This window comes from Puma concolor, chromosome B2 (genome assembly GCF_028749965.1).
Source record: "Puma concolor isolate L17-30 chromosome B2, mPumCon1.1.hap2, whole genome shotgun sequence".
NCBI lineage: Eukaryota > Metazoa > Chordata > Mammalia > Carnivora > Felidae > Puma > Puma concolor.
In genome coordinates this window covers 4,180,568-4,293,637 of record NC_141671.1, presented here as the reverse complement: position 1 = coordinate 4,293,637, position 113,070 = coordinate 4,180,568, and the positions used below count along the sequence as shown (strand labels likewise).

The 113,070-nt window shown below is 44.2% G+C and overlaps 3 protein-coding genes and 1 long non-coding RNA gene across 12 annotated transcripts; 1 reads left to right on the top strand and 3 right to left on the bottom strand.

The window, feature by feature from the left end:
• Positions 1–10,113: 10,113 nt before the first annotated feature.
• LOC147580679 (uncharacterized) lies at positions 10,114–63,402 on the top strand. Of its 2 annotated transcripts, none has more exons than XR_015250970.1 (4): positions 10,114–10,563; positions 22,666–22,813; positions 60,838–60,912; positions 61,656–63,402. It is a non-coding gene; the product is annotated as an uncharacterized LOC147580679 (long non-coding RNA). The 2 variants fall into 2 exon arrangements; XR_015250971.1 differs by having other exon boundaries at positions 62,869–63,396.
• On the bottom strand, positions 13,762–50,237 carry SLC17A1 (solute carrier family 17 member 1). Of its 3 annotated transcripts, none has more exons than XM_086706096.1 (13): positions 49,968–50,237; positions 48,511–48,592; positions 44,248–44,420; positions 39,157–39,390; positions 38,985–39,072; positions 38,287–38,373; positions 36,018–36,139; positions 35,737–35,898; positions 34,440–34,572; positions 34,202–34,349; positions 24,113–24,203; positions 14,721–14,859; positions 13,762–14,085 (listed from the first exon to the last, which is right to left on the bottom strand). In XM_086706096.1, exons 2-12 carry the CDS (start codon positions 48,536–48,538, stop codon positions 14,722–14,724), a joined length of 1,404 nt encoding a protein of 467 aa, XP_086562222.1. In that variant the 5' UTR covers positions 48,539–48,592; positions 49,968–50,237; the 3' UTR covers positions 13,762–14,085; position 14,721. The 3 variants fall into 3 exon arrangements, with proteins under 3 accessions (XP_086562222.1, XP_086562221.1, XP_086562223.1); XM_086706095.1 differs by lacking the exon at positions 49,968–50,237 and adding an exon at positions 49,818–49,959; XM_086706097.1 differs by lacking the exons at positions 44,248–44,420; positions 49,968–50,237 and adding exons at positions 40,612–40,682; positions 49,818–49,959.
• On the bottom strand, positions 54,391–79,740 carry SLC17A3 (solute carrier family 17 member 3). 4 transcript variants are annotated; one of them, XM_086706093.1, is made up of 13 exons: positions 79,083–79,740; positions 72,378–72,495; positions 67,513–67,724; positions 66,870–67,103; positions 66,697–66,784; positions 61,732–61,818; positions 58,379–58,497; positions 58,091–58,252; positions 57,233–57,362; positions 56,985–57,132; positions 56,604–56,694; positions 55,548–55,684; positions 54,391–55,464 (listed from the first exon to the last, which is right to left on the bottom strand). In XM_086706093.1, exons 2-12 carry the CDS (start codon positions 72,466–72,468, stop codon positions 55,550–55,552), a joined length of 1,497 nt encoding a protein of 498 aa, XP_086562219.1. In that variant the 5' UTR covers positions 72,469–72,495; positions 79,083–79,740; the 3' UTR covers positions 54,391–55,464; positions 55,548–55,549. The 4 variants fall into 4 exon arrangements, with proteins under 4 accessions (XP_086562219.1, XP_025772980.1, XP_086562220.1 ...); XM_025917195.2 differs by lacking the exon at positions 79,083–79,740 and adding an exon at positions 78,665–78,820; XM_086706094.1 differs by lacking the exons at positions 58,091–58,252; positions 79,083–79,740 and adding an exon at positions 78,665–78,820.
• A 9,261-nt stretch (positions 79,741–89,001) lies between these two features.
• Positions 89,002–104,809, bottom strand: SLC17A2 (solute carrier family 17 member 2). 3 transcript variants are annotated; one of them, XM_025917203.2, is made up of 13 exons: positions 104,654–104,809; positions 101,330–101,480; positions 99,936–100,045; positions 98,057–98,268; positions 96,001–96,234; positions 95,829–95,916; positions 94,881–94,967; positions 93,357–93,475; positions 93,075–93,236; positions 92,474–92,606; positions 92,237–92,384; positions 90,868–90,958; positions 89,002–89,265 (listed from the first exon to the last, which is right to left on the bottom strand). In XM_025917203.2, the coding sequence occupies exons 3-13, from the start codon at positions 99,961–99,963 to the stop codon at positions 89,131–89,133; spliced, it is 1,437 nt and encodes a 478-aa protein (XP_025772988.1). In that variant the 5' UTR covers positions 99,964–100,045; positions 101,330–101,480; positions 104,654–104,809; the 3' UTR covers positions 89,002–89,130. The 3 variants fall into 3 exon arrangements, with proteins under 3 accessions (XP_025772988.1, XP_086562200.1, XP_086562201.1); XM_086706074.1 differs by having other exon boundaries at positions 101,330–101,476; positions 104,654–104,807; XM_086706075.1 differs by lacking the exon at positions 96,001–96,234.
• Positions 104,810–113,070: the final 8,261 nt, after the last annotated feature.

Here is a 113,070-nt window from a genome sequence, read left to right as displayed (position 1 = left end):
AGGGACATTTTCTGGGCTTCTCGGTAAAACAGCTAATGCCACTGACTAATGCCTGGTCGTCAGGCACCCAGGTGTGTTTCTACATGTGAGCTGTGTATAAACACGCCTCTAACCCAGGCGCCCCCCCACCCACCCCGCCCCGTCCGCATTTTATCCAAGCGAGGGGAAATGCCAGGCGAGGACAGGTGTTTCACCAGAGGCTGAGAGCGAATATGACGTCTCTCACCAAAATGTCACTGCTTTCAGTAAACACAATCCATTGGAAGGAAGAAGGGTATCCCTTAGTTCTCTTTTCTGGGATCTATATTTGGCCCAATTTATGGTAACTAACTCTGTAACAGGGTGTGCGACGTCACATCGAAGACTGGGGTAGGCAGCAATGTGTAACAGATGTAAAATTCCGAAGTGAAGAAGTAAGAGGACCTCACAGAGGTCGTTCAGGGTGTGATTAAAACCCAGTCGTGTGGGGAGGCGCCAAGATGGCAGAACAGCACGGAAGTTTTTTGTGTGTCTCGCGTCCATGAAATACAGCCAGACCAACCCTAAACCATCCTGCACACCTAGAAAACCGATCTGAGGATTAACACAACAATCTGTACAACGTGAACCACAGAACTCAGCAGGTACACGGTGCGGAGAGGTGAACTTGGGGGGAGAGAAGCCACGGAGGGCAGGGAGCCGCTTTTGCATGCAGAGAGAGGACAGAGACGGGGCGGGGGGGGGGTAGAATACGGGAAAAGCACCCCTCCCCAAAAGCAGCCAGAGAGAAGTGGAAAATTGGAAACGGCTGCAGGGACTACACCGAAAAGGGAGAAAGGAGAGGGTTTAAATTCCATTAAGACTGTAAACAAGGGGAGTGTGAAGGCTGCAACTCCGCAGCTCCATACCTGGCAGTGCTGTGGTGGGAAAGGTGAATCCCCAGGAACAGAGTGGGGTCCGTGAGGTTCTCGCGCCACGTGGGGAAAAGCGGTTCCACTGCTGGAAGGACATTTGGTAGAGACTGTTGAAGCCACCTGGTCCCAGCAGACCCGGAAGGCGGCCACATTCGCTGGTGCTGGGGCAAGGTCGTTGAGGGTGAAGCCTGGTGCCAGATGTGTGTTGTGGTTTTCCATAATCCCTGAAACGCTGATGCTGCGCTATCTTGCGGACTTTTTCTGGGATGGGCTGGCACCTGGCCACAGTCTCGGGGCACCGGCAACAGCAGGGTCCAGTGGGCATTCCTGGGTGCAGCCAACATTGGACCACTGCTCATTCGGCCATTGCTCGGTGAGACCCTCCCGCAGAGGGGTGGAGCGGGTCAAAGCCGCAGTCCTTTGGAAGTAAGGGGCTGGGAAAAACAGCCACATCTGAGGCAAAACTCGGGAGAGAGGTGCTGCCCGGGGCCTGGTCACGGAGAGTGAAAAAGCGGGGAGTGGACGAGAGCTGAGGACAGAGGACGGGTGCGCGATTGCTGATCTGGGAGAACAGACTGGGTGGCTGGGCGGCGCCATTTTGACCGCTCCCGCGCATGCGCATACACACCTATGAGCTGACAACACTCCACCCTAGTAGGCTAGGAGTGCCATCTAGTGGAGAGTGGAGCCATTACACTGAGCCCCGCCCAACTGGGCCAACCTCGCTCTTCAAGACCACAAGTCTCACCGCCTACTTAGTTTATGGACTATAAAGCACCTCATGGTTTGACTTTTAGAGAAAAACAAAGTAATTTCAGTCGTATTTCAGTCTGTTAGCTGATCCATCTATTCAATTTTCTTTCTTTCTTTCATTCTTTCTTTCTTTTTTCCCCCCTTTTTTCTCTCATCTATCAAGCCACTTTCAATACCCAGACCAAAACACACCTAGGATCTAGCGTCATTTATTAGACTGTGTGTGTGTGTGTGTGTGTGTGTGTGTGTTTAATTTTTTATTTGAATATTTTTTAATTTTAATTTTTTTAATTTTAATTTTTTCTACCTCATGAATTCCTTTTCTCCCCTTCAAAATGACAAAACAAAGGAATTCACCCCAAAAGAAAGAGCAGGAAGAAACGACAGCCAGGGACTTAACCAATACAGATAAAAGCAAGATGTCTGAACCAGAATTTAGAATCACTATAATAAGAATACTAGCTGGAGTCAAAAATAGATTAGAATCCCTTTCTGTGGAGATAAAAGACGTCAAAGCTAGTCAGGATGAAATCAAAAATGCTATAACTGAGCTGTGGCCACAGATGGATGCAGCGGAGGCAAGGACAGACAAGGCAGGACAGAGAATCAGCGATATAGAGGACAAACTTCTAGAGAATAATGAAGCAGAAAAAAAGAGGGAGATTAGGGCAAAAGAGCACGACTTAAGAATTAGAGAAATCAGTGACTCATTAAAAGGGAACAACATCAGCATCACAGGGGTCCCAGAAGAGGAAGAGAGAGAAATAGAAATAGAAGGATTATGTGAGCAAATCATAGTTGAAAACTTTCCTAACGTGGGGAAAGACACAGACATCAAAATCCAGGAAGCACAGAGGACTCCCATTAGATTCAACAAAAACCGACCATCAAGAAGGCATATCATAGTCAAATTCACAAAATACTCAGGCAAGGAGAGAATCATGAAAGCAGCAAGGGAAAAAAAGTCCCTAACCTACAAGGGAGGACAGATCAGGTTTGCACCAGACCTATCCACAGAAACTTGGCAGGCCAGAAAGGAGTGGCAGGATATATTCAATGTACTGAATCAGAAAAATATGCAGCCAAGAATTCTTTATCCAGCAAGGCTGTCATTCAAAATAGAAGGAGAGAGAAAGTTTCCCAGACAAACAAAAATTAAAGGAGTTTGTGGCCACTAAACCAGCCCAGCAAGATTTTTAAGGGGGACTTTCTGAGGGGAGAAATGATGAAAAAAAAAAAAAAAAAAAAAAAAAAAAAAAATATATATATATATATATATATATATATATATATATATATTCATACACACACACACACACACACACACACACCAAAAGCCACAAAAGATTACCAAGGACCAGAGAGCACCACCAGAAACTCCAACTCTACAAGCATCATAATGGCAATAAATTCGTATCTTTCAGTACTCATTCTAAATGTCAATGGACTCAATGCTCCAATCAAAAGACATAGGGTAACAGAATGGATAAGAAAACAAGTTCCAGGGGCGCCTGGGTGGCGCAGTCGGTTGGGCGTCCGACTTCAGCCAGGTCACGATCTCGCGGTCCGTGAGTTCGAGCCCCGCGTCGGGCTCTGGGCTGATGGCTCGGAGCCTGGAGCCTGTTTCCGATTCTGTGTCTCCCTCTCTCTCTGCCCCTCCCCCGTTCATGCTCTGTCTCTCTCTGTCCCAAAAAAATAAAAAATAAAAAAAAAAAAAAAAAAAAAAACGTTAAAAAAAAAAAAAAAAAAAAAAAGAAAACAAGTTCCATCTATATGCTGTTTACAAGAGACCCATATAGACCTAAAGACACCTTCAGATTGAAAATAAGGGGATGGAGAACCATCTATCATGCTAATGGTCAACAAAAGCAAGTCAGAGTAGCCATACTTGTATCAGACAAGCTAGACTTTAAAATAAAGATTGTATCAAGGGACGCAGAAGGGCATTATATCATAATCAAGGGGTCTACAGACCAAGAAGGCCTAACAATTGTAAACATTTATTTGCCAAATGTGGCGGCACCCAAATATATAAATCAATTAATCACAAACATAAAGAAACTCATCAATAGTAATATCATAATAGTAGGAGACTTCAACACCCCTCTCACAGCAATGGACCGATCATCTAATCAAAAATCAATAAAGGAGGGGCGCCTGGGTGGCGCAGTCGGTTAAGCGCCCGACTTCAGCCAGGTCACGATCTCGCGGTCCGTGAGTTCGAGCCCCGCATCGGGCTCTAGGCTGATGGCTCAGAGCCTGGAGCCTGTTTCCGATTCTGTGTCTCCCTCTCTCTCTGCCCCTCCCCCGTTCATGCTCTGTCTCTCTCTGTCCCAAAAATAAATAAATGTTGAAAAAAAAAAATTAAAAAAAAAAAAAATCAATAAAGGAAACAATGGCTTTGAATGACACACTGGACCGGACGGACTTAACAGATATATTCAGAACATTTCATCCCAAAGCAGCAGAATATACATTCTTCTCCAGGGCACATGGAACATTCTCCAGAATAGATCATATACTGGGACACAAATCAGCCCTCAGCAAGTACAAAAAGACTGAGATCATACCGTGCATATTTTCAGACCACAGTGCTATGAAACTCAAAATCAACCACAAGAAAAAATTTCGAAAGGTAACAAATACTTGGTGACTAAAGAACATCCTACTAAAGAATGAATGGGCCAATGAAGAAGTTAAAGAAGAAATTAAAAAGTATATGGAAGCCAATGAAAATGATAACACCACAACCCCAAACCTCTGGGATGCAGCAAGGTGGTCATAAGAGGAAAGTATATAGCAATCCAGGCCTTCCTAAAGAAGAAAGAAAGATCTCAGATACCCAACCTAACCTTACGCCTAAGGAGCTGGAAAAAGAACAGCAAATAAAACCCAAAACCAGCAGAAGACCGGAAACAATAAAGATTAGAGCAGAAATTAATGCTATCTAAAAACAACAACAACAACAACAACAACAACAACAAAAACAGTAGAACAAATCAATGAAACCAGAAGCTGGTTCTTTGAAAGAATTAACAAAATTGATAAACCATTAGCCAGTTTGATCAAAAAGAAAAAGGAAAGGACCCAAATAATTAAAATCAAGAATGAAAGAGGAGAGATCACAACCAACACAGCAGAAATACAAACACTAATAAGAGAATATTATGAGCAATTATATGCCAATAAAATGCGAAATCTGGAAGAAATGGACAAATTCCTAGCAACATATACACTACCAAAACTGAAACAGGAAGAAATAGAAAATTTAAACAGACCCATAACCAGTAAAGAAATCGAATTAATAATAAAAAATCTCCCAAAAAACAAGAGTCCAGGGCCAGCTGGCTTTCCAGGGGAATTCTATCAAACATTTAAGGAAGAGTTAACACCTATTCTCTTGAAGCTGTTCCAAAAAATAGAAATGGAAGGAAAACTTCCAAACTCTTTCTATGAAGCCAGCATTACCCTGATTCCAAATCCAGAGACCCCACTAAAAAGGAGAACTATAGGCCAATTTCCCTGATGAACACGGATGCAAAAATCCTCAACAAGATATTAGCCAACCGGATCCAACGATACATTCAAAAAGTTATTCACTACCACCAAGTGGGATTTATTCCTGCGATGCAGGGCTGGTTCAATATCCAGAAAACACTTAACGTGATTCATCACATCAATAAAAGAAAGGACAAGAACCACATGATCCTATCAATAGATGCAGAGAAAGCATGTGACAAAATACAACATCCTTTCTTGATAAAAACCCTCAAGAAAGTAGGGACAGAAGGATCATACCTCGAGATCATAAAAGCCACATATGAACAACCCAACGCTAGTATCATCCTCAATCGGGGAAAACGGAGAGCTTTCCCCCTAAGGTCAGGAACAAGACAGGGATGTCCACTCTCGCCACTATTATTCAACATAGTATTGGCAGTCTTAGCCTCAGCAATCAGACAACATAAAGAAATAAAAGGCATCCAAATTGGCCATGAGGAGGTCAAACTTTCACTCTTCACAGATGACATGATACTCTATATGGAAAACCCAAAAGATGCCACCAAAAAACTGCTAGAATTGATTCATGAATTCAGCAAGGTTGCAGGATATAAAATCAATGCACAGAAATCGGCTGCATTCCTATACACCAACAATGAAGCCACAGAAAGAGAAATCAAGTAATTGATCCTATTTACAATTGCACCAAAAACCCTAAAATACCTAGGAATAAATCTAATCAAAGAGGTTAAAAACCTATACACTGAAAACTATAGAAAGCTTATGAAAGAAACGGAAGACACAAAACAAAATGGAAATAGATTCCATGCTCTTGGATAGGAAGAACAAATACTGTTAAAATGTCGATACTACCCAAAGCAATCTACATATTCAACGCAATCCCTATCAAAGTAACACCATCATTCTTCACAGAGCTAGAAGAAACAATCCTAAAATTTGTATGGAACCAGAAAAGACCCCGAATAGCCAAAGCGATCTTGAAAAAGAAGACCAAAGCAGGAGGCATCACAATCCCAGACTTCAAGCTATACTGCAAAGCTGTCCTCATCAAGACAGTATGGTGGTGGCACAAGAACAGACACTCAGGTCAATGGAACAGAATCGAGAACCCAGAAATGGACCCACAAACGTATGGCCAACTCATCTTTGACAAAGCAGGAAAGAATATCCAATGGAATAAAGACAGTCTCTTCCACAAGTGGTGCTGGGAAAAGTGGACAGTGACATGCAGAAAAATGAACCTGGACCACTTTCTTGCACCAGACACAAAAATAAACTCAAAATGGAGGAAAGACCTCAATGTAAGACAGGAAGCCATCAAAATCCTCGAGGAGAAAGCAGGCAAAAACCTCTTGGATCTTGGCCACAGCAACTTCTTAGTCAACAACGTCTCCGGAGGCAAGGGAAACAAAAGCAAAAATGAACAAATGGGATGACATCAAACCAAAAAGCTTTTGCACAGTGAGGGAAACCACCAACTTTTGTTGGAAAAGGCAACCTCCTGAATAGAAAATATTCATAAATGATGTACTGATAAGAAATTAACACCGAAAATACATAAAGAATGCCTACAATTCTTTTTTTTTTTTTTTAAACTATTCCAATTAAAAAATAGGCGGGGGGAGTGGGTGCCTGGGTGGCCAAGTCAGTGGAGCGGCCGACTTCGACTCAGGTCATGATCTCACAGGTGCGTGAGTTCGAGCCCCGCATCGGGCTCTGTGCTGACAGCTCAGAGCCTGGAGCTTGCTTCGGATTCTGTGTCTCCTTCTCTCTCTGCGCCCCCCCACCCCGCCCCCGCTCACACTCTGCCTCTCTCTCAAAAATAAACATTAAAAATTTTTTTTAAAACAAGGCAGAGGACCTGAATAGACATTTCCCCAAAGCAGACATCCAGATCGCCAACTGACACGAAAAAACGCTCATCATCACTATCATCAGGGAAATGCAAGTCAAAACTGCAATGAGGTATATCACTCACACTTGTCAGAATGGCTCTTATCAAAAAGCTAAGAAATAACAAGCGCTGGCAAGAATGTGGATGGAAAAAAAGAAAACCTCTCATGCACTGTGCGTGGGAAAATAAATTGGTGCAGTCACTACAGAGACTAGTACAGAGATCCCTCAAAAAATTAAAAATAGAACTATCACAGAATTCCGCAATTCCACATCGAGGTATTTATCTGAAGAAAATGAAGACACTAATTCAAAAGGACACATGCACACCTATGTTCGTCACAGCATTATTTCCAATAAACAACGTACGGAAGCTACCTAAATGTCCGTCGATAGATGAATGAATAAAGAAGACGCACCGTATTTATCCAACAGAATATTCCTCAGCTGTAAAAAAAGAATGAAATCTTGTCATTTGCAGCCACACGGATGGAGCCCGACGCTAAATGGGATAAGTCAGAGCAAGACAAATACCGTATGGTTGCACTTATTTGCGAATAAAACACAAAACAAAACAACCAACAAAACAGAAGCAGGTTCACAGATACAGAGGACGAACGGGATGGTTGCCAGAGGGAAGGGGGGTGAAGAGATGGACCAAACAAGTAAACGAAACTAAGAGATACGCTCTTCCAGTTAAATAAGACACAGGGGGGGCACCTGGGTGGCTCAGTCGGTTGAGCGTCCGACTTCAGCTCAGGTCACTCCATGGGTTCGAGCCCCACGTCGGGCTCTGTGCTGACGGCTCGGAGCCTGGAGCCTGCTTCGGATTCCGTGTCTCCCCCTCTCTCTCTCTGCCCCTCCCCTGCTCACGCTCTGTCTCTCTCTGTCTCAAAAATAAATAACATTAAAAAAAAATGTTTTTTTAAATGAAATAAATAGGGACACTTTTGGGTGGCTCAGCCGGTTAAGCGACTGACTTCAGCTCAGGTCACGACCTCAACATCGTGGGCTCGAGCCCTGCGTCAGGCTCTGTAATAACTGGGAGCCTGGAAACTGTTTCGGATTCTGTGTATCCCTCTCTCTCTGCCTCTCCCCTCCTCATACTCTCTCTCTGTCTCTCAAAAATTAACAGAAATAAAATAAAACATTTAAAAAATTTTTAACAGTTAAATAAAAATAAGCAAACAACTTATTAGAGTAAAACTAGAGTTTATGCGTTTAAAGTCATAAAGAATAATGGAATACTAACGAGGGGAGAAAAAAAGAGATAAAATATCAAAAGGGAGGAAGGAAAAATATTATTTGCAAATGATACGATTATCTACCTAGAAACCAGAGAATCAACTTACAAACCATCCTAGCAAGGTATCTTGGCCCCAGTTACGTTTCTCAGTTTAAAAAAATAAATCTATTCAAACAATATCTTCCCTATATCCCAGCCCAAACTTATAAGAAAATATAAGAAGTAAAAATCCCATTCAGGAAATATAAGTTAAATTTGATAAGAAATGCATAGGAAATACGTAAAGCAAACTGTAGCACTGGGCTGAAGAAAAAGTGAACCTTCCTTTGGCATTGGCGGGGGGGGGGGGGGGGGGCGGGGGTAGTCTTACTACGTTCTCTTAAGGGAGGTCATGCTATTACAGCAATCTTAATTTCTCCCAAATAGATTTAGTGCAATCTCATGCAATTAGATTGCAATTCGGTGCAACTTAAGTACTGCGGTTAAGTCTTTATTAAAATGGCCCAATGATTATAAACTTTCCTGGAATTAAAAGCAGCCGAGGCTACATATTATCATCCTCAAAAATAAAAATGATAACAGTTGTTTGATCAGCCTGATAGTTACATCTATTAAAAATTTAGACCAACCACTATATTAATAACAGGTCCTTGTAACAATAGATATTAAACTATGTATTAAGCCCAGAAACACATATAAACATATCAAAGTTTATTTTACCAAAAGTTGCTATTTTAAATCAGAAGAAACAAATGTGAAGTATTCCCCAAAAAAAATGATGGTAGAACTCAATCACTTGGAAAACAAGTCTGAATCCCGACTTAAGCTGCGCGATAAACATCTGTACATGAAGTAAAGACAGTAAAGAAACAATGAACTTTTAGGAAGGAAACGTCTATGCTGTATGCGGTCCGTTTCTTTCTTTCTCTCCCCTCCGTGTGAGCTCAATGATGGCAAGGTCAAAGACTGCCCTAACTGGTTGAGGCAGCCCATTTGTAAAGCCTGCAAGGACCTCAGATTAACGCACAGTCGTGACAAATCACAGTATTGCATTCCTGAAACTAATATAACCTGTATGTTAACTGCACTGGAATTAAAATTAAAAAATAATAAAAATGAATAAAAACTAAAACTAACACAAAAAGCTCTCAGGAGATTGAAGTCTGCTGATGGTCGGTCTTGGTATCCTGGTGAGAGTGTCAGTGGGGGACAGGCCGGGGCAGTGACCGCCCACAGGTGCACCGGCTAGGGGAACCTTTTCTGTCACCCATGTGGCTTCACTCTGACATTCTTCATTCTGCAGGGCCATACGGGTCCGCTTGTCTTTACACACCCAAACACATTCACCTAAAGCCACCCGGTCAATAAAACCCCTTTATATCAACAAAACAGAACATACAACAAGTTTACAGATTTTCGGACCACATAATTATGGCATCTAATTTACAAAGCCTCTAAGCCAAGTTTTCTATTGTTGCACAAACCACTGGCAGTCCTGATGACATTATATACAGTTCTGTGTGGTCTTTACTGATTTCCCGCCCCACCTCACCCTCAAACAAAGGCAACTACAACCAACGTACAAAAAGACAAAATACTAGGGAACTACCTCATGCCAGAACCATCAAGGGCTGTTTGCTAAATTAGTGACCAGGAGGACCCAAAGAATAGGTGACATTGGAGTCAACTCACAGCTCCCTGCCAGACGCCTGGGCTCTGCTCCTTCCTCAGAAAGGGCAGGAGAGGAAACCGCCTCCGGGTCAGGGAGGCCGGATCCTTCCAGCAGCAGGAAGTGGGAGGAGCAAGTGCACCGGGGAACCAGAGGCGATCTTGCAATTCCGGGGGCCAGGCCCTCGGTGCGCAAAGGCTCTGCGCCCGAGGGGAGACGCGTGATCGTGACTGCCCTCTGACATTTTCCCCCAGCTGCTTCCCTCGAGATGGAAAATTGACAGGGACCAACTTTGCAACAATGTGTCAGTGTGACTGAGCCTAGCAAATACTGCGGATTCTGCAGACCAGCTGAGCGCTGCTGCCTCGTGGCCCCAGTGCCCCGAGGATGCAGGGTGTTGAAGAAGCCTTGCTTCCTCCTCCCAGAGCCGCAAAACTGAGAGCGGGGCCAAAGAGGACGCTTCTGGGACCCCGCCACCGGTGCTGGGGTCCCCGCGCTGGCTGTCACCTGGCCTTGGGTCTGCAAGGTGGATTTAAAGCTCCCAGCCCTCCGGCACCCGCCCAATGGAAGCTGCAGAGGCCGCCGAGGTAAACAGGGGGTTCCACCTCTGCTGTGTTTGGGGAGTGACACCCTCAGGCAGGCGCCGTCCGTCCGGGCAGGAGCAAAGTTACTAGAAAAGTCCAAGGGGTGAGATGTTTTGGAGGGGAAAAGAAGGCAGCAAAAGAGAGTATTACCTTCCAGTGAAAAATGGACACCTTTTCCAAGAAGGTTTAATCAGAGCGTGTAGGCACAGTCAGCATTTGAAATATTCCCTGTACCTTCGGAATTATTAGCGGGGGCAAGGAAGCAAGAGGAGGAGGAGGACAGAGATAAGAGGGACATGGTTTTAGGGGAGTATAAAATACAGTATAAAATACAAACATGAAGTGTATGTGTCATGATAACAAAGGCTTCTGGGTTAAACTCACCCCTGCAAAGGAGACAGTGCTCAGCGTGGGGGAAGTATTTGTAAGAAACACAGATTAAGTGAAATGGCTCAGAAAGGTAGAAACCAAAGGCGACGGCACTGCATTCCAGAGAATCTGAAGCAAGCACACACACAAGAAATGTGAGAGGGCAGTAATTTTAGACAGTTTTAGAAAATCAAAGTTAACCTTTCCAGGGGGGACACACTTACCGAATCTTTTTTGATATTGTAATATAACATCAGGATGTTCAATAAAAACTGCTTGGAGGGGAGCCTGGGTGGCTTAGTCGGTTAAGCGTCTGACTCTTGACCTCAGCTCAGGTCATGATGTGAGGATTTGTGAGTTCGAGCCCCGTGTTGGGCTCTGCACTGACAGCCCGGAGCCTGGTTGGGATCCTCTCTCTCTCTCTCTCTCTCTCTCTCTCTCTCTCTCTCTCTCTTCCTGTCCCTTTCTCTATCTCTCTCAAAATAAGTAAACATTAAAAAAAGTTTTTTAAGCTGCTTGGACATAAATGGAAATTAAAAGAGATAATAATGAAAACTTCAATATACCTTGTAGATTTTAATAGGTCAACTATGTAGAAACAAGTAAGATTTTTGGGTCTGAATATGATTACTGCCATAGCTATGCCCAGCTCCATATCTTGGAAATAGAGGATAAACCTTTGCTAATACCTATGGAGTATTTCCCAGCTTGCTTATGTGCTTATTCATAAGGACAACCTCAGCAGTTTGTCTATTAAAATAATTTGTATGAGCTCCCATGTTTTTAGCTTCTGGTTGTGTTTCATTCGCTTACACAAAATGAATTAACGAAGACATGTTTAATTCCAGATCCAGAGTTTTGCCATTTCTAATCAGCAACCTTGCATATAAATGCATCTTGATGAATTTTTGTGATGCACCGTTATGGGAACTCTTACTACTGGCAATACTGAGTCAATTGAATTTTTTCTAATGTTTGTTTATTTTTGAGAGAGAGAGAGACAGAGCATGAGCAGGGGAGGGGCAGAGAGGGAGGGAGTCACAGAATCCCAAGCGGGCTCCAGGCTCCGAGCTGTCAGCACAGAGCCCGACTTGGAGCTCGAACCCATAGACCGCGAGACCATGACTGGAGGTGAAGTCGGATGCTTAACCCACTGAGCCACCCAGGCGCCCCTAGTGAATTTTTGATTGATACCTACTAAATTTCCCTCCAACCATCATTTGGACCATTTCTTTCAATAAATTCGCTAACCAGTTATTATTATCGCTTAATGGGAAAAAATTTATTTCTGTATTAATTGATCAGCAAAGTTACCGGGTGTGTTGACTGTTTCTGTAGCTTTCCAGTCAACCCACTTTGATTTTCAAGGTAAGCAATCATGTCATTTACTCATAACGTGAATTTCACCCTTTCCCAGGGTTGATTCCTTTATTTCGCTCTCAACTCCTTCCCCTTAAGTGAAAACCTCACTGCTTATTGCACAGACGAAATGCCAACCCATGTACTGACCCGCCACGTGGCTGCCCATAAATCCCACCTTCTCTGGGCTACTTCGGATTAACTCTAGGTTACATCCAAGGCCCATGCCTGCAGTGTGCTTGGGTTTCATCCTCTCTGGATGACTCAAATACTTTTCATTCTGCGTGTGCGCCTCTCTCCCACGGTGAAACCGCATGACTGAATAATGTCATCAGCTTAGGTGTTACTACTGCACCTAAGTCTAAGACAGACAAACAATCCATGTTCCCCCACAGGGACTGTGTCATTTATCTGCTCCCTTTTACAGTGCTGTTTGTTCTTGCTGTCTCCATTTCCTCCGCTCACATTCCCTCCTTCCTCACCCCCACTCTCCCTTCTCTCCCTCCGTCCCCCTCCCTCTCCCCTTCCTTCCTTCCCTCCTTCCTTCCTTCCTTCCAAAACACAGGTAGAGAAAACTGCCTGAAACAAACATGTAATTCCGTGAACACTCTTTTAATCACCACTGTGGACATAAAAGAATATTGCCAGAACCTCATAAGTTTTCCATGTGGTCTGTCCTAATCACATCTTCCTCCCCTTAAAAGTAATAACTATCCTGACATTTAGAACAATGTCTTCTCTGCCTGTCTTTACGGATTGGCCACCCTCCACCCTGATAGTGTTGCCAGTTTTTAAAAATGTAATGCTTTTAAATTTTTTTTTTTCTCAACGTTTTTATTTATTTTGGGGACAGAGAGAGACAGAGCATGAACGGGGGAGGGACAGAGAGAGAGGGAGACACAGAATCGGAAATAGGCTCCAGGCTCCGAGCCATCAGCCCAGAGCCTGACGCGGGGCTCGAACTCACGGACCGTGAGATCGTGACCTGGCTGAAGCCGGACGCTTAACCGACTGCGCCACCCAGGCGCCCCAAGATAACTTTTTTTTTAAAGTGTCTTTATTTTGAGAGAGACAGAGAGAGTGTCCCAAACCCTGAGAATGGGGCTCAATCCCACAAATGGTGAGATCATGACCTGAACCGAAATCAAAAGTCAAACACTTGACTGACTAAACCACCCAAGCACCCCTAAAATAGTTTTTTTTTTAATTTTTTTAACGTTTATTTATTTTTTTTTATTTTTTTATTTTTTTTTTTTAATTTTTTTTTTTCAACGTTTATTTTATTTTTGGGACAGAGAGAGACAGAGCATGAACGGGGGAGGAGCAGAGAGAGAGGGAGACACAGAATCGGAAACAGGCTCCAGGCTCTGAGCCATCAGCCCAGAGCCTGACGCGGGGCTCGAACTCACGGACCGTGAGATCGTGACCTGGCTGAAGCCGGACGCTTAACCGACTGCGCCACCCAGGCGCCCCAAAAATGTAATGCTTTTAAAGTCACTTTTGATCTAGACGCTCCCCCTCCTGTCCCTTTTCTTTTTCTTTGTAATTTGTCTGTTAAAAAATCTATTAAGGCCTTTGATTGTAAAATTCCCACAGTTTAGATTTGCTGACGATGTCCTTAGGATTTTGGTCCACGCATTCTGCACTCTCCAGTCTCTGTCTTTCTTGCAAAACAGCAGCTGCTATCTACAGGCTTGACTGTACTCAGCTGATGTTCTTAGCAAGACCCTGGTGACGTGTGTTCTTGGGTCAGGATGTACACGGTGTGTCTGTATCTCTCCTTGTGATGTTAACCGCCGTCGGGGCAAAAACAAAACAAAACAAAACAAAAAAACAGATCCCTTTATTCACTAGAGTTTGTTCAGTAAAGATATCCTACATATACCAATTCTTATTTATGCATTAGGGGAAATAATTCTATAAAGACACACGTCTACTCTTTATTTACCTCTGACAGAGTTGAAAGAAGAAAGGCACAGTATCAGATTCTCTTTTGAACTTGAATGTGCCCTTAGTCTCCATCATTCGTTCTAGTCAGGGTCACCTTTAAGGTACCTCTTGCCAAACCCATTAGTAAATTCCAGACCTTATGTAATTTGACTTCTGGGTAACATTTCCCTCCCGGGGTGATACCACATTCTCCAGCTGTGCTCCCTGCTCAACCCAGGGCCCTGCCCAAGTCCTCCCTTGGAAGCCTTCCCTTCTCTTCCTCACCCTTAAGGTCAGACAGTCCCACCCTACTGGTTCCCCAGAATCTCAGAGCGACACCTCTTCTGGGCTGCGTGCTGTCCCCACCTGGACATGGCCCCCTTCCCCCAAACCCAAACTTGTACCCCGCCCAGCACCACAGTCTGCTCAGGGGGTACCCTCAACCCTGCCCTCTCCTGCACCCCTACTTTCAAAATCGGACCTCAAGCCGATCACTTCTTACCTTCAGAGGCGTGTTTGTTCTGGTCTGTCTGTATCCCAGTCCTGAATTTCTGCTTTCCCAAATATGAGACAGAAAAGTAGGCCTGTCACATTAACACCTGCCGTCAGGAAGAAGATTTTAAACCAGCCAGATTCTGGATTCTGAGGATTTTAGTGCAAAGTAATTATAAATTAGTGGGCTTGAGGTGCTTTTTAACACTTCCAATATCATATTAAAATCAGTACAGGTTTAGCACAAATCACTTTACAGACATGGAAAAACACACTTATAAGGAGCAAAAAAAATTTGTCAGTTCACTCTACAAAGATAATTACCATTTATCTTCCTCCTTTTTTGATTTGTGTCTATGTACATATAATTTTTCATATATCAAAATGGCATTATGATGTACATAGTGCCCAAGCCAAGAATGCATATATTTTTATTTAGAATTATAAACGTGTTTAAAAAAAAAGAAATATGAACGTTTGCATATCAAGAAATATTCGACCTTTGCTGACTTATTAGTAATCCAGAGTTTAGATTTATAAAATGTGTAAAACATCCCTTATTTCCTTATATTTAAGTGGTTTTTCACTTTTTGCTGCTATAAATTGGAGTACTTTTGAACAAAATTTATCAAATACCTTTTCCTTATTCCTAACCCATTTTCTCTTTGAGCCTCTAATACGATCAGTTTCATTAACAGATCTTGTAATATTCAGCCACTTTAACTTGCATAGAAAATGGCTTACTTAATCATGGTGTCATAGGCATATATTTTAATATGCTGGTGGACTCTATGCACAGGTAATTTATTTCATTTTTGCATCTATATTCAAAGATGGCATTGAATTTTAATTATGTTTGAGATCTGTTTTACCATTTTGCCTTTTAACTTTTGTATCAGCTTAAAATTAAATTTTATGTAGTTGAACGTATAATGCATCGTGATTGGGTTTAAATGTCTGGTGTCATGCTTTCCAAGGATGTCCAACCAGAAATTTATATAATTACTAAGTCCTATTTTACATTAGTATCTTTATTGTTCTTTCCTTCCTTTATAGCTTTCATCATCTAGAATAAATTCTGGGATCAGGTGTGAGAACGGAGTATAATTGTATTTTTCTACAAGGGGGTTTGCCACTATGTATTTGTTTTTTTGTTTTTTTTTTTTAATTTTTTTTTTTCAACGTTTATTTATTTTTTTGGGACAGAGAGAGACAGAGCATGAACGGGGGAGGGGCAGAGAGAGAGGGAGACACAGAATTGGAAACAGGCTCCAGGCTCTGAGCCATCAGTCCAGAGCCCGACGCGGGGCTCGAACTCACGGACCGCGAGATCGTGACCTGGCTGAAGTCGGAACCCTTAGCCGACTGCGCCACCCAGGCGCCCCTGTTTTTTTTTTTGTTTTTGTTTTTTTTAAAATAAATCCATGCCCACGGTTTGAAATGAAACTTCATCATCCAGAATGTATTTTTTTCGCAACTTGACCAAATCATCATCGGTTTTATTTAAAATATAATTTAGGAAAAAAATATATATATATATATATAATTTAGGAGTAGACCTTGAGAAATAAAAACATGTTTCCAGACTAGACATTAAATATATTTAATTATACTGATCTCTCTAATTTAAACATGCCACGCTTGGCAGCTCATTGGCAAAGTCAAGAAAAGGAGCGAGACCTGCCCAGAAATTCAACGACAAATAATACAGTTTGCAATGATTTGAAGTTAATACAATTCATTGTGATTTGGAATTAAAGTCCAGCATGGAAGCTTGACTGTGCCTCTTTCTTTGTGTATTTTCACTGATACTGCTTCTAGGTGTGCAGTTTTCTTCATAGGGGACTTTGCACAAATTTCATTTTTCCCCCATAGGTATTTTGTGTATGGGTTGATAAACTGCTCTTTAGATTTTTCCACAATGTGCGAACTGACTTTGATTCTTTCTCCCCAGGGGGACACTTTGTTCTCTGTACATCATGTTATTTTGTTCTTCTGCATTTACATTGTATATACCTGTAACTTACTTTTCTTGAGCAACTGGGTTTGCTAGCATTTTGCTACAGGATAAGATAGCAAACAGGAGTTTGTTTTTCCTGATTTCAAAGGGTGCGCGAGTAATGAGACTAATAGCTGTTATGGGTTGAGTATATGAGCGTCTGACACTTGCATGCATGATCGGATTCAGTAAACCCATAAATCCCATGATGTTTCTATGTCATTTTGGCCATTTATAGCTGGAGACACTAAGAATTAGAGGGAAAAATGTATCTGGGTCACGTAGCTTAGAAGTAGCTGAATAAGATAGTTTTGCCAGAGAAATACACACTCTAAACAGCTAAGCGGCTGACCCTCAATTGTTTGCACTATTATTGCCTAAAGAAAACTTTTTTCCTGGGGCGCCTGGGTGGCGCAGTCGGTTAAGCGTCCGACTTCAGCCAGGTCACGATCTCGCGGTCCGTGAGTTCGAGCCCCGCGTCGGGCTCTGGGCTGATGGCTCAGAGCCTGGAGCCTGTTTCCGATTCTGTGTCTCCCTCTCTCTCTGCCCCTCCCCCATTCATGCTCTGTCTCTCTCTGTCCCAAAAATGAATAAACGTTGGAAAAACAAAATTTAAAAAAAAGAAAACTTTTTTCCTGATAATATAGCAATGCCATCTTTCTTTGGTTAATGTTTGCTTCATTCTTTTTTTTATGCCGTCCTTACAACTTTCAATATTTCTATCTCTTTATTCTAGGCAGGTATCTTATATATAAATGGCCTAAGAATGGATTGAGTTTTTAATCCAGTCTTAAAAACTTTGTCCTTTAACCACAGAAGTTAGTACGTCTATATTTATTGTGACCACTGGCGTATTTGCTACAATTTCTGTGTTTTCAATCTTTCCTATATATTAACCATATTCTTGCTCACCCCCCCCCCCCACACACACATATCATTTCTTCTTTCAAATCGAGGGGGTTTTGCCTTTTTTTTTTTTTTCCGCATCGCATGTTTCTCCTCTACCCTGGTTTGAAAGTTTCACATTCTGCCTATTTTTAATGGTTACCCATATACCAAAAAAAGAAAATTGTAATATTAATCCCTATATTTTAAAAAATCAGAAGGACCAGGAGGAGGGGAAACCGGGAGTTGTTCAGTGAGGAAAAAGTTTCAGTCATGCAGGATAACAAAGTTCTAAAGATCTGTTGTACGACAATGTACACATAGTTAACAATACTCTTAATACTGTAACGTACACTTAAAAATTAAGAGGACAAATTTATGTGTCTTTTACTACAATAAATTTTTTTTAAAAAAAGTCAGAGAAGAATCCTATAGCCTCTGAATAAAAACTGATTCATGAAAAAAAATTAGCTCTTTAGTTTCTCATCAGGGTCTCCCAGATTATTTTTTCTTATACTCTAGCTCTGTCTTGTTTTTCCTTATAACTATACATGTTGTGTTATTAACAGTATGTTATAAAGTCAGTATTTTTAAAACTTATGTTTATGTTACTTTCCTTTTGAAAGAGAGAGGGAGAAAATGAGTGGGGGAGGGGCAGAGAGAGAGAGGGAGACACAGAATCCGAAGCAGACTCCGGGCTCTGAGCTGTCAGCACGGAGCCTGATGCAGGGCTCGAACCCACAACGGTGAGATCATGACCTGAGCTGAAGTCGGACAGTTAACCAATTGAGCCACCTAGGTGCCCTTATAAAGTCAGTATTCTAAAAAAATTTCTCCATTACCGTCTTGCATAATTTGGGGTGTATTCTAATTCCAAAACAATTCCTTTTGTTACTAGTGTGAATGATGCCATATATATATATAAAATGCCCACTAGGTAACATTTCTGGTATTTATAAACGCTGCTATTTAAGTATGTTGATTTCGTTTTGAGCAAACTTACTGAACTCCATTCTTCCTTTCTTCCATTTTCTATTTTTTATTGCTCGTGTTGGTTTTCTGAAGCCTTATTTTATTCTCTCTGATTCTTAAATCTATATTTTTCTTTCCTTTTAAAACAGCGTCTAGAAATTCCAGTCCAGTGTTAAAAAGTTGATAAGTAATGTAGGTATGAACATCCTTTTCTCATTTCTCACCTTCAGGAGTATGCATCTTATTTTTTATTCAACTTTTTAATTTCCTTATTGTTTCTTTTATAAACTGTCAGCTACCATCATATACAAAGCTTTGTGAGGTTACATTACTGACGAAACATCGTCACTTAACATCATCTGATGCAAATAATTGCTTTTACCACCTTTCCCAAATGCAAACACCTGCTTTGAAACACTTTAAGTTCTTCTTCTTCTTTTCTTTTGGAATGAAATATCTAGCTTTATATTTTTTTTTGGAATTTTTTTTTTGGTTTTATTTAAATTCCAGCAGTTAACATACAGTGCTATATTCCTTTCAGGAGTACGATACAGTGATTCAACACATCCATACGTTACCTGGTGAGAAGCCACCCCCACCCCGTGACCATCCGTGAGTTCTCGATAGTTAAGAATCTGTTTCTTGATTTGCCTCTTTCCCTCTCTTTTTTCCCCTTTGCTCATTTGTTTTATTTCTTAAATTCCACGTGTGAATGAAGTCTTATGGGATTTGTCTTTCTTTGACTGATTTCACATCGTGTAATACTCTCTACCTCTATCCACATCAGAAATGCATCTTAAATTTCTTCATCCGGTAAAAATAATCTATAGTATTTTGGCGTAAAAAATTTCCACATTAGGGTGCCTGGGTGGCTCAGTCAGTTGAGCGTCTGACTTCGGCTTAAGTCAGGATCTCGCAGTTTGCGAGTTCGAGCCCCACGTCGGGCTCTGTGCTGACAGCTCAAAACCTGAAGCCTGCTTCAGATTCTGTGTCTCCCTCTCTCTCTGTCCCTTTCCTGCTCATGCTCTGTCTCTCTCTGTCTCTCAAAAATGAATAAACATTAAAAAAAAAAAAAGTTGAAAAAAATTTCCACATTAAAGAAGTTCCTTTCTTTCCTTATTTTGCTAATCGGATGCAAAAAAAAAAAAAAAAAAAACCTCATATGTAGCTATTGGAATTTTATGTGCCAATTGAGATAATCATAGAAGTTTTTTTTCTACGTTGATCTAATGCGATGAATTATACCAGTAAATACACTTACATTAAACTATCTTTGCTTTACCGAAATAAAATCCACTTGGTCATGAGGTATTGTTTTTTAATATACTCTTAGCTTTGGTTGACTAATAATTTCTTTAGGACTTTTGCATCTCTGTTCATGAGTTAAATAGGCCTAAATATTTCTTCCGTTGCTATCATCTGGTTCTGGAATCAAAATTATACAAGCCTTATAAGTGCTTTCAGAATTCTTTTTCTTAATTTCCGGTATCAGTAGTTGAGAACAGGAATAAACTATCCAATATTAGGTAGCACACAGCTGGTAAGCCACCTCGGCCTGAGTTCAGGTTCAAGATGTTTGAATGCTGCTTCAGGTTTTCCATTTTGATTGGTCCATCCGTGGTCTCTATCTTTCGTGAGCCAATTTGGGTAAATTATATATTTTTAGAAATGATTTTGTTCATCCAGGTTTCCCCACTTTTCAGCCTGGGGTTGTTCTGAATATTCTTGGCTTTTAATCTACATTGTCCCTGAAAACATTTCCCTTTTCTCATTTGGCATTTTATTTGAATCTTGTCTCTTGTATCCTGCTCCAGAAAGTTTATCTGATTAATCTTTTCACGTTACCAACTTTAAGTTTTATATATCTTCTCTATGGTTTTATTAACTGTAGAATTTACTTATTTGCCCCCTTATTACTTTAGTCCTTGTCTTTCAGGTTCACTCTGTTGTTTTTCTCCCCCCCCCCCCCCACCCACGTTCTGGAGTCGAATGCTCAGTTTATTTATTTTTGGTTGTTTTTCTGGTGTTTTCTTTTATAAATTAGGTGAAGTTGTAAATTACCCTTAATGTCCCATATACTTCCAAATGTACCAATTTCACCATCATTGAGTTCAAGTATTACTTGATTCTTTTTTTGATGTTCTCTTAAACCTAATAATTATTTACTGTTATGTTGTTCAGTTTTATAAACATACGTGACCTTCTTAGAAATCCTGTCGGTATTGATTTTGGGTGTTATCGCACTTTGGTTTTCTATAGGATACTGGTCCTCTGGAATCTGATTTACCATCTTTTCTCAGTGGAAGAACCGAGTCAAATCACTGAGCTTGCCAATATAGGCAATTGACGATCTAAGTCATTTCTTATTTTCGAAATATACGTGGCTTTTTCTACGTGTCTTTTCTCTTTCATTTCTGTCATAAATGAACTGTGATTGGAGGACACATTTTGTGTAATCACAGTCCTGTTTACAATTGCTAGGATTTACATAATGGCACAGTATGTGGTCAGATTTTGTTAATGTTCCGGGACACCTTGAAAGGAATGAGGATTCTGCGGTTGTTGAGTGGGGCATTACTCTGTACGTGTCAGTTAGGCCAAGTGTGTTAATTGTGTTGTTCACGTCTTTTATATTCGTATAGATTTGTCCTCCTTTTTGCAACAACTACGATAAGTGATGTATTGATATCTTTCACCATAGATGTCTCTGTACCTTTTAATGGCAGAGATTTGTGGGTGTTTTGGTTACACCGGGGTGCACAGCAGGTTGGCTGGGAGCTGTGCTCCAGTCCCCTCGTTCCCAGACCCTGGACGGTAGGGATGCGGTCACCATTGGGATTGTTACCAGTTGCTGTGTCAGAGCACGAGAATGGCCTCCTGATTCGTAACGCTTCTCTTCGGAATTAACCCGTATAACTTCATCTCCTATGTCGTTGGCCAAAATAACTCGCATGAGTACATTTAACTCCATGGAAGTGGGAAAAGGCCAAGAAGAGAACCAGAAAAATTATTGCAGCTACAGTAATTAACCTCCTGCTCTGCCCTTCTGGTCACCACAGATCTGATTGACTCACCTTACCCCACACAGAACACATTAATCAAGGCCGAGCACTCATTCGATCACCTCAGGACCCGATCAGAGGGCGTTCAAGTGCACAGCGAGAGGTAGCCCTCGGGATGCCTGCCTCACCTCCGTAAACCAGCTGCTGCTGTCTGTCTCCCAATCTGGCTTCCAGAAAGGAAGGATTTATGATGGCTGTTGGATGGCCGTGCTACCACAGGATACGGCACGATGGAGCTTCCAGCCTTTTAAGTTGCCTTTACTAACAGAATTGGCCCAAATTACTCTCTCATTACTGGAATCAGAAGCCTCACCAATTCTCTTGTTAGCTGCATTTAATCCGAAATTTTTTGTTTCATTTTTTATATTCTTGGTTACCAAAGGTTAGATTTGGTTCTTTGTCAGATGCTATGCTTCTTATTTATATTTTTGATCCTCTCTTTTGCTTCTTTAAATACATACATAGGGGCACCTGGGTCAAGCGTCCGACTTCAGCTCAGGTCATGATCTCGTGGTTCGTGAGTTCGAGCCTCGAGTCGGGCTCTGTGCTGACAGCTCGGAGCCTGGAGCCTGCTTCGGGTTCTGTGCCTGCCTCTCTCTCTGCCCCTCCCCTGCTCGTGCTCTGTCTCTCTTTCTCTCTCTCTTTCGAAAATAAACATTTAAAAACATTTTTAAAATATTTACATAGATTTCAAATACCTTTAAAGATATATTTAAAGATATATTCCAAATTTTTTTTATTCTCTCACATGACCCCGTGTTTCTTCATGTGTCTGGTGATTTTTGGTTGATTGTGAAATCACATTCCCTAAACTTCCCTGCACAAGAAAATCCTGGAGTATGAATTTAGGGTGAGTTTCTCTGGAGAAATTTCACTAGTTTCTACCAGGCATCTGTGGCCTCCTCGAAATTTCAATTCTTGGCTTACGGCACTTGAAACCAGTCGAGTTTGAATCTGGGCCCCCAAACCTTGTGAAAATTGGTGTATTGATTCAGGTATTCAGAAGGTCTTTATTCTGTTTTTCCTTTCCCTTCGAAGCAGGGGCTGAGACAGACCAGCTCCCCCACTGGACGGAGACAGCTTTGGCTATCTCTGGAGCCACGTTTCCTCCGAGCCTTCGGAAACCAGCGGAGAAGTCAGCTCATCTGACAAGCTTTTGGAGGTGCACTCAGCACGTCTGAGCGAGGTAAACCCAAAAACAGACCGAGTGGGCTCTGTGCTGGGGGCGGGGGGCAGCCTGGGCTCCTGGAGCTCTGCCTTTCCACGGAGGCCACCTCTCTCATCCGGGAGTTTCCACGCGTATAGTGATTTCTCCTGCCTTCCCGATACCTTACGTATGTGGAGCATGATGGTGGAGGGCTCCCCTCTTTGGGAAATCTGGCCACGGCAGACACAGACCACCTCTCCTTGGCCCGGGTCATCAGGACCACGTAGAGGAATTGCCTGGATCCTGCTACACCATAGCTCATGGGCTTTCCCCCAAAGACACCAAGTTTGTATATGACCTTCACGGGGCTGGCAATGTGAAGGGGCAGTCCTTTGTGATTACAGATTTATGCCGGCATGTCTGTCCCGACTCTTTTTTTTTGAGTGATTTGGGGATGTTATCTCTTATTCCTGGTTTGTCCATCACAGCTGAAGAGGAAGGTCACCCAGGGCGGCCCGTGGCTTCAGCGGGCGTTTATGTCCCGGGGATCAAGCTCTTCCTTCGTGTTCGATCTCTGAAATTTTCTCTTGCGTCTTTTTCAAGATCAGCTCAGCGCGTAGAATGATTGTTTAAGCTTGATAGGGCATTTTAGTGTTCTTAAAAGAAGGGTTTCAGGTAACCCTGCCCACAACACTTGTAGAAACACAAGTCAGCCTTTCTAGAAGTGTTTCTTCTGGTGTTTCATTCTAATTTGCTCCTGATTTTCAATTCCTTTTCTAGCAAAACTGTATCTTGTTACTTATATCACCATTCACCCAGCCAAATTCCTGTTTTGATCAGGCCACACACCCATTATTAAAAATCACAGAGGTCCTGGGCACGTGGCTGGCTCAGTCGTTTAAGAGTCAGACTTTGGCTCAGCTCATGATCTCAAGGTCTTGTGGGTTTGAGCCCCGCATCCAGCTCTGCACTGAGAGCTCAGAGCCTGGAGCTGGCTTTGGATTCTGGGTCTCCCTCTCTCTCTGCCCCTCCCCACTTGTATGTGCTCTCTCTCTCTCTCAAATATTTTTTTTTTTTTTTAAATCACAGAGGTCCAATTCTGTCCCCCTGACCAACGACGAAAATGTTCCCAGCACAACTAATTGACATCCAGTGAGAAAGAAATTGTATTATCTGTAGGTTTGGAGGGATGCCTGATCTGACCAGGTTTGATGTGACAGAATATCTCATTACTCACCTCTGGTAGATGTCACCTCTACAATTGTTTGTATATCCATTACCTTCTTTCTGCACAATTAATATGAGAAAGGTAACCGCCCATGTCTGAACGCTCCTTACCTCATTCAGGATCATTCCACACAGAATGGAAGAAATTAGTCCTCCTATCATTCCAATTACATTTGTAACTCCCTTAAGAAATCCATAATAACTGTGCGAAAAAGAACGACAAAACACAGATGTAAAGTCGTACAAACACTACAGGAAAAGCCAGCCTAATGAAATGAGGTTTAAGAGAGCTAACTGTTTATTTCCTGAATTTTTCATTCCTCTCCTCCTCAAATTCCATTAAAATGTCAAAAAAGTATGCCGATATAATTAACTTTCCGGTTACAGCACAAAGTCAGAAAAGTTGGCTTTTTAAGAGATTGAGAAAATGAGACCATATAGAGTGACAGCCAGCAGGGTTAGGAAATCTGTAAATACAGTTGAGAAATTTGGAAAGTGATGTTTATTGGCAATAGAAACCGGTTTAGGGTTAATACAGAATCGAAGGACTCTATTCACCTGGCCTGTTGCCACAGTCCCAGATCCTGGCCCCAGCGACTGCTCCAGTCCTCAGACAAGGAGGGCAGAAGCTAGTTTCCAAACAACAGTGCTTGGCCAGTCCCGGGTACCCAGACCCAGCTCTGCCACAAGTCAACTACAAAAGCAGGGAAGCCCCAGAGAACGATCAGTAGACTAGGGGTCAAATCTATCTGTCAATCCACAGAGCACAAGGAAGTGCCTTTCAGAGAGCGGAATCAGTGTCTTACCGAGAAATGAGTTCTCTCCAGGATGGGGAGAAGGTCACCAGACCTTTCCTGCCTAACAGATTTCACCATTAGAGGTTCTGTGTGTTCTTCCTTTTTCTGAGAGTGAGGGTTTTCTGTTTGCTTTGTTCTGTCCATTTGATTTTGTGTCCCTGGGTCTATTTTATTCCTCCTCTGCCTTCACATGTGGGAGGCTGTGTGTAGTTGGTCTGTTAGTTTCTGTGTCTTAAGAGAGGCATCACCTAGGGACCCAGAGTCTCTGCAAGCAGCCGTAGGCAGTCACTGGGTGCAAATTTGATTTGCTTTTTCGGGGGAGCTAGAGGGTGTGTCCTAATGTGTAAAGAAGAACATTTATGATCGTGAGCAACCACAGGTGCAGATCAGGGCAGAGACCTCCAACTGTCCCCGGAAGGTAGAGTTCCCTTTTTCATTTTAGCGGTAGGACCCCTAAGGTCTTTGTGGGAATTGGGCCACTGAGGACTTTTGTGGGCCTTTGTCACATTTGCCTTCATGAGCCCCTCTCCCCATAACGATATTAAAAATTATATTTTATGACTGTGTGTGTGTGTTGAAGAACTTTTCAGTGTCATCTAATTGTCAGATTTACTGACATGAAGTTGTCCATAATATGATTTCCTTTTTATATGCTGTGACTTACCATAATGCACACTTTGATGTTACTCGTTTGACCATTTTTCTCTTTATTTTTCTTAATCAGCCTTCATTATTTTATCAATTTTATTAATTCCCAAAGAACCAACCTGTGACATTATCGATTTTATGTTATGACTTTTTTCCCCCTAATCTTCATAATTTGGGGGGAGGGTTAAATTTGCTCCTTTTTTCCTGGCTACTTGAGATCAAAACATGATTACTGATTTGAAGACTTAACTGTCTTTCGATGTATATGTTTAAAGCTATACATGTCTCTCTGGGCATGATTTTAAAACCATCCCACATACTTTGAAATGTCCTATTTCATTATAATTTAGTGAAAGTATTTTCTAATTCCAACTGTGATTTCTTCTTTAACTCAGACATTAATTTGAAAGCAATAGGTGGGGCGCCTGGGTGGCGCAGTCGGTTAAGCGTCCGACTTCAGCCAGGTCACGATCTCGCGGTCCGGGAGTTCGAGCCCCGCGTCAGGCTCTGGGCTGTTGGCTCGGAGCCTGGAGTCTGTTTCCGATTCTGTGTCTCCCTCTCTCTCTGCCCCTCCCCCGTTCATGCTCTGTCTCTCTCTGTCCCAAAAATAAATAAAAAAAAAAAAAAAAGAAAGCAATAGGTTATGTGTCATTTACTTTTGATGGCAACCTTAATTCACTGTGATCTAAGAATATACAGTAAAACCTTGGTATGTGAGCATAATTCGTTCCAGAAACATCCTTGTAATTGAAAGCACGTGTATATCAGAGTTAATTTCAAGAACCGTTGGCTCAGTTGTGATCAGGTGACATTTGGCCTCATGTACAACTCGTATTGCAAGATGTCGCTCGTTTATCAAGTTAAAATTTATTAGAAATGTTTGCTTGTCCTGCAGAACACTCACAGGACAAGTTACTCGCAGTCCAAGGTGTTACTCTTCTGAATGATTTCAATCGTTTTAAATTAATTGCAGCTCGCTTTATGACCCAGCATATTGTCAGTTTCAGTAACTGTCCTGTAGGCAACTGAAAATAATTGGGATCCTCTCCTCGTTGAGCACAGTGTCGTGTTCCATATTCGTCAATTAGGTCAAGCCCGTCACATTTTGTTCTTGTCATTCTAGTCGTCCACGTCCTTACTAACTTCGTGTCTCCCTCATATTTTGTACAAGCTGTTCAAAGAGGTTATGAAAATTTCTCCCTCCGTGGTATGTTTGTCTAGCTCTTTGAGTCCTCTCTGTTTGTACTGAACATAAATTAAGGCTGTATTCTTGGATTCAGAGGTATAATTCTGATATTTTTCTCTTCACCATTGTGAACTAACACTTTATTTCTAGTAGTGTTCCACTTTTTCCGATACTAGCATAGTTGTTTCAAGTTTCTTTTGGTTAATATTTGCGTGGGATACCTCTCTATATCCTTTAATTGCATCCGTGCTATGTCCTCATGTTTATTGCATGTTTTATTTGTAGCAGGCTACAGTGTCCTTTATCATTGAGCTGGACAGTCTTGATACTCACTTGGAATATTTCATCCATATTGGTCTAATACAATAACTGATATACTTAAGACTGTCTTTATCTCTTCACTATTTTCTTTTTGACGTCCGCTTTCACATTCCACTTTTTCTTTCTTCTAGATTCATCGGTTTTATTTTTTCCGTCTATGACAGTATTTCACTGTTGTTTGCAAGCACTGAAGATATTATAGCATGTCCTTTTCACTGTAGTATGAATTATACTTTTACTCTTTTCTCTACAACACCGGAAGCTTAGAACATTTTTAAGATTTTAAGATTTTAACATTTCTGTGCATCTCCCTCTTTGCATTGTTGTATCCTGTATTTTAATTCCTTAATGCAGTTTGGTTTGATGTGCATTTCAACTCACAAGGTATTCTCTACTGTTTTGCAAATCAGTGGTCTCTATAATTACACACATATTTACCCCCTTGTCGCTCCTGAATTGTCCTTGCACAATCAGGTTTCAATAGGGATAATTTCTTTTTACCTGAAAATATTCTTTTGGTATCTCTTTTAGTGAACATCCACTGGTGACAATTTCTCTGTCTGAAAACATTTTTATTTTGCTTTGACTTTCGAAGAGTGTTTTCACTAGGTAGAAAATTCTAGGCTGGGGCGCCTGGGTGGCGCAGTCGGTTAAGCGTCCGACTTCAGCCAGGTCACGATCTCGCGGTCCGTGAGTTCGAGCCCCGCGTCGGGCTCTGGGCTGATGGCTCAGAGCCTGGAGCCTGTTTCCGATTCTGTGTCTCCCTCGCTCTCTGCCCCTCCCCCGTTCATGCTCTGTCTCTCTCTGTCCCAAAAATAAATAAACGTTGGAAAAAAAATTTAAAAAAAAAAAATTCTAGGCTGACATTTATTTCTTTTAGCACTTTATAGAGCTCATCTCATTACCTCTGGATTTCATGGTTTCTGTTGAAACCAGAGGTCAGGCTTAATATTGTGCTACTTGAAAGTAACATGCCTTTTCTCTCTAGTTCCTTTTAAGATTTTTTTCTTTGTCTTTGGTTTTTGGCATTCTTAATGTGTATATTATAATTTACATGTCACATGGTTGAAATTCACAGAGCTTTGTGCACGTGTGGTTTACCATCTTTCATTACTTTAATATTATTTGGGGCTGTTTTCTCATAAAATATGGCTTATGTCCCATTTTATTTCTCCTTTCCTTCTGAGACTCAAGTACAGATTTGTTACCCTTTTTACTTCATTCCACATTTCCGTTTATTCTCTTTTTTTTTTTCCTGTATATTTGAGTTTGGATATTTCCTATGATACACCTTCCTATATACCAATCCTGTCTTCTCTTTGTGGCTAATTTGTCATTAAACCTATCTATTGGGGCGCCTGGGTGGCTCAGTCAGTTGGGCGGCCAACTACAGTTCAGGTCATGATCTTGCAATCTGTGAGTTCAAGCCCCGCATCAGGCTCTGTCCTGAGAGCTCAGAGCCTGGAGCCTGCTTCCGATTCTGGTTCTCCCTCTCTCTGCCCCTTCCCTGCTTGCTCTCTGTCTCTCTCTCCCACTCAAAAAAAAAATAAAAAAAAAAACAATAAAAAAATTTTAAAAAACCCTATCTATTAAGATTTTAATTGCAGACATTTTATTCTTCAGCTCTCAAACTTCCATTTGATTGTTTTTATAGATTCCATTGCTGGTCAAATTCTTTATCTTTTCATCTCTTTTCTTCAGCTTTCCCCCCTGGTTTCTTGGTATATTCATCACAGCTATTGCAAAGTTCTTCTCACCTGATAACTTTAATATCTGTATCAGTGGTAGGACTATTTCTGATGCATTTATGGTTACTGATCACATGGCCCTATCCCTTGTCATGCCTAGTAATTTTTTATTAAATGCTGGGCATTGTGAATAAGAGCTGTAGGGACTCCAAGAATATGTCATACTTTTCAAGAAAAGATTCACTGTTCTCTGTACTAGATTTGGAGAGGAGAGAATACATCACTAATCTAATTAGGGAATGAAGTAAGATGAGGCTAGGTTCCACTGTTGGCAAGAGTCAGTTTACCTCTAGAAACCCCCTAGGTATTGCACTCCATGTTGTTACATGGAGAGTTCAGTATATTTGGCCGGGGCCCTCCAGGCTTTGGTAGATCTTGTCTCCTTTGTACAGATAGTATAGGAAATTCTGCCACTTGCCCTGTCGAACTTCAGAATTCAACAAATATCTCAAGGAGAGAAAGTGACTTTATGTTCAAATTCTCTTAATTTCCAATGTTGTCGCTCCAGCCCATGCACCTGGAAGCTTGGCTAATCTCTCTATCCAGAGAAGCAGCCTCCTCCCAGGGCCAAACCTGGATTATTAGCCATTTGCCAATTGGCACATGACCCCAAGAAAAAAGTGGCAGGAACTGTCCGCTCACCTCAGAGGTGCCGTCCCCTTGTGTTTTTGGTCTTATTGGCCTCTGCTGCAGCCTGATGTCTTTTAATGACTGTTTTTGCTATGTCTTTTAAAGATTTTTTTTTTTCAAGTAATCTCTACACCCTACATGGGGCTCGAACCTACAACCCCAAGATCAAGAGTCGCACACCCTACTGACTGAGCCAGACAGGCGTCCCTACTTTTGGTACTTTATTTGGCCTTTTCAAAGGTTTCCCACCTGGAATGTCAGTCATCCACAGCTGCTCAATCCTGTGTGGAAGTTGAACAGTTTTCTCAAATTTTGCTTTGCAGTTGTACAATGTTGGGTGCATAGAAACTTACTTAGAAACTTATATCTTCTAGTGAATTGAAATAATCATTAAAAATTCTTATTTCTAGTAATGCATCTTGACTTAAAGTCTACTTTGGCTGATCTGTTTTCCTTGATTTTGCTTTTAATCTATTATATTTTGGTTTTGTTTTTATTTTAATCCAGATTAAGTTAATTTGGAACATATAGTCCTTTTATATTTTATGGTTTTTTTTTTCTGATACATTTGACTTAAAATGATCATCATTCTTTTTCCCACCAATTTTATGTTCCTTTTTAAACTTTACTCTTTACTTCTTTTTCATTGTTTTTTATTTTTTTTTTTTTTTTTATTTTTTAAAAAAATTTTTTTTTTTCAATGTTTATTTATTTTTGGGACAGAGAGAGACAGAGCATGAATGGGGGAGGGGCAGAGAGAGAGGGAGACACAGAATTGGAAACAGGCTCCAGGCTCTGAGCCATCAGCCCAGAGCCTGATGCGGGGCTCAAACTCACAGACCGCGAGATTGTGACCTGGCTGAAGTCGGACGCTTAACCGACTGCGCCACCCAGGCGCCCCTTCATTGTTTTTTAAAAACATTTCCTTTACATCATTATTTTCCTTCAGTAGTTACCCTAGAGATTAAAATATATATTCTTGACTTATTTTAGTCTAATATAAATGAATAGTCTTGCAAATTCCCATTAATGAAAACATCTTAGAACACGTATTCACATATTCATTTGTGCCTTTTTATCTTTTGTGCTGTTCATTGTTGTGCATTTTAATTTACATATTTTTATACCCTAATGGTATTGTCTTTTGTGAATTCAATAATTATTGGATTTATTTTATTTTTTCCTCTCTATCTCTCTTTCTTCATTCCATATTTCTATGCTTCATCTGTGATTATTTTTCTTCTGTCCAAAGAATTCCCATTTAATAAGTTTTCATTGGGTGTCTGTCGCTGGTGAATTCTCATAATTTGCCTGAAAATATTTTTATCTTACCTTAATTCTTGAAGGAATTGTTGCTGAAGATAGATTTCTAGTTAACAGTGATTTTAGTTTATTTAATTATTTTTTTTTTTACCTATTTGAGATTCGTTTCTAGCTTTCATCGTTCCTGTTCAGAAGCTGCCAGTCTTATTATTTCTTCTTTGAAAGCAACGTGCCTTTTGCACTTGGCTGTTTTTAAGAGATCTCTGTTTCTCCCTCCCCACCTTTCTGGTTTTGGTACTTTTACTATGACAAGTGTAGGAGAGATTTTCTTTATATTTGTCCTGTTATCTCTTCGGTAACTAGGACATCTTTGACGACTGTGTTCTCCCAGATGCAGAAGTCTTTAGCATGTTGTTACCGGGGAAAGGATGTGACCTATTTGTACTAAGAGAGGTGATTTAATTCCATAGTTGAAGAAATAAACAGAATCTTCAGTGTCAAGATCCTGAATGCCTTGACAATTCCTCTGAAAACCATGAACCCATCCATATGATGGAACGGATGGTTCTTTTGATCTGAGAGTGGCAAGGGGAGAACGTGTGATGCTCTAATCCTCATGCCGTTCAATCCTCAAACAGTAGCTATTTGACATGAGGAATGAAAACAACCTGGAGGTTGCTGTAACGCAGGATAATCTTCTGGACAACAGTCTGCTCTACATTTGCTCATTCCTCAGCTGCAACAGTCTGGGGTAAAAAGCATTTTGGAAATTTAAATAGCCACTGAAGGAGACTTTCAATTTTATCCGTTTTATATTTTGGCGTACTATGATTTAGTAGAGCCCAAATAATATTCCAATACCTGAACTACAGTTGAGACCCACACGGAGGGGGTGCACAATCCATCCAGTCAAAAATAATTAAAAGTGGGGGCTCCTGGGTGGCTCGGTCAGTTAAGCATTGGACTTCGGCCCAGGTCATGATCTCACAGTTTGTGAGTTCGAGCCCCGGGTCGGGCTCTGTGCTGACAGCTCGAAGCTTGGAGCCTGCTTTGCATTCTGTGGCTCCCTCTCTCTCTGTCCTTCCCCTGCTTACACTCTGTCTCTCTGTCTCTCTCTCTCTCTGTCTTTCAAAACTAAACAAACATTTTAAAAAATTATTTGAAAAATAATAATTTAAAGTAATTCAAATCTTTTTTGGAGCCTTCTTTTAAGAATGTCAAGGCAATGACAGTTTCTTCTTAATGCATCACAGAACATCTTTCTAATTCTCTGGGCTTTTCTACTCTTGGTACCCACCATAAGCAATAGTGGCCACTACATTCTTAGGTCTTCTCTGTCTCACTCAATCCTAGTTTCCAAACAGTACTCTCACAAAACCACATGTGTGTGTTTCTGCTTCCTTCCAGAACTTTCTTCCCCACCACCTTTGTTCTGCTCCAACCTGTATAATCCCTGCACTACTCTTCAGTTCTAACAAAGACCAAATTTCCCCGAGAGGACAATTCAGAACTGTATCTGCTAAGAGAACTCTCTCTAATAGGCAAGAGAAGTATATGATTAGGAACATTCTGCTTTAAGTAAGTTTGGTCTCCATCCCATTAGTAAAAGGCGATTAAGCCCTACACATTGATATGGTTGAGCTATAATGCACATATGCCCTAAAGACCGAGGATGACCTAGCTTAAGAGACTGAGAATTGTTTCTAGTTTGTGTATTAGGATATTTATTCTCCCCGACTCTACAAAATTAGCTGGCCGACCTGGAGTTTGGGTCCATTGGAACAGTGAAACTCAGGCCAAGTGCTGTGTTACCCCAGCCCCTGCTGGTTGAGATATTTCAGGTCCTACTGAGCAGATGCTAGCGACTGGCACTGTTGAGGGAGTGACTACAGCTGGTCCACTTTGGAAGCAGATGTATGTAGGTATGCACCCTCCGTCCTTATTGCTGTATGACTTAACATAAATTCCTTACCCTGCTCTTTTGTTTCCTCGCCCACACTCATGTGGATAACATGATCTCATTCACATTGCGGCATGATGGGCACATGGAAAATACTCAAGAAATGCTACTATTTATAATTTCCTTTCTCATTCTTTTTGGTTTTTCTTTTAATGTTTATTTGTTTTTGAGAGAGAGCACAAGTGGGAGAGGGGCAGAGAGAGGGAGACACAGAATCCGAAGCAGGCTCCAGGCTCTGAGCTGTCAGCACAGACCCCGATGTGGGGCTCGATCCCATGAACCGTGAGATCATGACCCGAGCCGAAATCGGACGTTTAACCGACTGAGCCACCCAGGCGCCCCTCCTTTCTCATTCTTGACCTCAAAGTGCATATGGCTCAGTTGACATGGTGCTTTCTATATCAAATAATCCTTACACGTTTTTATACAACTCCAGGTGATCAGAACACCTGTGGGCATTTTTAAGGAGGGTCTTGGAACTGAATAAAACAAATGGATACATGTCCTCATTACTCTGACGCTCACCTTGTGTAGATATGATGGACGAGGTTCTTTGTAGGAGTTGCCAAGTGGATTATTTTTGTTGATTTTGCATCTCTACCCCCACGGCCCCTGCTTTACTAAACTTCAGAGAATCGTGTTCATAGTGGATCTAAGTTCCCCAGGGACTACTAGCCCCGCAAAGTACGATGTAGACAGCGCCCCCTGGAGCTGTGCAAATGGCAGAACTGCTGCCATCAGTCACACTTAGTGTATCTTCAACAAGGGCAGAACTGGGGACCCTGGGTGGCTCAGGCAGTGAAGTATCTGACTTCGGCTCGGGTCATGATCTCACAGTTTGTGAGGTCAGGCCCCGTGTCAGACTCTGTGCTGACAGCTTGGAGCCTGGAGCCTGCTTCACACTCTGTCTCTCTCTCTCTCTCTCTCTCTCTCTCTCAAAAAAAAAAAAAACATAAACATTAAAAAATTTTTAAATAAAAAATTTAAGTTAAACTAAATGCCATTAAAAGGCGGAACAGTAAAGAGAGCAAAAAGATCTTGCTAGACGGATCTGGATTCAAATCCTAAGTAAGATCCCAAACCAGTGATGAGGTCTTAGACGGACAAGTATCTGACCCTCAGTTTCCTTGGTTGTTAAATAAGTATGTTTACTAACTGGGGGGTTGTCACGAAGATTCATAATATATAAACATGCATACACTAACAACGACAGCGGAGCAACTAACCTTTATGCGGTGCTTGCTGTGTGCCCGGCGCTCTTCTGTGTATTTGACCTGTTAACTTATTTAATCCTCTAATAACCCTATGAGGTCCACATTCTCTTATTACCCCCGTTTTGTAGATGTGAAGTAGGCACAGAGAAGGTAAGCAGGTTGCTTGAGCGGCGTGTTCACGCTATTATTGAAACCGAACCTTCCGACTTTAGAACCTGTGCTATGAATCACTGGGCTACACTTCATACACATAAGAGTTGCACACATTAATATATCATTAGGCACATAATTATTACTTAGAGGAGATTTCTGAACTATACTGATGCTTCTTTGGGAAGCATTTTGGCCTGCCGGCCATGAACTCACAACACGGTGGAAATCTTAAAGCGCCCTGGAGAGCTTGGATACAAGAAAGAGATGTTTACCACCATACCTGGGAGCAATATCCAAGACATTTATAAGTAGTCCGGCCATACAAAAGCTTCCTGTGGAACCAGTAAGTATCAGGAAAACGATGGTGCTGTAGAAGGTGAAACTCAGGTGAACCAGGCACAGACCGAAGAAGGGAGGCAGGAAGAGTCCTGGGGAGCCATCCAGACAACACAATTAGGGGCGTCCCGAAGATGGGGTGAAGTGACTCAAAGTGCTTGAATGTCCTGGCTGTTCCTTACCTAGTGTGCTGAAGAGCTTCCGGATGCTATTGAGGCGGAGAATATTCCTGGACAGGAAGAAGTCTGCAGCGTGACCTGCCAGGATACCAAAGCTCCACGCAAACAAATAGGGGAAGGCTGACAGCAGCCCATTCTGAGAAAATGTCATCGGAAGGATGAGTCCGGTAGCCAGAGCCATCCCTACACTGAAGTTCAGTACTGAACATCTGTATTGCCATAGGAGACACCATCAACATACAACCACAGAATTCTGACTTGGGGCCACACCACCCAAAAGAAAGAGGAAAATAGCCTTGAGGTCAGACATAGTTGTCACGGGGTGTCTTGGTCAGATGAGTGTCCGACCCTTAATTTTGGCTCAGGTCACGATCCCAGGGTTGTGCAGTCGAGCCCCACATCAGGTTCTGCACTGAGTGAGGATTGCTTGGGATTCTCACTCTCCCTCTGCCCCTCTCCCCTCTCCCTGCTCGTGCGCTCACACTCTCTCTCACTCCAGTAAATAAATAAATAAAAAACGGTTGTCACAGTATGTCTAGTTTTCTATTGGTAGTGTCATGGGAACTGAAAGTTCTGGATAATAGAGATGAAGACTACACTTGGGAATGGGGACAGCTGGCTCGGGGGAGAAAGAGTGATGATAACAATTACAAACATTTATCTGGTGCTTACTCTGGATCGTTGCTATTAATTCTTTCAACCCCTTCATGGTCTCGTGGAGGGCAAAATTGAATCAGAAAGAGCTTAAATGACCTCACTGTCATGTTGGCCCCTAGGCTGGGTTCCTGGAGATTCACTGCAGAATGCCACTTTGGGCATTCCATTTCTATGGGAGTCTTTTCTGGTTACCATGGCATCAGACATAAGGTTCCAGGCATCAGTGATTCTCCAAGTCAGACAAGCAATGAGAGAGCCCGTCATTTCAAAGCAAGAGCTGAGTCATGGGTTCTCAGCCCGGGACTCATTACCTTGTTCCAAGAAATAGGATGGGTGTGACTGGGCACGGTGGAGAGGAGGATGAGTCCCTGTAGGGAACGATGGTGTTGAGCCTTGACTACTACAGCAGGACAATAATACATACAGTGAATGGTGGGGAAAGGCACTACGGGAACAGGACTGTGTTTTGCGGAGGCCAGACACGGTGCCTACACCTTTTGTTCTGGGAAATGGTGACAGAAAAAGTGGAAACAGTGAGTCTCCAGGTGCAGAGCATCAGCTACACAGTGTAGAGAGGCCAAGAGCTAGGACTAGAGTCATGAGAAGTTTCATAAAGTTAAAAGGAGAGGAAAGGTGTCCTTACCTCTTTTACATTCACATGAAGGTTGGAGTCGACAAACGTCGGGGTGTAGAAAAGCACGATGTTGTTTGTCCAGTGGAAAGCAAAAGAACCGAAAACAATGGCCCAGAGTGGGAGAGACTTAATCATAGCCTTGATCGGCAGAGACCGTGTTCTTGAGCTGCTCTGGGAAAAAACAGCAACAACAACGAAACGTTGACTGTCAGCCCATTAGGAGAAGCTGGAACGCGGTTTCTTTGGGCACAGAATCTGGGAGCTGCCACCGTGGAGCGTCCGTGTCCTACCTGCTGCTGGTTGAGGGATGACAAGATGTAGTTCTTCTCACTGACGCTTATACACGGGTGGGTCTTGGGGTCATCATAGAACAGAAGGAACCAGAGAAGACTCACGCCACAGCCACAGGCGCCTCTCAAAGCAGAACAGGTTAGAATTGAAATTGCTTCTGTTCGTAGTAAGTGCCCTTCCCACCTTGACGTGTCTCGTCATCGGTCTGAGAACCTGAACCTCCTCTTTCTTCTTTGCAACTTTACAGCAAGGCTTGCATTTTGGGCAGTCCTCTCTGTATCCGAGGCTGCCTCTGCCTCCAGAATGAATTTTGCGGAAAGGGCGGCAAGCCCTCTGGCCCTTGAGCCTCAGTATCCCTCCACTCACGAGAGTGGACCTCCCTGCTCCCAGAGAGACCCTCATCTCTAGATCCCCGATGTGCCCCACCGTGAGAAGACGGCACAGCCGAGACCTCAAAGGGCTTGACCGTCACCTAGCTTTGGGAGCTTCGGTCTTGGCCATGCTCCTAAGATACAGCCCTGGCCTGAGGGATTATACAAGTCCTCCATGAGTTTGCCAAAGGATTTGTCGTTTTTGAGTGTTTTGTACTAATGACCCTTTAGCAATCCTGTTAGGACAGGGGGTGCAGTGCTCGTCAGTGCATCTTCCAGAAATGCATTCATTCATTCGAAAAGTAGTGATGAAATGCTCATTCTGTACCATTCACTATTCTAGGCGCTAGGGGTACAGCAGTGGATAGACCAGACAGATATTTCTGTCTTCGTGGAGTTTATTTTCTAGTGGATGAGAAGGAGAGCATGAAAAGTTAGTAGGTAAAAGGTGTTAAATGTCAGTGGTAAGAGCTGTAGAGAGAAGTTGCGGGGGAGGAGGTGAGGAGTGTCAGGCTCCGTGGAGGCTGGGATGTGGATGTGGGGCCAGGCAGAGGGAGCAGAGAGTGCCAGAGCCCTAGGTTATGAGGCCAGTGTGACTGGAGAGGAAGCAAGGGCTGGGGCGAGGCGGTGGGGGGTGGGAGGGTCCCGGTGTCTCTGTTGGTTGAGCGTCCAACTTCGGCTCAGGTCATGATCTCGTGGTTCGGGAGTTCGAGCCCCACGTCAGGCTCTGTGCCGATGGCTCGGAGCCTGAAGCCTGCTTCCGATTCTGTGTCTCCCCCTCCCTCTGCCCCTGCCTTGCTCGCGCTCTGCCTTTCTCTCTCTCAAAAACAAATAAGCATTAACAAAAAAAAAATTTTTTAAAGCATATTGACAACATACAACTCCCACCTCACTCCGTGGCCTGAGGACCTAATCCCAAGGTGACGCGTAAGTGGAGAGAAGCCCCCTAAGACATGGGCAATACGTACATTTCTGTGTGACAGTTTAGCCCTCAGAAAAGTCCTGTGGTGCTGTCAGGGAATATTGATGTGCAGAAAGGTCAGCTTGGTCGCTCCGAGATGCGTGGTTAGTAAGCGGTCACTGACACTTAGCATGAATCACGTTTTTAGGGAGGGAATACGGTCCTAGGGGAGGAGCCTGAGGCAGAGCTTTGAAGAAAGCCAGGAGTTCGTGGCAAGGAGAAGAGGAAAAGTCTGCAGAAGACTGAGCAGGAATGGCCAGAAGAATGAAGTCTGGTCAGGGGGTCAGGCAGACCCCCCCCCCCGCCCCCGGTATTGTTGGATGTGATTGAGAGTTCAGGTTCAGGACCGAAGAACCTCCGCTTGATCTGTGGGCATGGAGGCTTGGCCAGCTCTAACATTTGTGAGGCCCGGGGCAAGACACAGGAACATTTAAAAGTCGCAAATAAAGCTACTGATTTGTACTACACTGGAATATAATATGTCTTCTCGTCCTGTGTTGAGCCCGCTAACTTCAGAATGGCCTGGAGGAGAGACTTCTGCTTTCTGATCCGGCACGTAAGGAACTTGGAAGAGTCATCCTTCCCATCCTCATGACCAGAAAAGTGTTTAGCAGACTAAAAATCAACAAGTCGCCTTCGATCCCTCAGAGAGTTGAGGTCATAGGGCAAGCTGTTGCTCCCCCAAATTGGAGAGACGGACAGGTGGACGCAGAGAATGGCGGCTCCCCGGAAGAGAGGACAGGAAGCGTAAAACTGCACAGAACCAGTACCAGAGCAGGAGGAAATTAATGAAGGCTGACCTCTTACCCTCCATGAGATTCATGATTTTTAAAGCCATTAACTTTATATAAATTATTACGTTACAGTCAGGTTTTTTTTTTTTTTTAATTTTTTCAGTTCTGAATAATGACTGGGATTTTACAGAAAGAGACTCACCAAAAATATAGAAGACCACGGGCCAGCCCAGGGATTGGCAGATGAATCCAGTCACAAGCAGAACAATGAAGGGCCCCAGCAGAACCCCTAATCAGAAAGCACAAAGACCGCCCCTAAGGAGCAGACATGTGAACCTAGAGATAATGTAGCGCCAGGGTAGCAATGAACGATTTCCAGTGAAATACATTTGTAGAGCAAAACACTGGGCAGAAGAAACGAATAAAATATTTGCTTTCCCCCCTCTCTCTCTCCCTTTTTCTGTTGTTTGAGATAAAGAAGCCTCTCCTTCTTTCTAGACAGTTTCCGCATCTTTAAAGGGGGGCTGCCGGGGGGCGCCTGGGTGGCGCAGTCAGTTAAGCGTCCGACTTCAGCCAGGTCACGATCTCGCGGTCTGCGAGTTCGAGCCCCGCGTCAGGCTCTGGGCTGGTGGCTCGGAGCCTGGAGCCTGTTTCCGATTCTGTGTCTCCCTCTCTCTCTGACCCTCCCCCGTTCATGCTCTGTCTCTCTCTGTCCCAAAAATAAATAAACATTGAAAAAAAAAAAATTTAAAAAAAAAAAAAAGAAAAAGGGGGGCTGCCGGAACAGATGGTTTCCAAAGCCCCGGACAGTTCAAAACACACATCTTTTACAGCTCTAGGAAGAACACGGCACAGTGAGGTAGCAGTGACACTCACACCTTCGAGGCCCTAGGTCGTTACCTGATAGACTCAGGGAGGTGAGTCGGCCTCGTTCCAAGGGTGGAGCCCACTTGACCCATATTGCGTGCTGAGCTATTAATGCTGACCCCTGAAATCAGAAGGATTAGGACATCTGATCTCTGATGCTTCCTGTGAATTCCAGCCCTGTTCACTTGTTGCGTTATCTTAGTACCTGGGAAACTCCCTGGGCCGCCCGACATGCGATGATCCAAGCTGCTCCACCTTCAGCGGCCATCGGCAGGATCAGGCTAAACAGGGAACTGAGGAATAGTGCAGAGCCGATCATTTTCTTGATGGAGTATTTTTCAGACAAGTATCCAACAGGAATTTGGATGATGAGTATGCCATAGAAGATGGAACTGAAGATGATGCCCTGGGTTTTAGGACTCCAGTTGTACACGGGGTTCTGGCTGGAAAAAAGAGAGAGAGAGAGAGTCGCATGGAGCCACTCTGCATCCTGGTGAGTTACTGTGATAGTCAGGGATGCGGGGACACTGGTCTGCAGGCTTCCTTGGGGTCAAGGAGCTCCCCTCTGCTTCATTTTCCATCATGGGACCTTTGCTGCTCCTTTATAACATCATTTCCTGTGGGTACTGACATTTCACACTGGTATCTTCAAGGCTAATGGCGAGTCCTTGCACCGTCTCTACCCCCAATACGGTGTAGACGTTTAATACTTATTCCTGGAACATTGCTACTCTGCGTGTCAGGTCTTCTGTGGAATACTACACTTGCCGCCATCATTAATTGTCTGTTGCCTTCTGTCTTCCTCCGACTCCTCCGTTAAGTTACCCTCATTCCCCAGACAGACATTTCCCCACATACGTACTACTTCCAGAGACAGAAACCATGATCGATCAAATCGTGAAGAGAAGGTGTCGGGCTGAACCGTGAAAATCATTGGATGAGACAGTGAAGGAAGAGGGCCAATTCTCTTTTGGTGCTTGGTTCTCTCCTTTTCTAAAATGTTCTGTCTCGTGTTTCCAAAATCCTCCCCTGAGATCTGTCAACTCACTTGTATTCCACGCTCTACTGCCTGAGCACAGCCTCCTGTCACCGGGCCACCTCTGCTCTGAGCTCCTGTGTCTACTGTTGCCCATAAATATAATTGCCTCCCTAGTTTTTAGCTGCATTTTGTAATTTCAGGTTACAACTCAGATCTGCTCTGTGGAAACAATTTTCTGGTGAGTTTTCATCTTTTGGATGTGTTTGGAAAATACATGCTGTATTTTCTCTCTCTCTCTCTCTCTCTCTCTCTCTCTTCCATCTAGTTCCTTTGTATGGCCGTGAAGAGAATTCCTTTTGTGTGACTCCGATGTGAAGGAGATCAGTTTCCCTGGATCTTCTCAAGAGGCTCTTTTTTTACGTGTGTGGCCCCTGCGAATACCCATTTTTCTAGAATATGGGGTTCTCAATATTTAAACCAAAGCAATGGAATACTACAAATGTTTCAGGATATCGTTCAAGGAAAAATTGGATAAAAAGATTTTAACAGATTTCTGAGGGACAAACGATGCAATAAACTGCATACTTAATCTTTGACATAAAATGTACAACTTGACACGTGTAATGACATGCACGCTCACAAAACCGTCACTACAGTCAAGGAAATGTACGTGTTCCTCACCTCCAAAAGTTTCCTTACTTCTTTTTGTAATTCCTCTTTCCTGCTGTTCTCCCACCACTGATCTTCTCTGCCTGTCACTACGTCATCATTTTTATTTTCTGGAGGTTTTCTATAAATTCGCCGTACTTATTTTGAGTTTCATCCATTTATTTTTAGCATTCATTTATGATTAGTGCTAAGCAGCACCCTGTTTTAGGACTGTACTATAGCGTGTGCATTCATTCATCTGTTGACCCTTTTTATTGTTTCCAGTCTGGGGCTATTACAAATAAAGCGACTGTGAGCATTTACGTACAAGTCTCTGTACGGACATGTGTGTTCATTTCTCTTCAGTAAATACCTGGCATGGAACGGGGGGATCATACGGTAGGTCACTGAAGTGATTGTACCATTTTACATCCTCCCCAGCGATGTTAGAAGCTTCGGTGTGTAGTCGTAAACCTTTATGGATTTAATTTGCTTGTCCCTAATGACTGATGATGTGGGACATCTTTTTGTGAGTATTTGCCATCCTTCCCTGTATCTTCCTTGGCGAAAAGACCGTTCACATTTTTCCCATTTTCTTATTGGGCTTTTGTTTCATTTTTATCGAGTTTTGATAGAATTCCTTTATTAGACAGGATTTGCAAACATTTATCCCTGTCTCAGGTCTCTTTATTCTCTCAACAGTTCTTTGGAATGGAATGGAATAGAATGGAGTCCAATTTTATGTATTTTCTTTTGTGGATCAGGAAAAAAATCGGGAGTTTATATCTGTGTGAGTCGGTTTCTGAACTCTCTATTTTATTTCATTGACTCTTTTTTGTGAGCTATACCACACTGTTTTGATTAGTATAACTTTATGACAAGTCTTAAAACCAAGTAAGTGGTATTAGCCCTACAAATACTGACTTTTCAACAAACATCCAAAGACAATTCACGAATGTGGTAGAACAATTGTATATCTGTATGTAAAAAAAGAATCTTCAACCCAACATACATAAAAATTAAGTCTAAATGAATCATATGTTTAAATGTAAAGCCTGCAATTATACAACTTCTAGAAGAAAACATAGCAAGAAGAGTGTTTTTTTGCCTCGGGCTATGCAAAGATTTCTTAGGTATAAAAACAAAAGCATTACCCCCAAAAGAAATTTTAATAGAAGTTCTTTCTGCAGAAGGAAATGAAATCGCTCAGGAACATGCATCTGTATTAAAAAAGGAAGTGCATCAGAAAAGAATAAATGAAGGGATAAAATGTTTTATTTTGGAGGTGCCTGCGTGGCTCAGTCAGTTGAGGGTCCCGACTCCTCATTTTGGCTCAGGTCATGATCCCAGGGTTGTGGGATTGAGTCCCGCCCCGCATCGGGCTCTGTGCTGAGTGTGGAGCCTGCTTAGAATTCTCTCTCTCTCCCTCTGCCTCTCTCTCTCTCTCTCTCTCTCTCTCTCTCAAAGTAAATAAATGAAAAGAATATTTCACTTTGAATTATTCTAAAAGGTAACTATTTGTTTAAAGCGGTAATGTAATCATGTATTTATAACGTGGATACTGAAATGAATAACAGCACTTTCCCAAGAGACGGGAGAGCAAAATTAGGAATAATGTGTTATAAAGTACCTGCAGTGCACATGAAGCAGTTTGGTATTATTTGACGGTGGGTTTAAATTTTTTTTTTAACATTTATTTATTATTGAGAGACAGAGAGAGACAGAGCATGAGCGGGGGGCAGGGGGCAGAGAGAGGGGGGAGACACAGAATCCAAAGCAGGCTCCAGGCTCTGAGCTGTCAGCACAGAGCCCGACGCGGGGCTCGAACTCCCAGACTGTGAGATCATGACCTGAGCTAAAGTCAGACGCTTAACCGATGGAGCCACCCAGACACCCCGATCTGATGGTGGATTTAGATGATTAAAAAATGTATATTGTAAATGCTGGGGCAACTACTAAATCAGGTGTCTTTTGGGGGTTGCCTGGGTGGCTCAGTTGGTTAAGCATCTGACTCTTCATTTTGATTCAGGTCATGACCTCACACACAGTTCAAGAGTTCGAGCCCCACGTCAGGCTCTCCCTGACATTCTAGAGCCTGCTTGGGATTCTCTCTCTCCCTCCCTCTCTGGCCCTCCCCTGCTCGCTCTTGCTCAAAATAAATAAATAAAAAATGAAATAAAACAGGTGTTTTTTTAAAGTCTAAATGATACATGAAAAGAAGAAATAAAATTGAATCACTTAAATAATTAAACCCAGAGAAGGCAAAAAAGAGAATTCAAAAAAAGGAAACAGAGAACAGATGTAACAAATAGAAAACAGTTACCAGTTTTATATTCGTCTCTTTCTCCTTTCAGTTCTAACAGTTTTCACCTTCTGTATTTTGCTGCTCTGTTGTTAGGGACATGCATGTTCAGGAGTATTGTATCTTTTTGGAGACTTGACTCCTTTATCATTAGGTAATACCCCTTTATCTCTGATAATCTTCCTTGCTATAAATTCTGCTTTGTCTGAAATGAATATGGCTACTTAAGTTTTCTTCTGATTAGTGTTTTCGTGGCTGCATCACATCTTTCTTTATCCTTTTACTTTTTATCTGAGTCTTTGTATTTAAGAAGAGTTTCTTGTAGATTCCATGTCTAATGACCTTTATTTCTTATCCGTATCTGATCATTTCTGTCTTTTAGCTGGTATATATGGACCATTCATATTTAAAATGATTATTGATATGGTTGGATTAAAACCTACTTTTTTTTTTTTTAAACATTTCTTGTATGGCCGGCCTGTTGGCAATAAATTACCTCAGTTTTTATTTGCCTGAAATAGTCTTCATTCTTTCACTTTGGGGGTAATTTCATTGGATATAGAATTCCATTTTGGCGGATTCTTTTTCTTTCAACACTGCAAAGATTTTTTTCCCCTCCTCTTCTTGTTTCAATGGTTTCTGATAAGAAGTCTTCTAAATTCGTCTCCTTGTTCTTCTGTCAGTAAGATACTTTTCTCCCTGGCTTCATTCAGCATGTTCTCTGTGTTCTGGTTTTCTGTAATTTAAATATGTCCAGTCGGTTTTTCTTGTTGTTAATTATTTGCCTTTTCCGTATTAATCCTGTTTGGTGTTCTCTGAGCTTCTTGGACTTGTGATTTGGTGCCTGCCAGTAATTTTGGAAAGTTCTCCGCCATGAGTTTGTCAAGTATTACTTCTTGGGATTCTTTCTCTCTAACCCCTCTCCCACCCAGGTGTGCTTTCTCCCTCTCTCTCAAAATTAATAAATAATATCATATATTGAAAAAAATTAATAAATAATAAAAACATTAAAAAAAAAACAAATGTTACTTTTGCCACTCTCTTTTCTTTCTTTCTTTCTTTCTTTTCTTTCTTTCTTTTTTTTTTTTTTTTGCTTGGCCAAACATCTCAATTCTGGACACCCTAATGCTTGGTTTTTATCCTTCTTCACAGGGAAGGATTCACACAACAAAGCCCTTCACAAATATCAAGGAATGCTGTAATCATGGGACATGTTTAGTTAGGTTATTATTAGCAACATGGTTGAAGCCTTAGACTTCTTCTGATTATTAGTGTCCCATCAATTATGATAACATGCAATCTCTACGCCACCTAATTAGAAAGACAGGATTTGCAATTTAGGACTACAGCCAGTATTTTTCATATACCTTCATGACATCCAGGCTCTCCTCTGTGGAGGTGTTGGGCGCACCGTGTGGGTCCGAGCTGTTCACCATGACCACCATTGTGAGGCTCAGACACATGAGCTGTGACATTATGATACTGTTACAGACGTGCAAGAAGAGAGACAATCCGTAGCGGAAGGAGCAAACACTTGGAACTAAGAAGTAAAACAGAAAGTGTCCGTTGTTAACACAGCCGAGGTAAAAACATACAGTAACTTTAGGAAGGGCACTCGGAAACTTGGAGCCATTCTAATATTATTTATTATATATTTTATATTTTATATACAATATATACTTATATATTATATACATACTGTATATAGGTAATCTCGCAATTCGTGGGTTCGAGCCTCACCTTGGGCTCTGTGCTGACAGCTCAGAGCCTGGAGCCTGCTCGCGATGCTGTGTCCCCCTCTCTCTCTGCCCCTCCCCTCCTCATGCTCTGCCTCTCGGCCTCTCAAAAATGAATAAACATTTAAAAAATTTTGTTTAAAAAGAAAGGAATTAGACTTTTAAAGGTCGATACTGTATCCAGCCAGCTAGCCAAAAGTCACTGTCGTTTCTAAAAATACATCTGCGGGGCACCTGGGTGGCGCAGTCGGTTAAGCATCCGACTTCAGCCAGGTCACGATCTCGCGGTCCGTGAGTTCGAGCCCCGCATCGGGCTCTGGGCTGATGGCTCAGAGCCTGGAGCCTGTTTCCGATTCTGTGTCTCCCTCTCTCTCTGCCCCTCCCCCGCTCATGCTCTGTCTCTCTCTGTCCCAAAAATAAAATAAAATGTAAAAATACATCTGCTGTTTGGGGTAGGTTTTCTACGTGGGGAATACGCAAATAGTGATGATTTCGTTGGTTCTTTGGCGATCCTCGTGTCTTTAATTTCCTGTTCTCCTTGGATCAGAACCACCGGTGAATTGTTGGCCGCACTTAGCATCCCTGGTTTTCATACCATGGTTCCTGATTTACACGGAGTAGCTCTGATGTTTGTACATTTCAGACAACGCTTGTCGAAGGCTTTGTTGTGGATGTGCTTTCCTAAGTGTGTTTTCTCTTGCTGTGTAAAAAAAGGTCTGCAAACCGAATGGCCTAAAACGACACCCATTTGTTAAGACAGTTCTGCAGTTGAGAAGTTTTAGCATAGAGTTAGCATAGTGCACTTAAGTTTTCTGCTCATGATCTCAAAGGCTAAAATCAAGGGATCAGCCAGGCTAAGTTCTCAGCTGAAGGTTCTAAGCAAGGATCTATTTCCATTCTCGCTCAGGTTATGGTAAGGATTCAGTTGTCTGTGGATATGGTACTGAGGTGGCCGTCTCCCTGCTGGCTGTCGGCTGGGAGATGCTTACAGTTCCAAGCGGCTGTTCCTGTGACTTGTCACGTGGCTTCCTGCAGCTCTGAAACCAGCCCAAAAGAATCTGGCTTAACGTTGAACCCTCTCACACTTGGACTCTCCCTAGTTGCTTGGTCTCTGACCTCTGGACCCAAGTCGAAGGGCTGGGTAATTTCCTGGATGATTTCCCTATTTTAAGATCAGCTCATTTGGGACCACGTTTAAATCTGCTAAATCCCTCCAGGCGGCACCTAGCTTAGTGTTTGCTTAAATAACTTGCGGGAGGTGCACACACACGGGGGGCCAGAATCTTAGGGGTAGTCTTAGACGGCTAGCCACCACGGTCCACCCTCTGGTCCTTAAAAGTTCATGTTCATCCCCCACGCAAAACACATTCACCCCCTTCCACGGTTCCTTAAAAGTCTCAGCTTATCATACAATATCAGCCCACGTCCATTGCCTCCTCCAGATCTCAAAGTCACAGATCTCATCGAAATGATCTTAAACCCATGTGAAGGAGGTTCCTAGAAATAACCCCCGCTAGGGCACGGTATTTCTGTATCTGCGGACTTACGAAGGGGGAGACAAGGTACGTGTCCCCAGGACTCCGGCCACACATGCTGCGGCACACTGGACACTTGCTACGGCTCTCCCAGTTCTAGAAGGGGGAGAGAGGGTAAAAGGGCATTGCTGATTCTGAAGTGTTTTGAAATTCGGCTAAACAAATGTTGGATTTGCTGCTAAGTAGAAAAAAAAGGCAGTGATGCCTGGAAAATTCGTTTTCTGCACGGCTCTCCCTTTGTAAACAGATAAAAATAGTAGGCGAAATATATTTAAAATAAAGTATGTCCTTAAAAGCATGGATGATCTGCCAGGAAAAATGAAATATTCAGGCCGAGGGTTCTGTGAAGACGGACTCCTCAAGGCATAAACTGATCTTTGAAGGCAGATTTTTTTTCCCTGAAAGCATTTGATCTCAGTGTCTTTTGTTTGTTTTTGTTTCTGTTTTGCTTCCCAGGGCCTGGGGACAACAGGAGTCAAATACCAATCCCCAGGCAATGGGAGGGGTCTGGTAAGAGACCTTCTTCTCAGATACCCAGATGCCAAACATCTCCTGGCTTGGTGAAGGGTGAACACACCGACACACAGCCTTGCCAGGGGCACTGCTGAAACTTTAGCCCTGTGCAGACAGGCCCTGGAGCTCAGCAGAGGGAAGAAAACCATTCAGTCATCAGCCAGTCCTTCCAATGGCTTGTGGCCTAATACTGACTGTCCAGGGGCCATCAGAAAAATGTCTCCAGCCGCACATGGATGCACGCACCCTGAGGATGGCTTGCTCCAAAGCTTTCTAAGCCTCATCTTTAAAATCAAAAGGAAAGGGGCACCTGGGTGGCTCAGTCTCAGGTTAAGCGTCCGACTTCGGCTCAGGTCATGATCTCACGGTTCCTAAGTTCAAGCCCCGCATCAGGCTCAGTGCTGACAGCTCGGAGCCTGGAGCCTACAACGGAGTCTGTGTCTCCCTCTCCCTCTGTCTCTCTCTCTCTCTCTGCTCCTCCCCTAATCGCATTCTGTCTGTCTGTCTGTCTCTCTCTCAAAAATAAACATTAAAAAACATTTTTAAATAAAATCAAAAGGAAAACAAATGGACCTGGAAAACTAATAGGAACACTCGGGGGGGAAAAAAAATCCCTGGAGGAGAGAAAAAAGCTTCCAGAGAGCCAGGGGGAGCAGGCCTCATGTGCAGAGGAGCGTTCGTGTCACGGTCGTTGGGGGGCCTATTTCAGTTTACTCTCTTACTCCAGGAAGAACGTGAGTTACTTCTAAGTAAGTCTTGAGTTACTTAGGGAAATTGTAAAGTGCTCAGGCCTGGCAACAGTAAAATACTGCAGGTGCAACTCCTGGGCAGTTAGAGCAAAAGGTGCACCCCGAGGATATTAACCAGAAAAGAAGAGAAAATTCAAGGACTTGGGACATTAACAAAGGAACACACCGCAAGAGCCTGACAGGAAGGAAACGTTAAGCAGAAGGGCAGAATCAATGACAGATGCATGTGAGCTTATATGGTTTATGTGCTTTTATGTTTATGCGTTTCATACACTCATATGTAAATTTGAGTATCGATTAAATGGACAATAGAAAAATGACCAAAATCACAAAAAAGCAAAAATAATACAAGCAGAAATGTGAGATGTAACAGACCCCTCATCTTTACATAAATTATTCATTGCCCCGCCCCCTTCCGGGATTCTGTTCCCTATGACACGCACGCAATTCTAAGACCATAGTGCTACTTTCTTCTCGTCCTTTCCCTGCCCGACTCAGAATAAACAGTTTTCAGTAAATATCCACGTGTTGATGTCCAAGGATGCGGTGACTCAGGACCATTCATCCTGTCTTCGCTTCCATCCATGTCTTTCTCCTTGAGACAGGGCAAAAGTAGTTGACCCTTTCTGGTACTCTCCACCACGTGATTAAGTGGACGAGTGTGTAAGAATTGAAATAAAGAATACGAATTGTTTTTATTTAGGGTTTTTCTTTTTTTTTTTAAGTTTTTCATTTATTTTGAAAGAGAGAGAGAGAGGCAGAGAGAAAGGGAGAGAGAATCCCCAGGGCCCCCCCCCCCCCCCCCCCCCCCCCCGCACCGTGAGTGCTCAGAGCCTGACACGGGGCTCAAACTCACGAACCCGTGAGATCATGACCCAAGCCGAAATGAAGAGTCAGATGCTTAATCGACTGAGCCACCCAGGTGGCCCTAGGGTCTTCCTAATGGAAAACTATAGCAGGACGAAGGTTTTCACCTCTTTTCCCAGACATTCCTAAGGCCCTTTATGTGTTTTCATGGAAAAACGTGCTCACCCAGAATCTGTGATGTCATGTAAGAAGGAGAAAGTGTAACCAGTGAGACAGAGAATAATTTCTACCTTTCCCAGGAGAGAACTGGTTATCCATCTGCACGAATGGGATTCTGGTTTCTTCTTTTCTTGCTGCCGGGTCTGGTCTCCACTGCAAGAGCAAAACACTTTGGTGTCAGCATAACAGGGAAGAACTGACTAAACACCACCTAGTACTACCTTCCAATTGAAAACACGCATCACAGGGAAACGCTGCATACACCCGCACCCACTTAACTCAATCATGTGTTTCCTCTGACGCTGCACTTGGACGCTCTGTGGGTTGATTAAAAATATATAACCCCCCTGAAAACTATTTTTAAAAAGAATAAAAACCCTGCTAACCCATGATTCTATGTCCCGTGAAAATATCCCTCAAAAGTGAGCCAACCGAGCAAAAACTGAGGGAATTCGCTGATGGTAGACCTGCCCTGCAAGGAATGTTAAAAGACGTTTTATGATTGCATTTGTAGAGCAAAAAAATAAAGAGGGTTTTCAGGCAGGGAGATTGCTAAAGGTCAGAAACTCGAACGTACCAAAAAAGAACGTCAGAAAAGGAGTAAGTAAAGGTAAAATAAATTATTTTTTCTTCTAGCTTAATGGAGCTGGAGGAGAACTCTCTGTGGGTTAACTTCGCCTTCTCATGGGCAGGCGGATCATTCCGCACAGGACTTTCCCCTTGGACAGACCGGCCACTGCTGCTCTGTCTGCCCTTAACCGTCCGCAGACGCTGGTCCTGGGCTCGTGTACAACTTTGACGTTCGGCCCCATCCCCTTAGATGACCGGATGCTTGAAAGACAAATTCCTGAGGTTGGATTTGCCAAGTATTTTTGAATAAACAGCTGGTCCACCAGCATTATCATTTGCCGAACTGTCTACTTGGCTGCTGTTTATTTCAAAATACACACACGCACAGACACACCCACATGCCACACGCATCCTGTACAAACACACACGTGCCCTGCTCCCACTTACGAACGCATCTCAACTCACACGTACAAACTCCAGCACAGACATCGCAAACATACTTCTGCATACTTTCCACCATACGCACCACAGACACCCCCACACCACTCACACAACACCACGCAATGCACAACACGTGGCTTCTCTTTCCTTGTCTGTCCACACAACTGCTCTCCTCCCCTTAATCCCTAGAAATAGGTTCTTTTTACTCCCTTAGGAAAAATCTGTGGAAATAGATCTTGCCCCCAAATTTCCCCAGCTTGCTAAACTGATAGGATCTTTAACGGAGAAGCTCCCCCCACCCCCCAGCCATCACTCTGGGGAACTGTTCATTGCATTTAGTGAGTAGCAATATAAGAGTGAGACTGACCTGATTCAGGACAGAAAAGCAATTCCTTCTTCCCTTGGATGACTTTGAACTTTTGAAAAGTACTGAATTTCTGGATTTACCGATTTTAGCCCCACTAATCCTTCACCAAATCCTCATGACGACCTTGTTATGTCAAAGTTAAAAGCTTACTCTTTAACTTTCACCTTTCCTCGAGTCTTCAGGGGAGGAGTATGACTGTTAGAATCTTCCAGTGGACTAGAAACGTCCTGGAAATCCACCATCAAATTCATGACCGTAGTAGACAGCATCGCTAGTCTCCTGCCAGGAGGGAGAGAACCAGCCTGACAGTCAGTGCTCCTAGGACAGATGTTTTCTATTGAGGATGGATCTGGGTTCACAGTACCATTCCTACAGGAATGCTGTGGCTTTTTATGCCCCATGAATGCCCCGTTAGCTTTTTGCCAGCCTGCCTTCCTTTTTCCCTTTTTTTCCCTTTTCTCTGTCTTGCTTCCCTTCCCTTCCCTCCCCTCCCCTCCCCTCTCCTCTCTTCCCCTCCCCTCCCCTTCCCTCCCTTTTGCAAAGGCCACATCTGTCTGACACTCAAGCTACTCAGAGAGAGATGCATTTTATTAAAGTATATCCTGCAAAGGGAGTGATTTCCCCATGGCTTCTGCAATGAGCAAATTCTCCTGGTTCTACCACCTCTCCGTAGGTATACCCGAGAGTGCTTTTACCTTGGAGTTCTGTGAAGGCAACCTACTGATCAGATAGGAACATCTGAGCCCTTAAATCGGGGATTTTGGACGATAGTTTCTTACATACATAAGATTATTTTTTTTAAAGATGTGTGAGTATGCTTATAAAGTGCCTAATACATGTTTGGCACTTAGCAGACACTACAAATTGAATCAGTTTTTTTCTCTCTAAAGAGATGCTGAAGACTTTTTTTATGATGATTTATCTTTGAGAGAGAGAGACAGAGCTTGAGCAGGGAAGGGGCAGAGAGAGGGAGACACAAAATCCGAAGTAGACTTCAGGCTCTGAGCTGTCAGCACAGAACTTGACACAGGGCTTAAACCATGAACCGCGAGATCACGACCTGAGCCGAAGTTGGACGCTTGACCAACTGAGCCACCCCGGCGCCCCAGGAAGTGACGAAAACTTTAACTTGCTTGCCCAGGAGACTTTGATGTCTTATGCATTCCGCTGGATTTTTTTCCTTGTGAGAATTCCAGATTCTGGTTTGTACAGTTTGAGGGCAAGGCTGGTGGTTTCTGGCATTTTCTGACCATTTAGTGGTTAAAAGCCCCAGATCACCAGTTGTTCAATGTCCATGTTTTAAGTAAACAATGTTCCCACTTAGTATCAACGTCTCTGGTTCCAGTTACTGATTACCCGAAGGGAGCTATCCTTCCTTGTGTTGGCTCCAAAGCTTTCTGTTGCTCTGTGATATGCTTTCAAATCACTTCTGGGTTCTACATTTGGATTCTGTGCTTTTCTTATTAAGTTAATAGATGTACCATTATATTGGAATTTTCAAACGTGCAAGAAAAGTAGAACAGTCTAATATAACCACGTGCCCATTAATCAGTAATTATCAACGTTTGGCCACTGGAGATACATATAGAGATATCTCCAGTGTTTGTTTTCTGTAGTATTTTAATATTTATTTGTTTTTGAGACAGAGACAGACCGGGCACGAACGGGGGAGGGGCAGAGAGAGAGGGAGACACAGAATCCGAAGCGGGCTCCAGGCTCTGAGCCGTCAGCACAGAGCCCGACGCGGGGCTCAGACCCACGGACCGCGAGATCATGACCTGAGCCGAAGTCGGATGCTCAACCGACTGAGCCACCCAGGCGCCCCTGTTTTCTGGAGTATTTTAAAGTAAACCTCAGATATTATGTTATTTCTCCCATAAAAAGTACAGCATGGATATAGAACTCATTAGTGCTTTAAAAAAAAAAAAAACCATAACTAGCATGCTATCAGCACTTCTAAAAAACAGTAATCCCTTAATATCATCCGAAAGCTAGTCATTATGAAAATGTTCCCAGTTGCTTCAGAGTTGTCCTCTTACACTCAATTTATTTAAATGAGGCTCCAAACAAGATCTGCCTGTGGCACTCAAGTGTTATGACTCTCACCTCTCCTTAATTTTGTGACCGTTCCTTCCTTCACTTTATATTTGCTGTTACTTAAAAAATAACAACAACAGTCGTCGTAACAAAACAAGGCCATCTGCAGAGTGACTTCCATAACTGATTTGGCTAATTCCTTCCTTTTAGTGTTGTTTAATAAATTTCTTTATCCCTTATAGCCCCCAAACTGCTCGTATATGGAGAGGCTTGCTTAGATCCAGGACAAGAAGAACTCATGGGGTGCTGGAGACTTCCACGGTGGCAGCCTGTCTCACTTTGAGTGACATAAGATTGCTCAGTGGGTTCAGATCTTCTCAGCTTGATTGGAAGCCTTTGCCGTTTGTTGGTAAATGCTGAATCACTAAACGATCCGTTATTTTATTTCTATCATGCCTTCTTTAGGTAGGAGCTGGAATTTTCTACAAAATAAGAAATTTGCCTAATCTAATATTTGGCTACCCTGAAATACAGATTTCATAGGAAAGTCAGGATACTTTATAAAGTTGTAGGATAATAATTTAGTGCCTTAGCAAAGCTGACCAAGGAAAATTTATGACCTCCTGGGTTTTCTTGGATGTGTTTCAATCTGCTGAGTCCCTATTTTTTGACGCTTAAATTGTCTCTTCTTTGGCCAGTAGGAAGCTATTCAAGCCGGTCTCTATTGTCCTTAAGACCTGACCTCATTGTCTGGGATAGTGTCCTTGTTTTCTAACACACACACGCACACACACACACACACACACACACACACACACACACACGCACATTCCAAGCTCCTCTAGCGTATTTCCTGTTCTCAGACCTGGGCTCTCTCATGGAATGCAGGTTCCTTTCAGTAGGAAAAAGCATCCAGAGACCACACTCTAAGCATTGAGTATTCATTGCTCCTAGGTCCCATGGCTTCTAGGCCTTTTCAGTGGAAGAACTTCAAAAGGTGTTGTTTTTTTCAGTTACAAACTCTGTGTGTTATTTCCAATTCAAATGAAATGTTTGGGGGATTTTTTAGAACCTCTGATTTGACGCTCTTGATTTTTTCTCTTACATTGAACATCTTGATTCCTAATAAAAATAATTACTTTTTTGTTTTATTGTAATGTACCTGTATACTTGTTCAGTGCCTACCCTGAAGGCTCAACAAAGGCATGGCACAGCCTCAGAACCTCTGGGGCTTCAATACAATAGTCCTGTCCCTTTAGTACTCATGGTGACAACATGAAGAGCTTGTCATTAGCATGGGACATCCTTATTAGAAGGACATATTTTGACAGAGACAGACATGTGCAGAGGGAAGAAGATACGAAGATGCAGGGAGAAGCCATCTTCAAGCTGAGGAATTCCGGAGGCTACCAGGAGAGAGAGTCACGGGACCGATTCTCCCTCAACGCGCGGACAGAATGGACTTCGCTGACATATTCAGACTTCTCTATCTGTGAGACAAGAAATTACGGCTTTTCAGCCACCCAGTTGGTGGCACTTCATAATGGCGGCCCCAGGAAACGAATCCACATGCCCACTTGATTATCTCATTATCACCACTAACGTGTCCCGAAGTCAATTCGTTATCTTCCCTCTAAAAAGGATTCCTCCTCTTGCAGTCTCCGGCCAGGTGTTCGGACCCTGTGTGTACAGTCTCTCAGGTTAGAGACCCCGACTCCTTAGTGTCTCTTCTCCACCCCAGCTCTTCCCTCCCTGGTTCAGTCCTCATCACTGCTATGTGGACCACACTGCAGACAGTCATTTAATAGACTTCCTGGTTCTGGAATTGGGCCAGAGTGTTCTATCCAGAGAGAAAATCTGTGCCTGTCACTCTTGCTTTGTGGGATACCCCTCAAGCTCCCTAACATGGCAAACGTGACCTTTATGCACTGGTCATACCCCCCTCCCTAAGCTCATCTTCTGTTCTTTCCCAACTGATCGTGCATGATTCCTTTCAGAATCCATCCTGTTGTTTTTTGTGTTTTTTTTTTTCTAGGTTTATTTACTTTGAGGGAGAGAAAGCAAGCACACAAGAGCATGGGTGGGGCAGGGGCAGAGAGAGAGGGAGTCAGAGAATCCCAAGCAGGCTCCATGCTGTCAGCACAAAGCCCGATGGGGGCTCGATCTGACGAACCGTGAGCTCATGCCCAGAGCCAAAATCAGTCTTCGGGCCCTCCACTGACTGAGTCACCCAGGCACCCCAGAATCCATCCTGTTTCTTGTTCCCATGCTTTTGTACAAGTGGGGCTCCAATGTGGGGAATCTTACCATAAAACTCCCTATTTAGCTCAGGAATTCCTTGCAGAAGGAATTCCCTCCTCCCCCACCATGCTTTTCCACATGGGATCGTAACCATTCGCGTAGTCTCCCCTAACGGACGGTACGTTCCTCTGCCATGTGCCTAAGACCATGCCCTGGCAGCCATTATGGCTGTCCTCCACACTGGACTGGAGAATCGTGACTCTCCGATCTCAAGGACCTAGATTCGAGACTGGAGCAAGATCTCAGTAATTGTTTTTGGATTTATTCGGATTTGACCTCTATCTTCTTGCCGTGGCTTTTCATTCAGAACTGTGACCACCACATCACCTCTGTATGAAATGACTTGCTGGCCGTACTGTCTACACAGTGAAGATCACCACGGGGAGCAACTGAGAAAATGGCCCTGGCCCCTCTGCACATGCTCTAACCCACTGATACCGATAAATTACCACTTTACAAACATGTTGATCCATTTCATGTTGTGAACTTTCTACATGATGGAACCACCGAATTGGTTGGTTCCCGGAAGGAAAACATGGCAGACCCACACCACGTAGGTAATTTAAAGACGGTGTTAAAAGAGACAGTTTACACAGGATTGGGAATGGAGTGAAGGCAAAAAAAAAAAAAAAAAGGCCTGAAGGCACAGGAGAAGAGAGAAGCCACCAGAATGTATGGAAGTCCTGCCAGTCAGGTGATCTGAACAGTAGAGGAAGCATCAGCCACCGGCAGACCCCACAGGAGGAACCGTAGAGACAGAGAGAAATCCCTGTCCTCACTCTTCAGCCTGCATTGAAAATCCAGCAGAGGCCAGTGGACTCGGGAGTGTGGCTACAAAACAGGTCAGCTTGCCGGGGCCTAAGCAGGGCGAAGAGTGGAACACACAAAGGCAGGGGCATGCGGACCATACCCGATCTAACAAATACAAATTAATACTCCCTTTTACAAATAGGAAAAACTATTGTCCTAGTGAGGTTATGTCCTCAGATTCAGAGTCTCAAAACACCGATTCCTGTTTTGAGATCCAGAAACTGTGAGTCTGGCCAGTTAGCTCTGATACAACAGTTCTTCTAAATCCACCGGGAATTCCATGAAGAGGACACCTTTGTTCATGGCTATCACTTTATTTGAACTTTCATTCATTGGATATTTTCCCCCGGAGGAAATCTTAGCAACATAAAGAACCGATCTCAGATGTGAAAAGAATGGCAGCAAACAAGGTTCTCTCCCCTGGTCTTCTCATCACCAAGGGCTTCTCCTTTGTGAAGAGAGGTGCCCAGTGACTTTCCATCCTACCGAGGTGAGATAACTAAGGAAGAAAAAGGACGTCGAATTAAAAATGTCAATAGTGTTCCTCTAGTTAAATGCATAGATGAAACCACTATCCTTTACCTTCATAAACGAGTGAGTTTCCTGTCCTTAGCCCAGTCTTGGACAACTGCATCTCCAAATACAAGGTAGAAGATCAATCCTGATAGGTTAATGGCAAACAACAACAGAAAGACATTTCTCCATCCGAATTCGGGATCCTGAGGACACAAAACCTCCAGTAAAGTTTCCTCCTTCATCCTTTTTTTGCTACGAGCCCATATTTATAGCTTAGAAGACCATATTTGCTAGTGGCTCTCCACGTAGATGTTCATTTCCTGCAAGAGGCTTGATGGTTGGAAAGAAAGAATTTCAGAGTGCATTTAGAATATTCCTAATAAATGGGATTTGGGGACCTTTACAATTAACCTACAGAACTGCGTTTGTCACTATTTACCGAAGTGCCATGCGTTTTCTCTTGTGTGCAAATCATGACACGCCAAGTATGCTAAGAGTGTTTTCTTCTTGCGTTGCTGTGGTGTGGGGGAAACACTGCAGGCTCTGGAGCTAGACGGGTCTAAGAAGGAAGAATTCTGACTCTGCATCCTCTCAGTGGAAAGACTTGTTCTATCAGATTTTCAGCTTTATCATCAGAAAGTGAGGATCACAATATACCATTCTCATAATGGGCATGGGCATCGATAATTAAATGAGATTACTGCGTATGAAATACCTACAATCATGCCTGCGTGTACGAGACACGTCAGCACATCTGCTTCTACTATCTGTCTGCTTTGGGATGGTTATGCAAATGAAAATTTCACCGCGTTGCCAAAGACGTGGCAAGTTGCATCGGGGCATGGAATTTACCATCTCACGACATCGGTACGGCTGTGTGATTTCAGTTTCAAAGACTGAATGTTGCCAGGGGATCATCACTTCTTTGGCTTCAGAACAAGGAAAGACTGAGGTCACGAAAGGAATTGTTCTACATTTTTCTCTGCCAGGTTGACCTCATGACAAAGTTACCCACAGTTTGCTTTTATTTTCTACGACGCAAGCACATGCTTTAGGGACACTACTGACTTTACAAATGGATTTGGCAGAGCATTTTCAGAGTCATTGACCCGAACACTCTACCTGACTGAGGAGAAACCCGCTGACGGTGGGTGCCAGGATGGCTGCTGTGTATCCGAATTCCCTTGAGGCTCCCATGAGAAAACTGGAATGCCTGTGGGTGACAGGAATGTTCCAGGCTAGATCCAGAGATGCTTCACGGTATCCTTCAGCCTTGCTCATGTAATTACATCAGAAAGGACTTGCGCTGTGTACGTTCAGCGAGGGGCACTGAGACAAATCAATAACCCCCCTCTCCCCACATCCCTGAAAAAAATGGCCACAGGTCCATCTGTGGTCCTTGCCTGTGATTTATTATGTCTCAAAGTTTGGGGCTCCCAGAAAGCTTCGGGCTAAGTCTTTTTCAGAATAGGTGAAATATAAGAGTGGAGATGACCATCCTACCTCGGAGCAATGTCTAAGGCGTTGATATAGATCCCTGACTGACAGAAGGGGGTAAACCCACATGAGACTATGAGGAGGGTCATTGTGGTGATGTAGTCAGGGGTGAGGTAGGACAGAGCCACGAGGAGCACTGAAGAGGGGAAATTTCCTAGGGAACGAGGAACAGACAAATTAAACAATGAGATACACCTTTGGCTGTTGTATTTGTATGCTTTGTGAATCATCTGACCCTCAAGCCCTGTTCTTACCAAGAAATGTGGCAATTTTCCTCACGGTAACGAGCCTAAAATTCTTGGTCAGGAGGAAATCTGCCAGTTGGCCTCCCAGGATACCAGTGACCCAGGAAATGATAAAAGGAAAGGCAGACAGGAACCCATTCTGAGGGGGAAAAGACGTGAGTAAATCATCATAATAGGGGTGGTGAGCCCACACCTTTTTTTGAGAAACCACTGATAATCATACTGACAACCCCGAAGACAACCCTGAGAGCGGGGGAGGAGCAGAGAGAGAGAGAGAGACAGACAGAGGATCCAAAGCAGGTTCTGGGCTCCGTGCTGACAGGCTGACAGCAGACAGCCAGATGCGGGGCTCGAACTCACCCAACTGTGAGATCACGACCTGAGCTGAAGTCAGATGCTCAACCGACTAAGACACCCAGGCACCCCTAAGACCATTCTTTCTTTCCCATTTCTTTTTTTTTTTTTTTTAATGCTTATTTTATTTTTAAGAGAGAGAGAGAGCATGGCCAGGGCGAGGGGCAGAGAGAGAGGGAGACACAGAATCCGAAGCAGGCTCCAGGCTCCGAGCCATCAGCACAGAGCCCGAGGGGGGGCTTGAACCCACCAACGGCAAGATCATGACCTGAGCTGAAGTCAGATGCTCAACCGACGAAGCCACTCAGGCGCCCCTGAAATCCTACATTCTTAACAACATCAGGAGCCTTTTCAGTCATGTCCTTAGAGAAGCTACCAGCGTGAGTGTTAAATATTAGATCATTTCGTGGTAGGCAGTAGAGGATAAACTTTCCTGGATGGAACGATTTGTGAAGACGAAGTGATTGGTGAGTCATGTGCGCTGGAGAAAGGCCCAGAGGGAAAGGCACTCACGTCTCTGATATTAACGTTGAACACCGAGCTGATGTAAGTTGGCATGTATACAATCAGTATGGTGACCAGCCACTGATGGCTGAAACTGCACAGACAAATGGCATACAGGGGTAGAGACCCAAGCATGGCCTTGAACGGAAGAGGCTGCTTACAAGGGCTGACCTGGAAACAAGCGTACTGGTTAGGACGGTAAGATCTGGGCCGGGCCCACGCGTGAGCTTCGTTACCCCCTCGAAATGCAGAGGCCGACGCGAGCTCTCTGCAGATGGTCGCAGCCCTTACGTGTACCTGTTGGGCCAAGGAAGATACGATATATTCCTTTTCTGTGACGCTTATCCATGGGTGAGAGACGGGGTCATCATACACCAGAACAAACCAGAGAAGGCAGTAGACGCAGCCAATGCCTCCTGTAAGCAGAGGATAAAATTGGTTACCATGCCGGTTTCTGCTTTCTGTGGAAATTTCTTTTATGTTGGCACATTTTCGAGCGCAAGTCCTGGGACAAGCCCTTGCTCATAATATCCCCTTTGCAAGTCTCACAAAAAAAAAAAAAAAAAGCACACGAATATCACAACTTTCTAGAACCCTCTTTTTTTTTTTTTTATACATCTCTTGATTATTCATATGTATGGAAATCACAGACCCTAGGACTTGGTTTTCTCAACCTTTTTAATATTACCAAAGGAAAGCTGTCCCTTTCCGCGTTTTCGACGGCAGACGTGTAGGTTTTCGCATTAAGCAACCCTCCAAGTTCTCCACGGACGCCAGCTTGGCTCAGCTTTGATGCTAACTACTGGTAGTTGGCACAGACACTGCAGGGGGAGGGCTCAGTCCCACAAGGCTGCCCCCCACTTCGGATGCCAGTCACAAGCAGTGGGTCCCCAGGTTACGCACGCTTCTGACTTGACTGCAAAGTGGGGGTTCCTACAACCCCCTCTCGGTTTTGATAATTGGCTGGAACATCTCACCAAAGTCAAGGAAGCATTTACTTACATTTACTTACGTCTGCCAGTTTGTTACAAAGGATATTGTACAGGCTGCAGATGAACAACAGCCAGACAAACAGGTACACAGGGCAAGGTCTGGAAGGGGTTCTGAGCACAGGAGCCCCTGTGGAGCTGGGATACGCCACCCTCCCAGCACATGGAGGTGTTCACCGATCTGGGAGATCCCACGGTTCAGGGATCTTTAGGGAGGTGACATCACGTAGGCATAACAGATTATTAACTCATCCTGCAGCCTCCTTCCCTCCTGGAGGATGGAGGCTGAAGCTTCCAAGCTTCTAACCGGGGTTTGTTCTTTCTGGTGCCCAGCCCTCATCGTGAAGCTGTCTTGGGTCCACCAAGAGCTGTCTCATTAGGACAAAAGATGTTCATAACACTCAGGCAATTACAGGGGTTTTAGGAGCTCTGGGTCGGAACCTGGGGACAGAGACCACATCCACGTTTCTTAACTGTGTCACAATGAGCCATTGTAACAGGTGTTCAGAGGTTCTCTCATTCTTAATTGCATTCCCCTCGTGACAAAAGATGTTGAGCACCTTTCCATGTGTTTGCTTTCCCTCTCTGAAGCGTCTTTGCCACTGCTAAACCATTTTTTGTTCTGTTTTCTTATAATTGAGTGTTGAGAATTATTTACACATTCTGGATAAAAGTCTTTATTACATACGTGTTTTGCAAGCATTTTTTCCCAGTCTTTGTTATCCTAATAACGGCTCGTAAAGACAAGTTTTTACTCTGATGAAATCCAGCCTATCAGTTTGTAATTTTACGGATCAAGCCTTTGGTGTCACGTCTAAGAAATCTTTGCCTAACTAGAGAGCAAGGATTTTCTCATAGGCTTTCTTCTGGAAGGATAATAACTTCAGATTTTAAAATTAGGTCCAGGATTTATTTTGAGTTTGTTTTTGTGTAAGGTATAAGACTGGACCAAAGTATCCAGTTTTTGAGCGACATCTTGTTGAAAAGCCTATTCCTTTCTCCATTGGATTCCCTTTGCATCTTTGTCAAAAATCAACTTACCTTTTATGTGTGAGTCTGTTTGGGACTGTGCTCCGCTGATTTATTTCCTGCCAATATGCCAACACTGCCGTGTCCCGATGGCGTAATCTTTGTGTCTTAACATCGGGCAGTGTGAGTCCTCCAACTTTGTAACCCATTTGCAAAATTATTTGGCTCTTCTAGAATCCTTTTATTTTCATGAGAACAGTTTTCAGGGCATCGGTCTTTCCCACCTTTTGTCGGATTTATTCCTATGTTACGTACTTGCCCATGCTATTGAAAACGGTACTGCTATTTTTAATTTAAATTTCTTAGTCTCTCAACTTTGGTGTGGCTAAAAATGTCCTTATTTTTTCTGTTTTTGACATTATTCCCCCCAGAATTCTATGTTGACGGTTTGTTTGTTTGTTTTCCTTGCAGGACGTGAAAACTTTTATTTCACTGCCTTCCTCCTTGCGTTGCTTCCGACAGGAAGGCTACCCTCTTCACTGTCTCTGTTGTTCTGTGTGTGATATGTATTTAGCTTTCACTGCTTTTAAAATTTTCATCTTTATCACTGGCTTTCAGCCATCCGGTTACCTATAACTTGGTGTCGTTTTCTTCATGTTGCCTGTGCTTGAGATCCATTGTTCTTGGGTCTGTGAGCGTGTAGTTTTCATTGACTTTGGCAACCCTTCACCCGTTATTCTAACATCGGTGCCAGTTCTGCGTCCGTTTTGATTGATCTTTTTACTCTTCTTCTTACAGGTTGTGTTTTCCTGCTTTTATGTTGCCACACCTAGTAATCTATGATGGGAACCAGACATCGTGGATGACACCGAGGTGGGTGCTGAGTGTCTTTGTCTTCCTCTACCAGATTTTTGAGCTTTTGTCTGTGCTACAGTTAGCTTGCAGAGAAATAGTTTGATCCTTTTAGGTCTTGTGTCGTCATTTGTCAAAGGGCCCCCCAGCGCTTCCTCTGGAGCCGCTGGAGAAAGAAGGCGGTGGGCATTCTGCCCAACTGCCTCTGAATCGTCAGTGTTTTCAGTCTGTCTTGTGGAAACAGACTCTGTCTCCGATTCTTTGCAAGTCCTCGATCCTGTTCTTTAATCTTTTCCAGTGATTTTCCCCACCACGGGCTCAGATGATGTCTTCACGCACGTGCCCCGCAAATAACCGGGTTTCCTCTGTATGTCGTTGCCTTTATTGGGTGCTCTTTCCTGCCTCACACTCTCCCGGCTTTTAGATTTGTCTCCTCAGTTCTGTTTCTGCTGAGTTCCCTCTTCTTGCGCCCTGCCCTAGACCTCCAGGTTGTGGTCCCTCCTCGCCTTCGCCTTGTTGGCGTTTAGTGTTTTCTCTCCTTTTGGAAGCTTGCACCCAACCCAGGCCCCTGTCCTGATGCACTTGATGGGAGAGAAAACCCACAGCGGTGGCTTGCCCTCTGCGCATCTTTCATTCATCTGTCCCAAACCACTGCTCTGCAAGCCTGTCACCTGCAGCCGGAACCGGGGGCAGGGGGAGGTGGGCGGGGGGGGGGGGGGGGAGCGCACGCCCAACCACTGCATGCTAATGATGCTTTATGGCAGATCGATAGCATCGCAGACTGATCCTTGGACACTCGCCCTGAATATGAAACCCTGGAATGGGGAGACAGCTGCTTACCAAAGATATAGAAGACAAAAGGCCACCCGAGGGTTTGGCTGATGATGCCACCCAGGAGGATGATGGCGAAGGTTCCCAGCATCATTCCTGCAACGAGACAGAGTAACCTGTGGGGCTGTGGACCGCCCCTGGGTAGACACCGACACAATGACGGATGATATGTTAACGCGGTGTCACCAGCCATAACCAGACTAGCATATCAGAATACGTGAACTTCCGATTTATCACTTAGTTCTCCTGAGGGCCTGTTTTTCTGACGGTTCCCTAATAGCATTGCAGACAACAGCCATGCTTCTTCCTCCCGTGTTATTTTAATTTTTAATTACACAAGCCATGTGACATCTGCTTATTGAGAAAGTAAATTATCGCGAAGCGGAGTCCGCGACGTGCCGCCCCCGTCCGTTCCCACACTTGTCTCTAATGTTAACCACTACCTGTCATGTGACATATCGTTGCATAGCTTTCCTCCCTGCAAACATATATAATATGTATCTACACACACACCTACCTCTTTGTAAAGGCATTTAAGCCACGTGCAGGCAGAAAGCTAGGTCTGTCTGTTACGGTGCCAATAACACTTTTAATTTCCCTGGCTTCACAGAGCATTCTCATACATAGTAGGGCACCCTTCCTTCCAACGACTTTTCCAAAACTAGGCTATTACGTGTTTTTATTTTCCAGATTAACGTCAACTTGTCAAATTACAGATGCGTGAGTTTTTATTTATTTGTTTGTTCCTTTTGTTTATTATCTATTTATTTCGTCTTTAATGTAATTTTTCTTATTTTTTAAGGTCTATTTGTTTTCGAGAGAGAGACAGGATTCATAAGCCGTGTCCGTTAACGATAAGTAATTCGCTAAGAATGACATGTTTGTCTTGGAATGTAGATAGAAAAAGGTGGAAAGAGCAGCAGACACATAATACTAGGTAGGCAATAATTATAAACACAAGACTCTAGCTATTCACGGGCATATCCGATCGGAGGTGTGCGGGAACCAGAGAAAAGTGTACACATCTCTTCCCAACTCGGCATTCAGTGACTTGAAGTTGCTGTCTTTAAATCAGCCGTGGTGCTAGTATTTAGAGCACAGAAATTGATAAATATTTTGAATCAGCTTTTTTGTTTTCCTCCCTAGAAAAAGCCTGTTTACCAGCCTAGTGGTGGTGACTTGTGACAGCGGGGGCCTCATTCAGCCATCTGCTGGGAATTCCCATTCTGGCCCCCACACCACTCTGCCTGCAGACGGAAGTAACACCCCTGGCAGTAACAGGTTCTTTAGCGACTAAGTGGAGGCCCCCCGGCCCTGTGTCTCTCGCATAGAGCAAGTGTGTGTCACTGGCCCAGGATGCTGCCCCTCCGTGGGCTCCCTCGCCTAACGCCCGGCTCTGGTTCTCCCGTCCACACCATCAACGGGCAGGATAATGCAGCAGACAGACAGAGACAGGGTGTTCGAACATTCAGCACGCGTGACCCGGGTAGGGTGATCCTTCCACCCGCTTTACCTTAAATGTGTTCAGTTACCCGATTTCCCGCCTTACATCTCACTCTGTGCTTCGAAGTAGTTTAACTGTACAATTACGGTGCCTGATTTGGCCTGTGAGCCTGTCTGCCCCATGACCTCTGGGACAGCTTGCCAGGGGGTGTACTTGGGGCTGACATTGCATCAAGGCAATTTCCTCCCTAACAGACACGCTTTATTCGTTCTGCATTTGTGTTTCTTTTTTTTTTTTTTTTTTTTTTTTTTTTTTAATTTTTTTTCAACGTTTTTTATTTATTTTTGGGACAGAGAGAGACAGAGCATGAACGGGGGAGGGGCAGAGAGAGAGGGAGACACAGAATCGGAAACAGGCTCCAGGCTCCGAGCCATCAGCCCAGAGCCTGACGCGGGGCTCGAACTCACGGACCGCGAGATCGTGACCTGGCTGAAGTCGGACGCTTAACCGACTGCGCCACCCAGGCGCCCCACTGCATTTGTGTTTCTAACACTACCCGTGTGGCTGTCTGAAAATCGCAGGGTTTTGGGTTTTTTTTTCTGTTTTCACTGCTGTATGATAAACCATCATCTTCAGATTGTGTGTGTGTGTGTGTGTGTTTCTATTACCTATGAGGCCTGCCTCAAATATGAGATACCAGTTCTGTTTTGTCTGCTCAGCCTTCCTCCCTTAAGTGGCTACAAAGTTTCCTGCCTCTAGACGTGCCTTTGTGGTTCCTTGGAGAGAAAGACCTAGTACGTTTTGCCCCAGAGGCTGTCAGTACTGGGCCCTTCCACCGTTAGGTGTCTTTGTGGGAAGTCTTCCTTCAACCTCACGGGACGAGTCCTACTGCTTACCAGTGCAGCCTGTTGAGAAGTCCTAGAATCACCAGAAATGGCCATTTCTGTGAGACCTACTGAGGCAGGTGGGTAGGCTTAGCCCATCCCACCTACTGATGGGTTCCTCCAATGGCTTCCCGTTGGCCCCTTAGACAGCCATTGGATCTGTGCTCTTCTGAAGCAGAAAAGGTTTCTAGAGGCCAGTAGAGACTACCTTCTTGGGGCCACTGAGATGGTCCCTACCACCCAAAACAAGGAAGCCTCTGGAACTTGCAGTCTTCTAGATTCCCAAGATTCTCCTAGTCAGTTGACCTGTTCCAGGAGCACTATGCCTATAGAGCAGGAAACGAGAGGGAGGGAGCAGCTACGTCTACAAGGTCACTGTCTTCCTTCCAAGATTTTAAACTTTCCTTCCATGCTTTCCATGGAAGGCCATCTCCCTTCGTTTAGGCACCCAGACCACTCATTACAGTTAAAAATATTAGCAATTATACTTTTCATTACCAACTATTTTTATAGCGGTCTGGTTTTTGTGATTACTTTTTTTTTTAATTTTTAATTGAAGCATGGTTGATATTAGTTTCAGGTGTACAACACAGTGATTTGACAATTACATTACAAAATGCCACAGTAAGCATAGTTACCATCTATCCCCACACTAAATCATTACAACATTATCGAGTATGTTCCCTACGCCGTACTTTTCATTCCCTTGACTTATCTATTTTATACCTGGAAGTTTGTATCTCTTAATCTCCCTCCCCTGTTTGGCCTACCTCCCACCCCCACCCGACCTCTGGAAACCACTGGTTGGTTCTCTATATTTATGAGTCTGTTTCTCTTTCCTGTTGTTATTGTTATTTGGTGGTTCTTTTAGATGCCACGTATAAGTGAGACTGCGCGATAATTGTCTTTCTCTGTCTGACTTACATGACTTAGCGAAACAGCCTTTTTGGGTTCATTCATGTTGTTGCAGATGGCAAGATTCCATTCTTTTTGGTGACCAAATAACATTCCATTATGTCTACACACCATATCTTCTTCATCCATCCATCTATTGGTGGACATCTGGGCTGCTTTCATATCTTGGCTATTGTAAACGATGCTGCAGTAAACCCAGGAGTGCATATGTCTTTTGCATTGGTGTTTTCATTTCCCTCAGGTAAATACTCAGATGTGCAGTTATTGGGTGGTATGGTACTTTTATTTTTAGCTTTTTGAAGAACCTCTATCCTGTTTTCCACGGTCGCTGCACCAATTTACATTCCTACAAATAGGACGCAGAGATTCTCTTTTCTCCACATCCTCACCAACCCTTATTATTTCTTGTCTTTTGGATGCTCGCTGTTCTGACGGTTTTTTCTTTTTAAATAAATGTTATGATACATAGTCCCTTAGATCTCTCCCGTGGTATTGGTTAATCATGTAAAAGTTTCTCTTAATTTCTTCTTCGTTTGGATTTGTTCTCACAGTTTTTGAGTTTGGTCTCTCTCTTTTGTGCTCTTGTTTTCTTTAAAATGTTTGAGGTTTTGTGGGGGGAGGGGGTCAATCTCAATGCTTGAGAAGCCCCATTAGTCAGCTGCAATGACGGATGTGAGTTTCCTCATAGTCCAAATTAGTGGACTATTCCCCTATCAGTGGATATGAGCTCTGGTGACAGAAAATACTTCTCCAGGGTTGTAAAGGGCTCTAGAGGGTCCAGAGGGGGGTGAGATCAGTCAGGGTGTGTGTGTGTATGTGTGTCTTGTTTTCTGGGCTTGAAGAGTCCCTGACTCCCTTGTGATCCATAAGTTAGCTGGGGAGTTACCCCAGTTTTCTTATCCAGAAACTGCTTCATCAATCTCCTGGTTGTTAGCCCTATTCTTTCTGTTTTTCATTCTTCCCCAGTATTTTTAGAATATTCATTCCAGATACACTGTCCAGGCAAATTATGATCAGAAAGCAGTTCTCAGAACAACTGAGAACTCTGCCAAAGAAGATTAAGTTGGATCTGTACCTCATACATAGAATACCAATATAGACTCCCAGTGTATTAGAAATTTAGGTATGAAAACGAAATCAGGCAAGTTCAAGGAAAAACGTGGGTGGATGCTTTTGTAACTTGTCCATCTATGACTCAAAATCCAGAAGCCATAAAAGAAAAGGATGATCAATTTAAATATGCAAGAATATATTTTTTACACATAGGAAAAATCATTATAAGCAAAGCCGTGTTATAAATGACAACTTGGGGAAAAATAACAGAGAGCGGGGCACCTGAGTGGTTCAGTCGATTGAGCGTCCGACTTCGGCTCAGGTCACAATCTCACGGTTCATGAGCTCGAGCCTCGCATCGGGCTCTGTGTCGACAGCTCGGAGCCTGGAGCCTGCTTCGGATTCTGTGTCTCCCTCCCTTTCTGCCCCTCCCCCACTCGCACTTTGTCTCTCTCTCTCTCTCTCTCTCTCTCTCTCTCTCTCTCCCCGAAAAATAAACATTTAAAAAATAAAAAAAATAAAAAAAACTGAAAGTCATGGCACAAAGGATCCATCTCCTTAATTTATAAATATTTGGTCGCCATTGAGGAAAAAAAAAACATTCAACAGAGAAATTCTCACGTACCCCAGAGTGAGAATGTTGGATTGAGTGGACTCATTTCGGTTATGTGTTTCTACCTGATAGAGCGAGGGTGCAGAGGCGGCTTCGTTCACGTGGAGGACCCCATCTCTCCCAAAGCGCGTGCTGGCCCCCAAATATCGAGCCCTGAAGTCAAAACAGTTAGAGCTGTTGGTATGTGGTGCCGTGTAGAAATTCATATCCATTTCATATTCGCAAATTGTCTGGATACCTGGGCCAGGCCCTGGACTGTTCGAGTTGCAATGAGGAAGGCTAGCCCCAGGTCAGCCGCCAGCGGGGTAAAGATAATGAGAAGGGAGGATACAACCAAAGAAACGCCAACCACACGCTTTGTTCCTATTCTTCCAGCCAGGTACCCGCTGGGAGCCGTTGTCAGCATCATGCCATAGTTGACAGAACCAAAAATGATGCCTTGGATTTGAGGGCTCCAGTCATACACAGGGGCCTTGAAGAAACAGAGAATGCTGTAGTAAGCCGTTTACAGGAAGGTTCTTACATAACTGAAGACACCTCTTTATATCTCTCACTTGCTTTCAAATCACTATTTTGCCAAGTAAAACTTCTCTTAAGTGTTAATTTATTTTGAGAGAGAGAGAGAGCACGAGCAGGGGTGGGGCAGAGAGAGAGGGAGAGAGAGAGAGAGAATCCCAAACAGCCTCTGTGTTGTCAACGTGGGGCCCAATGCAGAGCTCGAACTCACCAACCGTGAGATCATGACCTGAGCCAAAATCTCAGGAATCGGACGCTTAACTGACTGAGCCACCCGGGTGCCCCCCCCAAATAAAACTTTTTAACATATAAGCTCTAAACAAACAGCAAAAACAAGAACACAGCTTAAATCTCGTATTGCTTACCTCTGCTGGAAGACTGTTTGGCGCATCATTTGAGCCACCAAGTGCGTCAAGAGGCAGACTCTCGGTGGAGCCATTAAACTGGGACTGATGGTTTGTGCCGTTGACCATGGCCACCATGCTGATGTTGATGGCAGCATACTGTGCCATCAGTATAAAATTGCAGAAATGTGCGATAAAGGCTATTCCATAGCGAGTGGAGCGGAAGCTTAGAACTGGAAATATCATAACATGACATTAGTGCTTTCCTTATTAAGCCATCATTTGCTTCTCGCAAGTTATACCACAGGAAGGTACCACAGACCATCACCTAATGAGTTAAATGGCTTTGCTGTTGGCTTTAGGAAAGATGCAAAAGGAGGCGATCACTGAGTTGAACTGAAGGTTGTTTTCATACCATGACTGTGTAGAGACTGACTTGCTCTGAGGCATCTGTCCTTCCTATGGTTTTGTCTCTCCCGTTCTTGGGTTATTGTATTCTATAGTTGATGAAATTACTCGGAAGTAAATACCTATGTGGCAAAATATACATTTTATGTACATATAAGGAAGTATATGTATATGTACCTATTTAAGTCACATAATTTAATCAACTAAATTTAATTAAATTACATAATTTATATTGTATGTCCTATATTACACATTATATATAGAAAATGTAATTTTTTAAACTCTGAGGGAATTGTTCGTTGGGGTAGATGATTGTTCTCCGCATGTGTCCAGTCATTGAGGACAAGCTTTCATTTAAAGTTTAAAGTCAAGCCCCTAGAAAGATTTTCTCATTAGAGAAATTGACAACTACAAACTATGAAAAAATATAGCGAAAAAAATAGCAGAAAGAGAAATGAGCACAGCATTCAAGGCTGTTTTTGTATTTCTGGGGAAAATGGCTGTTGCCGGGAAGAGGCTATTGCAATAATGCAGAAGAGAAGTGAGGAGCATTGGATTGTGGTGGGAGCAGCAGAAGAGGGAAAATGTAATCGGATCCCAAATGGACCCGTGGGGTGGGGGAAAGGTACACTAAATCAAGCTTTAGGTTTTACAGACCAGTGGGGGAGGGGCACCAGAGAGGTTCTTGTCTAGGAACTAGAAGAGTAGAGTTGAGGTTCACTGAGGAAGGGAGTTGTGTGGCCACAGCAGGGGTTTGGGGAGTGTGGGGATCAACAACTTATTGTTGGACCAACAGAGCTCCCTTTTAGGCACTCTGAGTGTTGAGAATGTTGTTGGATACACAACTCTAGAGTTTAGTAGAGAGGTAGGAGTTGAGGTATAAGACTGGGAGTTAATAATCTACACATGATACCTGAAGCCATGATATTTGGGAAGTGAGAACACAGAGAGAAGAGAACCAAGGACTGACCCTGGGGGTTCCAGTGTTTAGAAAGGCCAAATGAATGGGGAGAGACCAACAAAGGAAACTGAAAAGGGATGATCAGTAGGTTTTGGAAGAAAACTAGGAGAGTGTGGTGTCCTGAAAGCCAAGGGGAAAAGGGCTTCGGGAGGAGGGAGTCAGCAGGTGCGTCAGATGGCTCCGATAGGTCATGGAACATAATGACTGAGAATTAATTCACTAAATCCTCTGAAGCTGCTGCCATGGCTATCCTCATTTTATGGATGAGAAGGACATAGATACAGAGAGACCCGCTATGTGTCAGGTGTCTATGCTGTTAACCATTGTTGGGCAAGTATATGATGGCTTTTATTTTGTCCTAGATGACCGCATGAGAATACCTTTGCTGTAAGTCAAGTGCACTCATCTGTGGGGTTTACATGGTGTGGGATAAGAGGTCCCTGTGTGTCTTCAAGAAGTCCTCAAAACTTCAAGGAAGGAGGTACCTTGAGATAACAAAAGAGTCTTCCCCCACAAGGACATACTGTTTTCTCATTTAGTGAATGGGGTGGGGGAGGCAGAATTTGGAAAAAAAAACTGTAAAACATACCCAAATTAGAGTGAGAAGCTCAAATACAATATTCTTGTGAAAGTTTTCCTTCCTGATTCAAAGCTGGGTGGTGACTTCTTATGTCAATCAAGTCAGCTAATAATTTGTGAGTTCTTGTGTTCTCTGATTTCTCCACATGGCCTGGGATCATAGAGACCAAAGGCTACTGAAAAACAGTATCAGCAAACCAAGAGACTGATGGCTCACAAATGAGTGGGTTGAACATCGGTCTCGTTAGGTTGCTGAAAGATTAAGTAGAGGATGTGTTTAAAAGGCTGAGCCTGATGCTTGCTTGCTAATAAGTATTTCCTACAAGCTACTACATGTGTCCTTAAAGATTTTTTCTGTCCTATGTCCATAATGGATGAATCATTCCAGCCATATCCACTCTAATAGATTGGTGCCAGCGTCATGCTGGCTGTGAAATATTTTCAAGGATTACCCTTAGCTACATGAGAGTGTGTGAGTTTGTATGTATGTGTGAGTGTGTGCAAATTAATAAATATCTTATAGGCATAGTGTTTAACCACTGGAAGAGAGCACTGACACTATGAAATCATCGACTTTTGAAACTTGAAGGTTATATATGGAAGAATTCGATACTACTCTAATCAGAGTCCAGGAGACTTGTTTTTTAACATGATGTGACAAACAGAGCCTAGGGTGACTCCAATGATTCCCACCTCATGAGTTCACAAATGTGTCTAATCCCCTCCACTCGAATGGGGGCAAGACCTATGAGCTGCTTCTAGCCAGCAAGTGAAGGGATGCACTCTCATGATTTTCATTATAAGACTCCAAACTGAAGCTGGATACTTTACTCATGGGCTTGATAAAGGATGCAGAGAGTTGGAGAAGCCCACACAGTAAGGAACTATGGGCTGCCTCTAGGACAAGAGAGTGGCCTCTAGCCAAAATCCTGCCCAAACCAGGACCTTCAGCTGTACGGTTGTAAGGGGATGAATTCTCCCAACAACCTGAATGATCTTGGAAGTGGGATCTTCCCCAGTCTAGCCTCCAGATGAGAACACAACCTGGACAACTACTCAATTGCAGCCTTGTGAGATGTAGAGAAGAACCAACTAAACCAAGGCATGTCTTAACCCCTGACCCACAGAAGTTGTGACATCGTAAATGTGTGTCATTTTAGGCCATTAAGTTTGTGGTAATATGTTTGCAGGGATAGAAAATAAATACGGTTGGCATCAAATAATAAAGATGCGTTATATATATTAACAGACTACATGAAAGGTTTTTTTGGAGGAGAGGGCACACATTGAAAGATGTTTGCATTACACAGCGTTGAAATTTGTTACAAGGCTAAAATAAGACACCAATAAAAAGAGAAAATCTAAGGAACAATAGAAAAACATCCAAAAAAATCATACAGTGAGTAAAGGACATTACGGCAATTCATGGAGGAAAGCTAAATTATACATGTGATTCTGAGCTAGCTGGTTAGATATATGGAAAAATAAAGTTGGAACAATACCTCATATTTTAAATCAAAATAAAGTCAAGGTATAATACTGTAGCAGTGCGTTTTGTCAAATTAAAGCTGCCATTGATTTTAAGATGTCATTTTTTCCACTAAAAATCAATTGATAAGCTAATCAAAAAAATCAAACTTAATAGATTCTGAATCTATCAAACTGAATGCCTGAGCTCTCCCTCCCAAGCTTGGTCCACCCACATTCTTTCCCAACTCAGATGATGGAAATTCTATCCTTCCAGACACTTGATTTCTTTCTTTTGCACCTTAGATCCAGTCTGTCTGGAACATACTATTGTCTTTACATGGAAAATGTGTACAGAATCCAACCACTTCTCACCAGAGCCATTGCTGTCTCTTGGTTTAGAGCTGTTTCCAGAGGATTCTGGCTACCAACACCTCTTGCTTGGATATTTGCAATAGCCTTTAACTTGACTTCCTGCTTCCAATCTATTTTATGTTTTTTTTTTTAATGTTAATTTAGTTGAGAGAGAGAGAGAGAGCAACTGGGGGAGGGGCAGAGAGAGAGGGAGACACCGAATCCGAAGCAGGCTCCAGGCTCTGAGCTGTCAGCACAGAGCCTGACATGGGGCTTGAACTCATGAACCACGAGATCACGACCTGAGCCAAAGTTGGATGCTCAGACTGAGCCACCCAGGTGCCCCTCCAATCTATTTACAATATAGCAAATGAACTGTTGTAGTCATGCCACAAATTAGATCACCCCCTCTTCCACTCAAAATCCTCCATGTGGCTTCACTTTAGTTCAGATTGAATACTAAGGTCTCTATGGTGGCCAGTGGAAAGGAAATATTTACGGCCTTTGCATCAAAATTTTCATTTCTTAGGAATACACACTGAAGAAATAATAATTCCCACTTCGGACAAGTGCTATGTTAAAGAATGTTTGCATATGTATAATATATGTAAAGATAGCTTAGTAGCAAACAAAACTCTAACTTAAATTTCCAACCACAAGAGGATTTTTCAGGTAAATAATGCTCTATCTATTGGACATCCTGAAACACTAATACGCATCCTTAAGAATAGTTGTATTATAAAGCAATATGGAGAAGTATGTGTGGTCAAATTAAAAGTTTTCTTACTATACCTAATTAAGCAGTACAATTATGTTTACAATATTCCATGCAGTGACAAGAAGAACACACAATAGTGGGTGTATACAAATTTGGCAGCAACCATCAAAAACTGTAAATGCACATGGACAAAGATTAAAAGATAATCCTCAGAAATGCAAGATTTTTTTCGAACAGTGATATTTATTTCCTTCATATATTTGAAAAGCACGTATTAATATTACCTGATTTTTAAAAAGAATTCAACAACTTATATGAGTTCATTTGTTTGTCTTATGACAGTGCACGTAAAGAATCCACTACCAAATCCTAAACCCAAGGAGTCAAGGTTGAGTTTACCTTTCTTGGGAACGAGACTCTCATCCACTCGCGTATCTTGGGAGTGTTTAGTCTTCCCTGCTGTGGGACTCAATTCCGTCATGGTGGCCATCGTGTTCTTTCCCCAGATGTTTTTCACCTATCGGGGCAATATGCAATCCACAGGTGTCAGCCAAGAGAGACTCCTCTGATACGCATAAACAGTGGTCACCAAACAATTTAAAGCTAGACCATTTCATGTGGGTGGGGTCCTGGGAGGATCATTATTCCCTCCAGGCCTGCTACAACCGGTGCACCATGCCTAACGGGAGGAACTGTTTATTATTAGGATCTAGAGTGGTCCCTGTGTGCCAGGGTAAGAGTGCTGGCTTTGGATCTGGGCATTTCCAAGTTCAAATCCAGGCTCATGATTTACCTAACGTGCCAAGTGTCACCAGGAGCAGATTTGTGTGTTTCCATTTCTTATCTGTTGTAAGAATACCCACCACCACCACAGCGGCAGCACCTTCATCAAGGATCACAAGGGTTCAATAGACTGCGCAGGTCTGGCACTCAACGAGTGGTTGTCACATAGTCTACTGTCATCGTTGTCGGAGCCACCACAGATGTGGGTCACTTCAGAACTGTGCTCCTCTGGAATCTTCTACTGCACCCGAAAACCTGCTTTCTAGTGCTCCCATGATTCCCAAACTGCTTCCCCATTTGACCCCCTGTGAGGGTTCCTGTATGTATGTCACTAATACTTGGGGACCATATTTGCATGTGATGATACAATTTTAATCCCGTATTATTTATGGCCACAGATGATAATGTGTCTGCGAAGTTCTGGAAATAACTAACATGGGGATCTAGGCACTAATAGTTGTTTGGGGTCCCTACAATTTGGACCCACGACCGCCTCAGATGCACAATGTTTCTATTATAAGCAGGATCTGCTTGGCTTCAAGTTATAAATACCCTGTTGTTTAATTAACAGGTAGTTGGGATTGTGAGGTTGGTTTTAACTGACCCATAGCATGAAAAACTAAAACCATGTCTATAATCTGGCAGGGAAAATGGAGGTAAAATTGGATGATCAAAATGTGATTCCTTAGCAGTTGGGTCTGAGATCACAAACAATGCCCACATGTTTGAATTTACTCATTTTAGCAGCCACAGACGAAAGCTTAAGACTCTGAGCCCTCTCAACTTTTGATGTTGGATAATGTTCTTACTTTCCCCTTCCTTAGACTCTTTGATGAGGGCCATGTGACATCTGACAGTTGTCTCACCAAGAAATACAATAATTTCTGGATGGGAGGGTGGTTGGATTTTTGTAGAAGCACTTCACATGGAAGTCCTAAACAAAACAAAACAAACAAACACGCACAAAAAAACAACATGACAACCAAACAGGCATCATCAGAAATGTTAAGCTATATAGGGAAAAATTATGTAAAGAGATGAAGGCAGAACCTGAATTGAGATAGGAAAACCAGAGAACACAAGATGGCTCCGTCAGTGAGGAGGGTACGGGGTAAGACCGTGGGGTATTGGAGTCAGGTCACATGGGCCGGCAAAAGCAGACTGCTACATTTCTAGGAATTTTGCAAGCTGGTTGTTGAAAACAGCCATTATTGGCAACTAAATTATATAAATTTGGAATGAAAGAAAATATAGTTTAAGAAGGTAAATATTTGCAGCCCATGACTTCATAATTATGTCACTGAGTTTTACTCTTGGGTATGTCTCCCGCATCTAGATGGGGGGAATACTATATAAAGACGTGGTGTTGCATATTTCTTCCTAACTCTGAATTCAGTGATGTCATGTTGGTGGCTTGAAACTGGCCACAACTGGAGTAGTCACATGAAAAAACAAAAAAGATGAATGGTACAAATTTGGGCTTGATTTGTTGATTTCCTGGACTTAAGAAATTTATTAAATAATATTATGTTAGACATGCGGGGGTGCCTCAGTCGGGTAAGCATCCAACTCTTGACTTTGGCTCAGGTCATGATCTCCCAGTTCTTGAGTCCGAGCTCCATGTTGAGCCCTGCGCTGACAGCACAGAGCCTGCTTGGGATTCTCTCTCACTCTCTCCCTCTGCCCTTCTCCCTGCCTAGCACTTTCTCTCTCTCTCTCTCAAAAAAATAAAAAATAAAAAATAAATAAAGGGGGAAGAGAAGGAGGTATGGCGATGTATGGAATTCTCCCTTTAAAAAAATGTATAAAGATATTAGTGTCAGAAATTTTATGTTAACTCTCACGTGGTATTGTAAATTTTAGTAACATGAAGTTAATTTGGAAAATGTATGCATTTTGCAGATGGTAAATGGTAATGTAGAATCAAACAGTTCCGATCCCTGCAACTATATAAAAAGCTAAATAATAATAAAAATTTTTGGACTGTTGTGATTCAGAGTGTGCAAGCTGAAAATGGTTTCAGTCTGGTGAATATAATCTGTATGAGAGAGAAGTAATTCAACAGTAGATCAGGTATGACATTTAATGACAACAAATATATTGGGAAGAATTGGCAGATGGAGATTCAATTTCATTTGTCAAACTGTGGTTGAATTTCAGCCATAGGTTGCTACCAACACAGCGTTTAGCAAAAATACATGAAAGTTTTACACCTTAGGTACACAAAATGTCTATTTGTTTTCTACACCTCAATAAACCTGGAGACAAAGGACAGTACTACATGATAATCAACTGACTATACAAAACTTATAATAACAGTATTGTATATTATTATTTGTAAACCGTGTGCCTCAGATTCTATCGGTAAAATTTTAAAAAATTAGTTTATTTATTTATTTTGAGAGAGAGTGAGTGAGTGTGAGTGAGGGAGGGGCAGGAGGAGGGAGAGAGAGAATCCCAAGCAGCCTCCATGCTGTCAGCGCAGAGCCCAACATGGGGCTCGATCCCACAAACCATGAGATCATAACCTGAGCCAAAATCAAAAGTTGGATGCTTAACCAACTGAGCCACCTAGGCGCCCTGATAAAATTTATAATATACCCATGTGTGTTTGCATATGTGTTTTTCCCACCCTGGAAAGCCAGTTGGGAAATACCAGCGCACCACCAGGGTAAGGAAACCCGTCACCCATCTTCCCCTTGGGCCTCTGCACTTGGTGCAACCATTTACTATGAACCCACATTTTTTATTTTGCCCTTGGCATTTAAAATTTTTCCTAGAGGGATTTATATCATTTGACACCCTGTTTCAGGAATTCCAGAGAGCCGGTTATAGGGAAGTCTCCCCTGCACCACCCCCTCCCGCCCCCCAGGAACAAAGGCCCCGTTTCCCTGCTGAACGAACAGATGTGGAATCTGGTGCATGGGATCCATGTTCATTCTTACTTTACGTCCCAGCACAAGGCACTCGGACCAAACTCCTCTACAAACATGAGTATGTCGGGAGGTTCATTAGGCCCTCCCACTTCCCACAGACATGGTGGTTCTCACGGAAAAGAATAAAGAGGGATTCCATCCTACACAAGTCCCAGGATTAAATTCCAAGTGTTATTTGTTTCCACTGACCGGTGGCTGCTGGCCCAATTCTACGAACCAAGTATCCTTGTGTGTGGCTTGTTGGCTTCTTCAGGACTGATGCTGTCTGATCCGTGTGATATACTGAGCATCCTTTTGCTTTATGAACAATCAGTTTGTTGCCTACCTGGACCGTGTTCTTCAAACCACCTGGACTTCATGTCTTGCCGTCTCCTTTTCGTGGCTTCTTTCAACTGTATGCTACGCCATTTTCAGGGACACCAGGAGAACCGTGAGCTGGAGTCTCAGGCACTGAAATTTGTCCGTGACATCCTAGCTGGCCAAACTTTGCACATGGTGCCATAATCATTCCACAGACAAGCAACAGCATATAGTGATTACAGAGTGATCTCGAACTTAAGGCTATTTTACTCTTTGCTTTTATGCCTGGACTGCCTCACAGCTGGCCCTGAGGACGGAGAGCAACATCCTGTCCCCTGGGTTTGAGGCCACATTCCACTGGATGAAAGCACTATGGCATGCCACATTCCTGGTTTCCCACAACTTGACCTATTCTTAAAGGTGTGTGTCTGGGACCTTTCTATCATGGCAGGACGGAGTTCTTGAACTCTCCAGCGCTGAGTCGATGTCTCCAGGATGGCATCCCCAGTGAAACTTCTCTATTCCACAGAAGATCTTTTTGTCCATTTTCAAGTCACTTTCAAGACTCATAAACGGGAATACTATCTCAGTATTTATTAACAGTGTTCTCAGGGTATCAGCTTTCTTGGAAGCAGACGCTTAAATAATAACCTGGGTAAAGTCATCTCAGGTACTTTTAGTTCTCTATTATCTCTATTCTAGACAGCCAGACATGCCTTGCTCTGGAAACCTCGGTGCCCAATCCCATGTCTATGATATGACCATATCTATGATCATATATATATATATATATATATATATATATATATATATATGTAATTTTTTACAAACAGCTACCTTGATTTTCCAGTATTGGTCCAGAACACTGTGCTGGTCGCCTGGGTCAGAGACTGTATATGGCATCCTGAGATGTTTCTGCTTCCAGGCGGTGCTCCCAAGGAATCACACTGAAGGTCAACTTCCTGCAGACCTTTAGGTTTCAAGCCATGGGTGTCCCGCTAACGTCTGTGAGGTCACAAGTGCCATCAAAAAGTTGCAGCTCCTATGGGGCGCCTGGGTGGCGCAGTCGGTTAAGCGTCCGACTTCAGCCAGGTCACGATCTCGCGGTCCGTGAGTTCGAGCCCTGCGTCGGGCTCTGGGCTGATGGCTCTGGGCTGATGGCTCGGACCCTGGAGCCTGTTTCCGATTCTGTGTTTCCCTCTCTCTCTGCCCCTCCCCCGTTCATGCTCTGTTTCTCTCTGTCCCACAAATAAATAAACGTTGAAAAAAAAATTTTTTTTTAAAAAAGTTGCAGCTCCTATGTTCCTGCCTTGAGGACTCTCTCTGATTATCTTTCACCTGCCCTCAGCCCCACCTACCAACTGCTGTTGACCCTAGTGCCCTTCCATCGCCCCCATCTCCGCAATTCCTCTTCTCTCCTCAGCCATCTTGGTTTGGTTACATTTTCATCATCTCGTGAGTCATGACTCAGCTTGGCATTCTTCTAGATGCTGCCTTGGACGAGAGCCGCCCCCAGCCTTATCTTGTGTCAAAGCCCTGGACCCTCTTTGGTCCAGGAGGGAAACCAAGGGGATGAACCTGATTACAAGAGGCTGGGGTCCTTCAGCACGCCAGGAATAGCCTGTTGCCACCATGAATCCGTCCAAGAGAAAAGCCCAGTACAGACGTCTTGGTTGCAGCGAATCTTCGTGTAAGGGATGGAGAGGTGGTGGCCCGTCGCTTCTTATCTGAAATATTTCTTGGACGCTACCCTCCATCTGTTCCTTGTGTCCTGCCAGCTGTTGGTATAATGGAAATCATGCCAGCCTCTGCTCCTAACTACTGTACCGACCAGCTTACATCAACCCTAGGTGGAGATTTTGACACTCTTCGTCCAGGACACCCAGTTGGTAAATAAAAGAGCTGATACTTGTTTCACAGGCCCCTGAATTTAACCCCCCAAATTCAGCTTCTACACGCCTCACTAGAGTCCCTGTTTCTTGAAAATGCCATCCACAGTTGACATTTTATGCACGTTTTTGGACGATCAGGCACAAGACTTCAGCTCCCTGCTTGTACCTCGCTTCCCTCTGCCTTGTTAAGACAGGGTTTTTTTTTTTTAATTTTTTTTTTTCAACGTTTATTTATTTTTGGGACAGAGAGAGACAGAGCATGAACGGGGGAGGGGCAGAGAGAGAGGGAGACACAGAATCGGAAACAGGCTCCAGGCTCTGAGCCATCAGCCCAGAGCCATCAGCCCAGAGCCCGACGCGGGGCTCGAACTCACGGACCGCGAGATCGTGACCTGGCTGAAGTCGGACGCTTAACCGACTGCGCCACCCAGGCGCCCCAAGACAGGGTTTTGCATCTGACTTCGACTCAGGTCATGATCTCACAGTCCATGGGTTCGAGCCCCGCGTCGGGCTCTGTGCTGACAGCTCAGAGCCTGGAGCCTGCTACAGATTCTGTGTCTCCCTCTCTCTCTGTTCCTCCCCCACCCATGCTCTCTTAAAAATAAATAAACGTTAAAAAAAAAAGAAAGAAAGTAGGGGTTTCTACATCTTCCCTCACCTTATTTTTAAATCAATATGAGAAAACCTGGGACTCTGGGAGCATATAAAAATGGTCAGTCTTTACACAGAAAGGACCCTTAGAGTTTCATATGAATCGGTAGGACAAGTGACTTACCAACTTAGTGTCCGAGGGATGACTTAGACAGAACTGGCTACTCCTTAGTGCTCTCTCCCTTCACTCCCAGCAGAAGGCTGAGGTTTCTTTCCTACCCTGGGACTCGAATTGCTAATCATTAACGAGATTCATCCAACGAGATTTATACAAAAAGTGGAATCTTTTTTTTTTTCTCCCTTGTGTTTTTTTTCCCTGTGAATTTTTGTTAATTTTTTTCTTTGAAATATGTGAATTATAATGTTAAGATCAGCTTGACCTTCCCTGTTGGTTTTCCTTGTCCTTTCTCTTTTGACACCCCATAATAACAAAACCATTTCACATAAATTCAATGAAGTTTCTCCATACTGTTTTAACTACCCGTAGGTGGGTTCCTAAACTATATAAAGCAATGCTTTGTCTGCGACTTAAGTTTGTATACCTGCTGCCATGCAGTGTGGACTATTCCATAACTCACTTTGGACAATAAGCAGCGTGGATTGGGAAGAGCCACAAGGGCACAGTCGAGGTCATCGCCTTTCAGTTTCTTTTGCTTGGCTCGTTTTCGACAATACCCCTACGTGGCTGAAAACCTCCTCACTTGTCTGTAGTTCCTCGTCCTCAGCTCAAAGAGGAGGCGAAGGGGTCACCCCCAACTTCCTGCAGATGGTTCGTTTCCAGCTCCCCGCATGCTCGGTGCCTACACAGCAGACCCCTTTTCCCATGACAGCGTTCCAGCCCGTCTCCAGCCGTGGAAAATTAAACCTGTGCTTGGGAGCCTCCTTGCTTCAGATCCTACTCATCGCCTTGACTTTGAGTTCCTTCTTGGTTTATGGCCCCAGAGATCTCCTTCTGATTTGGAGCGTGGCTCTTTGTATCTATTTGAACTGTCCTGGGTGGGGGAGTAAACCACCCGCTCGCACCTTGGAAGAGTGGGAGCCGGCAGAGCGCATCCTTGAGCTCAAGAATTCAGAAGGAGCCCAGCCTCAGAGATTCAGAGCTCCTGTTTACCTAGCATTCATTATGTGTCTTCTCACCCTTCTTTTAGGCAACTTGTATGGTATTCTTAAAAGATAAGAAGAGAAAAGAAAAGCGTATTTGTCCCTTTGCACTTGGGGGATTTAAGCATGGACGCTCAAAGTTCATGATGCAGGAAGGGGGGATGTAAATTTCAACTTTCTGTGCAACAGACTTTTCCCTGAGTCAGTTTCGAAAGACTCTGGACTCTGGACCCCGCGATAAATGAGTAGCAACTTCCGAATTCAACTATCATGTGAAATGTCACTAACCCTGAATCATTATCCAAGCCAGAGAATCCAGCCTTTGGTTTTGCGATTAACTTTTAACTTCATTTTAAGGTTCCCGAGCGCTGGTCGCCCTTCCGTTCCACAAATTTGACTGCGAAGAAAGAGCCTCATGTTGTTGTGTGGGAAAAAAAATTCAACATTGCAAACGTCTATAATGAATTTTTGGAAACTTGACTACAGGTTGAAATATTTCCTTGACTCAGATTGTAATGTCCACCTGTATGAAATTTACGTTTTCCTTTTGAAAAATGTCGATGTTTAAATCACTTTGTTTTAGTCCTGAGAATTAGTGCACATTTCTCCTTGGATGTGCGTCCACGTTATCCTCAGAGTGGTTTCCCTAAGACGGTATACAACTGTCATTAAATATGAGCCACACGACGAGGCAGCAGGATGCCGGCTCTGATTCTGGGTGCTGTTTCAGAGGACTTCGGTGCACTGTCCTATCGTGATCACAGAGGGCCTGTTGTTTCCAGTCTAGAAGGCCAAGGTGGCCTCGGCAGAGGAAATCCCTCTCATGTGCACTCTGCCCCCTAGTATCTGGCAGTGACTCAGGATCCAGGGACAACTGTCAAACAAACACATCAGATGAGTCTAACTCCCAAGACGAAAGACTTGACTAAATGGTAACCGTCATTCTCTGGAGCTTGGCAGCTTTTTCAAACACCCTTTAAACCGTGAACCCCCATGTTGGCCTGTTACACCCGCTTAGAACGCTTAGTTGTGGTTCTGGCGAAGCCTTTTTTTTCTCCAAGTCACATTCCTCTTTTGCCTCACTGTCTCTGTAGCATATGGGGCCAATCCAGTCATCAAGCTCATAGTGGAACCTCACCCGTATTATTCTGCCTTCTGTCAGAATTCCAATCAATATTCCAACATGACTCTCCGTAGAACTTGCTAGCTAAATGTGTTTGCGAGTAAAGATGGTGGTTATCTCTTTGTTTCCAATCCTTTTTTTTTTTTTTAATTTTTTTTTTAATTTTTTTTTTTAATGTTTATTTATTTTGGGGACAGAGAGAGACAGAGCATGAATGGGGGAGGGGCAGAGAGAGAGGGAGACACAGAATCAGAAACAGGCTCCAGGCTCTGAGCCATCAGCCCAGAGCCCGACGCGGGGCTCGAACTCACGGACCGTGAGATCGTGACCTGGCTGAAGTCGGACGCTTAACCGACTGCGCCACCCAGGCGCCCCGTCCAATCCTTTGTTTTTAATTATTTACTAAAAAAAATTTTTTAGTGTTTATTTGGGGTGGGGGGAGGGGCAGAGAGAGAGGGAGACGGAGAATCCGAAGCAGGCTCCAGGCTGTGAGCTGTCAGCACAGAGCCTGATGTGAGGTTCAAACCCGCGAACCAGGAGATTGTGACCTGAGCTGACGTCGGACACCCAACTGACTGAGCCACCCAGGCTCCCATCCAACTCTGTTTTTTTGTTTTTTTTTTTTTAATGTTTATTTATTTATTTTTGAGAGAGAGAGAGAGAAAGCACACACGCATGCACACAAGTGGGGGGGCAGAAAGACAGGGAGACACAGAATCCAAGGCAGGCTCCAAGCTGTCAGCACAGAGCCTGACACGGGGCTCCAACTCACAAACTGTGAGATCGTGACCTGAGCTGAAGTCGGACACTCAACTGGGTCACCCAGGCGCCCCCCCCCCCCCGCCGCCGTCTTCCTTTCCAATTCTTCTTCTACTCCATCTCTCACCCCCTTTTCAGTGACTCCCTTGGATGGGGTCACTGATTGAACACCAAGGGTGTGCTGGGCACTGTTCTGAACGCTTTCCATACAACATTTTTACTGCCTGCTCACAGCAAAACTTTATGGAGACAACTGTTACTACTATGCCCATTTTACAGAGAAGTTAAGCAATTTGTTAGTAAGATGTGGAGTTGGGCATCCAGTCACCCAGGGAATCTGGGAAAATTGGTCATTTCTAAGAAAACTTTGCTTTTCATACATCTGATTCGTGTTGTAAGAGTGTTACAACATTCTGGGATGGCGGGTGAGATAGTGAAAAGGGTATAGTTGTCATGACGTATAGAATTGTTGAGTCACTGTATTGTACACCTGAAATCAACATGTAACTCTGCATGTTAACTATAGTGGACTTTTTAAAAAATTAATAACAAAAGAATATTATTCCCCAAATACTTCTGTTGTTATTCAGTTATCTAATTTAAAGATTCCTACTAATACTCTCTCTTTTGGGGAGGGGCAGTAGGTTTTCCATTAACTTTGGTGGTCTGTCTTTAAGGATGTTGAAATGTACTTGTTTAGGGATTTTTGTCAGTGGGATTGAGCTACCAAATGCAAGAGTGTATTTCCACGACCTAAGTGTGAATTACTACTTAGGTGTGGGTTAACAGTTTCCTGATTCTTGGGGACTGTCTTGAGAGAGGAGAGGAGAGATTAGATGTGCCGCTGGGCCTGGGTGTGAGACACTGACATTTTAAATCTGATCTGAAACATTTTTTTTTTTTTATTTTAGAGAAAAAGAGAGAGCGTGAGTGGGGGAGAGGGACAGAGGGAGGGAGAGAAAGGATCCTAAGTAAGCTCCGGGCTCAACACGGGGCTCGATCCCACAACCCTGAGATCACGACCTGAGCTGAAATCAAGAGTCAGATGCTCCACCGACTGAGTCACCCAGTCAGCACCCAGCACGTGTCAGACACGTGCTTAGAGATGACAGGGAACCTGGGGCCCCTGGGGGCTCAGTCAGTTGAACATCCGACTTCAGCTCAGGTCACGATCTCACGGTCTGTGAGTTTGAGCCCCGCGTCGGGCTCTGTGCTGACAGCTTGGAGCCTGGAGCCTGCTTCGGACTCTGTGTCTCCCTCTGTCTCTGCACCTCCCCTGCTCATGCTCTGTCTGTCTCCAAAATAAATAAACATCAAAAAAATTTTTTTTAGAAAAGACAACATCAACAGCAAAATAGGAAAAAATAGAATGGAGTACGTCAGAGTGCATCCTACTTAGGAAGAGTAAAGATTGTTTTGTGAAATTTTGATTCTGAAACATGTATACAGATGTATGTAATGAACATGTATACGAGCATTGCCTTGCAGTGTAAAACTGTGTATTACTTACTGGAGGTCAAAAGGGTTGAAATTTTCTTTCTAGTACACACATTTTATAAGTTTTTATTTCTATTAATAATGCCTCTGCTTTGTTAAATCTCCCAGGTTTAATACTTTCGTTTGGCATTTCAAGAAGGGCAGGCTGGACTAGATCTTGAAAGTTCTCATTAGAAGAAACAAAGAATTTTTGTAACTTTGTATGAGGACAGATAACCAGATATATGGCGATGATCACTTCACAATTCACACAAATATTGAACAATTATGTTGTACACCTGAAACTAATATGTCAAGTATACTTTAATTAAAAAAAAAAAACCCTGTGGACTCATTAAAATTCAATTTATTCATATAAAAATAATAAAATAAAGTTTTAGAACCCAAAAAAGGCCAGCCTAAAAAATTAATACTTAACCATGTACATACCTCATTTTATTGCACTTCACAGATCCTGTATTTTTTTTTAATGTTTATTTATTTTTGAGATAGAGACAGATCATGAGTGGGGAGGGGCCAGAGAGAGAGGGAGACACAGAATCGGAAACAGGCTCCGGGCTCTGAGCTGTCAGCACAGAGCCCGACGCAGGGCTCGAACTCACGAATCTCGAGATCATGACCTGAGCTGAAGTCGGACGCTCAACCGATTGAGCCACCCAGGCGCCCCTACCCTCGGTCTTCTTAAGTAGCAGCATGGCCTTGATGTTGGGCAGGATGCCGCCCTGTGAGATGGTGACGCGGCCCAGGGGTAACTAACATGTATACACACACACACACACACACACACACACACACACACACACACGTATATCTTGGTCTTTCTTTCCTTAAGCAGCACATGATCTCCTATACACCATAGATATATAATTGATGACTCAGCCAAGCAAAGAAGGAGCACTTTTCCATTGCAATTCATCCTATCCAACGTGTTTCTACGATTTCATCTGAATACAGAGTCTAAAGATAAGACTCCCTTTGTCACCTGTAAATACTTTTTCTCTTTTCACGGCAGTCGAACTGGTTTGGAATGTGCGCGAACTGGTTTGGAAAAGGAGGCTAAGAAAACCATGTGTCAAATGCATCTCTGTATTATTTGAAGATCCTCATTTTCTCTACAGAAGACTGGAACACAAATGGTATGTAGATGCATGAATCATAAGGTATGTTACGTATTAATAGTGGTTGATCAGTAGATCGTGTGCTGGTTAAGGATATAAGGAACCAGAGATACCTAACATTCATGAGGCCTGGAACAGACATCACACATCTAGGCCCCAAATATTCACGATACCCTAAATATAAGTATGTCCTGCCCTTCGAAAGTTCACATCATTGTGCCCCTTCCTGTTTACAAAAGACCTGCCTTAGTACCTGTTTTGGCTAACTGAAAAAAATAAAAAAATCCAGAGGATTTTCACTTTCATGGAAAAAAAAAAAAAAAAAGTGAGACGTGAGAACAGCGTTTAGTGTTTGCTTTCCAGCCGGCCGCTAGGAGGCGCTAGAGAGGCCTCGCTGAGTTCCTGCTCCAGGAGCCACGCTGCATCTCAAGACAGAGCCGCCCTAGCTTTGAACTGGGGTCTGTGAGCCTTTGTGCTTTAACCTCAACTTAGTCGCACATCTGTTAGCAGGATGTGTCCAAAAGCGTCCAAGAGGCCTAAGCGAGGTTATTTTGGGGGGTCTGGAAAAGCTAAACATTTTTTCCCGATAAATGAATGGTCATCGCTTCTTCACTTTATGCCATCTCGACTTATGAAAGGTTTGATAGGAGAGTAGGGGCAACGTGTATACGGGAAACACTGAAGATTCAGGTTATGCTTCACGTGTGTGATCCCTCAGTATTTGTGAGTCCTTGGTTCGGCCACTCACTGGGGGAACCCATTCTGGCACCAGGTGTCCTCTACAGGCTCTTTGGAGAGCCATGGCCACGGCCAAGAGTGCTTGCCCCTGTGTCTTTCCCCTGGAGCAAGTGTGTGTTATCTATTCACATGACATCTTCCATCTGTGGGCTCCCTGGTTGGAATCTCAACTCTGATCCTTCTGACCACTTGCTTCTGGCCGTGGGTTCCACTTGTGCAAATTTAGTATCTTAATTTGGTCTGGGAGACTGTCTGTTTTGTGGGTGGTCCGCTTCCTTGTATCCAGCTGGGAAGCTCCCTGCATCAGGACAGTTTCCCACAAGCCACCTCGGTTAAGATCAAGAAGGATGAGGGAAGCAGAAGTTAGCTGCGAGGAGAAGTAACCTGTAAGACGTTGCAGGATGTGGAAGCAGGTACTCTAGGATCTTGTCCAGGGCCATAGGCATCGTCAGTTCCTTTTGCAATGGGTCTTTGAGTGGATCACCCAGTGCATCACCATAGGTGACTGCCATTACCCCCAGGCCTTTCAAAAGTTCCCTTCATCAGAGGAGCACCCAGGTGGCTCAGTCGGTTAAGCATCGGACTTTGGCTCTGGTCACATTCTCACTGTTCGTGAGTTCGAGTCCTGTGTTGGGGGCTTGGAGCCTGCTTGAGATTTTGTGTCTCCCTCTCTCTCTCTACCCCTCCCCCGCTTGCACTCTGTGTCTCTCTCTCTCTCAAGAATGAAGACTTTTTTTTAAAGTTCTTTTCATGAGAACATGCATATCATAAACCAAAGACATTGTTTACAGCCATCTTAGTTTTTAAGATTAAAGTTCTACTTAATGCCTTTTCCGCTAATAACTCATGGGTTATGATTGACCCAGTCAGCTAATAAATTAACACAATCTGCTCTCAGCTTTAACACCTTTCCTTAGGAGCACACAGTTCTGCTTGCGGTTTTTTTTTCTTTTTTCTTGTTCCCAAGGTTGCACAGTAAGTACTATGCGTTCACGCTCCAATGTACCACTTAGGACACGATAGTCTCCATCCTTTACCTTGTGATTAGAGGCTTTAAATATTATTTCATGCCATGTTTACAGCTTTTCTTCCCTGCTTAAATGCCACCTTCGTCATGTTCTCAGCATTTTATGGTATCTTGGCTTAAGCTGTTTCCTAATGTGCTGGTCCAGCTATAAATTTTTCAGAATTTTCCAAACTACTGAGGTTTTCAATCAGTCCTGGAGACGCTGGCCCTTGGCCCAGGTCATTCACTTCCCCTAGCAAATAGTTCTTGCTCAGTCTAGGGGTGGCCCAGTCTCTACCAACAGTTGACTATCCGTAGGTAGATACATGATCTGAACTAGGCCAACATCATTCCTCATGGACTTCAATCAAGGAAATCAGTTCAAAGTGCTCTTGGTAGAGGCCACACTCGGCTGCCAGTGTATAACTTTCTGGTTGCCTTTTGCTTTTTGAATGGTTCATGCCAAGTGTTAATACTATCCAATCAGAGTGAACTTCAAGCAGCTCATTTGCATGTAGTCATTCTTTACTTCTCATCCAGCCAGAGATTGGGTGGCACCAATACCTCATTTGAATACAGCAACTATAAATCGGTCCCTCTTGGTACCAACTGTCATTCTCTTCACTCATAGCAGTGAAGGCTGGATTTATGATGCCTGGCTCTTCTTTTAAGGATTTTGCTATTTCTATAAATGCCTCCCAGAGGGATTTTTCGCTACCTCTAAAAAGGACTCTAAGAAAACTTTCATCTCCAAAACTCAGAAGATTTGCAGGAGAGATGTTCCAGAGACCACGTGCCTGGAAGTCAGGATTTGTACCCCATTCTCTCCCGTTGCCTCTCACCTCTCTCTTCCTCCCTCCCACCTTGTCTTTCTCTCTTTCCTTTCCCTTCCCCCTTCTTTCTTTCTCCCCCACAACCCCAGGCTCTCGTTTCCACTGCCTTCTTACACGTCACTTTCCTTCTCTTAGCCTCCAAGAGGGAAAACCCCTTTGCCTGGCCGTCTGGAACCTTACCCTGCTATCTTCACCATGAGACAGGAAAGGTGTTCTGTCCAGGCTCCAGGTCAGAGAGTCTCGTGAAGGACTTCTGTTGGCCCAGCTCTGGTTGCGTCCCCAACTCTCGGACCTGATACCAGGGCTGGGCCATCAGGTAGAGCTCTTCCGTTAGCCGAGTCTGTCTGATACGTGCCTGTGGTCACCTGGAGGGTTCTGGCTAGCTGTTACCATAGATCCAGAGTAGTATAAAGCACTAATCTTGACACACCAGGGGAATCGATTTGCATGGCTATGAACAACCTTGTTTTATGTGTATATATTTTTAATACATATTATATATAAATATATAATATAAAAAATATATCCTATAAAATGTATATATATTTTTTTCTTGAGAAAGACCTAACCAAGAATCGACCTTGATAAAAATGATAGGTAAGAAGACTTGTACTCAAATAGAATGTATTTATGAGGGAGAGAGCGAATCTCAAGGAGGGTCCATGCCCTGCGCTGAGCCCCACTAGGAGCTCGATCCCACGGCTGTGAGATCATGACCTCGGCTGAAATCAAAGGCTGAACGCTTAACTAACTGAGCCACCCAGGGGCCCTTATGAAAATTAAAATATAATAGGATAGACCAAGGCGTTATTAATAGAATTGAAAATCTCAGAGTATATCTCATGTAATAAAGGTAATTGTTTTATAAATATATTTGTTTCAATTCGTCCTCCATTCTGCTAATATGCGTGGTGCTGTCTCACTGTGGTTTCCATTTCCATTTCTCTACTGTCCAACGAAGTTAACCACCTTTTATATCTTTAGCCACTTAGAATTTCTCTTTCGTGAAGTCGCTGTTCAAGACATTGGCCCATTTTTCTATTGGGTTGTCTGCCATTTCTCATTCTTTTCTCCCCTGTATTTAATTTGCCCATCCATTATGCGAGTCTCTTCTTTTTCTCTTCTTTTTGTTTTCTACAAACTCCGCTTCCTCTCTATATTGTAAATGCCCAGAGGACAAAGCCAGAGTGTTCTCATCTTTGCATCGTGCTAAAACACCTGCGCAGAAATACCTGTTGTTCTGCATTTGGAGCTTCTGTTCATCCGTTAAGGTGGCCCAAGGTTGGGTCCCTGCACTTCTACGGGGCTTTTAAAGATGGTGGGATTTTCTTCTCTAGAACAGTTGCAGCAAAACCAGAGCCAGCTAGGTGTGTGAGAGTCCAGCTCTCACAGCCTACAGCATGTGTTTTACGTGGTAGGAACCAGAATCAATTCCTGTTGGAGGCACCGATGACTATCCGAGAGTCCTGGGAAAACAGGAAGAAGTTCAAACGATCTTTTTCAACCCCCAGAAAGAAACTTCTTTGGTACGTGAGATCGTTCTACACTCTCTTCCTTGTTATAGCTTCAGTATTCTTCTCCTTACAAATCATCATTTCATTTGAAAGCACCTCTGTGGTCTCCCTTCAGTTCTCGTTACATGCTCCAAGCTAGCTCCTTGTAGCTTCTGGAAGTGCCCGTCTTGCCTCCACTTGAGCTTTTCAATTCTGTCTTGATTTCTAGTTAACCTCATTCATTTAATCCATGCCTGGTCATTTCCTGGTCGTAAAACCCCTGGAATCTAGCTAGGATAAGTAGATCTCTGTTTTGCCTGATGCAAATAATCCTAATCTAAATAATTTGAAAATGGTCTATTCAATTTTAGCATGTGAATTTTAATAGAATTCAACCACATAAATAAACACCCATGTTTCGTACAATGTATACAAACCATAAAAAAGTTAATTCTGTGGATTACAACCTGAAATTTCTGGCCCATGCTGAGCTCTATAACACATGACCATCGCTGCTAGCCGGTCTTCTATGTGTCCATAATCACCCCCACGAAGGTACTTATCAGTGACTGTTTTCACACAGATTTTTATTCATCCAGTATTTCCCAAAGAGGAAACTTCAAAGGCAACAGGGATTGACGTTTCAAGTGTGTCCAGCAGTTGTCAACCCTGGCTGCATGTTAGAAACCCTGCAGCGTGTCTAACAACCAGGGGCACCTGGGCTCCCCCACAGACCAGTTCATTCAGTGTCTCTGCGGGTGGACCCCTCATCCGTGTGTTTTAGAAACTCCCCAGGGAGACCCAACAGGAAGCCAGAGGAGAAACGCTGAGGCCGTGGCCAAGAATATGAAGGAAGAAGGACAATACGGAAAACGTGTCGCAAAGTTAACGGTCAGCATCGTAAGTGTGCAGCTCACTATCCTCAGAGGCGGGTGATGGTCTTCTCTTTGGCCCAGTCCTGGATTTCTGCTTGTCCAAATGTGATGTAAAAAAACATGCCAAACATGTTGACGGCCGCAGATAGGAAAAAGACATTCCTCCATCCAGACACAGAATCCTGGAGGCAGAGAGTGCAGAATGATCAGCCTCGGGTTTCCTTCTCCACCCGTTCTCGAAATCTTCCATCTCGAGTATTGCAACATTGATCTCAAAGTATCTAGGGAATGCTGTGCAATAGCCAAGAAGGTTTTGTGAAATTTTGGGGGGACAGAATGACACCACAACGAACATTGGGTACTGGATTAAGAGAGATTTTTCTTTAAATCAAAATAAGTTAACCTACACTAATGTCCTTCTAGAAATTTGGATCTCAACATTCATGAAAACATCACATTCCTCATTGAAAGTTATGCTTCAAGTGACTTTTTTTTTTAAAGAAAACATTTATTTTTGAGAAAGAGAGAGAGAGAACAAGGTGGAGAGGGACAGAGAGGGAGGAGGCCAGAGGATCCGAAGCAGGCTCCGTGCTGACAGCACACAGGCCGATGTGGGGCTCAAACCCATGAACCATGAGACCGTGACCGGAGCCGAAGTCCGACGCTCAACCGACTAGCCAACCAGGCGCCCTTAAAGTGACATGTTTAAGACCTCACCCTTGCGTTCTCTCTGTTTAGTTTTTGTCTTAGCTGTTGACATCAGTGTCACCAGCCCCACTTGGGTGGACATCTCAACACGGCGTGAGTTGTATTTGGCTGGGATGATCCTTCTCATAGTTTGTAGTTCATTTCTGGCATTATAGTCATGGCGGACTCCTAGCTATTTGGTCAAACATTAACCTGGAAACTAGATCACATGGAGACGTATTAAAAATGAAACGAGGGAGAGACGCCTGGGTGGCTCGGTCGATTCAGCGTCCGACTCTTGATTTCAGCTCAGGCCGTGATCCCAGGGTTGTGGGATCGAGCCCTGTGTCCCGCCCCACACCAAATGTGGAGGCTGCTTAAGATTCCCTCTGTCTCCCTCTGCCCCCTCCCCCACCGTATTCTTTCTCTTTCTCTAAAAAAAAAAAAAAAAAAAAAGAGAGAGAGAAAAGAAATGAAAAAAGAAAGAAAGAAAACTTTTTTGTAAGATGACTCTTATCATCCTGCCACCACAGGCTGGCTCCACTTTTCTCTGGGGGCCTCCTAGCCCTCGCTTCCCACTGAGCCAGCCTGACGGCCCATGACCACAGCCATGACCTCTTCACCGTGACTTCGCTTCTCTTTTTTTACAGTGGCCTTGGGACACTTGGTGTTTCCGTTTTGTAATTTTTTTCTAATTAGAATTAGTCTGAACAGACTTCATAATCTTTGTCTCCTGCCCCTCTGTCTTCACCCCTTACCATCCCTTGACGCGTGCCATTCCCTCGGGTCAGAACCAACAACTGCCTCATGCTTTTGCTCCGGGAGGCCACCTGGGCTCTGTTCTCTCCACCTCTGCCCATTCTCATCAAGGTAACATCCAGTCATTTGTAGAGGCTCAGCTTATACTGTTCTTTCCCTGGGAAACCCGACCTAACAAGACTGTCTTTCCGAGTCCCCTGTGAGTAGAGTGGTTGTGTTTGACACCGTGCTTGTTGTCTCGGTCGGACCGTACAGTCGTGGAGGGCGGGGGCCCCGCCGTGACGCCCCAGCGCCTCAAGCGGTACCTGCTATTTGCAGACTTCAATAAACTGGCCAACCTGGCTGATGAGGAATCCGGTGGCTGTGGAAGAGATGATCCCCGCGATGAGCCCGAAGCCCCTGGAGATTCCCATGAGGAAACTTGCGTATCTGTGGGGTGAACATTTCACAGATGGTTTCCTTTTTATTTTCTGTTGAATTTCATCTAGTTAATTAATGTATTTATTTTGGAAGGAGAGCCAGAGAGAGAGGAGGGGAGAAGGGCAGAGAGAGAGGGAGAATCCCAAGCAGGCTCCACACTGTCAGGGCAGAACCCGACACGGGGCTCGAACCCATGACCCTGGGATCATGACCTGAGCTGAGATCAAGAGTTGGACGCTCAGCCGACTGAGCCACTGGGGCGCCCCAACAGATGATTCTATATAGAAAGCTGTCTAAGGCTTTTCAGCAACTCAGCTTTAAGGCAGTTCGGTTATTACAGCAAAGTCATTTTGCTTAACGCTGTGTTTTGTTCACCTAGAGACATTCAGGGCAATGTCTGTTTGCCAACCCTGAAATCATCTCTCTGCCAGGTCAACAACCAGGGATGACCTCAGTCTCCCCGGAGACCAGGATTCACCCCGATCCACATCCCAAGGCTGCTCCGCATGGCAGTGCCCAGGACAACAGACTCTGGACAAAATGCCTGAATCCAAATCCTGGCTCCACCTTTGTGTGACCCTAGGCACGTCATTTAACTTTCTTGTGCCTTCCATCTTCTCCAGTTTAAAGTGAGGGCAGGTGCACCTGGGTGGCTCAGTCAGTTAAGCGTGTGACTCTTGATTTCAGCTCAGGTCATGATCTCATAGTTCACGAGTTCAAGCCCTGTGTCGGGCTCCACGCTGACGGCACAGAGCCTGCTTGGGATTCTTTCTCTCCCTCTCTCTCTCTGCCCCTCCTGTGATCATGCCCTTGGTCTCTCTCTCAAAATGACTAAATAAACTTAAAAAAAAAAAAATCATGATTTAGAGTGAGGACAACAATAGGGCCTACCCCATGCAGTTGTGAGATCAGATGTGTCGATATACATGTCTATCGAGTAGGGCTTGGCTCATGGCAAATGCATACAGTTGAGGGAGCTAATATTATCAGCTCTGAAAGCTTTTCCAGAACACATGTGTGCGGGCCCTTTCCCAGGGCACGCGGTTTAGTCTCGGGTGGGGAGGCTTGGGAAGCTCTTCATCTGTATAATACTGGCCAAGGTCGGCACCTGTTGCTCTAAAATGCCTTAGGTCGTGGCCACGTAGTGACCTTTCCAGTTAGCTGTCATCATTTATCATTCTGTCGTCTTGCGCGTGTCATAACGGGAAGGAGTTGCAAGAGGGGGACTGAGGCCTAGCACCTCTGGAAGACCGTGCACGAGGGGAACAAACAGGTGTAAGTTTCTACCTGGGGGCGACATCTAAGGTGTTGATGATGAACCCCGAGTCGCACAGATTGCTAGTCCCAGGAATGAGTATCAGCAAAATAATGGTGGTCACGTAACTGGAAGCCACGAAGGGGAGGGCCACGGCACACAGAGACGGGAGGAGGAGCCCTGGACGATGAAGTCACAGCGTCAGGAACCCTCGCAGACCACATGTGGGAAAAAGGATCAGTTAACCAAGCCCTTGCCCCGGCCCTTACCTAGGGATGAAAAGAGTTTTCGGACAGTGATTAGTCTGAGAAGATTCCTGGACAGAAGGAAGTCTGCCAGCTGGCCTCCTAGAATCGTGCAGCTTGAAGCAGCGACGAAGGGCAGGGATGACAGAACCCCGCTCTGAGGGAAGGAAACGTGTTCCATGAGTGTGGACGTGCATGGAGCACCAGGGAGGTTCAGGCAGGCGGGTGCCGTGAGCCCACCCCACGGACGTTCGAGTCTTTTTCAGGGAACTAGTGTCCTTTTCCACAGGGGAAGAACGCCGTCTCAGGGAAGAGGGCCACTCACGCTGCATTACAGTGGTGTCCGGAGAAAAGTAACATTAATCTCTAAGGGAAACAGAGGAATCAGCCCGTGTGGCCGTGTCGCACAGATCTGCCAGTCAGCGGTCGTGTAAGCCGAGGCCCATCATCTTACGTCTACGTGTCCCCGTGTCCATACAATGGCAGTCATTACAATGCCTCTCTCAAGGTCATCGTGAAGGTTGTGTGAGGGGTTACGTGCAAGGGCAGGATGCCGTGGGCAGCACAGAGCCGTTTCTCCTCATTGCCGTTACCATTTCCCCAGAAGGACCGGAAGTATACTCACATCTCTGATGTTAACGTGGAGCACGGAGCTGATGTAGGTCGGGAGGTATGTTATGATTATGGTGCATAACCAGAAATGGCTGAAAAACCCCGTGAAAATGGCCCAAAGCGGTAGGCATCTGGCCATAGCCTTTATGGGGATAGATCGTCTAGGAGAACTGGACTGAAAGGAAATATCTCGTCAACTTGGGGTTGGAACAGCCCCGAGGGGACCTCTCCTGTGAGGCCCACCGCCGCCCTAGGTACCTCTGCACGGGCCACAGGTAGGAGGGGTGCACTGTACCTGGTGAGCCAGTGAGGCCACAATGTGCTCCTTTTCCCGGACGCTTATGCATGGGTGATGCGTGGGGTCATCATAAATCACTGTGAACCACAGGAGACAGCAGACGCAGCCAATGCTACCTGGGAAGCCGGGACCCAGTTAATTTTCAGGTAGATTTGTATGCTGGGGGACGGGGGTGTCCTCCGAAATGGCACGCCTCTCCCTCAAAACACGCTTATCAGTTCTTGCTTATTCCACCAAAGGACCTAAACTTTCCTTATTTCAATTCTTCTAAAAAAAAATTCTTCTAAAAAGAAAAAAAAGCTCTCCAGTCTCCACCTGTCAAGCACAGAGCGCCATCTGTCAACGTCAGAGCCGTCTGGAGAGAACACGGGGGGGGGGGGTGGCGGGGGGGATTGTACCACTGCGCAGCTGGTTAATTACTCTTAGGGCCCCAGTTATAGTTTTTCTTATGACACACGTTATTGTCTTACTTTGGAAGATGTGAACAGTCAGGATTGAAGAAGACAGGAATCATACATACGTGAAACCACCTGCCAGAAAATCGGTGGGGCGAGGCCAAGTTTCTGGCATATTTGCAAAAGACGGTGTTATTTGTATTCAAACAATGCATCCGTTAGGGATTTCCGGAAGAAATATTCCTTGACGGTACGTGATTAACACGTGCAGAGAGAAATGACCCGGGATTAGCATCATTAGTGAGGAAGCCTTGCAAGCCAGAACCGTATTGGATGGCATCCTTTGGTCAGAACAAGAGAACAGGCCTGTGTCTCGTGGCTGAGATGGGTCATTGGAAGAAGGTTGGATGTTAACAGTCTCTGGGGACTAATGTTCTTTAAATTCCCTCTAATGACGGGATCCGTCCATTCTTTTATTTATCGAGCAAGAAGCCAGGCACTGTGATAGTACCAAAGTGATAAAAAAAAAAATTATGGAATAGATTCCTTGCCTCACAATTTCACAGTCTCGTGGGGAGGGACGGGGGGCAAATAGATAAGTGTGTGCCAGCATAGCCTAGAGAGGGAATTATCAGTGAGCACCACAGAGGGCAGGAAGACAGCATCCGACAGGATAAGGCTTGGAGGTCTCCCTAGGGGGGCGTGAGTAAATCGAGCTTTGCAAGATCTGCCTGGCAGAGAATAGGTCAAAGCATCTTTGCAGTAATCGCAACTGTAATAAAATACGAAGACGCGTTTCAGGTGTGTGTCGCCAACTCTCAGTGACATTGACGTGCCAACCACGGGGCAACTAGAGCCGGCATTTCGGACACGGTGGCGGAGAGTCTGCAGAAGACGCCAGGGGTGGGAGCGGAAGGCCGTGCTCCCCATTCCTCAGAGGCCAGCCCCACGCGGAGTGTCATCTCCTAGACTGGGGTAAGGGAGCCACCGGTCCTCGGCGGCCTTCGTCACCTTCTGTTCCACAAAGGGCCCGTTCTCTCTTGTGGGCACGGGGGACAGAGAACGTGGGCATCACGCTGAACGGCTGGGACACGGGGCGCTCGGGACAGAAGGGAAAGGGACTCACCAAAGACGTAGAAGATAAACGGCCAGCCCAAGGCCTGGGAGATTAGTCCCCCCACGCAGAGGATGATGAAGGACCCAAACGCTGCCCCTGAGGAGAAGAGGGAGAAGAAACACTTACGACAAGACTGAGTGTTCTCCCTGGACGTTGTCCCGGCAGCGAGGAGGCCGACTCAGAATTACTGCGTGAGGACAGCCTCTCTTCCCGCTCACGGGTCCCCCCCGGGACAGCCACGTGGAGTAACTGGGATGGATCAACAATACTGATGCGCCTCCTGACACTGCAGCGTGGCTCCCTGAACACCAGGGAATGCCTCTGCCCCCCGTTAGGGCGCATGTCGTCGGCAGCAAAGTCCTGGAGTCCCGTCATCGGCTCACGCGCAGCCGTTCTGGCCACCCGTTGGCGGTTCGCATGTGGACAATTCACGCGATCTCCCGCACGGGTTAATTCCCTCTTTGGTAACATGGGAGCTTACAACGTACTTAATGGTCAGACACTTGTGAAGATTAGCCCAGAACAGCAAAGAGCTCAGAATCACTTGGGCTCTTCAGACTCTCCTTTCCAGGCTGATGTCTGTCTCTCCTTACTGCTGTGAAATCTGCTCGTCTTAATTCCCGCTTGTGTGTCTTTGCTGAAATGGTGTTTCAGCGCCATTAGGTAAGTATTATATAAATTTACTTGATGGTCTTACATTTATGCAGACCCAAGTTCCAAACGTTTTCCCACAATGCGTTTCTGACTACCCCAGCTCACAGCCGCTTCTAAACCCCAGTGGCTTTACAGCGCCGAGGTAGCTCTCTCTTACAGAGGCTATGTAACCGTCTCACATTGTTCAATCTCTCGGTGGCACTTTCTCCTGCCCGTCCCCACCCCAGACATCCCAGGCAGAGAAGGAAAGACGCGTTTGGGTGAGGCCGATTCCACAGCTCTAATGCACGTGTATATCCTTACCTGACCCCGCAATGCTGGTGAGTTTGCTTCGTTCGAGTGGGGGAGCCCACTTTGCCCAGATGGTAAACTGACCTGTCCAGGCCATGCCCTGAAATGAACATCATTAAGACCTTCGGTCTTAGTACAGTTCAGGTACCTGTGTCCCGCTCCGAACGAGAAAGTATCTGGATACCTGGGCCATGCCCTGGATCATCCGAATCACAATAACCAAAATCACTCCGAAGTCAGCAGCCAGCGGTGTAAAGAGGGTGAGGAGGGAGGAGATCAGCAAACCAGCACCAAGCATCTGTTTTGCTCCGAATATCCCTGCCAAATATCCACTTGGGATCAGAGTCACTACTATCCCATAGCTGATGGAGCTAAAGATGATACCCTGAGTCTCTGGGCTCCATTCATATACAGAGGCCTGGGGGGCGGAAAAAAAGAAAATGCTTCGCTAAGAAGTTCTTTTGTGAGAATCTACTTTATTTTCTTATTAAAAAAATTTTTTTAAATCTTCATTTATTTTTGAGAGAGAGAGACAGAGTGTGAGTGGGGAAGGGGCAGAGAGAGAAGGAGACACCGAATCCGAAGCAGGCTCCAGGCTCCGAGCTGTCAGCACAGAGCCCGCCGCGGGGCTGGAACCCACGAACGGTGAGATCATGATCTGAGCTGAAGTCCGAAGCTCAACCGACTGAGCCACCCAGGTGCCCTGCAAAAACCGACTTTAAAACCAGTGCTGCTTGGGTTGGTGGGATCCTGGTATAAAAATCTACTTATCTGTATTTGTTACCTAGCAAATATTCCACCTCTTCCAAACGTGCAACCAATTATACCCCTAATTTGCTCCTTTCAGAGGAAGAGTAAAAACAAAGGAAATGAAGAAGGAAAGAGATAAAGAAATGATTACGTGGTAAGAAGAGGTGCATGAAAAACAGCCATTGAGAGAGATTTCACCTGAGAAAGAGTTTCCTTTAACTGTGTGCTTCCGGGAAAAGTTCAGTGACATGTTGACTTCTATTTCAAAAATATTAGGAAAGCACAACTTCCCTGAATTCTCATCAAAATCTGTCCTTAAAATCAAGTTGAGGAATTATGGTCTGCCCTGGCAGAGATGACTTCCTGAAACATGCACTGCACGTTAATGAGATCACATTCTTCTTATGAGGTAAGCCAATAAATAATTTTTGGCAGCCTACTAGGCTTGTGGCATCATGCTATAAATTGAAGAGACAAAGAGAAATTTGAGAAGAGACAAAAACAATTTGCAAAGGTCCCAGGAAGGAAGCAATGCTTGGACCACCCTTTGAAGGATGATTATGATTTGTACAAAGAGAAATAGGAAAAGTCATTTTTGTTGAAGAGCGAAAGTAAACTTGTAGCATTTGGAGTGAAACCAAATGCTGAGAAACTAACCAGGACTCTGAGCTGCTCAGAACAAGGACCTTCCCTGGGCCACTGACAGCAGATCTGAGTGTGCTGAGAAGTGGGACCAGATTTTTGGAGGAGCCCGGCACGTCAAGAGAGAGGGAGAGAAAGGGTATTGAGCAGGGGACAGGGACAGAAGGAGAGAGAGAATCTTAAGCAGGCTTCACACCCGATGTGGGGCTCAATGCAGGGCTCAGTCTTAACCACCATGAGGTCATGACCTGAGCAGAGATCAAAAGTCAGACATTTAATCAACTGAGCCACCCAGGCACCCCGAAGCTGTCTTGTATTCTTGAGCACAAGAATGTGAATGTGTAGAATGAGTGATGGAAAAAAGACTGGAGGCAGAGAGGTCATTATAAATAAGCTGGGTCCAAGGTAATACAATCATGAAATACAAAGGTGACATCAAAAATCTACAGTAAGGGGCACCTGGGTGGCTCAGTCGGTTAAGCGTCTGACTTCGGCTCAGGTCGTGATCTCACAGTTCGTGGGTTCGAGCCCCGCATCAGGCCTGTGCTGTCAGCTGGAGTCTGGAGCCCGCTTCGGCTTCTATGACTCCCTCTCTCTCTACCCCTCCCCTACTCGAACCCTGTCTCTCTCCCTCTCGAGAGTAAATAAACATTAAAAAAAAACAACCCTGCAGTAATTGATAGTTTAAAGGAAAAAATTTAACAATAGGGTATAATCCTGATTCTTCTACAATCCTGTGATAAACATTTTATTTAACTCATTGACGAAGAAGGAATTGGTAAGCTGTTACAGCTGGCCCAAAGAGAACTCAGAGACCCATAAGCAGGAAGTAATGCTGATATACTTACCCCTGTGTTAAATTCCTTGATGGATGTGCTGGGGTTGCTGAGGGTATCTGCCAGAGGTCCTTCTGCGGAGGCGTTGGATAGACCATGCGGCTGAGAGCTGTTCACCATGGCAATGATCGCAATGCTCAGACTCACACGCTGGGTTATCATGGTGAAGTTTGAGAAGTGCATGATGAGAGCCAGTCCATACCGTAAGGAACAGAAACCTGGAGCTAAGAGACAATACGGAAGGACGCACTGAGCATCCTGACCGAGGCCGCCGTCTTTCCGTTTCTCCCACGACTACACGTGGAAAACAACAGGGCCCTTGCTCTGCCCCACTGCCTTCTCTTGCCAAAATAACCATGACTACGGTGCTCCTTGGCCATATTCTTAAATTGACTTCAAGACAATGAGTCTGGGCTCTTACAGTCAAGCAAAGCAAATACAACCTTTTTCCAGAGGTGTGGGAAGCAGATGGTAACTGTAGGAAAGTCTAAGGGAGGGCGCTTATGTCATATTGTCCCCAGCAAAGTGAGTGGGGGAGGGGGGAAGATGGCGGTGGGGGGGGGGGTCAAACCGGTGCCCCAGCTGTGAGTCAGAGGTCCTGTCCGTTTTGCATATACATTTACCTTAAAGCTGGGAGCTTTGTACTTACCACGGAGCTGCCTTTGAAAGAAGCTGACGGAACACCCAAGGATTCACTTTTAAATATCTGAGATAGTGTGTGTGGAAACGAGCACCGCCCCCCACCCCCCATCCCCGACTCCTGAATGTGACGCTCACTTGGAAACACCTTTGTCATGTCACTAGACCCTGCCTCCACGTATGCCCAGCTTTCAAGAACTAACACAGCGGGGCTCCTGGGTGGCTCAGTCAGTTAAGTGCCCGAATTCAGCTCAGGTCATGATCTCATAGTTTGTGGGTTTGAGCCCCGTGTTGGGCTCTGTGCTGACAGCTCAGAACCTGGAGCCTGCTTCGGATTCTGTGTCTCCCTCTCTCTCTGCCCCTCCCCCACTCACACTCTGTCCCTCTCTCAAAAATAAATAAAGATTTAAAAAAAAGAAAGAAATAACTAACTAACTAAGGGCCACTTTTACTGAGTTTGGAGGTGATATGGCAACAGGCCAGTATTCAATATGTTACAAGAGCAACACATTCTTTAAAAGTCCCCACAAAACGCAACAAGGGACCAATGTTGCAAGGGTTCCCAAGCAAATGATGGATTCAATCTCTTCTGTAGATTTGGAGAAATGGAACTAAAGAGAACCAAAAAGAGGGCCTGTGAACAGATAAAAATGTAAGGAAAGAAATCATTTGTAATGGCCAAACAGCCTCAGTGATAGGACTGTTTGCCTGCGAAGGACATCTTTCCATGCCACTGGAGGATTCCAAAGCCGCTTGGCAATCACATCATGGCAGGAATTCATGCACAAGTTGTTTAAAATGACTTTTTCAAGACTTATTCCGTTCCTTACGTCCCAGGATCTGTTGGGCATTTGTCTTGATTTCTAAGAGGTAACTCAGTGGGGCTCCCTAAAAAAAAGCAACGGGTAACAGGATGAGGGGCCAGAGCTGGTCCAATGTTGTTCAGAGAGTCTTTATAATGGGTGACATGATAGAAAGAAAGAAAGAAAGAAAGAAAGAAAGAAAGAGGGAAGGAGGGAAGGAAGGAAGGAAGGAAGGGAGGAAGGAAAGAAAAAGAAAGAAAGAGAAAGAAAGAAAGAAAGAAAGAAAGAAAGAAAGAAAGAAAGAAAGAAAGAAAGAAAGAGAAAGAAGGAAAGAAAGAAGGAAAGAAGGAAAAGAAAGGAAAAGAAAACAGGAAGAGAAAGAGAGGAAAAAGAGCCGTGGAGATAAGCTTCCAGCCTTCCAGCAAGTAGTCTTGATGGAGAAGATTTACCTTTCTTGGGCGAAGGCTTCTTGTCCATTTGGCTCCTCTGGAGGCAGTGGTAGTCTCTGTGGTGGACTTTCCCTCTGCCCCGAATCTCTTTCGCCACGACTGGTTTTGATCTACGGAGTGAACAACAATCCGAAACACGGCACACAGATAACTGTCTCATGTTAACGTGGTCCTCTCTCAGCACCGGTAAAAGTTTTGATCCAACATGGCTATACGATTGACATTTTGAGCATGCTTCTTGATTTTTACGCTAATGGAAAACTCAGTTTTTACAAGAAAATCCAGCTGTAAGCACCAGCTATGTGACTTAGAGCCTCGTCATTTAAATTCTCCAACCATTCATTCTTATAAGAGTAAGCCTCTTTCTGGAGTGTGCCACAAGAATTGAATGAGAAAATTGCAAGCCACAGAGAACCAAAGGCGAGGCGTGTTGCGGCTTAAGGTGGGTCAGAGGACAGGAAAGTTAAATAAAGCTCAGGAGCTGGGGAGAAAGTTCCAGAATAGCCCTTTCTCTCCTTATGATCATGTTGCCATCCCTTCTGTACAACCAGAACGATGCTGTATTGTGGCTTCTCTGAATAGGAAGGGGGACATTGCATAACACTTAACGTGTATTACCTTTGAGGCTCTAAAATGTTCATTGTTGCCTTTACTACACACAATTTGGACACTTTCTTGGGCTGAAAAGTTTTTCAAACCGTGTGTAAAATCACACTGAGTGAGGCTTTCTACTACAATTCCAAATATATCCAGTTATGTTGAGAGGAAAAGAGAATTCATGATCCCCAAATTTGATACTCATATAGCAATCAAACTCTCTCGGTGGATACATACATTGATTTCCTTTAGGAACAATCCTCATCCTGAGATCGCTGTCAATATGGCAGCCATTCCTAAATTTTACAAATACTGGATCATGCTTATATTTCATCGCTCAAAACTTTGCATTCTTTCTGCACACAAATTGAACAAGACCTGTCTGCACCCTCAGGGATGTTCATAACCTATGACTTTAGGATAGAGGCTCATAAAGAATGAGAAGATGAAGAATTTTGTCCCCCCATCATTCGCGCCCGTGTTGATAGCTGCACGTCCCCAGAAAGAGAGGCAGGTTCACATAAGCGCCAGCAGTGGCTAATTCTGGGTTATGGGACACGGTGGTCACATTATTCTAAAGGATTTTCCATATCTGCTAAGTGCCTTTGCTGTTTGTTTGTTTTGTTTTTTTACAACTTGTAGACACTCGTGTTATACCGAGAAGCCGCTAGTGTGAAAAGATCGATGATTGGGCCTCCAGTAACACAGACGGGACAGTCTTCTGCTCGCCAAGTGTCTCCTGAATTCTAAGAATAAGATCTGCCCATCTAAGTTTTGAAATTTTCTTTTTTGTTTACCTGGACCTAGATGGATGCCCAGTTGCTAAACAAGAGAAGGTCAGCACCAGGAATCATGTTGGCTTTCGTCCTGCCGTGGAGGGCTTACGAGCCTTGCAAACATCTGGCTGAGATCAGGAGCCCCGGTCAGTGCGTTTCACTCAGATCCTAGCTGAAGCAAAATGGAATGGACGCCTCGTTTACCCAGAGTTTGGACCACTTTGTGTCTGATTTCCCCTGGTATGTAAGATCCCAAGACTTGCCTGAAGGCAACTTTTTCACCGTACGTGTAACCAAGAGTCATCACACCCCAGCTACAGATTCCCCACCAACCGCTCTGATGAGTCCTGCAGGCCCCGAGCCCTAGAGGTGAAAGACGCTCCGAGATCTTCTGCCCAACTGTTCACCGTGCTGCTGAGAAAACTGCTGTGTGGGAAGTCCGAGAAGTGGACACAGGCCACGTAGGTCACAGAGCAGCACGGGTCTCCTGACGCCCAGCCTGCTGCTGCCTCTGTCTGCTAGAGCCACTTCCCCTATATGCTCATATTTTACGCACAGCCTAGAATGCAGTAGGGTAGGCTCTTTCGGGAGGGTTCCACAGGGGAAGTTACATGGCTTTCCTTTTTTTAGTCATTTCTTCAAGAAGGACATTTGATGGTGAAAATACTTTCCAGTCGAGCTTCGAATAGTTAAAAGAATAAAAACGACTGCCTTTTCTTGCTGTTTTTGTTAGTACAATCCTGCCACAAACCTTCCTTTCCCTTGTATCTGTTGCCACCCCACCTTAGCTTACACAACTTCACAGGCTGTTTTGAATTTTGTCTCAATAGCTGACTTCAGTTGTGAACTTCCTGTGTCCTTTGCACGAGACAAACAGAGAAATCGGGCAGACCTCCCAAACCACTGTAGCCTAGGGGCTCTCGGGACGTAGTAATGGAAACGATTTTCCTAAAGTAATCGCAGGAGCCCGTGAAACGACAGGATCTGTGCCTTGTCACGACCGATAGGCGCTCAGAGACAGTGGTTTGAGTCTGGGTCCAATTGTAAGCATGGCTGAGGACCCTCCATTCCACAGTGACACTTCTAAAACCTTGTGAGTCAGAGGCAAAACTATAAGTAGATATAGGAAAATGGAAAAGAAATGAAACGAAAGTCTTATCTTTTAAAAATAATTTCATGCGGGGCGCCTGGGTGGCTCAGTTGGTTAAGCGACCGACTTCGGCTCAGGTCATGATCTCGCGGTCTGTGAGTTCGAGCCCCGCGTCGGGCTCTGTGCTGATGGCTCAGAGCCTGGAGCCTGCTTCCGATTCTATGTCTCTCCCTCTCTCTACCCCTCCCCTGCTCACGCTCTGTGTCTCTCTGTCTCTCAATAATAAATGTTAAAAATAATTGAAAAAAAATAAAAATAATTTCATGATACAATATTGAGTTGTATTTGATATAAAATTAACAACGTAGACAATATGGTTTAGGCCTAAGCAAAAGAATCATTTTTTCCTATTGGTCTCAGCCTGGAACTCACTGTTTCATTATAGTGGTCTTTCGATTGCTTAGATTTCCCCTAATCCCCAGCCTGTCTTGCATCATCTCTGTTAGTCCAATCCCCCAGTTTGCTCAGAGTAAATGTTACATGTGGCTGAAAGAGCATGAACCTGTGGTTCAAAGGGTATCCAGGGACTACGTTCTTCTCTGCCATTCACAAGCTGAGCTTTTTCATTTCAGCTTTTTCACGGTTTTCAAAGTCTTTCAGCTTTTTCACAATTTCATACACTAGGGGAGCTTTAATTGAATACGAAATAGAAACAATCAGGAAGTATGGGGTTAACATTACTTCACAGGACTATTGTGAGTGGAAAAAAAGGTCTGAAGCATGCCTTCTGATTGTAAAATGTACGTTGTAAATGGTTATTGACATTAACTACAGCAATAATAATAAACAGGCATCAGATTGGCACTCGGGACCTCTCAGGTGAATCAGTCCCGATTTATGCATTTCTGGAGAAGTGCTTCTGATTCATCATTAAACTGGTCTTAAACATTTCCTTTGGAAAGTGGGTTCTTCCAGGGGCGCCTGGGTGGTGCAGCCAGTTGAGTGTCCAACTCCTGGTTTTGACTCAGGTCATGATCCCAGGGTTGTGGGATTGAGTCCCGCGTCGGGCACCCTGCTGAGCCTGAAGCCTGCTTGGGATTGATTCTCTCTCTCTCCCTGTGCCCCTCTCTCCTCCACTTGCTCTCTCTCTCTCTCTCTCTCTCTCTCTCTCTCTCAAATAAAGAAAACAAAACATTTAAGTGGGTTCTTCTACTAGAATCCACGAGATGGGAGAATAAGGGATGCATCTTGCTAGAACATCAGAGAACATCAGAGAACAAGAAGCGGTTTCTTCCATGTTAGTAAGACTGAGGCCCCTTTGTGTCACCTGCCCCTACCTTTCTGAAAAATCGGTAGGGCTGAAGTAAAACTGGTTATTCCAGTAGGTAATTTATGTCATGCGGTCAATTCACTTATGGATTTAATCGCGAAAAAAAAAGAAAGAAAGAAAAAGAAAAAGAAAAACCGTATCAAGCACCAAGAGTGGGTGATCCTAGAAAGCAGAGTAACGCCAAAATCAAGCGCAGTTGGGTCAGTGCCTTGGGGGACTCACGGCTCGGCTCGCCAGGAGATGTGCAAGATTCCCCTTGACCCTTTCCTCCAAGTGACAACCTCAGGCTTGCCTTCCAGGGCAACCGTGCTTTGGACTAGGGACCTTCTCTGGCAGGTTGGGAGAAGGCACCTTCTTCAGTCTTCACCAAGAGCTTCCCATCGGAGCACCTGTGGGTGCTCATCATGGTCTCTCTGAGCATCTTCCCTGAGCTCTGAGGGCAAGGAGCCAGGTGAGCTCCACAAGCATGTACGTTCTCTTGCTTTTATCTTATTCACAACTTCCTATTCGCCTTTTTTTTTTGAGACATCATTTCAAATATACGTGGCAATCTGAAAAGACTCATCAGTCACAGTCCCCAAATCCAAGCCTTATTAGTTCTGATCCAGCATTTTATCCCACAGTGAAACCCACCCAGCTCCTCAAGGTGCCACAGTTAATACAGAATCCCCAGAGAAGGGACCACTGTCCAGTGTCCATGGACATCGGTGGCCTCTCAAGCCGTGCTCTAGAGTATCGATTGAATTGATTGCACGTTTTAGAAAGTCTCTTCTTCATTTTGAAGCCAGAAACCGTTCCCAGACGGGAATCCTTAGGCCGCTTTCATGGTGCTCCTCTGACTTCCCCTCAAAGTGCTCCCTCCCTTTAATGGATCTCTGATTGATTAGTAATTATCCTCAGACCCAAAAAGAAGAAAAACACTTACCTTCGCCATTAAACCAGTATTTTAAGCCCTAGACTACAAGGCTACTTGAAGAAGTTTCCGTCCCTTCCTCCCTTTCAAATAATTCCACAGAGTTTCACAAGGATAAATAATTAGCCACGTGGCAGTCAGACAGCATCAGGTTTGGCCCCACATTCTCAGAGCAGAGAGCCTGGGTTTGACTCTGCTGCTTAATTTTTAACTTCATTTTCAAGTCCCCACTGATAAAATGAGTGTCTCGAAAGGTGACATCATGTTTTTCTGCTCAGAACTGTGCATGCAACCAAAAAAAGTCAACAAGCATTTTTCCTGAAAGGAAGGGGCCATGGTGTGGAGGAAACAGCAAAGCTCTTAGGATCGGAGAAATGACGTCAACCCCACCTTCACTTCCTGGTGTTTTCTGTGGCCTTGGACAAGTCACCCGCCTTCTGTGAATTGGTTTCTACATCAGTAAAGCAAGATTCTAATACTGAACTCGTGGGGGGTTTGCACAAATTAAATGAAATATTTATGCTGACCGATAGTAGGTCCTCAATAAACGAGACGTTCCCAGGGGTTCTGGTAAGTCAGCTAGACTTTCCTTAAGTGCCCACATGCTAATAAATGTGGACGCTGGCTATTCCGATATCTACTCATGAAGCGACCCAGTGTTGGGGAACGTCATCAAAAACGTGTGACCACCGGCTGACCCATGAGCTAGACCTGGGCTCTCAGAGCCTCCTCGGCCTCTCCTCTGTCCTAGGAATGTGGGTCCCGCTTGTCCTTCCTGCTTCCAGAGCCTGCTCCAAGGACATGGCTTTAAGATGGTGATGTGGTGTTGAGAACACCCAGTTGGGGCCTCGTTATAAACTTCGAAGATTCGGAGGTGGGTGCAGAGATCCGTTTGCTTTGCTGCCACCCACGACAAGTGTCGCATGCACATTTCCTTTGCTATTATTAAAACCCGTCACCTACCAACCTGGAGTGGCCTGCCTCTTTCTTCAGTCTCTCCCTGCCCTCTGAGTCCAGGAGCCAGTTTCCGATTACGCTCGGGATGTCCCCAAGAGCGGTGCAAACCAGTACCCTGAACCCTTCCTTCCTGCTTCTTCTCTGAGCCTTTTGTACTCCAGGCTCTGCTCGACTCCTGATTTCTTGGATTGTGTCTCAGTTGTGAGTCGTAGTTTTTGGTCTGTGGTTGCTACCGGATACTTCCAGTTTCACTCTTGGCCCTTATAAATGAAGTGAGGGCCCGCCCTCTCTCGCTTCATTAGCTTCAAACTGCCGTGGTTGAGTTTCCTCTCAGGTCTGACTCCCCAGACTCCCCCAGAGAGCCAACTGGAGTCAGCCCCTTAGTTTAACTCCTTGGTTCCTTTGTATTGGTTCCCTGTTGCTGCTATAACAAATTAACACAAACTTCGTAACTTAAGACAACACGTATTTATTCTCCCAGTTCCGGAGGTCAAAAGTCTAAAATGGGTTACACTGGACCAAAAACCAAGGGGTCTCCCAGGGCACATTCTCCCTGGAGGCTTTAGGGGAGAATCCATTTCCTTACCTTTTCCAGCTTCTAGAAGTCACCAGCTTTCCTTGGCTCACAGCCCCTTCCTGCATCTTTAAAGGCAGCAGCAAAACATCTTTAGATCTTTCTCTCGAAGCCTGACCCTCCTGCCTCCCTCTTTATAAGGACGATTGCCATCATACTGGGCTCACTTGAAAACTCCAGGACAGTCTTCCCACCTCAAAATCCTTAACTTAATCACGTATGTCATGTGCCCTTTGCCACGCGAAATCACATATTGACAGGCTCCGGGGATTAGGATGTGAAAGTCTTTAAGTGGCATTATTGAGTCTGCTTTTAAGGCATGGAGGGGGAGCCAGGAGAATTGAGATAATAGTTCCTTTCTTCCTTTAATGAAAATCCTGGTTCTTGACTTATTGCAAAGTCATCAGGTACCTGATAAGCCAAAAAAAATGGTTAAAAATTAGGGCTTTTTTTTTTTTTTTTTTTTTTTTGCTTAGTCTGCCCAGAAGAAGAAAAATTTCTTTTTGTTTTTTTAATGTTTATTTATTTTTGAGAGAGAGAGAAAGACAGAGCGTGAGCGGGAAAGGGGCAGAGAGAGAGGGAGACACAGAATCCGAAGCAGGCTCCGGGCTCTGAGCCGCCAGCACAGAGCCCAACGCGGGGCTTGAACTCACGAACCGCGAGATCATGACCTGAGCCGAAGTCAGATGCTCAACCGAATGAGCCACCCAGGCGCCCCTAAGGTCTGATAATTTCTAATTTGCTCAAAGGCACAGCATGACTTAGCAGTAACCCTAGCAGAGGAAGTAGCCAAGAGCGGATTCCCCAAAATAGGAGTAAATATACGAAGGAAAAATGGCCCACAGTCCAATGCCACAAGTAAGGTTCAAACTGTATTCTTCAAACTGCATATTTTGTTTAAACAGTGTAATCCTATAGTGGAGTTTTGCAAACTCTCCGAAGGGATCCGTGTATTTTGAAAACTGCTGTATTCACAGCTCTTGGCATAGTCTTTGGCCTATAGTATGTGTTCACTAAACATTAATTTATTACATGGATGAATTGTTGAGGCATGCTCACCATCAGGAGTCAGGATTTCTGTATACTAATAGAGTATATTCTCTATAGTAATAGAGAAGAAAAGATCAGAGGCCCTTAGAAAGTTAGGTCTCTCTGGCCTGGTATTAACAGCTGTTTCCATTGAGAGCAGTTTCATTCCACACTCTTTCTTTCTTTTTCTTTTTCTTTTCTTTTTTTTCTTCTTGGGGAATTTATTCTGTTCCAGATGTGGTGCTTGCTTCTGAGAACACCAGTTTGTTTAAGACCTGACCCATGACTGCACAGAGTTCGGAGTCCGCTGAGTGAGACGACTCCCAGACAGACAGCTGAGATGACAAGTCTTGAAAACAAATAATACACGCGTGCACGGGGACACCAGGAAGAGCAGATCAGGACCCCGCCTTATCTGCTTCCAGGAGGAGGCACGGCTGTAGTCAGTCTTCACAGGTGGTGTGGGTGAGTCAGTGACCAAGGGCAAGGACCTTCCAGAAAGAGCAAAGGCACAGAGGCGCAGTGTGGACGATCGCAATTGTTCAACACCACCAGGGATTACGGTGCAAAGCAGGAAGGGAATTTGGAAACTGGCCGCAAACATGGGAAAGATTTTTTTCTGTTCATCAGTTGCTTTCCCCGGTAGTAGAAATAACCAGCCAGGAATGGAGATAGAAAGTTTTTAAGGTTTTCTAGCCACAAAAACTGCAAAATTTTTAAGAATCACTCGAACGAGAAACGTGTGGCTCAAAGGAAGAAAACAATAACATTTTATTAAGGACATAAAACACAACCTGACTAGGTAGAACTATGGACTACATTGTTGGGTGGGAGCACTTAATATCATAAAAGTGTTGATCCTCTCGGAATTCACAAACACATTCAGTGAAAATGCAACTCAAAAAAAGAAAGCCAGAGGGGCAAACTGGAAATAACCTAAGAGTTCATCAATGGGAGACTGACCAAACAGATTGCAAGACATCTTTATATTTAAAAACTGAGCAACACTTTGAAAGAATGAGTGGGGGGCGCCTGGGTGGCGCAGTCGGTTAAGCGTCCGGCTTCAGCCAGGTCACGATCTTGCGGTCCGTGAGTTCGAGCCCTGCGTCGGGCTCTGGGCTGATGGCTCGGAGCCTGGAGCCTGTTTCCGATTCTGTGTCTCCCTCTCTCTCTGCCCCTCCCCTGTTCATGCTCTGTCTCTCTCTGTCCCAAAAATAAATAAACGTTGAAAAAAAAATTTAAAAAAAAATAATAAAAAAATAAAAAAATAAAAAATAAAAGAATGAGTGGTATCTGTACCATTTGACTTGGACGCTTTTTATTTTTTTCTTTAATATTTATTTAAAAAAATTTTTTTTCAATGTTTATTTATTTTTGAGAGACAGAGAAACAGTGTGAGTAGGGAAGGGGCAGAGAGAGGGAGACACAGAATTCAAAGCAGGCTCCAGGCTCTGAGCTGTCAGCACAGAGCCCGATGCGAGGCTTGAACCCATGAACCCTGAGATCATGACCTGGGCCGAAGTCGGACGCCCAACCGACTGAGCCACCCGGCACCCCTATATTTATTTATTTTTGAAGGAGAGAGAGAGAGAGAGAGAGACAAAATGCGAGCGGGAGAGGGGCAGAGAGACAGGGAGACACAGAATCTGAAGCAGGCTCCAAGCTCCGAGCTGTCAGCACAGAGCCCAATGTGGGGCTCGACCCCACGAGCCATGAGATCATGACCTAAATCGAAGTCGGACACTTAACCGACTGAGCCACCCAGGAGCCCCTGACTTGGATGCTTTTTATAATGTTGTATAATTTAAGCGAGTAAAACAGATGCAGATTACATAGAAAGGGACGCCATATTTTTCTAAATATTTACCCAAGAAAACAGGATATCAATATATCTTTGTATGAGAGTCTGTGAGTCAGACCTGGCTGTTAACTTTGGTTATCTGGTTTGGGTAACTAATGAGACGGTTAAAACAAAACAAACAAACACACAAACAAAAAACTATAAAACTAAACCAAAAGGTGACGACAGAAAATGAGCGTTTATAACCTATGCCTGTGGAATTATGCATGTGTGTACGTGTGTGAATACACATAAGCATGTATTTGTCTATGTGTGTATACGCATGTCCGGACGTATATGTCTACGTGTACAAGTATACACACACGTATATGTTGAGAGAGAGCTAGAGAGTCAGAAACAGCAAAATATCTAAGATAAGTGGCTCTGTGGGGAGAAATAAGTCTGACCTTCTCACTTAGGTTTTTTTTATATTGTTTAAAGTTTTGTACAAAGAGCGTTTATTTATTCCGGAATCAGAAAAAGAAAAAGCCCGTTTTGATTTTAGAGAAACCTGTAGCACCCAGATCACACACTCCACGTCAGGGACTGGTAGGAAATTTGGGGCAGAAGTCAGCAAGACTGGGTCACAGTGGCCTTTATGTAACACTCAGGAGCGTGAACTTCACCTTGCAGCCCCTGTGGGAGACAGCTACGCACAGCAGTGTACTGAGGCCACAGGGAAAACACGGAACGTTTTTCTGAAGTGCCAGTTTTATGCAATACTTTGGGGAACAGGTTTTATTTGTTTTAAACAAATTGAGTCACTTGTAAAACTTGCGTGAATTCTGAAAGGAAAAATATGGACTTGGGGCACCTGGGTGGCTCAGTTGGTTCAGCGTCCGACTTCGGCTCAGGTCGTGATCTCTCTGTCTGTGGGTCCGAGCCCCACATCGGGCTCTGTGCTGACAGCTCGGAGCCTGGAGCCCGCCTTGGATTCTGTGTCTCCCTCTCTCTCTGCCCCTCCCCTACTCATGCTCTGTCTCTCTCTTGCTCTCTCAAAAAGAAATAAATGTTAAAAAAAGAAAGAAAGGAAGGAAGAAAGAGAAGGAAAGAAAGAAAGAAAAGGAAGGAAGGAAGGAAGGAAGGAAGGAAGGAAGGAAGGAAGGAAAAGAAAGAAAAGAAAAGAAAGAAAGAAAGAAAGAAAGAAAGAAAGAAAGAAAGAAAGAAAGAGAAAGAAAGAAAGAGAAAGAAAGAGAAAAAAAGAAAGAAAAAAAATGTAGACTTGAAAAAAGAATTCCTCCAGGCTTTCTTGTGTTACACACCCAGATTCACTCTGTGGTTAGCTATCTTCTAGTGGAAAAAATTAAAAGTGGGAAGCAAAACGTTTTAAGCAAGTGTGGGGTGTGATCAGGTTTATACTTCTAGGAAGTTTAGCCTGGTGGTTATGCCTGATGGATGAGAGTGAGTACGTCCCTAACTGAAAAGTACTATTAGGTAAGAAGCTCAAGGTGGGAGTCACAGAATTAAACCGACTTCGCTTTCCAAGAGGGAGACAGAGGGTGGCAGAGAAGGGCTGAACCACAGGAGGAGCTTCCCGAATCATTCCACATGACTTCTCTAAGTGAACGTCCTAGAACTTGAAATCTGGCTGCAGTGGGGCACCTGGGTGGCTCAGTCACTTGTGCATCTGACTCCGGCTCGGGTCATGATCTCGGGGTTCCTGAGTTGGAGCCCCACATCGGGCTCACTGCTGTCAGCGTAGAACCCGCTTCGGATCCTCTCTCCACCTCTCTCCCTGCCCCTCCCCGACTTGTGCTCTCCGTCAAAGATATATAAAACATTAAAAAAAAAAAATCTGGCTGCAAAATGACACTGCGGTCGAAAGAAGATAAATAGGCCTCCAGATCAAGGTCCCCAAGGATTCGAGCGGGCACTAGCATTCACCTCTCGTTCACAAAGAAGATTTCCCAAGGGGTTCTCCAAGTGAGTAGTAAACACGGATTATCTCTATGAGGCCACTGGCCTTCGGACGGGGCCTTCAGCTTGGAGGTGTTGTGCACCCTATGGAAAAGGGAACGATTGAGTTTATCTCCCGACCCCGCGGTGAAAAGGAGGCTGTGGACCTCTTGCTCACCTTCTCCCTGGGCCTGCAGCGTAATCACAGCCTTCAAGGCCTCAGGTCCTAAACGGCAAGAAGAGGCAAAGAGAGACCAAGCCTCGCGCACCAACAGCAACTTTTGCTAGAATTTTAAGAGAAAGAGAGACCCTTAAAAGCTACCATGGAAAACTCGCGTATTGTCTATGAAAGGAGCAACTTCTTATGCAAACAGCAGATAGGACAATGGAGAAACACAACAATAAAGTCGAATGCAGCAAAGGACTGGCATAAATCACCTCTGTTTGTCCTGCTCCGACTCGCGGTGTACTTGTGATTTGAGAAACCAGTGTCCTTGATTCCAAAAACTTCTCACCTAGTACCTTCAAACACTTCTGCTCTGATCAACCGACCTATTACGGGTATACAGAAACTCTCGTCTATCCTTGACCTTGATCTGCATTTTCCTATACTGTACACGTTCCTCTTCATCTTTCTGGTCTGTTCTGCATTCTGAGCTAACTCCTCAAAATGTTCTTCCACTGCCCTAAGGTGGCACGGCCGAAATTTCACGGGCATATGCGTTACCTTGATGAGGAATTTGTGAAAACTGACGAAATGTTTGCAAGTGTCGAGTCTCTCAGTGGGTCTGGGGTGGGCCTGAGGTTTTGTATTTCTGTGAAGCTTCCAGAATGCTGCTGATCCCGGTGCTATCGGCCTGTTGCTCCTTTGTGTGGAGCTGCTCTTACGCGCTCTCCCACTAAATTTGCCTGTAATTCATCCCAGGGACAACAGGTGGTCTAGGATTTATTTCAGCAATAAGTCTTCTTCTTTCGAGGCCTGTATTTTTTCTAGTATTTCTCAAGTTTTGAAGCAGTGGATTTTTCTTATTTCACTTTGACCTATTTCAGTTTCATAATTTCCTCGTGTTTTTAAGCAGAAGTTAATGTTGCATTTGTTTCGAGCATCCTAAACATAGTTATCTTCGTTTGGCTTTAAAATTATTTGCATCTAGGGGCGCCTGGGTGGCTCAGTCGGTTGAGCATCCGACTTCGGTTCACGATCTCACGGTCCATGAGTTCAAGTCCTGTGTCGGGCTGTGTGCTGACAGCTCGGACCCTGGAGCCTGCTTCGGATTCTGTGTCTCCCTGTCTCTCTGCCCCTGTCTCACTCATGCTCTCTGTCTCTCAAAAAATGAATAAATGTTAAAAAAAATTTTAAATTATTTGCATCTAGAGGAATGTCACATGCCATTTGTTGAGTCTGATCACCGTCTTTTAGCTTTATGTAACTTCATGAATTTTGACATTTTGGTGTGCAGACTAAATTTCATTGTTTTCACTTGTCTGTCTCTGACTCTCTCTCCTCTTCCTTGTGTGTTTTCCTCAGGTCTTACCTTACACTGTCTGGGACTTTTTCTGTGTGGCCTTCACCTGTGTCTTAAGGGTCTCATTCTAGAACCATGCCACGTCTTACCCTAGCATCCCAGGCCTCCTGCCCTGTGATCGTATTCTGGCCATCGTAAATCTGGTCTCTGATCCTGTAGGCAGCTTGGCTGACGTACTAGCCGTCAACCACAGCCTGTATTCGCCTGCCTACCTCCCCAGGACTCCATCTTGCCGAGCCCTGGACGTATCAGGCCACAGCTCGGTCTACAGCCCGCTTCACACTGTGATAGACTCTGAGATGCCTCCGCGATCCCGGTCTCCTCGTGTCCACGTCTGTGCTCGTGTCCTTATTTGAAATAATTTCAAACTTAGAGAAAGATTGCAAGATAAATACAAAGAATCCTCCTATACCCTTTACCTAGATTCACCAGTTGTTAATATCAGGCCACATTTGCTTTGTCTGCATCCAATACATCTAGTTAGAGATCTGTGTCTCTCTCTATATATAATTGTATGGCGATGAGTTCTTAAAGAGTACAGGCTAGGTGTTTTGTAGATGGGTTGAACTTTTAAACCTCACCGCCAAGTGCCCTTGGGGTCCAAAGA

Excerpts from the sequence above, each read along its gene's own strand:
- SLC17A1 (XM_086706096.1), bottom strand. The coding sequence starts at position 48,538 with ATGGATAACCAGTTCTCTCCTGGGAAAG. Across the intron at positions 38,374-38,984 it reads CACCTCCCTGAGTCTATCAG|GGGTTCTGCTGGGGCCCTTC; the intron begins GTAACGACCTAG and ends CTTTCTGATTAG. Across the intron at positions 14,860-24,112 it reads GTGGAATGATCCTGAATGAG|AATCCAGAATCTGGCTGGTT; the intron begins GTAAGGAGCGTT and ends TAAAATCCTCAG.
- SLC17A3 (XM_086706093.1), bottom strand. The coding sequence starts at position 72,468 with ATGGCCACCATGACGGAATTGAGTCCCACAGCAGGGAAGACTAAACAC. Across the intron at positions 57,363-58,090 it reads TCAACGTTAATATCAGAGAC|AATGGGTTCCTGTCTGCCTT; the intron begins GTGAGTGCCTTT and ends TTTCCCCCTCAG. Across the intron at positions 55,685-56,603 it reads GCGGGTTTCTCCTCAGTCAG|GATCCCGAATTCGGATGGAG; the intron begins GTAGAGTGTTCG and ends TTGTGTCCTCAG.
- SLC17A2 (XM_025917203.2), bottom strand. The coding sequence starts at position 99,963 with ATGGACAAGAAGCCTTCGCCCAAGAAAG. Across the intron at positions 93,237-93,356 it reads TGGCCTCACTGGCTCACCAG|TCCAGTTCTCCTAGACGATC; the intron begins GTACAGTGCACC and ends ATTTCCTTTCAG. Across the intron at positions 90,959-92,236 it reads ACCTTAGATGTCGCCCCCAG|ATACGCAAGTTTCCTCATGG; the intron begins GTAGAAACTTAC and ends TTCACCCCACAG.